Source organism: Capricornis sumatraensis, chromosome 2 (genome assembly GCF_032405125.1).
Source record: "Capricornis sumatraensis isolate serow.1 chromosome 2, serow.2, whole genome shotgun sequence".
Classification (NCBI taxonomy): Eukaryota; Metazoa; Chordata; class Mammalia; order Artiodactyla; family Bovidae; genus Capricornis; species Capricornis sumatraensis.
In genome coordinates this window covers 21,794,240-21,922,726 of record NC_091070.1, presented here as the reverse complement: position 1 = coordinate 21,922,726, position 128,487 = coordinate 21,794,240, and the positions used below count along the sequence as shown (strand labels likewise).

Sequence of the window (128,487 nt, the reverse complement as noted above, 5' to 3'; positions counted from 1 at the left end):
CTGCTTCGGTTTATTACACATCCTTGAAAATGCTCCCCTTTACTCTTTCAGGACCAAGGCAGCACCTTCCTGCCATGTGTTTTCACCCTAGCACTGGAGGGGATTCTTTTCTGGAAAGAGGCCTGGGTGGGCCACAGAGAAGCTCAAGCACCGTCTCCCTAGAGAACTGGGATGATTTGCTCAGCTTTTGGCTGTTTGTTGCAATCCTCCTGCCCAGAACGTCAAGATTTTTGGCTAATCCCTTTCTGAGAGGAAGATTATCTTTTCTCAGAATCAGTATCTGGTCCCTTCAGTGTTCTGTGTTCTATCAGATTTGCAATACTGACCTCTTTTAAGCTCTTTAATTCTCTCCAAGAGCCATTTGGTCAGGTTGCAGTGAGAGGATTTCTCCATCTCCCATCTTGCCTGGGACACTGGGATTAATTAATCCATTTTGATGTTCAAAACGGTGGTGTTTCTCATCTTTCTAAATGTGAGGCCACCACTTTTAGCATGAAATCAACTTATTAGTGATTAGTATCTTTTTTAAAGTATAACGAAAACTTTCTTACCTTACAAGATTTTAACAAGCTTTAAAAAAAAAAATTTATGGCCAGAATTCAACAGGAACTCTGTTTTGGAACTGTGCCTGAGTTGGTGATAGCTGCTCTAACATTGATAAGTAAACAACTTCTAAGCACAAAGTTCACGAATTGTAAATGTAAAACTTTTTGCTTTATAACTTTGTAAAATCAGTGAATACTCTTGGGGAGGGAGATCTTTATCCTATAGGTCCCTGCCGTGTGGCAGCCCATGGTGTGTGCTAAGTCGCTTCAGTCGTGTCCGACTCTGTGCGACCCTATGGACTGTAGCCTGCCAGGCACCTCTGACTGTGGGATTCTCCAAGCAAGAATGCTTGAGTGAGTTGGCATTCCTTTCCAGGGGATCTTCCGCAGCCAGGAATTGAACCCACATCTCTTATGTCTAACCTGCATTGGCATGCAGGTTCTTTACCACTAACGCCACGTGGGAGGCCCATGGTATGTATGCACCGAATCCCCTACCCCATCCCACCCCTCCCCACCCTGCCTCCCCCACACCCCTAGCTTTGACCCCTGGACAGCAGCCCACCACCCATGCATATCTTGCATTTTTTTCCTCTTCCCTTCCCACCCATCCTCAAATAGGTGTTTCTGGGGTCTAAATCAAAAAGTCTTGAAAACAAATAGTACCAGCTGCTTTGGGTGCCCTATGTTCAGCACACTAGGTTGTTATGGGGCTGTAACTGCACTGGAGCCCGCGGCAGGGGACCGGGAAACGGATGGGCCCTCGTCATAGTAGTCAGGCTTGCCACAAGGGGGCGCCTGTAGCTCTTGCTTTATATGCATTTTTGAGAAATAAGTGGCTTTTCTACCTGGTCCTTGAACAAAACTCACGACTTATATTTCAGATTGTGTATATCTGGTTTTGAGTCACTTTGATAAGTTTTATAAGAAAAACCTCTTTCTCTTAAGAGACTAGGGCTCTTCCTTTCTCTTTCCCTGTATCCTCACACTGAGAGGTGAGAATCGTGTCCTAAGAGGTTGTTTAAGGTGCTGTGGTTGCTGCAGGTAGAAGGAATGGGTTCTCCAGTAGAGCTCCCTGCAGAGCTTAATATCACAGAGCCAGCAGCCAGGACAGAGGAAAAATCTGGACTATGGCACACGCAATCTCTGTCCTTTTTAGAACACACGCTGTTTGGATTTGAATCTTTTCATTTTTTTAAATCGACCTTGGACTTTAGCAGCCTGTCCCTAAGACTGACAGTTACTATCTCAAATGAGTTATTTTAGGGTAGGCATATTTTAAAATAATTTTTTTTCTGATATAAAAGTCATGTGTATGCTTGTTAGAGAAGAGAGAATGAAAATCCATCATCCCTCCATGTAGAACAAACCTAATCTCTGCAGGTATGTTTATGAATTTCCTTTCAGTATTTAAAAATGCATATATCATGTGTAGTATTTAAACAGGCTTGAGAGTCATATATATATAGCTTGGTATCCTATTTTTCCTTGATTTAACATGGTATCATAAGTAATTTCTTATCTCTTTAAATCTTTGAAAGTAGATTTCCTGTAACTCGACTTTACTTTATTATCCATGCCCACACTGTTGAAATTTTTGGTTGCTTTGGATCCTTTGTTAATATCAATGATGTATGTGATGAACTTTTGTGTGTGTAAATCTTTGACTATAACTTTGCTAACTTATTTAGGTTAGAACCTTAGAAATTGGATTGCAAGAAGGGGGAGGCACGTTGCTGGAGTGAGTACAAATTGATATCCATTTTTAGGGGTTTCTGTGATGGGAATGTTTGCCTTTGACCCTTTCCCTCACGTCCTAGGGCATTCGCTGTGTTTCCTTCTCTGTGAGCAGCAGTGAGCGGACAGTGTCACAGCAAAGGCCTCTCTGATGTGCCTGAGCATTACGATTGCAGCCTCAGAGTCTTTTTTTGTTCTTCCCTTCTGCTCCCATCCTTTCTTGCCTCATTCCTCCTTGCAGCAGTGATTTTTGGAAATACTGTTTGTTTTAAAAGAAAATTGTAAAAAAAAATAAAAAATAAAAAATTTTATTTTAAAATAAAGGTTATGGCCTTTCCTCCCCCCCCCCCCAATAAACAAGCAATTAATGATTTGCCATCCTAAAGCGAACAAAGCATGATATTCAGGGATTTGTTTCCCTCTTAAGAGTGCAGCCATAAGTTACTTATTCTTATCCATGTCACAGACAGAGATCAGATGACAAAACGTGTTCTGTTGAAATAAAGCCATTTTAATCCCTCATTTTAGACTCTCAGGAGCCCAGCAGACAGAAAGAGCTTTTGTTCAGCTTCCTATTCTAATGTTAGGGGCCCTAACATTTGACTATTATTTAAATTCTTTGTTACCTTGCCTCTCTGAGTTTTTCATTCATTCATCCATCTTTTTTTTTTTTAAATTCATTATGTCTCATCCTCTAAGAGGTACCATAGTTTCTCAGGTTACTAGTTTGCTAATTATTATGTATTTTAAAAGGATTCTTCTTTGGTCTTGTCTTTTCTGTTCTTTACGTGGTCATTTTTAGAGTACCTCATCCCTCAGGAATGCAGTTGAGAATCAATTTTTCTTGGATGAGATAAACTATAAGAGGGTGTAAGAATGATTCTTGTATTGTTTTTGTTTAGTCACTAAATCATGTCTGATGTTTTTACCACACCCCATGGATTATAGCCGGGGCTCCCTAGGTGTCCCTCGTGGTAAAGAGCCTGCCTCCCAGTACAGGAGACTTAAGAGATGTAGGTTCGATCCCTTGGTTGGGAAGATCCCCTGGAGGAGGGCATAGCAACCCACTCCAATATTCTTACCAGAAGAATCCCATCAACAGAGGAGTCTAGTAGGCCACGGTCCATAGATTTCCAAGGAGTTGGGCATGACCAAAGCAACTTAGCAAGCACGCATGGACTGTAGCCCTCCAGGCTCCTCTGTCCATGGGATTTCCCAGGCAAGAATACTGGAGTGTTTTGCCATCCCCTCCTCCAGGAGATGTTCTCCACTAAGGGATCGAACCTACATCTCCTGCACCGGCTGAGCCACTGGGGAAGCCCCAATCCTTGTATAGTTGACTCTTGATTGAATAATGTAAAAATTATACATAATCCTCAAAATACTTTTTTTGGAACTGACTTACTCTTTTTAGGTATTCCCCAAGTTGCCCCCTCATGCTGGAGCCAAATACCTTCCGTCTGTCCCCAGTCCTGGGGCAGTTTTGCATCAGGCGTTGGAGCTGGGCTGACATGCAGCCAAACAGTTGTTCCACTTGTTCAAAAGTGCCTGTTCCCACTCTACCAGGGAGATGCCTTTGCCTGTGGCACCACGGTCCTTACTTAACTAGCAGCGTGTTATTTGGGAAAATGGGAAGTACATTAGACCATTATTTCCTCACTGGCCTTGTCTGTGGCCAACTCTGGTTGTTGGCACCCCCCAGTCACTGTGGGTACTGGACCAAATGGGCAATCCCGTGGGAGATAAGCAGGAGCTGACTTCCTGTGCATGGGAAAAGGGAATGTTGGAAGCCCTAGTCCACCCTTAGAAGAGGATGTTCCCTCCTCTAAGGCAGTGGTACTTGCTGCCTTAGAAGGTCACACTGTCTGACTGAGTGGAGATAATTAATCTCATATCCTCCAGACCGAACTCAAGGCATTTGCCCTCCTTGCAACTTCCTTATTTGCTTTTAATTCTTGAATTTTTCTCTCTTGCCTGATGGGTAGCCTGTTGCCTTTCTGCCAGCATAAGCTTCAAGAGCCGCTGAGTTTACAGTCAGCATTATTATCAACGTGATGTGTGGTCCAGATATTCCCGAGTTGCAGAGGCTACTTACATGCTACACCTGCTTCCCAAAGATCTCCCTTCTCAGGCTGCAACATGCTGGGGCAGAGTTGGGATCCTGACTGCTCAGACCACCAGGGTATCTGTTAAGTCCTGGATGAGAATCCAAAATTTGAGCTTAGTGAGTTGGTGGGGGTAGAAAGAAATAGGAGATTGAGACATGGGCAGTTTTAAAGAAGGTGCATTTATTTGGTTAGTGGGGGAGGATGGGAGCATAGTCCATGGACTTACCTTTTTAAAAATATAAATTTATTTTAATTAGAGGCTAATTACTTTACAATATTGTATTGGTCATACATCAACATAAATCTGCCACGGGTGTACACGTGTTCCCCATCCTGAACCCCCCTCCCACCTCCCTCCCCATACCACCCCCTGGGTCATCCCAGTGCACCAACGCCAAGCACCCTGTATCATGCATCGAACCTGGACTGGCAATTTGTTTCACATATGATATTATACATGTTTCAATGCCATTCTCCCAAATCATCCCACCCTCTCCCTCTCTCAGAGTCCGAAAGACCGTTCTATGTATATGTCTCTTTTGCTGTCTCGCATACAGGGTTATCATTACCATCTTTCTAAATTCCATATATATGCATTAGTATACTGTATTGGTGTTTTTCTTTCTGGCTTACTTCACTCTGTATAATAGGCTCCAGTTTCATCCACCTCATTAGAACTGATTAAAATGTATTCTTTTTTGGACTTACCTTTATATTTTGCTTCTTGTGGCTCAGCTGGTAAAGAATCCGCCTGCAATGTGGGAGACCTCGGTTTGATCCCTGGGTTGGGAAGATCCCCTGGGGAAGGGAAAGGCTACCCACTCCAGTATTCTGGCCTGGAGGATTCCATGGACTGTAGTCCATGGGTTTGCAAAGAGTCAGACACGACTGAGTGACTTTCACTTCACTTCAAACTCAATTGTGTAGTGTATTGGAGGATCAAGAGGCCTTGGTGATAGTGTCTGGTTCTGGCCATCAGCTATGTGTCTTTGGACCAATCGCTTAACTTTTTTGGATTCCTTTCTGTCCCGATAAAACTAGGAGTTTGAATTAGATGTGCCGAAAGGGGCCTGCTAGGGAGGCATTCTGTAATGCATCCCACTGTTGTTTGGTGTGGCACTTTCCCGCGGGTGCTGTGTGCCTTCTGCTTGGTTTCACATTCTCATCCCACCCCAGCCCTGGGAACGAGGCTGTGCGTGAAGGGAAGCGGGGTGAGGAAGGCAGGATGCCACGCCGTGTCCTCCCAGCCTGCTGACTAGGGCCGAGCCTGCTCCCTCCATCCGGAGCTCCACCTGGGGTCAAAATACTCTTCTCGCCAGAGATGTACTGTGTGTGGCCTTAGGGAACTCACATTTCTATTCCGTTCACTATTTGACAGTAAAGAAGAGAAATCTTTATCTTCACCCACATTGCCAGTGCCGTAAGGCTTAATAAGAAATCAGCATGGACGAGAAATGAGGCATCTTTGCCAAGTGTTGTACATGGGAGGATGTTGGGGAGGAAAAAAACAAGGTTTCTCATTTAAAGATCAGAGATGTTGAGGCTGTGCCATAGAGAGAGAATTGAATAGAACTGGGCACTTGGAAAGGAAAACGTTAAATCAGTAAGTTAATATTCTCTTTTTTTATGCTGTCAGGACTACCTAAGAAAATCTGAGGGGTCCGCTGTGTTACATTGTTCTCCATCCGTGCGTCCTAAGATAATTAACTGCCAGGGAGACTTGAGAAGTCTCTGGGACCTGCCTTTCTATAACCCTGACCCGCCTGGGCCTTTGTCCTGCTTACCTTTCTGGCCACCAGGGAGACAGACACGTGCAAAATGCAAAGATTGTATTTTATAAGCTACCGAGAGACATTTTCCCCTCTGTGTATCCATTCTCTGTGACCTGGCAAAAAATACACATTCTAGTCCGTCATTGTGCTTCGTTTCAGTCCCAAAGAGGTTATGGTGTATTGGCTTTGTGTTGCATAAATTTCTTTGTACCAAGTATGCTAAACTTGAAGCTCTTTTCACAATAATCACATCAATGTAGAGATGAGTCCCCCTTTTTCTACCATATTGGGGTCATTTTGTTGTTGTTCTGGATTAACAACCAGATTGCCAAAAAGGAGGCTAAAGTATATCTCTCTCCCCTCTCCTAAAATGTAGACATCTTTTGTTATATCTTGGGCTTCCCTGATAGCTCAGTTAGTAAAGAATCTGCCTGCAGTGCAGGAGACCCCGGTTTGATTCCTGGGTCGGAAGATCCACTGGAGAAGGGATAGGCTACCGACTCCAGTATTCTTGGGCTTCCCTTGTGGCTCAGCTGGTAAAGGATCCGCCTGCAATGGGGGAAACCTGGGTTCGATCCCTGGGTTGGGAAGATGCCCTGGAGAAGGGATAGGCTACCCACTCCAGTGCTCTGGCCTTGAGAATTCCATGGACAGTCCATGGGGTCGCAAAGAGTCGGACATGACTGAGCGACTTTCACTTCACTTTGTTATATGTCACAGCGCCAATTGGAGCCGCAGTCAGTTGGCTCAGTTCCTTTCTAATCAAGATCTGTATGTTTGGCCCTGGAGGTTTGGTCAGCCTGAGCTGTAGTCCATATGGCTTCCTCTGAGTTCTTGGATACAATGAGCAAGACTAAAGTTGGCTCCGAAAAGGAACAGAGGATGACTTGGGGTTAGTTTTTCTTTTTTAAATGTTATACAAGTGCAGAGAGTTGGCTGCCATCCCCCTCTCAAACCATCAGCAGAGCTTGACCTTGGCCAAGATTTTGCCTCATCCTCTCGGCATTTTAGCATCGAGTTGCGTTTCAGCTATGGAATGCTTAACCAAAAGCACATGCTCTCGTGGTAGCTTCCAAGGAGCAAGTTTTTGCAGAAAGTCCACATCATGTTGTTTTCTCAAAACAACTGTTTTCTCTGAACCACCAACCCAATAAACCCCCAAATGGTGATTCTTTGGTTTATTTCTACACAAGGGCTGAAATTTTTGCTGCTGTTAATAATACTTTATTGGAGTGCAATATAGTAAAAACACAATAAATACAATAAAGCGTACAAATCTTATAAGTACAGCTCGGTGAATTTTGATGAATATATATATATACCTATGTCATTAGGAGACTTCCCTGGTGGCTTAGTGGTAAAAAATCCACTTGTCAGTGCAGGAGACATGGATTTGATCCCTAAGCCGAGGAGATCCCTTGGAGAAGGAAATGTCAACCCACTCCAGTATTCCTGCCTAGGAAATCCCATGAACAGAGAGGAGCCTGGTGGGCTCTAGTCCCTGGGGTCAAACATAGCGACTAATTCATGTAATCATGAAGGGCTGGAGTTTTTTTGTATTACATGAAACATACATCTTGATGATGTACAGCTTGGGGTTGGGAGGTTGTACATTCAGGTGGCTGAGCAGATTACTGTAACAGCAAATCCAGGTCAAAATGTGATGACATTTGGTGGTCTGAGTCCAGGCAGTTTGTTTTTTGTCACTCCCGGGGGAACTGGGTACAGCGAAGCTTCATGATGTTTGTTTTTAACAAGTTACTTTTACGAAGAAATAATACGTGCACATAGGACAAAATTTGTTTTTAAATGTATAATGAAAAAGGAACCTCCTCCCCAGTCCTTTCCCTTCGTGACAGTAACCACTGTTACTATTACTTGTGCATTGGGCATCCTTCAGAGAGGGGCAGAAATGGAATGTGAATGTGTGTGGGTTTGTTTTTAAGTCAAGTAAGAATTTCTCTGTCCTTCCCCTCCTACTCTAAGCTCTAGTCTTCTAGGCTCTAGTCTAGGGCATGTGTATAGAAATCTGGATCCTGCAGCCTCAGTAGAACTAACCTATTTGTCTTACACTATGCAAAGTTCCTACTCTGGATCTGTCATCTGGCTCCAACGACCGTGTTTCTCATAGGGTTGGCCATGAATTGTTAAGTGTCTAGGCTGGGTTTTTTTACATTAGGCTTTCTACTTCTTTTAATATATATTGAAAATTTTCTGTAATAAATTTTTTTTAATGTCTTATTTCTTCAGCAGCAGCTCCTGCAACACACTTATCTACTTAGGTTTGGGGTTGGTTTTAAAGTCATGTTTCCCTGCAACTTAAAAGGAGACTGTAGATGGATCTCTAGGCAGTCCCCCTCACCCCATCCCCTCCCCCGCAACCACCATGACCACCCAAATCGACATTTAAAATTCCAGAGTTACAAACATGAACCAGGATGATTATTCACCTTCAAAAGCCATCCTTCTTTTTAAACATAGGGCTGACCTCAAATTTATTTTGAAAAGCCAACTCCTGTGGCAAGCAAAATTTGGTGTGATTTGTACACCAAGTTTCTCAAGAATGTAAATCTCATGCAGAGCAGAGGACTTATATTCAGCCTTGAAAAGTATTTTACACAATATAATGGGCTCAAGAGCCAGGGAAGGAAGAACCTCTCAGATCCACCCTCTTGGCAGGGGAGAAAACAAAGTCTGCATGGATGGCTTTCCTTGGCCACCACTCCTAGCCACTTCTAATTTTGTACCCCTCTGTGCCAGGTGGATGAGGAGTCAGGTCATCTCCAGGTCAGAGCTTTCCAAAAGATGCACAGATTTTTCCCATTCAAGTCCCATATGGTTTCCCTAGGGCCATTTTATCCTTGATGTCCTTTCACATTCTCTACTTTGTCTTGCTGTAATCCAATCCACCCCAGGCCCCTCCAGTCATCATTAAGTATATTCCCACGGGTCAGGGAGCTCTCTTGGAGCATCCCTTTAGAGCAGCTGTCACACTTGAGCAGCATCTGCTTTCCAACAAGCTTGAAGATAGAATGAAGGACATGGTCGAGTCTTTGCCCGTGGGAAGCGGATGACACCGGTAACCTTCGGGACTGCCATCAGGATGCTGTGCGTTGAGTGGCCCCGCAACTCGCATGTGCAAGGGAAGGCGGGTGATTCCCAGAAAGGGCAAGTGGATCTTCAGCCCTGTGGCCAGTGCAGGGTCCTAAGGCTGGAACGGTTCCCTGAGCCTCTGGCTCCAGCCCTTTCTGGGCAGGGAAACAGACCGAGGCAAAATGCCTGGTGTGTTTTTAAATAGATTCGGCTCGCTGCAGCCAACAAGCCCGACAGCTCTGGGAGGTGAGTGACCCTTCCTGAGAGATTTCTGTTGCGCCATTCCTCGGCCTCCATCCCCACCCCTCCTGCTTCTCCCTCTGACTTCACTCCCCTTCTCTCTGGACGGCTTCTCTTCAGGCCCTTCTGGTTTTCGTATTTATTACACTTTTGTTGGTTTTCGCTCTCTGCCTTTTCTTTCCCCGAGGCTGCTCTTCCTCACGCCCTGTATCTTCTCACCTCTCCCAGGAGTGCGTCTCCATCTGCGGCTCCTTGTCTGTCTCTGCGTTTCAATCTTCCTCCCGCCCTCACCCGGGCTTTACTGACCCTGGAAAGAATGGAGGCTTGGAGGAACCTACCTTGAGCAATCCCACGTGGTGGGGCAGGTAGCAGCCTTCGTCTTAGGAAACGGGCCTTAGCCATGGCAGCTGTTGCTGGGCAGAGCGGCAGTGCAGGAGGCAAGCCGGAGGAGGAGGAGGAGGAGGAGGAGATGGACAGGAGGGATGAAGGGCCCAGCACCCACTGAAGGGGACAGTCAGGAGAGGAGGTGAAGAGGAAGGCCGGGTGGATGCCATGAGAAGGAGCTGGGGTGCAGGGCTGGGAAAACAGGCACGTGGGACCACAGCCCGGCTCTGCCCAGCAGAGGCAGGCAGCGTGGGGAGAAGACGGCGCCTTGGAGACCCTTTCTCGCCTCTCAGCTCTGCCCCTTTTATGTTTCTGTCTTCATGTTATATTAGCAGCAGAAAACACCACACCACAAAAGGCCGTCCGTCTTTGAAGGGAATGGCCAGATCTGGTGGATTGAAGGCTGGATGCGCTTCCCTCTCTGCTGAATTCGTAGGTCCCTCTGCCTCTGTCTGGCTGCTGGAGTCATCAGGGCTGGCCCTTGAATGGGGGTCCTGTACCAGCTCTGACAGCCCAGCCAGAGAGCCACCAGCAAGGGCAGCTGGAAGCACTGTGCGTCCACAGACCCCCTCCAGGCGCCGGGGGAGCTGGGCTGTTGGCCAGCAAGGGCTTGGGCTGAGGGGCGGCTTCCAGAGCCTGACGCCAGCCCCACCAGGGGCTCCTCCTCCCCGGCTAGGAGCTGAGCTGCAGAGGGGCCTGCGGTAGAAGAAAGAGAAAGGAAAACACTCTTGCTTTAAAAAAGTTTTACACTGAAGAGGTGATGAGTGCATGTGGCAACCCAAAGGTATAAAACAATGAATATACAGTGAAATCTCCCGCTCCTGTTCACCTCAAGGTCCACTCCTCAGAGGTATCCCTGGATGTTACAATCTCTTGCACATTCTTCCAATATTTCCTTTTTAGGTCTCTGTATCCTAGAAATTTTCAGATTCTTCAGGCAATGGACCATCTGCAATTGTTTGGATACATATGTATATATGTAATATGTGCCATGGGACCCAGTGATAATGAAGAAAATTGCATCTCAGTTCATTGCCAATAATTCTTGCTGGAGCACAGAATGGTTTTAAAAAACTAAAATAAGTAAACAGAATAATAAGATGCTAGCACTAGAAAGGACCTGCTGAGTCTTATTGTACCAAACCCCTCATTTTAAACATGAGAAAGAAGTTCGGATAAGTTCGGACTTTTTCAGGATCACCAAGCTGGCTTATGGTACAACTAGGACTGAAACCCCAGCTCCTCACCTCCTAATCATTCCAAGTGTCCAAGAACATACTAGATGCTCTGTCTGTAGGTAAGGGCCTTCGGAAAGATAAGTGATGAAATGGAAAGAAAGGCAAATGATTGGACGTGGGTTTAGAAATTTCCTTTGGACACAAATATAGTGAAAGAAATCAGTAATTCCAGGAAAGATCTGAAGTTGAAGACCTGAAAAATAGCATGTGTGTGCACACACACACGCAGAGGCACTGGCAGCAGACAGAAGATGAACACTTATAAAATGTCTATTGTCTGTCTCTCCTGCCAAGCCCAGCAGAGACTGTGAGAAGCGGCATGACCCTCCGCTCTGCTGAAGAATCTACACCCCTTGGATCCACTGGGCTGGAGGCAGAGGCAGGCATTTTTGGTTGGGCAGGAGGCAAAAATCACTTCAGACTGGAGTAAGAGGACAATCTGTGCAAGAACCTGGGGTCAGGGATGCCAAGTGAGAGAGGAAGCTGGGCCTGGCCAGGCCATCATGAAGCCTTGCCTCCACTGGCTCCATGAGTACTGGCAGCCCCAACGGTTTATACCACCTACCAGGCCGAAACACCCTAAGATTTATGTACTGACAAAATAGCATCATAAGTTAAAAAAATTCTCTCTGCTTTGACATCAGCTCCAGACACTGTGAACAATTTCAGTGTCCAAGCCAGATGGATGGGCCCTTTGATGGCTTCAGAGGGTGGCTTCAGTGAGCGGGGACATGTATGACTGTAAACATTGGCTGTCAAAACCCTCAATTGCTTTGAAATGGTAAATCTGCAGGCAACGTGGATCTGATGTCATATGCCTCCTGCATTAACAGCTTTTTCTTCCTGTTCAATTATTTTGGCTGGTGAGGGAGTGGAAATTACACTTCAAAATATATCGACGGGTATTTTCAGCCTGCTGAAAGCTTCAAAATATATACCAATCCTGGGAACATTCCCTTAATTTCCACTTCCTAGTTCTCAAGGAAAATGGAGGTTTCAATTATAGGCACCATTAGATGGAAGGAAATGCAGGACTAAGGCCTCTTTTCAATTCAGATGCTCTCTGGTCTTATCACTGACCTGTTTTTGAGCCAAATTTTGTTCCAGACCTAGGTGGAAAGGTCTGTCCTAACATGTACCAAATGATGAGGTCCTTGACAAAAAGATGAGTATTTCTAAGAACCTGGGTCCAGAGCCTTGAAACAGGGCATCTGACAGGGGAAAAAGCTAATTCTGCCTCTCCGTCTTCCAACGAGGGATCCAGAGGTCCTGATTTCTGGTGCATGCGCCATCGCCCCCGTTCCCAGGTGCTGGGTACAGGTGGCCTCCCAGCTGTTTCTGCCCCAGTTGTGTTATGGTTTTCTCTGCCTAACTGACCTCTTCCACCCTTCTCTTGAGCACCAGACCTGGATTTAAAACTCCCTTCCCTGGGTGGATCACAGAGAACTCAAGTTCAGTAGAACACGTCTCCGAAATCTGCTCCTCCTCCTGTGCTCTCTATTTCAATTAGTGGTTACCTTAAACCAAAGCACTTGTCTCCTACCAAGAAATGGACATGTTATCCTCAAATAGTTTCTCTCACCTCCGCCTCTAACTGGTCACCAAATCCTTTGAGTCTACCTTGCTTCTCTTCTGCTGCAGTGTTTCTGCCCTAATCCAGGCCCAGAGCGTTGCTTGCTTGGACTATCACAGTGTCATTGTGATCCCCTGCCACTGGTCTTCAGCCTCGTCACTAAAACTAATAACTGATCATGTCATTCCCTATGAAAAAATCTTGGGTGGTTCTTCATGGCTCTCCAGAATAAGTCCAAACTACTTACAAAAGCACACAAGACGCCTGTTAACTGGCCCATCTCTAACTTGGTTACCATCACCACCCTCTCCCCCATACACACTAAACAACCGACCACTATCTTCACCACCTGCTTACCCTTTAAAAGACTCAGCTTACAGATGACTTCTTCCATATGACAAAGGCCCCTTTGTGCTTGTATAGAGTCTATTATGCCATGTGGTGACCATTTGTGCCTATTGCCATATTATCGGTGACTGGGCTCCTCAGGAGCTGGAATCAGCTTTTGTTCATGCTTGTATTCCTGGAACCTAGAAGTGCTTGGCATGGTAGGTGTTCAAGAAGGAAAGGGAAGGGGCATCCCTGGTGATGCAGTGGCTAAAAAGACTCCATACTCCCAGTGCAGGAGGCCTGGGTTCGATTCCCGGTCGGGAAACTAGATCCCACATGTTGCAACTAAGAATACATATGCCACAACTAAAGACCTGGCACAGCCAAACAAATAAATACCATTTTTAAATTGAAAAAAAAAAAAAGAAAGACTGGAAATACCACCCTAGTGGGCAAACAGGCATTGGCTTACTATTATCTTCAACACCACAGTTCAAAAGCATCAATTCTTCAGTGCTCAGCTTTCTTCACAGTCCAACTCTCACATCCATACATGACTGCTGGAAAAACCATAGCCTTGACTAGATGGACCTTTAGAGTGGTCTAGGTGACATTTTAATAGGACAGAATGAGGAGTAGCAGCAGATTGCCACCCTAGATATTTATTCATTCACTTACTCATTGCACAGATACTTAGTGAGAGCTGCCACAATGCCCAACGCTGTGCTAGACACTGGAAATACACAAAAGAAGACTGCCAGGCCCTGCTCAGAGGAACGCTCATTCAAAGGCAAGAGACAGGCATGTAACAGGCAGTGGCCTGACATTTGGGGCCATCTGGTCCTCTCTGAGGACCTGTGCCACTCAGATCCTCAGAGACTGAGGCGGAGGGGACAGGGCAAAGGAGACAGACAGTGAGATGGGGAGGTCACGGAGGGCTTGCAAAGGGCTTTGCCTCCGGGACCAATCCTGCTGACTAGCTGGCTTTATTTATGCACTTCTCCTTTGAAGGAATTCCTTGCTGTTAAGAAAAAGCATTTGACACATTTCTAATTAGCCCTCAGACTCTGCAGTTCTGTTATTCCCAAATGCAGCAGCTGGGTCACCTCATGATCAGTAATAATGTTTGTAGTTCCTGCAGTTCTTCACCAAATCAAGGTCATTCCTCCCCTGACTTCTGGTGGGACCATAGTGGATTTTCTCACCCCATCGTCTGGGGCAGTGGGGCTTAGTGCCTGGCCCTGTGGTTGGGGGGCAGACAGCTGCTGCTGCGGAAGCCCTGAGGGGAAGCCTGGGTTACTCACTACACCAGCCCACTGACCCAGGTGGCTCATGCCTTTTCTCTGGGCTCTAGTCCTGCACGGTCTCTCAGGCCCTCGATTTAACAGAGAAGCGCCGAGTACCTCCCTCCCCATCTTCTTCCCCCCTTTCTTCCACCAACAAATGCTCAACAAGCAGGCACTGCACACCAGCGACCGGGGAGACAGGTGAACAAGACATACAAGAACTCCTGCCCTCAGGGAGCTTACACTCCAGTGGCAGAAACTGATGTAAAAAGCCATGTTCTCAGTCAAATAGAATGTGCCGTGTGCTCAGTCATGTCCAACTCTTTGCGACCCCATGGACTGAAGCCCACCAGGCTCCCCTGTCCATGGAATTCTCCAGGCAAGAATACTGGAGTGGGTTGCCATTTCCTTCTCCAGTCAAATAGAATGATCACCGATACAGAACTCTTCGAGAACCTCCTTGGTGGTCCAGTGGTTGAGGGTCCATCTGTCAAAGCAGGGGACACGGGTTTGATCCCTGGTCCGGGAAGATTCTACATTCTGCAGAGCATCTAGGCCCAGGAGCTGCAACTACTGAAGCCGGCGCACCTAGAGCCCATGCTCCGCAACGAGAGGGGCCACCGCAACGAGAAGTGCACGCACGGAAACTAGAGCATGGCCTCCGCTCCCTGCAACTAGAGAAAGCCCTGTGAAGCAGGGAAGACCCCGTGCAGCCCAAACTAAAAAAATAAAAAGAATTGAGAAAAGCACTTCTAGTTCCTTCAAAGAGCCAGGTCCCCTCCTTGATCTATAATGGCTTGTAGAAACCTAACTTATAAATAACCTTTCCTCAGACAAGCTGGTATGTTAAGTGGGGACAGCAGGCAGTGGGTAGCATCTGTGCCGCCTGATGGCTGAGTGACCTCTACCGGCCTCAGTTTCTCCATCTGTGAGATGGAGAGTGTCGCGCCTTCCTCACAGGGTCATTGAGAGCATTCTGAGATCGTGTTATCAGCACAGTGCCTGTTTCACGGTAACATGCCTTGTGTTCACCATCCCTGCCTCCTCTTTACTGCTTAGAGCAGACATGGGAGTCTAGTCAGCTCCCCGATTCACCCACCTCCTGGGCCCCTGCTGCAGCTGCAGGCAGGGCAAGAGGCTTCTGAAGTGACCCAGTGTCTCTAGGGTAATGGCTGTGCTGGCAAGAATGGATGCCAGTGGCTGTGCTGGCAAGAATGGACGCCTGCAGAGGCTGGGGCCCCACGCTGCCTCTCTCCTCCCCTCCGCCCAGCCCGCTGAGCAGAGGGCCTGGAAGAGGCAGCCACGTACCTATGGGGCAGGACAGTCATCCTTGTTGGGCCTTGAAGAGGCCTGCCTGGGACCTGTTCTTTGCAGCCCTAGTGAGCAGTCCCCTGCATGTGCCTGGCAGGCCCTTCCGGAGTCTCCTCACCCCGGCAGTCAGCAGCAGGGCCTGTGAGGATGGGCCTTCGGAGGACCAGTGGTTCCCAAGCACTGGGTGTTACTTGCTTCATCTCATCCGACCTTTTCCAACAATGCTACAAGTTAAGGGCTGTGACTGCCGCATTTACCAGTTGAGGAAACCATGGCTAAGAGAAGGAGTAAGAATTTGCCCAAACCACTGTCACATGTGACGGGACCAGTGCTTGAATTCACGTTGTCGAACTCGAGCTAGGGCCTCACACTGACCTATATCCTTTCTGCCCTCTGTTACCGTCCCCACCTCTTCGCCACCCCCACCGCCTCAAATCCATGCATCAAATTCTCAGGGGCGGACAGTTCCCTGGGACCTCTTGGAATGCCAGGAGCATGCGGCACTTTGCCCAGCTTACATGAGTACTGGTTTCAGCACTTTTAAAGAGGAGGGGACTGTGTCCAAGAGGGATGTCACAAGAGAAACAATGCCCAAGGAACTGCAAGTCCAAAATGGCACAGCTGGAGTCCAAAATGGATGACCTGGAGGTCATCTCTCTACATCCCTTCTTTTCCAGAAAAGAAAATGGAGGCCCAGAGCGGGAAGTGAGGTCGCTGCACATAGAACTTCTGACCACTCTGCAGACTCCCCAGTGGCCTCAGAAGCCGGGCACTGGTGCCCAGACACTGGTATGAAAAATGGGACTGAACCCAGCCCCTCCGCCCACCTGTTGTGTGACTCTCTGCAATTGAGAGCTTCCCTGAGCCACCTGCAAGTTTCAGGGCCTTTAGAGATAATGCGTGTGAGATCCCAGCCCGACAGCTGGCACCTGCTAGGAACTCAGCGAACCATAGCTATTATTATAACCGTTGTTGGTTTCAAAGTTCACTGCTGCCGCTGCTGCTGCTACTGCTAGGCACCACGGTCTCTTAGGTGTTGCTTTGCTTCTACAGTTCTGCCGGAGTCATTCTTAGCTAGGCCCAGAGAGGGAACAATGCTCCCGGTCTGAACACTGAAATCCATCTCAGGGAGGGCTGAGCCTCAGTTCTGTGTCTATTTGGGATTAGAATCTGGAAGAATGACCATGCGCTGTAGCCACGGTGGCAGCTGAGCATTCCCAACTCTTCCAGTGTGCCTGAGACTAACAACTCATCACTCAACCTCTGTCTATATCAAATTTCTGGGGGTCAAATGAGCGTGAAATCACTTGCCCCCTTAGCCCCACCCCCCACCCCAAGGGAAGTTTCCTGTGCTTATTTTTAAAGAGGGGCTGCCTGTGAAGTCTAACACCCCCCAGAGAGGCTACACTCCGGTGGTTTTTTCTTTTTTGGTGAGGAGGAGTGAGTGGGGACCAACCTAGACAGCATATTAAAAGCAGAGACATTACTTTGCCAACAAAGGTCTGTCTAGTCAAGGCTATGGTTTTCCTAGTAGTCATGTATGGATGTGAGAGTTGGACTACAAAGAAAGCTGAGTGCCGAAGAATTGATGTTTTTGAACTGTGGTGTTGGAGAAGACTCTTGAGAATCCCTTGGACTGTAAGGAGATCCAACCAGTCCATCCTAAAGGAAATCAGTCCTGAATATTCATTGGAAGGACTAATGTTGAAGCTGAAACTCCAATACTTTGGCTACCTGATGCGAAGAGCTGCTCATTTGAAAAGACCCTGATGCTAGGAAAGATTGAAGGCGGGAGAAGGGGACAACAGAGGATGAGATGGTTGGATGGCATCACTGACTCAATGGGCATGGGTTTGAGTAAGCTCCGGGAGTTGGTGATGGACAGGGAGGCCTGGCGTGCTGCAGTCCATGGGGTCACAAAGAATCAAACATGACTGAGCAACTGAACTGAACTGAACTGAGTGGGGAAGTTTGTCTTCGGGACAGAGTTACCAGGCAGTGACAATTTGGGGCAGATGTATGGCATCCTCCCCACTGAGCCCTGGGGAATAAGGGGTGAGACTCACAGAAATCCTGACAAATTCCAGATCCTCCTTCCCCTCCCTCCCCTCATGGAGCCCTCCTTCTGGAGCCATCAGAAACCCATCAGCCTGATTTCGGTTTGGCCTGATCCAGCTTCATCCCCCATGCTGAAGGGATGTCTTTGGATTCCACATCCTCTTACCCGGTTCTTCATGACCAAAGGCAACTAGACATGCAAAGACCAGGCTGATGGAGGGAGCAGCCTACAGCAAGAGAGGGCCATTCTCCGAGTCTTCCCATCTGACTGACCTGAGAGCCTGTATGGAGGTGGGGACACCAGGATGGCAGTTCGCTTACATTTTCTCCTTGTCTGGACATGCCTGTGGGGCCTGATTCCTAAGGAGCAAGGTCTCCCTGGCTTCCCAGACAGAACATGACCCCTGGATCTGCCCCATGATTCCTGTAGAAACCAGAGAGTGGCTGGACAGTGGTTTTCTTGGTCTGTGGAAATGAATCCTGGTCCCTGCTGCAGTCTAATTAAGCCCTCCAGGCAAGGCAGGCGCGGGACAGCAAGGCTGGCAGGAATGCCCGCACCTTCTCCTATTGCTCCTGTTACCATCTCCTCCTGCCTCAGATTCCCTGCTACTCTTACAGAGCTCTCGGTGAGATCCTTTTTTGTCCATGACCCTTCTTAGGGTCACATTCTTGCAAGGGTCATTTTTGGATTTGTCCTCGTGGTGAGACTTCAGAGTGACGAAAGGATATTGCAGTTATAACGATGACTTTTCTGCAGCCAGAAAACCCACTCAGGTTTTCTTCCTTCAATTTACTTCACTCCAGTGGAAATGTATGGAGCGTCTACTACATGCACATTTCAGTCCTGCTGCTGGAGAAACGGGGAAGGAGGGGTGCTGATGGAGGTGGTAGGATAAAGCATGAGCTGTGACCTCACCATCTGCCAGCTTCATTTAGAGGCCAGGACCCGAGGTGCTCTTTCAGACCAGCCAGTGTCCAGGAGCACCAGGAGGACACAAACTCCTTGACAACCCTGCCTCTCACATGCAAGGGCCTCCTGGGTCCAGACTGCCTCAGCCTGGCCAACCTCAACTCCCACCAAGAACTTTCCAGATCCCGGTACCCAGCACCACCAGGTACCTCTCTTCTTTGAAAGCATCAAGTACTTTCATCCTCTGGACCTTTGCTCAGGCTGTTCATGGAGCTCACACCCTGCCCTGTCCTCCCCTTTCCTGCCTCTTAAGACTTTATTCGAAGAACTTATCCACTTTCTTTGAGAAGCCTTTCCTTAAGACTGCCTTGCAGTACAGTATTTCTTCCTTTGTGACCTCTGCTTGGTTAGTTAATTTAATATCTATTTAATATCTAATATATATTCCCTGAGTGTCTGTTTCATGCCTGATCCTGCGCTGGTCTCCTAGAACTAACAGCCCACCTTGCTGTCTGCTCGGAAGTGAGAGTAGTTCACATAGAGCCAGAGCAGAATCTCACTGGTTTCTGTGTCCGTGTTTTGAACTTTGCTTTAAGTGTCAGACGGAGAGGTAGTTTCTAGACTGGGCTCTGCCACTAATTAGTCGTGTGGCCTCGGGCGAATCTTCCAGCCTCTCTGGCCTCCTCCCTTCTTCCTGATGAAACGGTGACGACGATACCCCCGAGTTGTCCAGCGGACAACGAAGCGGGGTGGAGGGAAGCATCGTGAACGTTGGGAGCCCCAGGCCAACGGAAGAGGTGAGGTGGTTGTACCCACAATCTCCTTTCACTGGCTGCGAAGCCGCGTCTCTTCCCTTTCGCTCTCTTCGAATGTCAAGTGCACCGGCTTCCAATCCCTCCTCGGGGCGGGCCCTCTGGCGGCTAGGCATCCTAGGCTGCGGAGGATCCCGATGCAAACTCCAGACTCTCCTCGCACCCAGCTGCCCCTTCCCAAGGACTCGCCGAACACACCTTAAACCCTGTTCAGAGCGCAGCCCCAGAACGGCAGCTCCGCTGCGCGGGCCCCGGCCGGGGTCGCGCATCTCCAGCCGGTGACTCAGGGCCGCTCGGTCCGGGAGTGGGTGGAGGTAGGCGGGACAGACCCGGGCCGCGCGGGGGCAGGCGCCGGGAGCTCGGTCGCGGAGCAGTTGGAGTCGAGACTGGCTCTGGCCCGTCGCCATTCCGCCGCGGGCGTCTGTCTCGCCGGGCCTTCCTCTAGCGCCGCTTCGCATCCGCTGCGCTCCTTTCCCGGGGCGCAGCGGCCCGGCAACCCGCCGGGGCTGGAGCGCTGGGCGGGCTCTGCGAGCGAATGAATGGGCGCCCGGGGGAGGCGCGCGCCTGGGGCTGAAGGGCATTAGGACCGTGAGGATCGCTCCGCGCTCCTGTCTCTCCCTATCACCCCCCCCACCCCCCACCTCTCTCCTTTTTCTGCTCTGCAGGACCGAGCAGCCCCGCGCGAGCGAAAACAAACAGCTGGGGCTGAGAGTGGCCCCCGCCCCGGACCCGAGAGCACGCCGGCCCGGGCCCCTACTCCGGGTGTCCGCCCGCCCACCATGAGGAAGATCCGCGCCAATGCCATCGCCATTCTGACCGTAGCCTGGATCCTGGGCACTTTCTACTACTTATGGCAGGACAACCGAGCCCACGCAGCATCCTCCGGCGGCCGGGGCGCAAAGAGGGCGGGCGGGAGGCCAGAGCAGCTCCGAGAGGACCGCACCATCCCGCTCATTGTGAGTACGCGCTGCGCGCGGGGTGGGCGGCCGGGGAGCCGCGGCGCGCGTCCTAGCCCCGCGCGGCTGCAGAGGGCGCGGGGCCGGGCCGGGGGCTGCGTGCCCGCCGCGCTCCGCCGGCTTTGTATACGTTGGAGCATTCCTGTCCGTTGTTATGGCAACCTCTGTCGGGCTAGCGGGGCCAGGGCGCAGGGATGGAGGGAGGGTGACAGCGGGTGGGGGCTGGGAGAAAGTACTGCAAGTTTGGTGGGCCCGGCGTGCGCACAAGACTGGGAACGTGGCGGCGCTCTCGGCACTGCGCCGCGGGGCCCGGGGCGCAGGGGCCGGGAGTTGGGGGTTAGGGGTTACCCCCGCCTCATGCGTCCGCGAAGGCAGCTGGACCTTGGGCACCGCGAGCGGGCAGTGAGAACTGCACGCTGCTAAGCGCGTGGGTGGCCGTGCTCTCCCCCTCTCCAGCCTCTTGGGGGCAAAAGACGTGGGGTGAGGACGCTGGGTAAGGCACGGTCACTAGGGGCTGTGCTGGACTTCGACCCCCCCTTCTCAGACCCGGTCAACTTGAACCTGCTTGTGATGAGGACTCCCTACGACTACCCCCAGGGTTCTCTGGATCGGGGAAAGGTCTCGTCCTGAAGGCGTCCCTCGCCCCAACACCAGTCCACCACCACGGGTGAACTAGCAGTGTCTGGCCCCGCGACGTCAGTGCGAACGGCGGGGCATGGCTGGGGCTCGATGGAGGTGCAAGGGTGCCCTCCCGACGCTCTGGGGGCCTGGACTGGGGCGTGCCTGTCACCGCCTCCTCCTGGGCCCCGGGTGACAGCTGTGTGTGGCAGGGGCACCTGTTGAGACGGGAGGTTCCGGGACCCGCGACAGGCGCGCTCGGGCGGGCCGCGTCCTTCGGATGGGGGCGGATGGTGGGCGAGACCCTTGGAAGACCCTCGGGTCTGGGCTAAGGGGCGGGGCCGCCTGGGGGAGCGGAGTGTGGGGCTGAGCGTGGCCATTCCGAAAGGCCTGGCCTTGAGGAGCCCCCCAGGGAGGCTCAGGGTCAGGAGGGCGAAGGCTTGGGTGGAGGAGAATCTGAGGTCTTCGTGCCAAGGCAGCCGAATCCCAGGAAAACGGAGTGTTGTCTGTAGGGAGGTTGTCATTGTGTGGAAGGGCTCTCGTGTTCCCATCCTGTCCCAGATTCCGTGTCTTGTTACCTACCAGGAAAGAAGTAGCAATCCCCTGCAAAAGAGCATTTCCAGGCTGTGCCTGAGGAGACCTTGGGGCCCCCGGGTTTTCCCCCAGCCCCACTCCCCCATGCCCATCTCCCCCTCTGGTGGAGCTCTCTGGGACTGCGCCCTGATTAGGTGAAACGCTCTGCTCTGAGCTGACGGTGCCTACCACTAGCACAACGTTTCCAAAGCACTTGTGGACGTTTGGACAGACAGGCTGATGAGGCAAAAAGCCTCCGGGGTCAAGATCCCGGAGAGTTGGGATCTGGGTGGACAGATAGATCAGAGTCAGAACTGGGCAAACCAGGAGCGGCCCCTGACCGACCCCGGGAAGCTTCCACAGCAAGGACTCATCCAAGCTGCTGCGTTCCTGCTCTCCAAGAGGGCCAGCTCTGGCCCAGAGTAGGCGGGCCTGGAGTGGCAGGGGAGACGCAGACTGCCCAAATGCTCTGTCCTTCTCTGTGATGACGTGATGGGAGGAGGGTCTGAGCTCGAGGAAGAGAGGGAGGGGATGAGGGGGAATGGAAGGGAAGAGCACAGAGAAGCTAACTGCTGCTCAGAGCTCCAGGCTGGTCTCATCACAGGTGCCTGCGCTTCAAAATCCGGGCCAGGCCACTCAGACTGAGAGCCCCGGAGGGTGCCGGGGGCTTGGGGGGCGCTGCTGAATGTGGGTGGCACTCATTTTGAGGGGGTAGAAACTGGAGGTCATGGGGGCTGCAGTGAACGTCCTCTTCTTGTTCCCTTGTGGTCGGACTTGCGGCAGATGAGAAGAGGGCTGTGAACTGGAAGCCGGGTTTCAAGTATGAAGAAGAATCGGGGAGCCAGGAACGGAGGTGCAGGAAGAGAGGGAGAGTGGAAATTCCTGGCAGTGAGCAGCAGAGCCTTCTCTGGCCACTCCAGGCATAGCCCGCTCCCTCGCTGTTCTTAGGCTTTAAGCCCAGGATGTCTGTTCCCTGGGCGTTGATCCCCAGTCACACCCTGCCTTTGACACAGCCTTGCATTCCCAACTTCTGGGGTATTTCACTTCATTGGGATTCTCAGCTATCGGCCTGTCTCTTCATTGAGTGGCAGCTATCACTCAGGGACTGTGCAGGAAGCTTCATGCAACCCCACCTTGATGAGCACAGCAAGACTTAAGAAGTACTGTTAAATGAGTGAAGAACGATTTCTGCTCATCTCTGGGAGCCATCAATGATCCAAGTGTCATATCCCACTAATACTTTATTCCAGCTCCAGCCTGACTCTTAACTAGAGAGCTAGAGGAATGTATGTTCAGCTTCTCCAGGAGATAAACCCTTTGTTCAGCTTAAAAGGGGCAGGTGCAGCTGAAGATTTGCTTTCTGTCTGAAATCCATGGTTAACCTCTCACTGGTCTTCTTACCATTTCAAAACATGTCCCTGTCTAGTTGGGCCAGAATGTGCCGCACGTGGATTTTCAGATTCTTAGGGAATGATGCAGCCAGCTCTGCTGACAGAGGCTAAGGAAATTCAGACAGGCGTCATCATCCCTCCCCTGGGGGATCAGAGAGCTGAGCTGAGAAAGGGAGGGTCTGCATAACAGCCTGGGCCAGGAGGCAGCTCTGGCTTCACAGTGTCTGGGTGATCCGAAGCCAGCCAAGTTGTTTCTGGACCTTGGAGACACTTGTTTGGCATTGTGGGGTGTCGGCATGGCAACCGGATGGCCCAGATTTCTCGGGGAGGTCCTGATTTTTAATATTCTGTCCTGCTGTCAGCCCATGTGGCATAAATTTTGATGTGCAAAACTGGTTATGGAATCTGTCAAACTAAAGAAGGAGAGATACTGACTTCATCAGTAAGTGGCTGTTTGCGAGGTGGCAGGGTCTGTGATTTTCTCCATGCTGTGCTTTATGGGCAAGGCAGTGGATTTGAGGATATCTACTTGAACCTACACTGAAGCTCGCTAGCTCTGGACAGCAGCCAAAGCAGGAGGTGGAGCAGACACAGCTGGCCTTCAGTCTTCGGGCCTCACAGCTGGGAAGAACATTTGTGATTGGTTTGGTTTTCCATATGTGAAGTCTCTATTAGGCATGGAGAGGGGGGCAGGATACTAAGGTGTTACACGGAATTTCACTTTACAGACATATTTTTAAAAGACTGTCCATTGTGGGTATTTTTAGGATAGGTGTACTCCTTTACAAGGTCTCCTATTTGAAACCATGGAAGTTTTAGGCAAGAGTGTTCCCAAGCTGGAGTTTTTTATCCTACCGGTGGGGTACTGCTCAGTGAACCTGGACAAAAACTTGTATCTCTGGACCTTAGTTATTTTGTGTGTTAAATTTGAGTGAGGGAATTCCCAGTGGTTTAAGATTTTGTGCTTTCCATACCAAGGGCATGGGTTTGATCCCTGGTCCAGGAACTAAGATCTCACAAGCCCTGCTATGTTTGGGATTTATTTAAATAAATAAATTTGGGTTAAATGATTTATAAGGTGTGTGGACCCTTGGGTACGTTGATGATAGTTTCATTTCTAGAAGCAGATAAATGGCTTTAAGGGAGTTCTTTTGAACAAAGTTGTAAGATTTATGGCTAATTGAGGGGCTACCCCTGTCTGGAGTAGTTCCCTGCTAACCTTAGAGCCTGCACAGGGATCCCTGCTTACCTAGCAGAAGGGAATATAGATGATGACTTTTCCAGCACTGTTCTCTGAGAGCAGAGGCTTCAGTTCAGTCTGGATAGGTTTATATTTTATTTATAATGTGTGCATTTCAGAACTGTGGGAATTATGATTTGCCTAAATGACCAAAAATGATGTTATATTTAATTTGTGTAGGTACCACACAAGATAGAGGGTGGGGAGGGAGAATCCCCAATTCCTTTTGCCAAAATGTTTGAATTGAAAGGACCCAATTTCTTCTTATTGGACTCCCGGCCTGGATCCTGTTGAGACCTGTCTGTAGGACCTGGGGACCACACTGAGGCCACAGGACTGGTAAGGGCCCTCACAACCCAAGAGTCCCTTTCCTGGGAGACCCGCGTGCCGAAGACACAGGGTCCGTTTTAGGGCTCTGGTCGTCCTCCCGCTGCTGTCGTAGCAGCAGTTCCTGCACCGGCTGCTCTGAGGGTGTTGGGCCTGGCTTTCCTCTTTGGTGACTGTGTTTGTCATCTCTGTGGGCACAGGAAGCCCTGGGGTCTGGAAGTGCCATTGAAGTGGGCGTACAAGGGCACTGATGGGCCTGGCTGGGCCCCAGGACTGTCTTGCTGTAATGGAAGAAACCCCCCTGGGCTCAGAGGGGAGCCTGGAGCCGAGCAGTTCATTACAGTTACAAGATTGCAGATTTATCCCTGTGCCTTCTTGAAGAGACCTGAAGCACCTCCCCCCAACCATGTGAACAGGAGGGGCAAAGACACAGTGAAGCTAAACAGACAGGAGACCCAAGGGTTTCTGGAAGGAGCAGGGGGCAGAGTTGTGAGACTCAGGTCAGTGATGAGTCCACGAGGGCGGAAGTTCGGTTCACTGAGCCAGACAGCGTGCTTGGTGCCGCCCCAGGCGGTGTGCAGCTTGCTTTGGAACCGGCCTCAGCTTCTCTTCCCTGAACTCTGTAATCTTTGACCTATGCCCGTTAGCCTCCGTAATCACTGCTGCCTCTGTGTTATGTTTCTGGTGGCGGCATTTGTGGGACACATCAGTGCTGTGTTAGGTGTTTTGCAGGCCTGAACCTCCTAGAATCCCTTCAGTAACCTAATGAGGTCAGCGCCATTATCATGCCCATTTAACATGAGTAAACTGAAGCTCAGACGGAGCTGGTGACTTGCCCGTGATCTAGCACCGAGTTAAGTGCTGGATCTGAAGGTGTGTCTGTCTCTGAAGCCCATGCTCTTGTCTTTTCTCTGAAGCATCCTCAGGGTAAGATCCAAGTCTGATATATTAGCATGTCTTTCCTGGAGAGCACCTAGGTCAGCACCTTGTTTTGCATTCACTCCATAAACATTTGTTGGGGGAAAAAATGCAAAAGCCAGATATAACAAAATGTTAGCAGGAGGAAAAGTAGGATTATGGATAATCTTCCTGTCCAACTTTTGGCTTTCTCCAGCATTTTCTGTAATAAACATCTATTAACATTATAATGATAAAGCCAATCAAGATAATTATTTTTAAAATATTCAACGACTGAATAAAATCACTCTTGACTCCTTGATTAAAGTGTAAACTTCTTAACCACGTCTCATGCTTCTGAGTCCCACATCAATGCTTAGCACTGAGCCAACAGAAAAGGCTAGAGACTTATTTGAATTATTCTGTAGGCCTCCAAGGAATAGAACTGGGGTTAGTGGGTTCCCTGGTGGCTCAGACAGTAAAGAATCTGCCTGCAGTGCAGGCCTGGGTTCAGTCCCTGGGTCAGGAAAATCCTCTGGAGAAGGAAATGGCAACCCACTCCAGTATTTTTACCTGGAGAATTCCATGGACAGAGGAGCCTGGTGGGCTACAGTCCATGGGGTTGCAAAGAGCTGGACATGACTGAGCAGCTAACACGCTAGTGGGTGAAAGTTGCAGAAAGAGAGAGATTTCTTTTTACCAGAAGGAACACTTTCTTGTTGAGCTGACCATCCCTGGAACAGTCTGAAAGCTGGCCAGGGTTTCTCTTCACACTCCCTGTTGTCAGGTCAGTGCTTGCTTCCAGCAGCAGTTGGAGGAGGAGAAAAAGGCTCGTGGTCCTGACTGTCTCCAAAGGTGTCAGGCAGCTCTGTAACTGAGTTGGAAATAGGGCCCAATTATTATACCACCAGAGACCTGGCACCCAGGGAATCAGGGCTGGCCAAACCCCCCAAGGCCAGGGAAGAGAGTGATGAAAAGAAAGCCATAACTGCCACTGTGCTGTCCCCTCCCTGTCCCTTTGGAGCTGCCAAGAAGGGAAGGAAAGGAGGCCGAGGCTGGTCAGAGGCAAGGCCACAGAGTCGGAAGTGCTGGTCTTCAGGATCTTTCCTGCTCCCCAGAACAAGGTCCACAGAGGTTTTCCACCCACCTGAGGCCTCTTGAATCTGATCTTCGCATATACCACTTCTATTTCCCTCATCCCGCCTGGGGAGAGTTTCCAGATGGCCTGGGCTGTCCCCTGGGGGCCCCGACCATTGCTTTCCAGGGTGATGCCGGCTGGCAGTGCCCTGAGCTGTGTTTATGCAGGAGGCCTGGCCCCCCTCACCATGAATTTCAGCCACACCCTTTGTCAGTATCTGGTTAGAGACAGGAAGGCCATCGGAGGACTTCTGTGAACATTTCAGAACAGGCAGGAGTGGCAGACCGGGGACATTTGGGGACAGTTAGGGGATCATTATACTCTGTAGGCAAGATAAGGCTCAGGCCTCGTCTGGGGAGACACGGAGGCAAGTCTGCCTCAGGTATAGCCTTTCCGCTTTTCTGGACCCATTAGGAAGAGCTCCAGGTTAGCTTAAAGGCACCAGTGCCACTTTGCTGCCAGTCCAGAAAGTGAGGTATAGCTCCATGCAGATCAGGGACAGCATCGTCTCAGAGCTCGGAGAGGAGGTGACATCTCTTAACATGCTCAGAATTGTGAGCCCTGCTGTTGTGGGATTTCCCCCGGGCCGTAGCTGGGTCAGGTCCAGGCACAACAGGATGGCCCAGGATGGAAGCAGATGTTGGCTGCCAGGGATGAGAGGGTGAGGGGATGGAGAGAAGATGCAGAATAAAGGACAGATGACCTTCTCTCCTAGGCTCAGCTCTGCTCCCAGGGGGCTGTGTGTCCTTAGGTGAGTCACTTCCAATCTCTGGGCCCTTAGTTTCCTCATCTGTCAGATGAGACTTGAACTACGGGATCTCTGAGGTCGCTCTCAGCTCAAACCATCTTTGACCCTGTTGATCGTTCCTGCTAGAGTGAGATGGCCCCAAGCCAGGACTCATGATCTGATGGTGCTGGCATTAAAAAGAATAAGGCCAGAGGGTGAGGCATACAAAAACCAGGCCACTTGTGTTCAGAAGAGTGTGAAACCAGTTCTCACAAGGAATAAACTGGACCAAACCCATTGTGTTCTCTTCTCTCAAAACACTGATGGGACGGCACAGCTCGCCTTCTGCGAAGGAGAAGCCTATGTTATTCATGTGTGTGTCTGGGAGGCACACAGACACGTCTGCAGGAGTGTCTCTGGCTGGACTTCAGACTCTCAACAATGCGTAATGAGGCTGCAGAGACCCCCGAGCAAAGAATTCATAGCTTCAAGCTCTTGGACTTTATTCAGAAGACAGGCTTGGAATTTGGCCACAGCCTTAGAAACCCAGATTGTTTGTAAAAATCAGTTTAAGGAGTTCAGAAGGTTGTCTGTCTCTTGGTAACCTTCAGCTTTTCATAGGTTATGTATACAGCAGATTAGAGCAAGCAAGCTGGAGCCTTGTTAGGAGCTGCTGATACACTGAGAAGTGACAGCTGACAGCAAAGGACCAACCAGCTGTGTGAAGATGAAGCCATCCCCTTCCCCCTTCTGACCAGGTGCACACTGCTCAGAAACGCTGCAGGCATCATTTACTCCTTCACTGGACAATTATTTACTGGGCATGTACTGTGTCAGGACGGTTACAGGCTCTGGGAAAAGCAAAACAGGCAAGCTCCCTGCTCTCAAGGAGCTTACACCCTAGTGGAGGAGACAGACCATAAACAGATAAATATACTATGTGTTAAAGAAGGAAAAGAAAGTGAAGTCACTCAGTCATGTCCGACTCTTTGCGACCCCATGAACAGTAGCCTGCACCGGCCTCCTCCGTCCATGGGGGATTTTCTAGGCAAGAGTACTGGAGTGGGTTGGGTTGCTATTTCCTTCTCCAGGGAATCTTCCCGACCCAGGTCTCCCGCATTGTAGACAGACGCTTTACTATCTGAGCCACCAGCGAAGTCCTTACTATGTGTTAGGTGATGGGAAATACTGTAACAAAATAAAGCAAAGGGGACAGAAAGAGGAGAGAAGGATAGCCAGGAAAGGCCTGCTGGATAAGATGGTGTTTGAGCTATAGCTACAGCATGAATGGAAAGAGTAAGCCAGGCAGACATCTCAGGAGTGAGTGTTCCAGACAGCCAAAGCCCAGGGCAGTATGTCTGCAGGTAAGCGAGGGAGAAAGTGGCCCGAGGTGAAAGTCCAGCTCATTAGGCCCTCTAGACCATGGCAAATATGGGCTCGGAAACATGTCCCTGAGTCATCAGGAAGTGATCAATTACATTCAGTGTACCAGCTTGGGATGTCAGGGAGCTTATGTCATTCAGTTCAGAAAAATCTCCAGCAGTGTGGTCAAATATATTAGTAAGTGTTAGTTCTTAAAGAGGTAAACCTAGGTTTTTTGAAAGATGTGCTGTGGCTGGAACACTTCGTTTCTCTACAATGTGAGATCAGTGAGGTACTTGTGTGTCCTGAGTGTGTGTGTGTGGGCGTGTGGGTGTATGTGTGCGTGGTGAGGCTGGTTGAGGGGAACAGAGGGTGCTAGTGCCTGAAGAGATTTAAAAAACAAAAGATAATGGGGCCCTTGTTGAAATATTGGAGTGGGGGAGGACGGGGTAGGGCTCTGGGGGAGAGTTTTGTGTGGGAAGGAGAATTCTGCTGTGAGGTGCTACCTGATCAGACACCACTTTGTTTCTTCGTCTGGTTCATCGTGTTCTCTTCAGGTGCATTGGGACTCTAGAGAGGATGTTTTCTGGCAATGCGGGAACTTGGAATTCTTGCATTTTCCTGCCCACTTCTGTACAAACAGATCCTGGAGGCTGAAGCATCCAGAGCCTTCCCTCAGACATGGAGGGTAGAGACCTGAGCCCTGGCAGAATCAACAAGCCTGCACGGCTGTTTTTTTTTCCAGGCAGGAGGTGGATGAAGGTGTTGCTTTCTGGAAGTGGGCTCTGCCTGGGCCTGGGGCTGCATGCCCTGATTTCAGTGCCTCCCCAATGCCCAGGTATGATGTAGCTTTGTGTGCCCGGCAACCTGCAGGTGCTCTGTTTCTGTGGTCCAGGTCACCCACAGTCCGAGACCCCTGTCAGTCATGTCCATTTAGACACTGCTTTTCCGACTTCAGATTTCCATCCCTTTATCTTCTCACAGTGGCTCTGGCTTTTAGCTTCTTTAAATGAACTGTTGGGGAGAGCTTCTGACATTTCAAGGTCTTTCATTTCAAGGGAGTCTGGCCTTGATGCCACTGCCAGAGGGAATGCGTGTTGCCTTCCAAAGTTGCCTAGTCACTTCCAGGCCCTTAGCTTCTGGCACCTCACAAGTCTGTGACCAGATTCTTGGCTTGGAAGCCATCTTTTCCCCTTCCTGTGAAATCCTTTACTGGGTGCTTGGGGGAAGCTGGGAGGAGAATGGGAGGCTAGAGGCATTATGCCAGGGTTTGGGGTAGAGCCCAGCCTGAGACTCAGGGAGAAAGAACCTGTGATCGATTAGTGATGTCTGCTCTGGTGTTGGTGCCTTGAAGGGATAAAGTGATAGGACTGAACGACAGCCAAACAACCTATGAGTCCAGAGGAAGAAAAGGAACCAAGGGACAGAGCACACATTCTGCAGGGCCCAGGGAAGGCGATGGGCCTTTTGGATCATAACCCAAGAGTGGTTCCAGGTAGAGAGCAGAGCTGCCTACAGTAAACCTTTAGTACAGGCTTGGTGCCACTTTATAGGAGCAGGCAAATGACAAGGGCCTTCTTCTAAAACACTGAGCAGAAATGAACTTGCCCCTGGATGTACCCCCAAATTGCCCACTCCTGGTTTTTTGCAAAGCAGAGAACACTTCATCACCTAGACAGCCCTTCCAGTCAAGCAGGGTCCCTGATCCACACCTGGGCCAGGGTTCAGAGCCAGGTTGGGGCCTGGGAGATCTGAAAGCCTGTATGGGGACAAAGCTGCTTGGCAAGCCAAGCAGAGAGAGTAATAAAGGGCCTGATCAGAAAATGAAACCTGTTGTGAGGCCCAGCCTGAGCAAGAGTATTCAGAAGAGCCAGGCCAAGTTCCCTGAGCATCGTCACAGGGGTGCTGATGGGAGATGACAGCGACCCACAGGTAGGGAGAGCCCTGCAGGGTGCAGACCTGGGCTAACCATTAGAGTAGCCATGTGGCTACTGCATGCTCGAAATGTGGAAAAATTAGATTTTAAATGTTCTTTAATTTTAATTGATCTAAATATAAAAGCAGACACTCATGTCAGCTATTGGAAAATGTCTAAGAATGTTTAGAAGCATTTCAGTATAGGGAATCCACATTTTCGGCTGTAAATTTTATGAAATCTCAATATAGATAAAGTATTTCTGGTGAAAGTTTAGTATCTAAATTGAAATGTGCTGTAAGTGTAACATACACACTGGATTTCAGAGACTTAGTACAAAAAAAAAAAAAAAAAGAAAATACCTCACTCATATTTTTTGTATTATGTGTTGAAATGCTAATATTTGGATATAATGGGCTAAATAAAATATATTATTGAGATTAATTGTACCTGTTTCTTTTTACTTTATGGGCTGTGTTCTGTGTCTTTGGACCACGCTTCTCGTTACATGTGTTCATGACTTCTTACTGAAGTGCTAGGAGATTGTCAGCAGAAGGTTATGTGTAAAGGACATGGTTACATTCCTAGTTTACCTTGACTTCAGGATGTGTCCCTTCTGGTCCAGCTGCTGCTGAGTCTTTAGTTCCTAATTCACCATCATCTGTGGGCATGGACACCTCCCAGCCTGGACCCTCGTCTTTATACCATCATTAAAACCAAGGTCAATGTTTCTTGCCATGTCTTCTCTTTTTAAAAATCCCTTCTGAGCTCTCGCTGTGATTAAAATGGGTTTCGGAGGCGGGGTAAGAGCAGTGGAGGCAGGGAGCCTTTCACTCCTTCGGAAACCAGAGGGATTAGTTCCAGTCTGTTGCTTTTGGTGTTTCGTCTTTGTCCTGTTAGAGCCAGAATGACAAATAGGTCTCAGCTCTACTTGGCAACTCAGAACCTGTGGAAGTGGCATCCTGGAGCACTGTGGGGAGAAGGATTCCGAAGCTGCATCCAGACTGAGTAGGAAAGAGGCAGTTGATTAGCCATGTCTGTAAAGGGCAAGGAAGGGGACTGTAGAAATGTGCATTGTGTTAACTAATCCTACATCCGCAAAGCTGCCTTCTTTGAACAGTTTTGCTCCACTTGAAAGATATGCGTTAAAAATATTGGCCACTTTGAAGAAGCAAGAATGAGGCTTGCATACTTGTGCAGAGGAGAAACTGGTCATCGCCAGGGATTCGAACCCTAACTAAGAAGATGTGACAAGAACTTTAAAACACTGCACAACGTTTTAGTAACATTTTTCACTTATTCAGTGGAGGTGAGACGGACCATAGTAGTGGCAGCATTGGAGATGTTTAAAACCATCTTGGAGAAGGGTAAAACCTGGGGAGTCTGGGCGAAGAGAAGAGGGTTGCCTCTTTTCCTTTTCTCTTCTTCCTCTTCCCTCCTTTAAAGCAGGCTCTGTGAATCTTAGAACACTCCCAGCAGCTTGGTACCACAGTTCTGGTTACGGCTTTGTTTGGGATGCAGCATGAGGCACAGCCGCAGGAGCCACTGTCAAGCTGCATGTTCCAAGCCCTGCTGTTCCCTAGCAAGTTATTTAAGCTAAGTTCTGTGCCTTCATTATATTATCTGTAAAATGGGGATACTCGTCATCTCCATTTCAGATGGTTGCTCTGAAATGTGCTATAAGTATAAAATATGCACTCAATTGCAGAGACGTAAAGTGTTTGGATTAGTGTCAAGCACATAGTAAGTACTGAGGTTAACAATACAAGTTATTATAAGTTCATTTCTGTATTATTTACTTAAGGCTGCATGCATCACAAATCACCATAAAATGTAATGACTTAAGACAGCAACAGTCATTTATTGTCTCTCACTGTCTCTGTGGGTCAGGTATTTGGAAGTGGCTTGGCCTGGGTGGTTCTAGCTTGGGGTTTTCCAGTGAGGTTACTACTGGCTGTTAGCAGGAGGCCTCAGTTTTTCCCCATGTGGGCCTCTCTATAGGGCTTCTTGAGAGTCTGCAGGGGGTGGTGTCTGGCTTTCCCCAGAGCAAGCAAACCCGGAGCCCAAGGTGCATACTGCAAAGCCTTCTTGGCCTAACCCAGGGATTCACATAAGCAGCAGAGTGATGAGGTCTGACTTACGTTTTGAGAGACCTCTGTGACTGCTGGTCTGAGAAGAGACACAAAAAGGGCAGAGATAGAAATCTTTTTTCTTCTGCCTGCAATGTGCCAGGAGCCTGCCAATTGTGCTTCATATATTTCCCCTCTTAGCAGGCTGATGAGCTGAATATTACTGTCCGCATTCTACAGACAAGGAACCTGACTTGGAGAGGGTGGGTTACCGGCCGACAGAGCCAGGATGTGGCCAGGTTAGCCTGGCAACACAAACCTGAGGAAACACTGATTTCTCAGGATGCCCACTGGCTGACGGCATGGCATTCAAGGGGAAAGCAGAATTTGTGAAGGATCTTAATTCCCTCATTTCTTGAAATCAGGATGGGGAACCTAAGAAGGCCAAGAGATACTCACAGATCAGACAGAGGAGTGCGGTGGGGCCTGGTGATCTTGGCATCTGTTGGAGCTGGAGAAAAGATAGGGGCTGGGCGAGTTTGAAAGGTTTTATGGACTAGAAAGAGGAGGGCTGGGGAGACTCCCTGTGACTGCCTTAGTCTCTCCAAATTAGCAGAACCTTTGAAGTCAGGGAAAGCCTTGGTATTACCTGTGCCCCAGAGAGTACCATGCCAAGGCATCAGACCCACCCAGCTGGGATGGACTGCTTGTGGTAGTGAAATAAATGAACTTGATCACTACATATCAGCATGAAAGAGGCTTAAAAACATGATGTTAGAAGGGAAAAGAGAACCAGATTGCAGATGGCGTAGTATGATACATTTATGCAAATTTGAGTAATATAAAACAATTCCGTCTATTGTTCCTGAAAGTGTGTGTGTATGTATGCCTGTATATCTCAAAGTATAACAATGGACCAAAGAAGATACACAGCACATTCCCGGAGGAGACGGGGGAGGGGACCAACAGAGAGTTCTGACTATCTTTGTAGTGTTATTTCAGGTTTTTAAAATATTAATAGAAGAGAGAAGCTTAGATGATCTTATTTGCAAAGCAGAAATGGAGACAGAGATAGAGAACAAACAAATGGGCACCAAGGGGGAAAGAGTGGGTGGTGGGATGAGCTGGGAGATTGTTCTTGACATATATACACTATTGATACCATGTATGAGACAGAGAACTAGTGAGAACCTACTGTAGAGCATAGGAACTCTATTGAGTGCTCTGTGGTGACTGAAATGGGAAGGAAATCCAAAAAAGCTGGGATACATGTAAACATATAGCTGATTCATTTTGCTGTACAGCAGAAACCAACACAACATTGTAAAGCAACTATACTCCAATAAAAATTAACTTGAGAGAGAGGGAAGCTTCAAGCCAATCTGATAATATGTTGAGTTGTTAATTTGGGGGGCAATGTAGGTGATTCTTAATCTTTGTATGTTTTGGAATTAAAAAACCTCTCTTAATTCTAAAAACATTTTAAAAGGAAAAGGAAAACCTGGCACCTTAGGATTGCTGGGTCTCAACTGCATAAAGATGGAGAAGGAGGGTGGTGGACGGCAAGACTTCCTCCTTGCCCCACACCACCAAAGCCTGTCACCCGCACAGCACTGTTTTCACTTGCCTTAGGGGGCAGCAAAGTGATTCTCCATTCTCTGTGATGGATGCTGTACCTGAAGACCAGCCCCAAGACAGGCATGGGGATCTGGAGGGTGGGGGCTGGGGTTGGGGGTGCTGAATGGGAGACGGCGGTGGTAGAGAAAGCACTTTCTTCAGCAAGATCTAAGTTTTGGGGTGCAAGGGACTGGAGGAAAAGAAGGGTCAGCAAAGGATCAGATGCTAGAAACTGGGAGTCCCATCTGTGAAAGGACAGGCATAGTAACAATGTATGTGTTGGACTTCCCTGGTGGCCTACGTAGCAGATAAGAATCCACCTGCCAATGCAGGAGACATGGGTTTGATCTCTGGTCTAGGAAGATTAGAGAAAGCCAGTGCAAAGCAACGAAGACCTAAAGCAGCCAAAATAAATATTAAATAAATAAATAATAAATAAATAAAAATGGATGTGCCTACCCCTCTCTCAGGGTGAGGGGATGACAAATTCTTTTGCGAGAAAAGTATGAGATCAAAGACCTTCAGATTATTTTTTATTGTTCTTTTTTCTCCTTTTGGACATGGTACATGTTTAATATACAAGAGATGGGAAATCAGAAAGGACATGGAAACCACCCCCAAACCCATCGTTCAGGCTTGCCACTATCAACATTTTGGTGAATAATCAATCAGATCTTTTTTGGTGGCTTTTTCTTAGTGAAATCAAACATTTTTATCCTGTTTTGTACCTGGTTCTTTTCATATAACACTTTATCTTTCTCTGTCACCTTTCTATGTCATTGTCTTCTTCCAAATATTTTTAATGGCTGCCTAGAAATTCCAGAGGGTGAATGGTCCGTAGATTATATAATCACAGTTCATAGATGATAGATACTTAGATTAGATTGAACAAATGAAATTGTTTTTCTTAGGTCCAAAATAATCAAATGTTGGCAGTCTCATATGGTTCAACCAAATGTTCTCCTGTGTTTTATTTTCGTAAACAGCATGACAATGAATAATATCCTTGTAGGTAACTCTTTACACATAGCCTTGATGAATTCCTTAGATAAATACCTAGAAATGGAGTTGTTGAATAAAATATAGGAAAATAAAGACATAATCAGATAGGGCTGGGATTAGGGGTCGGAGAGTATTGTAAGTGCAAAGCTGCATCCTGTCTTTAAAATTTTGATATTTGAATTAAGAAAATGTTTCAGTAAAATATTATCTATGTTGATACCAAAGTTTTTATTTTTTTTTGGTGCCCTTTTACATTTTTGTACCTAGGCTGAGTGCCTCACTTCCCTCCCCTTAATCCCAGCCCTGGATAACAGTAGTGTTTGCCTTTTTGAGTTGTTATGAGTAATTGCATATAAACCTCTCAAACAACATTCACGGCAAGTGAGCTCAGTAGATGTTATGTCCAATTCCATTCAGAAAGCTAGAATCTAGGGTGCAGGAGTGAGTGAGCCCCACCTCCTGCCCTCCCCGGTTGCTTGGGCTTGGAAGGACAATGGTGAGGGTGGGGAAGGTTGTGGGTGCCATCACAAGGCATCCACTAAGCAGAGCAAAGTCTCTGCAGCCCTTGCTGAGGGTACGATGATGTGGCTAAGGCTTCATTCTTTCCACAAGACAATTTCAATGAAAAGAAATTTTTTTTACAAATATATACATTCTTTAAAAAAATTTTTTCCATTATGGTTTATCACAAGATATTGGGTAAAGATCTCCATGCTATACAGTAGGACCTTGGACAAACAAGGTTTATCCATTCTGTATATATTTATCCATTCCATATGTAATAGTTTGTGCCTGCTAATCCCAAACTCCCAGTCCATCTCTCCTCCACTCCCCTCCAGCCTTGACAACCCCAAGTCTGTGAGTCTCTTTCTGTTTAGTACATGGGTTCACTTTTGTCACATTTTAGATTTCACATCTAGGTGATATCATATGGTGATTGTCTTTTTCTTTCTGACTTACTTCACTTAGGGTGATAATAGGTCTATCCGTGTTGCTGCAAATGCCATGATTTCATCCTTTTTATGGCTGGGTAGTACTCCATTGTATGTATACAGCCATCTTTACCCATTCATCTGTCCATGGACATTCAGGTTGCTTCCATGTCTTGGCTATTGTGAACAGTGCTGCTATGAACACAGGGGTGCACGTATCTATTTGAATTATAGTTTTGTCTGGATGTATGTTCCGGATTGCTGGGTCATACGGTAGTTCTATTTTGGATTTTTTTGAGGAACCTCCGTACTGTTTTCCACAGTGGCTGCGCCGGTTTACATTCTCACCAAGAGTGTAGGAGGGCTCCCTTTTCTCTACACCCTTTCCAGCATTTGTTATTTGTAGACTTTTTAATGACGGCCATTCTGACTGGTGTGAGGTGATACCTTGTCGTAGTTTTGATTTGCCTCTCTCTAATAATTAGCGATGCTGAGCATCTTTTCAGGTGCCTATTGGCCATCTGTGTGTCTTTTGTGGGGAAATGTCTATTGAGGGCTTCTGGTGGCGGAGACTTGCAAGATGAGCATGTCTTGGCTGGACATGGAGAGAAAGGGGACATTAGACAGCAGGTGTGGCCTGAGCAAAGGCACAGCGTTTCTGTCCTTTTCTAAAGTTTTAGCCTGGAATGCGGGGGAGCAGGTCAAGAAGGAGATCGGATGGATGGGGGCAGACCCTGGGATTCCGCCCTGAGCCAAATATTGATTCTCTCCCCAAGCCACACTGACTGCAGGAGCGCCCAGCCTGGGATGGTCCACTGGTGCTTCCAGGGATGCCGCCTTCCCTAGGTAACAAATAATGGCAATACTGATGCTTTTATATTGACTTCTTATTTTCTTACGTTCAGTTGTAGTAAAATACACATAACATAAATTTCACCGTATAAGCCGTTTAAAAATGTACCCAGTGGCATTAAGTACATTCACGTTGTTGCGCAACTGTTGCTACCGTCCATCTCCAGAACCTTTTCATCATCCTAAACTCAACACCATTAAATCCTAAATCTCCATTCCTTCCCCAGCCCTGGAAAACCACCATTCTACTTTGTGTCAATGAATGTGCCTATTCTAGATACCTCTTCATAGGTGGAATCATACCACCTTTATCTTTTTGTGACTGCCTTATTTCACTTAAAATAGTTTCCTCAAGGTGCCTCCATTTTATAGCATATGTCAGAATTTCCCTTCTTTTTGAAGCTGAATATTTTCTATTATATGCATATACCACATTTTGCTTTTCCATTCTTTTATTGACAGACGCTTGGGTTGTTCCCAGCTTTGGGCTATGGGGAATATGGAGATGCAGCTTTGGACATGGGTGTGCAAATATCTCTTCAAGACCTTGCCCTCAGTTCTTCCATGCACATACCCAGAAATGGAATTGCTGGATCATATGGTAATTCTATGTTTAATATTTTGAAGAACTACCATCCTATTCTCCTATTCTTACTATTTTCACCAGATAAGAGAGCTGAGGCCCCCAGTACATTGCCTACCTCTAGAGAAGCTCCTTGACTGAATGGGACTCACGGAGGTTGAGTGACTTGCCCCAGGCTCCACAACTGGAGGTGATGAGAGGGTGAGGTCAGAACAAATTCAAACCCAGAGGCCGAAGGCTCTTTATCTCCAGGCTATTCCTGCTCCTGAGAGGCCTGGCTCTCATCATTCTGGGAGGAGTCTCACCCTCTCTTCCCCCTTCCCTCCCTTTGGGGCAGAAGCAGAGGATATGGCCTTGATGGAGACCCCCAATCCTGTGCACCAATTATTTGCAAAGTTCCCAATGATAGTTGTGACTCTTAGGAAAAAAGGGGCTGGCAGGTCCAGCTTCCATCACCCAAGATCAGGAGAAAAACATCAGCTTGGGCTGAAAGTGAAAGTCGCTCAGTTGTGTCCAGCTCTTTATGACCCCGCAGACTATACAGTCCATGGAATTCTCAGGCCAGGATACTGGCGTGGGTAGCCATTCCCTTCTCCAGGAGATCTTCCCAACCCAGGGATCGAACCCAGGTCTCCCGCATTGTAGGTGGATTCTTTACCAACTGAGCCATGAGGGAAGCTTCTCTGAAGGGTACTGACCTCACTATGCAACTTGAATTGTCTGCAAATGTAGAAATCAGCTTGGGCTGCTTATGACTAATAAAAACTCAGAGCCTTTGTCCCATGCCCATGCCACTCCCCAAATGCCCGGGGAACCTGCCACTGTGTCATCTACCCAGCTTAGCTAGAGATTGCTTCTTAGCTGATCCTGCGTGCCTGGGTGGACCGGGTTAGCATTTGTACCAGACCTCCATCGCGCCTGCTTATGGTGAGCACTCTAAACCTACAGGGCCTCCTGGGTGCTGGGCCCAGGGTAAAGAACTTGACTCATGTTCTCTGACTTGACTCTGTGAGCTAGGGACTGTTAGCATCTCCATTTGACAGATGAAGAAGCTAGGCTCAGAGAGCGAATGACCTGTTTGCTGTTCCAGCCAATCCTTTGCGATGCTGGGACTTGTAGCAGGCATCTGGGCTGCTCACGGCGGACTCATAGGAAAGGGAAATCCTTTTCAGCTCCAGGCTTGTTAGGTTTGGGAGGTCTCACTTGAAGTCCCCACTTAAATCCCTACAGTAAGAGCGGGGAAAAGAGGGGTGATTCCAAAGCTGTTGGACCCCAGTTCCTTGCTGGTCTTCCCTCCCCACTGTGCAGAGTTCTGTGAGCTCTGGCAGTGGGAAAAGCTCTGTTGCAAACAGGGCTGTGTGGTCTTCACACCAGCCTAGCTCTCTATCCTTCTGGGCTCCTCATGTTTGTGTAACCTGGGGCACCCTGGCAGCTCAAGACACTGACATCCTTCTCTTCTCCTGGGATGCAGGCCTGTGGCATTTCTGAGACTTGATTTTTCACAGTCCTAGTGAGTGAAGTCGCTCAGTCGTGTCTGACTCTGCGACCCCATGGACTGTAGCCTACCAGGCTTCTCCGTCCATGGGATTCTCCAGGCAAGAATACTGGAGTGGGTTACCATTTCCTTCTCCAGGGGATCCTCCCGACCCAGGGATCGAACCCGGGTCTCCCGCATTGGAGGCAGATGCTTTAACCTCTGAGCCACCAGGGAAGCTCTTCACAGTCCTAGGGAGCCGTCAACTCAGCCCCCCATCACTCTAGTCTTCTGTCCCAGCATACGGGTGTTGCTGCTGAGCCTGTCCCCAGGGCCCATCTAAACCCCAAGACACGAAGATAGTTATTAGAGAAATGATATTCCTTCTGAAATCACTTCCTGCTGGTCTGGTGAGCACTTGCATACACAGTGTGTCAAAGACCAGGTGTTAGGCCTATTAACTTTCCATAAGTTACGTGGTGGGGATTTGCCCCAGAGGACCTCGGAGAGACGTCAGAATTGACCAAGATGATGTTCTCACTTGCTAGCTGGGTTTTACTTCACGTGCAGAAAATTCAAGCTGCATAGTGAGGTCAGTGCCCTCCGCAGGGGCTTGGAACCTGGGGCCGCCCTTGTCCTCTAAAGGTGATTCCTTGCATTGTTCCTCTGTATACCATCTGCTTGGACATGATGCGTGTTGGAGCATGCCCCAGGCCTGCAGTCGGCCATGCCCAGGGCTGATCCTTCCACTTTACTGACCTCTTATTGTTGCCTCTGTTCACTGTGCCACAGCCACACTGCCCTCCTGTCTTTGCATTAGCACGTCAAGTTGCCTTGCTCCAGGTCCCCTGCACAGGTGGTCTCTTGGCCTAGAGCCCATATCCCCAGCCCAGAGCTGACCGTGACAGCTCCTCTCTCCAGGGTTTTTTACCTTGCCTTATTGCCTTCCCCACACTTATCACTCCTGGAAATGGTCTTGTTTATGTGTTCTTTCCTGCTCTCCAGCTCATCCCCTTTACCTGAGAGCCCCCTTTTGTACCACCAGAGTATGGCCTGCCGCGCAGCTACCTGTAAATATGTGTAGTTACCATGGGGGCAGGTGACTGGACCTCTCTAATTCTCTGTTTCTTCATCTGTGCAGTGGCGTAATTAGTCAGGAGGGTTACACTAAGAGAGATACACCCGACTTCCCAGGTGGTGCGGTGGATAAGAATCTGCCCACCAGTGCAGGGGACACGGGTTCAGTCCCTGGTCCAAGAAGATTGCACACATACCACAGAGCAACTAAGCTTGTGCGCCATGACCACTGAGCCTGCGCACCCTGGAGCCCATGCTCCGCAACAAGAGAAGCCACTGCAATGAGAAGCCCATGCACGGCAGCAAAGAGTAGCCCCCGCTGGCCACAACTAGGGAAAGCCCGAGCAAAGCATTATCTTACAATAAATTATTGATTATAAATAAGCACAACCAAGAATGAATAAATTTAAAAAACTTTTTAAAAAGAGCTATACTATACACACGTGGCAAAGCTCAGGCACATCACAAATGATGGGTCACTAATAATTCTCTTGAGATCCTTGAGAGGAGAGAGCAAGTCTGTGTCGTCATGCAAGAGAGTGCCTGGAACCTACCAGTAAACATTGACCGAATCAGCGGGAAGCTGACCATTATTGGTAAGGCTGCTGTTTCTTTGCTTACAACTCGGCCCTTTGTGGGCCCATGTCTTGGCTGTTAGGAAATTGATGTGTCTGGGAGATTCATGCCAGGCCTCTTACAGGTCCTGATTCTTGGACTCAGGCAGTAAGAAGCTTGATATAATACTCCAGGAAGCTTTTCCAGGATAGGATAGATGGGGTGATGGTCATCAAAGGAGTTAAGACCATGGACCCTGAAGTCTAACTGCCTTGGATTCAAATCTAGCTGTGCTGTGCTTGGTTGTTTAGTTGTGTCTGACTCTTTGTGACCCCATGGACTGTAGCCCGCCAGGCTCCTCTGTCCATGGGGATTCTCCAGGCAAGAATACAGGAGTGGGTTGCCATGCCTTCCTCAGGGGATCTGCCCAAGCCAGGGATCAAACCCAGGTCTCCCACATCACAGGTGGATTATTTACTGTCTGAGCCACCAGGGAAGCCCATGAATACTGGAGTGGGTAGCCTATCCCTTCTCCAGGGGATCTTCCAGATCCAGAAATCGAGCTGAAGTCTCTTGGTAAAGAATTGCAGGCGAATTCTATACCAGCTGAGCTGTCAGGGAATCCCTTAAATCTAGCTTCACTGCTTATTAGCTGTGTGATCTTGGGCAGGTTACTTAACCTGTTGTGCCTCAGTCCCTTTGTCACAGGCTGGTCATGAAGATCTGTTTACTCTAAGTGGGGCTCTTAGAGTGGTGCCTGGCACTTAGTAAGTGCTATGTTAAGTCTGTTATCATTATTATCCCCCTGTTTTCTCTGCTTCACTGTGTTGTGTCTTCACTCATGTACATGTTCACTGAGCACCTACAATGCATTAAGAACTGTGCAGGGTACCAAGGAATCAAAGGTGAACCAGTATCCTGACCCCTGTCCTCAAGGTGCTTCCAGTCAGGCGGGAGAATAGATGATGGCAGAGGCGTAGATAGATGCCAGGGGAGGATGGACCTAAGAAGAATGATTTGGCTCAGCTGTGCCCCGTCCTGTTGGGAAAAATAGATTCCTGTCTTGGGGCACTCACACCTGCCCTGCTGAATATCTTTCTGACCCTCTCCTGGGGCTAGAATCATCCTGACTTCCCAGGGCTGGCAGGGGCTGTAGAGACCCATATCTCTTTCTTCTCCTGCCCAATCCCACTGCAGTTCCTTTAGGAAGGGCTGCCCCCTCTTCAGCCACAGGGAACACAGAGTCAGTTTCTTGATGCTGGTGGTGGGCCATCCTGTCCCCTTCCAGCCTCAAGAGTCCCCCGGGTTGTCGCTGTCAGCAAGGATAGAAGACCACAGCTGTCGGGGAGCAGGGTTGGATGGATGCTGCCACACAGATGTGTATACCTAAGGAACCCCAAACCCTGGGTCAGCTCCTGGGCTGCGCTTCAGGTGATTCGCCCTGTCTGGCGTGTTCTGAGGAGGGGATGGTTGCGAGCTAGAGCAGGGAGGCTCTTTACACACCTGTGCACTCGTGACAAATGCTCCAGGGTGGACAACTTGCCACCCAGCCTTGCACACAATGCAGGGGCCTCCTCTGAGCAGGCACGTGAACACACGCCGGGACCCCTGCTCTGTACCACAGCTCTGGTTCCTTGGTTGACCGTGACCTTGGGCAGATCACATCTCTCTCTCGCGGCTGTCTCCTCTACTGCAAAATGGGGACAATGAAAGTAAAGTGCTTTCTTCACATAGGAGAAGACGGCTGTGGGGATCAGGTGAGATGATGCATTAGAACGTGCAGTATGGGCTCGGCTTTGTTATCACATATTATGCAGGTGTCATTTACTATTGTCATCATTTTCCAGGGACATTTAGGTCATGACTACAGCCCATCCCACACAGAAGCAGGATCTCATGTAAGAAAGATCCTTTCATTTTCCTGTCTGACACACCATTGTCTGCATTTCCATTCCTGGGGAGTTGTTGTAGTTGCGTTGAGGAGAGGCCCCCAAGTTCCACAGGCCCTGGACACCTGGAATTGCAGCTGCAACGGAAGGGAGCTAGGCACTCTCTCTCCTCCTCCCTCAGGGACTGGGTTGTCCTCACACTGAGGCTTGTTCTCCTGGATACACACTTGTGTTCCTTGCTAGCCCTGGCTTCTCCGTACTTCTACGGGCATGTGGCCCAGGGTCCTGCTTACCCAGCCTCAGATCTGCCTTGTGGCCTGCAGCTCACTGTCTTTGCCCAACCAGTGTGGTCTCTCAGTGTTCCGCGGATCTCAGAGACAGCAGTGAGTGGTGGCTTGGAGCAGGATCTTAGTTGCCTGTCCAGGACGTGGGTTGCCTGGATGAGAGGGCTTCCCAGGTGGCCTTAGTGGTAAAGAAGCCACCTGCCAGTGCAGGAGACATAAGAGATATGGGTTCGATCCTTGGGTTGGGAAGATCCTCTGGAAGAGGGCATGGCAATCCACTCCAGTATTCCTTCCTAAAGAATCCCATGGACAGAGGAGCCTGGTGGGCTACAGTCCATGGGATCACAAGGAGTCAGACACAACTGAAGTGACTTAGCACACACACACACCGCCTGGATGAAAACCAGGAGTCCTAGCTACTAGTTCACTAGGGGCTAGAAGTGAAAGTGAAAGTGTTAGTCACTCAATTGTGTCTGACTCTTTGTGACCCCATGGACCATAGCCCACCAGGCTCCTTACCGACTGAGCCACCAGAGACTAGAAGCAAAATGGCCCTGACTCTTGCCCCCCGGTTTGAAAGCAAAATGTTTCAAGGAGGCAAAAACTATAAAAACAGGTATACAGTTTGTTATTAGAGACACGGTGGAACAAGTGGGAGAGCACACAGAGAAGCAGTTTGCTTATTTAAAAGAGAAAGCAGAAGTACACACTGGGAGAGAAAGGGTATGGGCGGCCTCTCTAATGAGGAGGACTGCAGTGAAGAGGTGATTTAAATCACTTACATACGACAGACTTTGCTGTCTTCATTGACCTTGGACAAGTACCTCGTTTCTTTTTTTACACCTGACCTTCCCTGGGACCCTCCCTAATACATGCATGCAAATTTTTACTAAGATAGATCCCACCCCCGAGGCGGTGGGGGTATGTCCACACTTATTATGGGGTGGTGCCCCCTCCCTTTTTGATCTCCAAGGAGCCTTCCTGCACATGTGCTGACAGGGAAGTTTTCCTTGACCTCAGAAGTGGTCATCTTACCTCTTCACTTTAGCAGAACCCCAGTTTATCCTTGGGGTGTCTGGGGAAAAACAAAGCTTCAGTTTTACCCCACTTGACAAACACTAGTTGTCCAGCCCAAGAGCCCATTTGTCTCCTACCTTACTACCTTCCGTGAGAGCCTCAAATTGACCCAGCTCATCCCCCTGAGCCTGACCACAGAGGTCAAAGGTCACTAGCTAGCACTTAGATGGGCTGCCTTGGGCTCAGTGCCCACCCTGGACTGTGGCAAAGCACCCAGAGTCATGGGGCACAGGTTACATAGGTTAGGGCAGCAGGGGCTACGGGGATGAGGTGGGCAGTGGGTCTCTTAAAAACGAGGTGGACAAGGGCACTCTCTTGGAGTGGTATTGATGTTATATTTCTTGGTAAGGGATTTGAATGAACAGGTGTATGCATTTATCACAATTTATCTAAGTTATGCCTAAGATTTGTGGATTTTTCATCTGCACCCAAAACCTTAAATTTATTTTGAACTTTAGTTAATAATATGCATGCTGAAGTGTTGAGAGGGTGGAGTAAACTAAGGTCTACAGCTTTGTTTGAAATATATTAAAAAGTTAAGGAGGATTGATTGACAAATGAAAGGATAGATGGAGGGCTAGGCATAAACAACTATAGCAAAATGTTGTAGAATCGAGCTGAATGTTCACTATATAATTCCCTGAGTGTTATATAATTCCTTCAACTTCTCAGTATGTTTGAAAAATTTTACAATAAAATGCAAGTCTTAATAAAAAAAAGAAAGGGTATGCGAGCGGGCAGGCTCTGCCTGGCATAATTTTTTCTCTCCAGTCAGAGACACAGGAGACCAGTGCCCCGGGGCTGCTACAGAATGCTGAGCATCTCTTATCCAGCCCCTAACTCTTGTCAAAAGCTGAAATGAACTAATGAATAATTGAGAGTCTCCAGGATGTGTGAGTCGCTCACTACTCCTGGTTTTGAGATCAAGTCCCCGTATCAAGCCAGGTCCCCAGGAAGGGGCATACCTGGCCAGGATTTGTGATCTTGCTCACTGTTGATCTTTGTAGAATTATAACTGCGCCTGGTGGCTTAGTGGTAAAGAATCTGTCTGCTACTGCAGGAGAAGCGGGTTTGATTGCTGGGTCCAGAAGATCCCCTGGAGAAGGAAAGGGCTACCCACTCCAGTATTCTTGCCTGGAGAATCCCATGGACAGAGGAGCCTGGCAGGCTACAATCCATGCGGTGGCAAAGAGTCGGACACGAGTTAGCGACTAAACAGCAACAATCCCACCCTCACTTTTATAGAGCCCCTTTTGGCATCTTTGGTACCGTCAGCACTGGCATCATTGTATTTCCACTGTGGGAGACTCCCCAAGGTAAAATCCCCGCAGGTGTGCTTGCTCTTGTAGGCCCAGCTCAGCAGGCCTCTCCTAGCTGCTCAGTACATGTTTACTGGTTAAATGCAAGACTGAGTGGATTGCAGAATTCAGTGAAGGAAAGAAGTGTCTCCTGACTGGGGGGTAAGCTTTCTTTAAGCAAACTGAGAATGAAGCAGTGCACAGTACTTCCCTTTCGTTTCGGCTAGAAATTTAGCATAGTAGTGACAACTGTTCCCGAACCAGGAGCAGGAAAGTGACTTGCTTCCTCCCTTTTACAGCCCCTGAGTTTTTGTTTTCCTGTGTCTAGTGCTATAGGGAATACATAATAAATAAATGAATAAAATCAAGTCCAATTCTTTCATTTTGCTGTCGAGGGAAACAACTCAGAGAGGTGAAGTGACCTGTCTGAAGGCAAACAGCAATCTACTGGGTGGCAGAGCCGACACAGACCCGGCCTTTTCTGCTGCCACAGTTCTTTCTCTTGGATCACACTGCCTCTTGTGTTCGGACTGAGGCGAAACTATAGCTTGGAAATGATGCAACTCTAAGTGAGATATACTAACTGAAAATCCTAATTGTAGGGTCCAAATCCAGTAGAAAATTCTCCACTTGATCCTCTTCTTGGTTGTTGTTGTTCAGTCACTAAGTTGTGTCCGACTCTTTGCGACCCCATGGACTGTAGCATGCCAGGCCTCCCTGTCCGTCACCATCTCCAGGAGTTTGCCCAAGTTCATGACCATTGAATTGGTGATGCCATCCAACCATCTCATCCTCTGTCACCCTCTTCCCCTTCTGCCTTCAGTCTTTACCAGCATCAGGGTCTTTTCCAATGAGTCAGTTTTTCACATCAGGTGGTCAAAGTATTGGAGTTTCAGCTTTGGCATCAGTCCTTCCAATGAATTTTCTGGGTTGATTTCCTTTAGGATTGACTGGTTTGATCTCCTTGCTATCCAAGGGACTCTCAAGAGTCTTCTCCAGCACCACTGTTTGAAAGCATCAATTCTTTGGCACTCAGCCTTCCTTATTGTCCAGCTCTCACATCTGTACATGACTACTGGAAAGACCATAGCTTTGACTATACTGACCTTTGTTGGCAAAGTGATGTCCTTGCTTTTTAATACACTGTCTAGTTTTGTCATAGCTTTCCTTCCAAGATAACTCTGAGGACTCACAGAAAAGCCTCCATAGCACCAGGAGCTCTGGACTGTACCTGAAGTCTCCTGTGTCCTGGGAGACTGTGGTGCTAAGACGCCAAAATGTTTCTTGGAATCAGTGACCCTGCACGTCTACAACAAACTAGCAAAAGTGTTACTGCCTTACTCGGGTCCCCACACCTGCTTTCCAGCCACACCTAGAAGAACAGCCAGTCAGATCTGAGGAAAGGACCTGGAAGGCCACCTGGTGCCCTGATTTACAGGGAGGAAGTGAAGGTTGGAGAGGGTGTCCCCTGATTAAAAGCCACACAGCTTGTTTGTGCAGACGAGGGCTGGGATGCAGGCTTCTAACCTCCTGGCCACAACTCTTCACCCTGCACCGCGCTGCCTTTACCACGCTACCTTTTCTCAAAGCCACAGGGCAGTTGTTCTGCATTAGGGTGAACCTGAAAGCAGTCTGAATGGGTTGACAGCCGGCTGTCAAGAACCCACTGATGCAGTTGGTGGTAGGTAAGTTTAGTGGAGATGCTACTAAATTGCTCCTACACCATCATGTCAGGCCCCAGAGACCCCAGCGCTCCAGCCAGTAACCCCAGCACCAGTGTGTCCCCAAGGCCCAGAATGGCCAGTGGCATTGCCTTTATTCCTGAGCTGAGTGAGCACCTAGCTGGCCTAGAGAACTGTGGCCCCAGACCTCACTAGTTTCCCACCTGGAATTACTTGGAGACGAGATTCATGGGCTTTTGGCAGGGTACATCCTCAAGGACCAGAAGGTTCCAGCAGGTTTCCATCAGCCCAGAACTCTGTGGGCTGGAAAATAGTTGGTCTTCACAGCCTCAGAAACTTAAAAACTCAACCCAAGGTCTGGAGAAGTCAGCACCTAGAGAAAGAGTACATGTGGTCCAGGCTCATGTTTGGGTCTGACAATGGCGTGGCTTTTTTTTTCGCCAGTGGATAGAGGCCCTTAATTATCTTCCCTTTGGGGCACCTGAGGGATGCTGAGGTGCTGGAAGCCTTGGAGAAGCTGAGTGGCTAAGCCCATGTGGAAGTCATCACTTTGATGGGATGTCCATTTTAGAGTTTCTGGTTGTTAGCATGGTGGACCTCAGTTGTAGGTGAATATGCTGCTACAACGATACGTGAGAGGCTGGGAGCCAGCTGCTTCAGGTGATCAAAACCTCTGAAGGCTTTACTTTGCTAGAAGGCTCACCATCTACAACTTCCCTGGTAGCTTAGGTGGTAAAGAATCCACCTGTGATGCAAGGGACCTGGGCTCGATCCCTGGATCAGGAAGATTTATCTGGAGAAGGGAATGGCAACCCACTCCAGTATTCTTGCCTGGAGAATCCCATGGACAGAGGAGCCTGGTGGGCTACAATTTATGGGATTGCAAAGTCAGATGCAACTAACACTTTCACTTTTTTTCCCCACCATTTATACTTCTCTGATGCTGGTCTCAAGCCTGAGGCCTGGAAAGGCCTTGTTGGCCCACTTAAGTTCTGTGGTTGCCCTTTTGTGGAAAGAAGTGAGATGTCTCCAAAGAGGCCTGCAGGGACCCCTCTTGTCTCCATAGTGATGTTGGTGGGTCAGGGGAGACCCTTGGATAGTTTACCTTCCCAGTGAGGTTGCCTTCAGAGATAAGAGGCCATTCCCTAAGAGGAAACAAGAGTGATCCTCAGAAGGGGAAATGAATGCTGGGCTTACCAAAACAAAAGCTGTCTTCCATACCCGATGTAGAAATCGTTCTGAGCTATTTTTGTTAATTAATTTAATATGAGCATATGTTCTCTTGGTCATTGTCAGTGATGTAATGTGTAAGATTCTTAAAAGCAGGAGACAGTGCCACAGTGCTAGCTATTGCTACGCACCCACATGTGCATCTTTGTCCTCAGAAGTCATATCTGTAGATACTCTCAAGTTTGCACTTCGACCCACATCATCCTGCTTGATCTTGGCAAGGTCCCTAAGAGGCAGTTTTAGTGGATTCAGCGCTCCCAGGAGAAGGACCTTTGGCTTCAGGAAGCCAACAGCTTGGATGGCCTTGCAGGCAAACAGGAAGGCGGGGGAAGGGAAAATTGTCTCAAGATAATGAGAATTGAACCCTGGCCACGTGCACTGGGAACAGCTCTGCAGGGGCGGGCTCCCAGAATCATCTGTCCTTGGTGCTTCCCCAGAGGAGCCCAGACATTGACATGGGCTTTACCCTCCGGTTTCACTGTTGATTTTAAACTGACAGAACCAAATGAAAAGATTATAAAAATAGTAAGGCTCTCATTGACCTCCAGATGCTGCAGCAGAGAGTGATTGAAAGATTCACTTTAAGAATGTGGCTCCCGAGAGCAACTGCCTTCAGGCAGACCTGCGGAGGGCAATTCCCTGTACACTTTCCCTCTGGGCCGGGAACAAAATTTCAACCCCAGCAGTGATGGTCTCAGAAAATGACCAGCCCTTGGAAATGATGATGGAGGATGAAAATGCTGTTTCAGCCCTATCTGGAAAAAATTAATTGCCCAAACCCTCCATCCCATTTCCATTATTTATTTTATTATTTATTCATTTATTTATGGCTGTACTAGGCTGAACTAGGCATGCGGGATCCTAGTTCCTGACCAGGGATCCAACCCCATGCCGTGGAAGTGTGGAGTCCTTTCCACTGGACCACCAGGGAACTCCCCCCACTTCCGTTACTGATGACAGTTAAACTCTGTTAGAGATGCAAGCCTCAACTGGGAAGGCTCTGTGCAGCTCTTGGGGCCCATGGAGCTCCAGTGATTCTCAGTTGCAGATCTTGGAGCCCCCAAGATCCTCGCAGCTCTCAGGGCCCATGGATGCCTGTGATTCTCAGAGGAGGGGCTTGTGCCCACAGGGAGGGAGAGAGGGACTTCCAGACCCATGGGGGCTCAGTGACCCTGTTTTCATATTTAAATTCTCAACTTCAGTGGTTAAAGGAAGGGTTGGTCTTTATTGTTGTTTTTTTATAAGACTTAATATTTTGAAAATTTACATAGATCAGTACCTTGCAATAACTTATAATGGAAAGGAATCTGAAAAACAATATATATATATATGTGTATATAAAACTGAATTACTTTGCTATACACTAGAAACTAACAACACTGTAAATCATAAATACTTCAGTAAAAAAAAATATAGTCTCTGTAAATAGTTTAAAATACAGACGACATAAGGAAAATAAAAATCACCTAAAATTCTATCCAAACAATTTTTTTTTTTCATAGAAATGTTTGAGGTTTGTTCCCCAAATCTCCTGAGAGGACTCAACTCCATTTCCCATGTCTCTACCCTGGGTGATCCCAGGTGACCAGCTGTGTGGACCACTGGCTTGGTGAGAAACAACCCAGTGAGACAGGGCCTGTCCCCACCTCTCCTGCTCTTGGTCAGGGCAGTGAGAGGGAACACCCCTCCCACAGACACACATCAAGCCCTAACCTTGACCCTGACCTCCAGGCCTGAGCTCACAGACCACTGGGTCCTGAAGCTCAGGCAGGAGAGGGAACAAGTGCCAGGGCAGGACAAGCCCTCACCTCTGCCAGGAAGACCCAGAATGATATGGAACACAAGTTCAGTGCCCTGAGCTTCAGTCTCCCTTCACTGGCTGTGGAATCCGCCCACACCTTAAATCTCTCCAATTTTAATCTGTAGAATTGCAATTATAATATACATGGGCTTATCAGATGAGACAGTGTATATGAAACGGCTTCACCAACTGGCCAAGTGCTGTAAAAGCACAAAGAACCAGAGTCAGCACTGTGGTGGGTTTGGTGGGCGGAACCCCACAGGCACTGCAGACTTGGGAAGGGGTTTGGATGCTCTCCTGGGCAGGGCCCAGATGGTATCCTGCCGGCTTCCTCTTTAAGACAGGGAAGGGGACCCATGATTGCCTTTGTCTCAGCCTCAACACTAGCTTAATAACAGAGCTATTTGTGGAGCAGTAACCCTGTGCCCAGCACCGGCCTGAGCATTTTACACACATGATCTCCTTTTCTTCTCCCAGCATCTCTGTGGGATAGGTATTATGCTTACAGAGAGGTTAGGGCTTCCCTGGTGGCTCGGTGGTAAAGAGTCCGGCAGCCAAAGCAGGAGTTTGATTCCTGGGTTGGGAAGATCCCCTGGAAAAAGAAATGGCAACCCACCCCAGTATTCTTGCCTGGGAAATCCCATGGACAGAGAAGCCTGATGGACTTCTTAAGTAAGTAACTTAAGAAGTAACTTAAATTAAGTAACTTGCCCAAGGCCGCACAGCTTAGTCAGTGGCAGAGCTGGGGTTCCCACACAGCTTATCTCATTCTTAAGTTAGTGCTCTTAGCCCGTTGGCTAGAGCACCTCTTTGATTCCCATTATGATCTGTGTCCTAAGACAGAGGGAAGAAGTGGGTCAGCTGCTTGATGGTACTGCCCATGCCTCTGCTCCTCCTTGGAGAAGGGCCTGGCAACCCACTCCAGTATTCTTGCCTGGAGAATCCCACAGACAGAGGAGCCTGGCGGGCTGCAGTCCATGGGGTCGCAAGACTTGGACACGACTGAGCACCTAAACCACCACCACTGCTCCTCCTGGGAGGGAAGACGGAAACCGAAGCAGGCAGGGCAGAGAGTGGGAGCACCATTCCAGGGCCCAGGGCAGAGTATTTTCCCCTCAGCTGTCCCCTGTCTCCTGAAGACACCAAGGCAGAGCTCCTTCCACACCCTTCACTGGTCTTAAGGTCACAGGAAGTCCTTCTTTGTGCCTAACTTGGCCAGCCTCTTGGCCCAGCCTAGACCCAGCTGCTCTGTCTCTGCTCTCTGGGGAGATGGAGAATTATTCTGTCCTAATCATGATAGTCTTCCTTCTGCCAAATTCACAGGCCTACTTAAAGCCACTCCTCCTTCGATCTTTAGAGGGGTTGGCTTCCCATCACCCATCTGGTTTGCAGGCCCTATGGAGAGACTGGCAGACACCTCCTGGGGACTGGCTGCAGTTCCTGGCTCCCCTGCAGGTTAAGGACAGGGCTGGCCTATGGAGCAGCCTTGTCCCAATGAAGAGGGTCAGATCACAGTGCTAGGAGCACAAGACGTTTGGTCAATCTTCCTTTATAGCGTCACCAACTCAGTGGGCATGAATTTGAACAAACCCTGGGAGGTAGCAAAGAATGGAGCCTGGTGTGCTACAGTCCATGATGTTGCAAAGACTCAGACATGATTAGCGACCAAACAACAAGTGCGATGCTTCCTTAATGATATACAATGAGAAATATACCTGTAGGTGATAAGAAAGTTAGATGGAAGACAAGCACTTCCATTTATTGAGTACTAAGTATATGTCGTGAACTTGGGCTGATCCCTTTATACATGTTACAGTATGTAATCCTCACATCCCCCAAGCTGGACCTTTTTTTTAAAACCTGTTTTACAGATGAGGAAGATGAGACATAATAGAAGTTAAATATCTTGTCACTGGATGGCCAAATTTGTTGAGGAGCTGAGGTCAAACTGGTTCTGTTTTGCCCCAAAGACTGGGCTCCAAACTCCTCAGCACACTGTCCCATTACCTTGCAAGAAACTCAAGCACTTAAATACACGTTAGGAATAGCACTGGCTTCTCTCTACTGTCTCCATCCGTTAATATCTAAACCAAATAGAAAACAGATTTCTTTATGGCTACTCTGTAGGGTTTAGCACTTTCCTTTCAGACTACTTCTTAAACAGGGTTGGCTTTTTATTGTCTGAACATTTCAAAATACAGCTGGACAAACCCATACCATTTGAGTCAATTAGATGGTGGTTTCTTCCCTGGCTAGCATTTACTGAGCACTTAATTTAGGTCAGGCACTTTGTATTAATTAAATTTATTTAGTTCTCATAAGAACCTGAGTTAGGCAGTGTCATTGTGAGGTAGTGCAATCAGGTGGTTAAAGCACTTGATTCTTAAAATCAGGTTACCTGCCCTCCTACTGGTTAGCTGTGTGACTGGGCAGGCTAGTCACTTAACCCCTCTGTGCCCAGTTTCCTCACTTGTAAAATGATTTAAATGATCACCAAGGGAGAGTTGTAAGGCTTATTAATGGGAAAAACATATGTAAAGTATTTGGAATAATGCCTGGCATTAATAATAAGCATTAGTTACTACAGACCCACTCTATGGTATGGACACTGGAAGGAGGTAGCTTGCCCAGCTGAACTGGGAGAGCTGATATTTTAACCCAGTGAGTCGAACGCCAGGACCCTTTCTTCTAACCACTACCACCCCTTAGTAGCCCCAATCCCTTCACTTTTTAAAGCTGCTTAAATGAGGTATAATTTATACACCATGAAATTCATTCAATGACTTTTCCTAAATGTATAGAGTTGCACAGATCACCGCAATCAAGTTTAGAATATCTCTATTATCACAGAAAGATCCCTTCTGCCCATTTGCATTTATTTCCCTTTCCACACTTTGCAACCCCATGGACTGTATAATCCATGGAATTCTCCAGGCCAGAATACTGGAGTGGGTGGCCTTTCCCTTCTCCAGGGGATCTTCCAAACCCAGGGATCGAACCCAGGTCTCCCTCATTGAAGGCAGACTCTTTACCAGCTGGGCCACAAGGGAAGCCCAAGAATACTGTAGTTCCCTTGTGGCTAAGCTGGTGAAAAATCTGCTGGGTTCGATCCCTGAGTTGGGAAGATCCCCTGGAGAAGGGAACAGCTACCCAGTCCAGTATTCTGGCCTGGAGAATTTCATGGACTATTCCATGGGATTGCAGAGTCTGAGTGACTTTCACTTTCACCTTCTCACTCCCAGCCCCAGGCAACCACTCATCTGCTCTCTGTCTCTATGGATTTGCCCTTTGGGGACATTTCATAGAAATGGAATCATACTTTATACTCTACAGTAGATATACTATACTATATATATAGTATACACATACTATATGTGGTCATGTGTCTGGCTTCTTTCCCTTTGTGTGATGTTTTTGAGGTTCATCCAGTTTGCAATTTGCTTATCAGTTGATCGTTGCATTTTGATAATGATTAGTATTCCATTGTATGGATAGACCACATTTTGTTTACCTATTTACTAGCTAAGAAACATTTAGATTGTTTCCAGCATTTGGCTATTATGAATATCTTTTACGTTTTTGATAATTCACTGTGAAAAATTCTCAAACACAGTGAAACGCCACAGAGCCATCAATCAGCTTCAACATTTAGTATTAACATTTATCACCATTGTTTCATCTAGACCTCTCCCAGAAAACGTCATTGCCTTCTTTAACTTCTTCCTTTAATCATATGAAGTTTTATTCAATTTTAATAAGTTATATATTCATAAGATTCTAAGATCAAAGAGAATGAAAAGATATACAGTGAAACGTTTCATTCTGGAAAGTTCTATTCCCCATCTGTTCAGCTGTGCCCTCCAGCTTCTGTTATTTTCATGTATTCTTCTAGAATGCATATGTAGGAAAATAGGAATATGTAGTCTTTGCCTACGTTTTCTATAAATGGTAGCATGTTTAATACTATTTTGTACTTTGGTGGTTTTAACTTAATAATATAGCTTCAAAATCTTTTCATATCAGAATATAGATAGTTTCCTTATTATTGTGTCTTTATTTTTATAGCTTCATACTATTCCATTGTATGGCTGTACCATAGCTTAGACAAACAGCCACCTACTGGTAGACATTTGGGCTGTTTCCAGTTTTTAACCTTCAAAGACAATGCCATGGCCTGTAAACTTGTATATCCATCATTTCTGACTTACACAGAATATCTATAGATTTCTGAAACTGAATTGCTGGACCAGACAGTGTATTACATTTGTAGCATTTGTAATTTTCATTGATTTGTCCTGTTTGACAGTTGTACCATTTCACAACTACCAGCAATCTATGCAAGTATTTCAACCCCATTGCCTCACCAACAGCACGTTACACAGTTTTTAACCTTTTACCTAATAGTTGCTTATAAGCTCTTGCTTCATTTTCTTTCTTTCTTTCTTGTCTTTCTTGTTTTCTTTCGTTTATACGTTTTTTGTTAAGAATTTTAAAATTATATTTTATTTTTAAATTTTTTTTACTTTACAATATTGTATTGGTTTTGCCATACATCAACATGAATCCACCACGGGTATACACGTGTTCCTCATCCTGAACCCCCTTCCCACCTCCTTCCCCATACCATCCCTATGGGTCATCCCAGTGCACCAGCCCCAAGCATCCTATATCATGCATTGAACCTGGACTGGCAATTCGTTTCATATGATATTATACATGTTTCAGTGCCATTCTCCCAAATCATCCCACCCTCTCCCTCTCCCACAGAGTCCAAAAGACTGTTCTTTACATCTGTGTCTCTTTTGCCGTCTTGCATACAGGGTTATCATTACCATCTTTCTAAATTCCATATATATGTGTTAGTATACTGTATTGGTGTTTCTCTTTCTGGCTTACTTCACTCTGTATAATAGGCTCCAGTTTCATCCACTTCATTAGAACTGATTCAAATGCATTCTTTTTTATGGCTGAGTGGAAGGAATGATGCTAAAGCTGAAACTCCAGTACTTTGGCCACCTCATGAGAAGAGTTGACTCACTGGAAAAGACTGATGCTGGGAGGGATTGGGGGCAGGAGGAGAAGGGGACGACAGAGGATGAGATGGCTGGATGGCATCACTGACTCGATGGATGTGAGTCTGAGTGAACTCCGGGAATTGGTGATGGACAGGGAGGCCTGGCGTGCTGCAATTCATGGGGTCGCAAAGAGTCGGACACGACTGAATGACTGAACTGAACTGAACTGAATACTCCATTGTGTACATGTACCACAGTTTTCTTATCCATTCATCTGCTGATGGACATCTAGGTTGCTTCCATGTCCTGGCTATTATAAACAGTTCTGTGATGAACACTGGGGCACATGTGTCTGTTTCAGTTCTGGTTTCCTCAGTGTGTATGCCCAGCAGTGGGATTGCTGGGTCGTACGCCAGTTCTTTTTCCAGTTTTTTAAGGAATCTCCACCCTGTTCTCCATAGTGGCTGTACTAGTTTGCATTCCCACCAATAGTTTAAGAGGATTCCCTTTTCTCCACACCCTCTCCAGCATTTATTGCTTGTAGACCTTTTGATAGCAGCCATTCTGACTGGCATGAGATGGTACCTCATTGTGGTTTTGACTTGCATTTCTCTGATAATGAGTGATGTTGAACATCTTTTCATGTGTTTGTTAGCCATCTGTATGTCTTCTTTGGAGAAATGTCTGGTTAGTTCTTTGGCCCATTTTTTGATTGGGTCGTTTATTTTTCTGGAACCGAGCTGCTGGAGTTGCTTGTATATTTTTGAGATTAGTTCTTTGTCAGTTTCTTCATTTGCTATTATTTTCTCCCATTCAGAAGGCTGTCTTTTCACCTTGCTTATTGTTTCCTTTGTTGTGAAGAAGCTTTTAACTTTAATTAGGTCCCATTTGTTTATTTTTGCTTTTATTTCCAATATTCTGGGAGGTGGGTCATAGAGGATCCTGCTGTGATTTATGTCGGAGAGTGTTTTGCATATGTTCTCCTCTAGGAGTTTAATAGTTTCTGGTCTTAAATGTTTAGATCTTTAATCCATTTTGAATTTATTTTTGTGTATGGTGTTAGAAAGAGTTCTAGTTTCATTCTTTTACAAGTGGTTGACCAGTTTTCCCAGCACCACTTGTTAAAGAGATTGTCTTTTCTCCATTGCATATTCTTGCCTCCTTTGTCAAAGATAAGGTGTCCATAGGTGCGTGGATTTATCTCTGGGCTTTCTATTTTGTTCCATTGATCTATATTTCTGTCTTTGTGCCAGTACCATACTGTCTTGATGACTGTGGCTTTGTAGTAGAGCCTGAATTCAGGCAGGTTTATTCCTCCAGTTCCATTCTTCTTTCTCCAGATTGCTTTGGCTATTCGAGGTTTTTTTGTATTTCCATACAAATTGTGAAATTATTTGTTCTAGCTCTGTGAAAAATACCGTTGGTAGCTCGATAGGGATTGCATTGAATGTATAGATTGCTTTGGGTAGTATACTCATTTTCACTATATTGATTCTTCCAATCCATGAACATGGTATATTTCTCCATCTATTAGTGTCCTCTTTGATTTCTTTCACCAGTATTTTATAGTTTCCTATAAATAGGTCTTTTGTTTCTTTAGGTAGATATATTCCTAAGAATTTTTAAATGAATTATTTCCTGCCTAGCTTGTATCATTTTTAAAGCATTTTTTGGGTAACAGTTCTTTGAAATATAATTCACACATTGTATAATTCATCCATTTAAAGTATATTCTTCAATGGTTTTTAGCCTGTAGCTCATTTTTAATGTTTATCTCTAACCTTTTAAAAAAAAAAGCATTTTTTCTAATTACAGAAGTAATACCTGTTCTGTTCAGAAAACTTGAAAAGACAAAAATCAAAGAAAAAAAGAAAGCATAGTGCCATCACCTGAAGATATCCACTGTTACCATTTTAAAATAAATTATTGAAGTATAGTTGATTTACAATGCTGTGTTTAATGTCTGTACAGCAAAGTGACTTGGTTATACATATATATGTATATATATATGAGAGTTGGGATGTATAATGGGAGAAATATATATATATATATATATATATATATATTCTTTCTCATATTCTTTTCCCCTATGTTTATTACAGGATATTGAACATAGTTCTCTGTGCTATATAGTAGGACCTTGTTGTTTATCCATTTGATATATAATAGTTTACATCTGCTAATACCAAAGTCCTAATCTATCCCTCTGCTTCATCCTTGGCAACCACAAGTCTTTGTTCTTTATATCTGTGAATGTGCTTCCCTGATAGCTCAGTTGGTAAAGAATCCACCTGCAATGCAGGAGACCCTGATTCTCCTTTTGTTTCATAGATATGTTCATTTGTGTTATATTTTAGATTCCACAGATAAGTGATATCATGTGTTGTCTTTTGCTTAGTATGATAATCTTTAGGTCCATTCATGTTGCTGCAAATGGCATTATTTCATTCTTTTTAATGATTGAGCAATATTCCATTATACATATGTATATTTTATAGATATGTATATGCTATGCTGTGCTTAGTCACTTAGTTGCATCCGACTCTTTGTGACTCCATGGACGGTAGCCCACCAGGCTCTTCTGTCCGTGGGGATTCTCCAGGCAAGAATACTGGAGTGGAGAGTAATTGGAAATAAAAGCAAAAACAAACAAATGGGACCTAATTAAAGTTAAAAGCTTTTTCACAATGAAGGAAACAATAAGCAAAGTGAAAAGACAGCCTTCTGAATGGGAGAAAATAATAGCAAATGAAGAAACTGACAAAGAACTAATCTCAAAAATATACAAGCAACTCCAGCAGCTCGGTTCCAGAAAAATAAACGACCCAATCAAAAATGGGCCAAAGAACTAACCAGACATTTCTCCAAAGAAGACATACAGATGGCTAACAAACACATGAAAAGATGTTCAACATCACTCATTATCAGAGAAATGCAAGTCAAAACCACAATGAGGTACCATCTCATGCCAGTCAGAATGGCTGCTATCAAAAGGTCTACAAGCAATAAATGCTGGAGAGGGTGTGGAGAAAAGGGAATCCTCTTAAACTATTGGTGGGAATGCAAACTAGTACAGCCACTATGGAGAACAGGGTGGAGATTCCTTAAAAAACTGGAAAAAGCTTTCGGTGGAACCGCCGCCAGGATGCAGATTTTCGTGAAGACCCTGACGGGGAAGACCATCACTCTTGAGGTCGAGCCCTCGGATACAATAGAAAATGTAAAGGCCAAGATCCAGGATAAGGAAGGAATTCCTCCTGACCAGCAAAGACTGATCTTTGCTGGCAAGCAACTGGAAGATGGCCGTACTTTGTCTGACTACAACATTCAAAAGGAGTCCACTCTTCATCTAGTGTTGAGACTTCGTGGTGGCGCTAAGAAAAGGAAGAAGTCTTACACCACTCCCAAGAAGAACAAGCATAAGAGAAAGAAGGTTAAATTGGCTGTTCTGAAATACTATAAGGTGGATGAGAATGGCAAAATCAGTCGCCTTCGCCGGGAGTGTCCCTCAGATGAATGTGGTGCTGGAGTTTTTATGGCCAGTCACTTCGACAGACATTATTGTGGCAAATGTTGTCTGACCTATTGTTTCAACAAACCGGAAGACAAGTAATTGTACATTGGTTAATAAACATATGAGCTAACATTAAAAAAAAAAAAACTGGAAAAAGAACTGGCGTATGACCCAGCAATCCCACTGCTGGGCATACACACTGAGGAAACCAGAACTGAAACAGACACGTGTGCCCCAATGTTCATCACAGAACTGTTTATAATAGCCAGGACATGGAGGCAACCTAGATGTCCATCAGCAGACGAATGGATAAGAAATCTGTGATACATATACACAATGGAGTATTACTCAACCATTAAAAAGAATGCATTTGGATCAGATCTAATGAGGCGGATGAAACTGGAGCCTATTATACAGAGTGAAGTAAGCCAGAAAGAAAAACACCAATACAGTATACTAATGCATATGTATGGAATTTAGAAAGATGGTAATGATGGCCCTGTATGCGAGACAGCAAAAGAGACACAGATGTAAAGAACAGTCTTTTGGACTCTGTGGGAGAAGGTGAGGGTGGGATGATCTGAGAGAATAGCATTGAATCATGTTTATTATCATATGTGAAACAGATCACCAGTTCAGGTTCAATTCATGAGACAGAGTGCTCAGGGCTGGTGCAGTGGGATAACCCAGAGGGATGGGATAGAGAGGGAGGTGTGAGCGAAGTTCAAGATGGGGAGCACATGTACACCCATGGCTGATTCATGTCAATGTATGGCAAAAACCACTACAGTATTATAAAGCAATTAGCCTCCAATTTAAAAAAATTAATTAAAAAAAAAAAGAATACTGGAGTGGGTTGCTATGCCCTCCTCTGGGGGATCTTCCCAACCCAGGGATAGAACTCAATTATCCCACATTGCAGGCAGATTCTTTCCTGTCTGAGCCACCAGGGAAAAGCCCAAGAATAATGGAGTGGGTAGCCTATCCTTTCTCCAGGGGATCTTCCTGACGCAGGAATTGAACCAGGGTCTCCTGAATTGCAGGTGGATTCTTCACCAGCTGAGCTACCAGGGAAGCCCATGTATGTATGTATGTATGTATATATGTGTGTATATATATATATATCTCACATCTTTTTTTTCCCCGTTCATCTGTCAGTGGACATTTAAATTGTTTTCTTGTCTTGGCTATTGTAATAGTACTGCTATGTATGTAGGGATGCATGTATCTTTTCAAATTATAGTTTTGTCTGGGTGGGAGTGGGATTTCTGGATCTTATGGCAACTCAGTTTTTTGAGGAACCTCCATATTATTTTCCATTGTTAACATTTTTAAAAAATAAAAATGATGCCTAATGTATATACTGTGCTGGGATTTGCTTTTATCATTCTCAGTTCTTTTATTTTTTTAATATAAATTTATTTACTTTAATTGGAGGTTAATTACTTTACAATATTGTATTGGTTTTGCCATACATCAACATGAATCCGCCACGAGTGTACACATGTTCCCCATCCTGAACCCCCCTCCCCTCAGTTCTTTTAAGTCTCTCAATTATGTCTTCAATATTCTAGGTCTGTTAATCAATGTAATTATCATTGATGATGCTAACAATAGCAGTAATAAACACAGTACTCTTTACTTACTCTGAGATTGCTGTGTGCCAGACACTTGTGTATTGCATACTTTATGGGCTCAACCTCAATTAACTCTGGAAATAATTTGGTGACCTTGGTACAATGCTTGTGTTTTACAGCTGAAAAACCGAAGGTTCAGAGAGGTTAAGTAATTTGCCTAATGTTAAACAGGTAGCAAGTGAAGGAGCTGAGGCTTGAACTCCTATCTGTATACTGCAAAGTTCCTGGTCACTATACTATACTTCAGATTAAAGATGCTCAGGACTAATCCCTGTTTGGGGAACTAAGATTACACATGCTGCAGGGCAGCTAAGCCCATGGGCTGCAAGGAAGATTCCAAATGCTGCAACTAAGACTCAAAGCAACCAAAAGTAAAATAAATAAATAGATATTTAAATAAATAAATAAATAATATCTGTGATAGGTTTTTTTTAAAAAAGAAAGACATTCAGGACTGGTTCAAACAGCTTCTCTTGGGACCAGTCAGGAGGACCCAGGGGTTCCAACGTCGCAAGAACAGCCTTGGGGCCCACAAGCACACTCTGTTCAGGGCAGGGTTGTCCCAGCCTCAGTGCCTTCACCTTCCTTTGCAGGATTTTCTCCTGCCTCTGTGTGATCGATCCCCTCTCAGCCCCTGGAGGGCCCCTCCTTCCTTGAGCTTTCAGAAAGAGAGTCGAGGGTGTACCAAGTGTTGCTGGAGAAATGGCTACATCATAAGAAATCTGGGGACCCTGCTGGCACAAGTTATTTCCAGCTCCCCCAGCCTCAGCCTGTTGGTGAAAAATTATAGGGCTTCCCAGGTGGCTCAGTGGGCAAAGAATCTACCTGCAATGCAGGAGATACAGGTTTGATCCCTGGGTCAGGAAAATCCCCTGGGGGAGGGCATAACCCACTCCAGTATTCTTACCTGAAGAATTCCATGGACAGAGGAGCCATGGGACAGAGGAGGGCTACAGTCCATTGGGTCACAAAGACTCGGACACAACTGAGGCAACGGAGCACGAGGAACAGTTACAAAAGCACTGAGTTCAGCACCTCATAAACCCCTTTGCGTCCCCCTTTTTGACTTCCCACGTCCCCCCACCATGCTCCAGCCTCTCAGGCACTTTTGGGGTATCTTCCCCTGGGTTCACCGAGCCAAATAGCCCGCAGGAGGCTTGTAACTGTTAGCTTGAACAGCAGGCTGGCTGCTTGGTTGCCATGGCAACAGCTGTTGTGAGTAAGTGGTCTTTGTGGCAGAAGATTTAATTTAATAAACTAAATTTGGGGGCCCAGTGGGAAGATCTGGTACAGGCTTTATTGGGTATCTTCTGTGGCGCTTGGCTGCGGCAGGGGGTATGCCGGAAAAGGGCTGGAAGCTTTTGTGCTGCAGAGGTAGGCCCGGGGATGAGAGCTACATCCTGTGTCGTCAGACACCCTGAGACTCCACTCTCCGCATCACCTAGGAGTGTGTCTGGCCAAGGTCTTGCACTGCTGCTTCCAGCTAGGAGGTATTGAAACAGCCTTCCCTTGGGGAACAACCAGAAAATCTGGACGAAGCATGCAGGACTTCTGTGCGAGGTCGAGACCGAGGTGGACAGGGCGGGTGTCCACCCCAAGGACCCATCTCAGTGTGGGCAGCAACCCTGGGGAAGCAACATGCTGTTTCTGTGCTACTATTGAAATAACAAAACTGGAAAGAGTTGTCTGTGCTTCCGTTCTTTCTTGATCCACTTCAGTCAGGTTTTTGTTCCTACTATTCCTCCGAAACGCTCTTGTCAAGGTCACCGAGGACCTCCATGTGACTAGTGTTAGTTGCTCAGTCGTGTCAGATTCCTTTCTGTGACCCCATGGACGGTAGCCCCTCCAGGTTCCTCTGTCTGTAGGAGTCTGAAGGCAAGAATACTGGAGTGGGCTGCCATTCCTTTCTCCAGGGGATCTTCCCGATCCAGGGATTGGACCCAGGTCTCCTACATTGCAGGCAGATTCTTTACCGTCTGAGCTACCAGGGAAGCCCCCCATGTGACTAGATCGCATTGTTAATGCCCAGTCCTCATCCTTCTTTTCTGTCAGCTGCTTTTGACACTGTCAGTCACTCTCTTTACCTTGTCACCCGGCCTCTGAGAGACCACACTCCACAGGCCATTCCCTCCCCTCTCTGTGCTGCGGCTTCCTCCTCCCTGACCCTTAAACTTTGGAGGGCCAGGGCTCAGGGCTTGGTCCTCTTGTTTATTCTGTCTTCTCTGGCTCTCTAAGGGATCTTGCCTAGACTCCTAAGTTCCCGGGAAACTGGCTCTGAGCCAGATATTTGCATGCTGGAAGTGCCTGGGGACCAACACCTGTGGGGGAGTGAGGGATGCTGGGAGCACAGAGAGAGAAGTTGAACCGTGATGCTCTTGCAGCAAAGGCTTGAGCTAACAGGGGCTGGGATCTGGGGAGTATCAGGTACTGTGCTTTGGAGAAATTATCTCAGTGAATTCTCATAAAGCCGTCATGTAGCAGATTCTGTCATTGTCCCCATTCTGCAGGTACAGAGGTTGAGGCTGGGTGAAGTTATCCAAAGTGCCCACTACGAGGATCTGGGACTCAGCTCCAGGTTGACTGCCTCCCAGAACCCTACATAGAGCCTCTAAAGAAAAAAGCATATTGAATACTCTTGAGCCAGGTCCTTGGTGGCCCTGCCAGAGCCCACAGCCCTGCCACTTACTCCCCTCACCACTGACATCCTAGAATGCACCCCTGCAGGGCTCCCAGGGCTTGTCCCCAGAACCTGTCACCTTTCTGAAAAGGGATACATCCCTCTGGGGATCTGGGGCAATACTTGAGGCCCACAAAGCTGTGGGAGTCTCCTGCTTCATTTGCAGATGCGAAGCTGGTTTTAGAAAAGGCAGAGGAACCAGAGGTCAAATTGCCAACATCCGCTGGATCATGGAAAAAGCAAGAGAGTTCCAGAAAAACATCTATTTCTGCTTGATTGACTATGCCAAAGCCTTTGACTGTGTGGATTACAATAAAGTGTGAAAAATTATGATAGAGATGGGAATACCAGACCACCTGACCTGCCTCTTGAGAAACCTATATGCAGGTCAGGAAGCAACAGTTAGAACTGGACATGGAACAACAGACTGGTTCCAAATAGGAAAAGGAGTATATCAAGGCTGTATATTATCACCCTGCTTATTTAACTTCTATGCAGAGTATATCAGGAGAAACGCTGGGCTGGAAGAAGCACAAGCTGGAATCAAGATTGCCGGGAGAAATATCAATCACCTCAGATATGCAGATGACACCACCCTTATGGCAGAAAGTGAAGAGGAACTAAAAAGCCTCTTGATGAAAGTGAAAGAGGAGAGTGAAAAAGTTGGCTTAAAGCTCAACATTCAGAAAACTAAGATCATGGCATCTGGTCCCATCACTTCATGGGAAATAGATGGGGAAACAGTGGAAACAGTGTCAGACTTTATTTTTTTGGGCTCCAAAATCACTGCAGATGGTGATTGCATCCATGAAATTAAAGGACACTTACTCCTTGGAAGAAAAGTTATGACCAACCTAGATAGCATATTCAAAAGCAGAGACATTACTTTGCCAACAAAGGTCCGTCTAGTCAAGGCTATGGTTTTTCCAGTGGTCGTGTATGGATGTGAGAGTTGGACTGTGAAGAAAGCTGAGCACCAAAGAACTGATGCTTTTGAACTGTGGTGTTGGAGAAGACTCTTGAGGGTCCCTTGGACTGTAAGGAGATCCAACCAGTCCATCCTAAAGGAGATCAGTCCTGGGTGTTCTTTGGAAGGACTGATGTTAAAGCTGAAACTCCAATACTTTGGCCACCTCATGCGAAGAGTTGACTCATTGGAAAAGACTCTGATGCTGGGAGGGGTTGGGGGCAGGAGGAGAAGGGGACGACAGAGGATGAGATGGCTGGATGGCATCACTGACTCGATGGACAAGAGTTTGAGTGAACTCTGGGAGCTGGTGATGGACAGGGAGGCCTGGCGTGCTGCAATTCATGGGGTCACAAAGAGTTGGATATGACTGAGCGACTGAACTGAACTGAACTGAGAAGTTTGTGCCTACTTCCTGTATTATAGAAAAATAATGTCCTAGCTCCTAAATCTTTGAATGAATGGAAGATGCTATGTGACTATTTCATATCTTTGTGTGTCCTTGGCTGGACTACCTCATATTCTTGAGGTTCACGAGCCCTCCTTTGATAGGCATAGACCTCCCTCTTTACTTAATACATGCGGGCTCTGAGAATGAGGGCAGGTGGGCAGATTTTCCCTTCCCCTAGCTAGTCCTGGAGCAAGTGAACCCCTCCTTCCATTCTTCTTTCCTTTCTTCCCTTATCTCCAGGCACTGTGCCTCCCTCTGCCCTGGGCTGGCTGCTGAGAACCTCCAGCTTTTTGGTGTGACTGTCAGGTTGGGGGTAGAGGTGGCAGAGGATGGTGCCGGAGGGGCCTCCCCTGGATTCTGTCCCTAAGACACCAAGGTGGCTGTGTTTCAGGATCTGTTGGAGGAGTTCTTGATTGATGAAAGAATTCAGGCAGCCCCAGAAGCAAAATGAAGGGATGAAGACCCAGGTGGTAGCTTTCAGCACATATGTGTGCAGACTTCAGAGAGGGAAGTTAGGGTGCGACCATGTATCACAAACGGTTCAGAAATTTACCCACAAAAAAAGTCCATGCCAAAATAAGCAAATCTCTAACCTTTGGGTTGAACCTCTTCACCTGCTTAAAGAGCTTTTATGTTTAAAGTAGACACGCATGTGCCACACATAAGCAAGCACGCCTGTGTGTGCACACATACATACATGTAAGTCCTGATGCACGCAAACATGCCCACATCCTCACAACAGCTTGAGCCCATGCATATACATAGGGGCATCTGTGCCACCCAGCAGTATACCTGAGCACACAGACTCCTGCTCAAGCTCAGCTGTGTCTGACTCTTTGCGACCCCATCCACTGTAGCCTGAGCTTCCCCTGTAGGTTAGTCGGTAAAGAATCTGCCTGCAATGCAGGAGACCCAGGTTCGATTCCTCGGTTGGGAAGATTCCCTGGAGAAGGAAATGGCAATCCTCTCCAGTATTCTTGCCTGGAGAATCCCATGGACAGAGGAGCCTGGCGGGCCACAGTCCATGGGGTTGCCAGAGTCGGACACGACTTAGCGACTAAACCACCACCACCACAACCACTGTAGCCTGCCAGGTTCCTCTATCCATGGGATTCTCCAGGCAAGAATACTGGAGAGGATTGCCATTTCCTTCTCTAGGTGATATTCCCAACCCAGGAATCAAACCCCCATCTCCTGTTTTGGCAGGTGGATTCTTTACCACTGAGCCACCTGGAAAGCCGGTACACAGACATATGCACCCAGGTACTCATACAAATATATAGACTCGGGATGGAAACTCTGCCTAGAGTAAAGCCATTCTCTCCTTTGCTATCTCTGGAGTCACTAGGGATCGGAGTGACATTCTCTGATCTCTCAGAAAGCTATTCTTGCTTTTGTCCACTCAGAGTCCAGGGTGACGTTTGAAGTCTGAAGGAGAAGCTTGGCATGTGGATGTGGGGGATGGTCATAGAGCACCTGTGGACTGTTCAGATCATCCGCTGTGGGGCTGGAGGGAGGGAGGGTGGGCTGCCTCCAGAGGCCATCTCCTGGGTTTCACTGGCTTCTGAAGTCCTGGGTGTCAGTTTGGGGTCCATGGGAGGAGGGCTGAGGACTAGGCTCTTGGTGGGTGGGGGAAGCTGGAAGTGGAGGAGGTGGCTGGTACTCTGGAGACCCTGGGGTGGTGTCTTTCCCAGACAGGGGAAGGAAGGAGTGACTGCTCAGTAGCAGAGGCCGAGGGCATTGGGAGGCTCAACCTGAGAATGCCAATGATCAGTGCTTGGTTTTAGGGCTGTGGGCTGTGCCCCAAACCTTGGTCCAACTGGAGGATACAGGAAGGACTGGAGCTTGGTGTGTGTGTGTGTGTGTGTGTGTGCACGCACGCGCGCTCAGTAGTTCAGTTCTGTTCAACTCTTTGTGACCCCATGGACTGTAGCCCGTCAGGTTCCTCTGTCCATGGGATTTTCCAGGCAAGCATATTGGAGTGGGTTACCATTTCATTCTCCAGGGGATCTTCCCAACCTAGGGATCGAACTCAAGTCTCCTGCATTTGCTGACAGATTCTTTATCACTGTGCCACTGGGGAAGCCCCCAGAGCTTGGTAGAGCCTCCAAAAGAACAAGAGCAGCTTCCCCCAGTGGCTTCCCTGGGGGAAGGAGGGTCCCACCTGAGAGCTGGGGAACTCCGGCAGCCCTATTTCCACTCCCTCATTCATAGCCTCAGACGAAGTACCTCTGTTTGCTGGGCTTTGTTTTCCTCTGTTGGTCTCTAGGGCAGCAATTTGCTCACATGACTTCATTTAATCCTCCCGGGAGCTGGAGGAGAGTCAGGAACTGTGCCTATTTTACGGCAAGAATGTCAGGTCAGACAGCTCATGAGGGGCAGAATCAAGAATTGAAACCCATATTATTTCTTCTTTAGAAAGGATTATTGATTTTTAAAAGTCACAAAAGCAACATACACCTGTTTTAGCAAGTGCAATGGTACAGAGCTATCTAAAGAAAAAGTTAAAATTCTCTCTTCCTGCCCTTTCTCCCTACCCTACTCCAATCCCATCTCCCTGAGCCTACATGGAGTTTCCTATTCTTTTCTCTATGGTCATAGAAATGCATACACACGTAGATAGCAAGTTTTCTCTCCCTTGCTCTCTCTTTACAGAGAAACTGAAATCTTACCTTATATGTGATTCCTCAACTTGCTTTTCCCTGTAAAATATTGGGACCATCTCTTCAGGACAGTGTGCTTAGATCTACCGCTCCTTTGGAGTGGCCCTAACAGAAGTTTACCCATTCCCCACTAATAGGCATTTAGGGTGTTTTAAATCTTTGCCAGTATACACAATGCTATAATAAATACTCTTATACATAGGACTTTACACATTCATACTTTTATTTCTGTTGCATGAAGTTCCCAAACTGGGATCACTGGTAAAAGTTTTGTATATTTTGAATTTAAACACACCTTGCCAAATCATTTTCTGCCACCTGGTAGACATGAACACTTCTGCTAGTTGTGTTTCCTGCATCCAGTTATCAGGTCTGGATGTTATTATTCTTTTTGATTTTTGCCCATCTGGTAGATGAAAATGACATGTTGTTTTATTTTTATTTTTTCCCCGTCGGTTGTTTCATATATTCATTGGCAATTTGTATTTCCTCTTTGATGAATTGTCCATATCTATTGCATAGTTATTATTTGGGTTGTCTTTTTCATATTTTCAGAGAATAACTTTTATCTGGTAAGTGTGGAATAAATAGTGAGTTATTAAATCATAGGATATTATTTGTCTTCTGAACTTAATAGTATCTCTGCCATAGGAAAATTCTTAATTTTTATAAAAGCCAATCTATTTACTTTATCCTTAATGACTTAAGGAAGGCTTCCTGCCTTCCAAAAGAATCATCCTCAATGTTCAGTTATTCTAATTTTATTATGTTTTTATTGTTTTTTAACTATTTATATGTAAAAGTCATCTGGAATTAATTGTATCTGTGTTGAAGTGAGGTCTTAATTTTGTTTTCTTCCATGTGAGTAGGCAGTTGTGTCAACACTATCCATGCGAAACTATCTTCCTCACTGCATTAGAATGCTGACATGTCATATACTGAGCTCTCATATGTATTATTTCTAGATTATATTCTGTTCCACTGATCTGCTTGTCTTCTCCTCAGCCAGTGCCATATTGCTTTGATTACAGTGGCTTTAGAGTTAGTTTTAATAACTGGCAAGGCAGACCTGTTCCATTGTTGTCTGTCTTCTTTTGGGGGTCTGGGTGTGGAGACTGGTCTGTTCTAGAGAGGTCAGGGCTCTTTTCAGATGTTTAATCTTTCAAATGAACTTTTAGATCTTTTTGTCAAGATAAAAGCAAAGAGAAAAAAGCACCTGGTGTTCCCACTGGAAGGACATGCATTTTAGTCTCACGTGAGTTTCCAAGCCCATGCCTGCCACAGTATAGGGCTGTTGTAGGCACTTACTGGTCTTGTGATCCTGTGAGTACATAGAAATGAGGTGAAAAAATGAGGCAGCTTTAACCTGAGCTTGGAACTTTCCCTGTGCAGAATATTGTTGTGTTGTTCCCTTGGAAAAGAAACATAAATTCATATTACGTTCATAGCGTTTGGTGATTATGTTTTTGTTTAAAATGTATAATGGATCAGAGATAACTGTGTTGGGTGCCGTGCTTGAAAACAATACCCTGTCCATGCCTCCTTGGGTAGCTGGTTAAGTTGTTTTTTTCTTTTTTTTTTTTTTAAGAGATGCCAAGATGTAGAGTTTTGAGATAGGATGGTTTGCACATTCAACATTCCAATAGCTATTGCCAAATTACCCTTCATGGGGCTGTCCTCCCAGGCTCCCAGCCCTCTCCCTAGACCTTGTCAATTGCCCCCTGCTCCCCCGCCCCCATGCTTGGTTTTCAGGGCCATAAAAGAGGTTGGTTCATGTTATTTAAATAGCTGCTTAAGAGCTATTAAAAGGAGTGGGCGGCAAAGTTGGAGTTGACACAATACTCTGTACTCCGCTCCCACACCCTCTCCCTGCCCCTTTCATCCATGCCAGGGTCACAGATCATACAAAGCAAGAGATACCAACTCTGGATCTCCCCTCCTGGGTTCTTCTTCCTGTCTGAGGAATTCTCTCAACTCTAATGCTTTTCAGCAGCACCCAGGATGCAAGAAGCTCTTCTACATCCCTCTCTCTCTCTCTCTCTCACACGCACACACACTCACACACAGTGCTTTAGCAGTGCTTGCTGTGTGACGGGGCCCTGGGAGTGCTGAGCTACATTCTATCCCTGGCTCTGTCCCTTTTTTCAAAGTCTATATTTAACCAGTTTGGTCCTAAAGGGAATTAGCCAAGTCAGGGCTCCAGTAGTGCCAGAAGCTTGCGATTATGCCAGAGGTTCTGACCTGGAGTCTGAGAATGGACCTCAGGGAGTTTGTGAGCCTCAGAAACCGCCTGCAGCGGTGGCATTTGGGTTCATGTGTTGTTGTTGTTTTTTTTTTTACCACAGCTTCAAGTAGGATCTCAGAGCAGGTATGAGACCACTGCCCCAGAAAGTTGAAGAGCGACTGCCACGGGGACAAAGTAGCTTTGTGAGGAGGTAGGGTAAAGGAGTGGCAATCTAGAGTCTAAAGGAGGGATTCTTAACAAGCAAAGATGCAGCAGGGGGTTGTATGTGGAATTTTCTGTGAGACCTCCTAAGACTAGGATGGAGAGATTTCATTAACTCCCAGAGTTCCTGACTCCAAAATTGAAGAATCACAGATACAGAGGCTTAATAATGTAACATACAAACATCATCTGAGAGGATAGATATTTCTAATAGTAATTTTTTCAAAATGAATGCATTTACTTCAGCATAGAAAACTGAAAAAATCTTCTAGAAATCTAAAAATCACCTATAATCCCAATAGCCAGAGATAATAACTTTTTTTTTTTAAGGATTTTTCCAGCGTCTGGATCTTTCTCTCACGCTCTCTCATCCTCTCTCTTCACATAAGTGCCTGTGTATATGCAAACCTGGGTTTGCCAGGTGGCTCAAAGGATCCACCTGCCAGTGTAGGAGATGGAGGTTTGATCCCTGGGTCGAGAAGATCCCCTGGAGAAGGAAATGGCAACCCACTCCAGTATTCTTGCCTGGAAAATCCCATGGACAGAGGAGCCTAGTGGGCTACAGTCACTGGGGTTGCAAAGAGTCTGACACGAGTCAGCATGAATACATATGCAAGCCTAGAATCATACTGATTTTTAACATGAATTTTTCTACTTATTATTTTAAACCACCATCTCCCATTGTTAAATAGTTTTCTAAAACAGTGTTTTCCAACCTCATTTTGGTAATAGAACCCTTATTTTCAAACCAAATCTTATACAGAAGGCTAAAATATAAAATAAATAAAAGATGAGATGTTCTAGCTAAAGCATAGGGAAAGAAGAAACACAATTTGAAAGCCACTGCTCTAAAAATTACAAGTTTTAATGGCTATGTAGTATTTTATTATATGAATGTGTTAGGGTGGCTAGATTTAGGAAATAAAAATATAAGATATCCAGGTAAATTGGAATTTCAGATAAAAATGAATCATTTTTTATATAACTATTTTTATTGTTCTGGGCAACCTGCATCTTACATGGCAACATTATCACATCTCATTGTTGGACATTTGTATTATTTCCAATGTTTTACTAGTATGAAATATATTGAGCGGTATATCTGTGTACCCATATCTTCATATACTTATTATTTTATATCACCCTAGGATCAGAATTGCTAGACCAAAGGTTGAAAATGTTTTAAAGGCTTTCAATATGTTTGCCAAGTTGTTTTCCCCAAAGGAATGGACTCTGGAGAGCTGTGTATGCAAGCATCATGTTTCAGGAGGTGTTAAACGTGTCCATCCATTTCCAGTGGTGTATATTAGGTGGTCATTCTGCCCCCGCAAGATCCTGAGACAGTAAGGTTCAGAGCTGGCAAGTTTGATCCATGGGGTCTAAAATAAGCCAAAACAGGCTGGTTAGCTCAGTAGCATCTGGGTGCTTGGGGTCAGGGGTCAGGTCTGAGAAGCAGTAGGGTAGAGATGTGCAGGGTTAAAAAAGAAGGACTCTCCATGACAGACTTCACCCAGCAGAAGTAAGGGAAGCTGCCAAGAGCTAGGCCCATTCTAAGGCATTATTTTTAGTAAGCAGCCTTGCGTTCCCTAAAGACAACCATTCTAAGCAGGGGAGAGGCTAGAGGAAAAAGTCTTGAAGTTTTTTTTCTCCATTTGAAAAAGAAAAATTACATAAACATAGTATTAACCAAAAGGATGGAAAATCACCCATAATCTCCCTATCCTAACAAATAGCTGTTTTTATTTTTCAATATGCCTTTCTTGTCAAGCTCCATAATTTTTACATCACTGCAATCACAGAATATACAATTTTTATCCTGCTCTTTCCTCCCATTATTGTACAAGTAATATTCTGTGCTGCTACACAGCTTTCATAGCTAATACTGCTAATGGTATTTTTCTTGATTTCACAGGTAATAATTATTCATTAAGACAAATTAGAACATCTAGATAAACAAAAATGGAATCAATGCACATATTAATTTGTGGCCTGCTTTTTTCACATAATTGTGTATAGTGAACATCTATCCATGTTACAAAAATACATTTCCACAACTTTTAAGATAATTGCAATGTGTTTTATTGAAGGGGTATACGAAAGTTTATTTAACCAATTCCCTATTACTGGAAATTTATGGGATTTTTCTCCACAATTTTGCTATTATAAATGGGATCCTTTCTTAATCATTTCCTTAGGATGGATTTCTAAAATTGAATCATATGTACACATTTTTTTCAGATTTTTGATACATACTGATACGTTTATCTCTAGAAGATTGTACCAGTTTATATGCCCTCTGTTAACATGTAAGAGTATATTTATCTCCCATAGCCTATGACAATTATTATAAATGGTTACCAAATACTCTTTTTAGTTAATAGAACATAATTGACAATCTTTCCCCTGAAAATTTGGACTATATTCAAACTTTCATTCTTATAAATGACTGTCATGAACATCTTTATCTCAGTATTTGTCTATAATTAATAATATGATTGGGGCTTCCCAGGTGGCATTAGTGGTAAAGAACCTGCCTGCCAATGCAGGGGACATAAGAGACACAGGTTCAATCCCTGGGCTGGGAAGGTACCCTGGACAAAAACATGGCAACCCACTTTAGTATTCTTGCCTGGAGAATCCCATAGACAAAAAGGCTTGACGGGTTACAGTCCATAGGGTCACAAAGAATTGAACATGACTAGGGCGACTTTGGCATAGTCAATAAAGCAGAAATAGATGTTTTTCTGGAACGCTCTTGCTTTTTCCATGATCCAGCAGATGTTGGCAATTTGATCTCTGGTTCCTCTGCCTTTTCTAAAACCAGCTTGAACATCAGGAAGTTCATGGTTCACGTATTGCTGAAGCCTGGCTTGGAGAATTTTGAGCATTACTTTACCAGCATGTGAGATGAGTGCAATTGTGTGGTAGTTTGAGCATTCTTTGGCATTGCCTTTCTTTGGGATTGGAATGAAAACTTCCAATCCTGTGGCCACTGCTGAGTTTTCCAAATTTGCTGGCATATTGAGTGCAGCACTTTAACAGCATCATCTTTCAGGATTTGAAACAGCTCAACTGGAATTCCATCACCTCCACTAGCTTTGTTCGTAGGGATGCTTTGCAAGGCCCACTTGACTTCACGTTCCAAGATGTCTGGCTCTAGATTAGTGATCACACCATCATGATTATCTGGGTCGTGAAGATCTTTTTTGTACAGTTCTTCTGTGTATTCTTGCCACCTCTTCTTAGTATCTTCTGCTTCTGTTAGGTCCATACCATTTCTGTCCTTTATCGAACTCATCTTTGCATGAAATGTTCCCTTGGTATCTCTAATTTTCTTGAAGAGATCTCTAGTCTTTCCCATTCTGTTCTTTTCCTCTATTTCTTTGCATTGATCGCTGAAGAAGGCTTTCTTATCTCTTCTTGCTGTTCTCTGGAACTCTGCATTCAGATGCTTATACCTTTCCTTTTCTCCTTTGCTTTTTGCCTCTCTTCTTTTCACAGCTATTTGTAAGGCCTCCCAAGACAGCCATTTTGCTTTTTTGCATTTCTTTTCCATGGGGATGGTCTTGATCCCTGTCTCCTGTACAATGTCATGAACCTCATTCCATAGTTCATCAGCCACTCTATCTATCAGATCTAGGCCCTTAAATCTATTTCTCACTTCCACTGTATAATCATACGGGATTTGATTTAGGTCATGCCTGAATGGTCTAGCGGTTTTCCCTGCTTTCTTCAATTTGAGTCTGAATTTGGTAATAAGGAGTTCATGATCTGAGCCACAGTCAGCTCCCAGTCTTGTTTTTGTTGACTGTATAGAGCTTCTTCATCTTTGGCTGCAAAGAATATAATCAGTCTGATTTCGGTGTTGACCATCTGGTGATGTCCATGTGTAGAGTCTTCTCTTGTGTTGTTGGAAGAGGGTGTTTGCTATGACCAGTGCATTTTCTTGGCAAAACTCTATTAGTCTTTGCCCTGCTTCATTCCGCATTCCAAGGCCAAATTTGCCTGTTACTCCAGGTGTTTCTTGACTTCCTACTTTTGCATTCCAGTCCCCTATAATGAAAAGGACATCTTTTTTGGGCATTAGTTCTAAAAGGTCTTGTAGGTCTTCATAAAACCGTTCAGCTTCAGCTTCTTCAGCGTTGCTGTTTGGGGCATAGACTTGGATAACTGTGATATTGAATGGTTTTCCTTGGAGACGAACAGAGATCATTCTGTCATTTTTGAGATTGCATCCAAGTACTGCATTTCGGACTCTTTTGTTGACCATGATGGCTACTCCATTTCTTCTGAGGATTCCTGCCTGTAGTAGTAGATATAATGGTCATCTGAGTTAAATTCACCCATTCCAGTCCATTTTAGTTCGCTGATTCCTAGAACGTCGATGTTCACTCTTGCTGTCTCTTGTTTGACCACTTCCAATTTGCCTTGATTCATGGACCTGACATTCCAGGTTCCTATGCAATATTGCTCTTTACAGCATCGGACCTTGCTTCTATCACCAGTCACATCCACAGTGGGTATTGTTTTTGCTTTGGCTCCATCCCTTCATTCTTTCTGGAGGTATTTCTCCACTGATCTCCAGTAGCATATTTTATTGACTATGCCAAAGCCTTTGACTGTGTGGATCACAAGAAACTGTGGAAAATTCAGAAAGAGATGGGAATACCAGACCACCTGACCTGCCTCTTGAGAAATCTGTATGCAGGTCAGGAAGCATCAGTTAGAACTGGACATGGAACAACAGACTGGTTCCAAATAGGAAAAGGAGTACGTCAAGACTGTATATTGTCACCCTGCTTATTTAACTTCTATGCAGAGTACATCATGAGAAACGCTGGACTGGAAGAAACACAAGCTGGAATCAAGATTGCCGGGAGAAATATCAATAACCTCAGATATGCAGATGACACCATCCTTATGGCAGAAAGTGAAGAGGAGCTAAAAAGCCTCTTGATGAAAGTGAAAGAGGAGAGTGAAAAAGTTGGCCTAAAGCTCAACATTCAGAAAATGAAGATCATGGCATCTGGTCCCATCACTTCATGGCAAATAGATGGGGAAACAGTGGAAACAGTGGCTGACTTTATTTTTCTGGGCTCCCAAATCACTGCAGATGGTGATTGCATCCATGAAATTAAAAGACACTTACTCCTTGGAAGAAAAGTTATGACCAACCTAGATATTATATTCAAAAGCAGAGACATTACTTTGCCAACTAAGGTCTGTCTAGTCAAGGCTATGGTTTTTCCTGCGGTCATGTATGGATGTGAGAGTTGGACTGTGAAGAAAGCTGAGCACCGAAGAATTGATGCGTTTGAACTGTGGTGTTGGAGAAGACTCTTGAGAGTCCCTTGGACTGCAAGGAGATCCAACCAGTCCATTCTGAAGGAGATCAGTCCTGGGTGTTCTTTGGAAGGACTGATGCTAAAGCTGACACTCCAGTATTTTGGCCACCTCATGTGAAGAGGTGACTCATTGGAAAAGACTCTGATGCTGGGAGGGATTGGGGGCAGGAGGAGAAGGGGACGACAGAGGATGAGATGGCTGGATGGCATCACTGATTCAATGGACATGAGTCTGAGTGAACTCCGGGAGTTGGTGATGGACAGGGAGGCCTGGCGTGCTGCGATTCGTGGGGTCGCAAAGAGTTGGACACAACTGAGCGACTGAACTGAACTGAACTGAGAGTGACTTAGCACACACTCATGCAATTATATTATTAAAATAGGAAAATGAGACGAGAAGGCATATTTATACATCACTCCCTTCTTCCAAAGTTTAAATTTAAATATTCTGAATATATGGGAGATTTGGAGCCCATTTGGTACCCTGCCATGACCAGGGGAAGATAATGGACAGAATAAAATAGAAAAGGCCATGTGCCAAGAGATATAGCACTAGAAATGTACTGCTGGACTGTTTTCCAAAAGGGTGCTAATTTAATAACTTTCAGGGAACTTAAAAACAATTTAATATGAGTCAAAGATATTAGTCAAGGAAGAAAAGCACTATCCGTCATAAACCCACCATAATGTCATTTTCCACAAATGACTCTCAAACCACAATAAAACACACATTTCTGTTCCTCTTGGACCCAAACTAGGCCCATCTGCCTAGTCCATGCACTTGGCAGAAGTTACCAGTGGTGGTCTCAGGTTAACTTGCTTCCTGCAGCTTCTCCATTCTAGATAGCCTTTGTATTCTTACCTCCTGTCCAAACTCAAGGCCCCAGGAGGAGTAAGGACAATTTTGGTGACACTTAATCAGAGTTGCTGGTCATTCCTCCAGCTCCCACAGAACTGGGGTCTCTGGGACACAATGTACATCTTCCTCATGTGACAAACACCCCCTGAGCACCTACTGTGTATCAAGGTCACATAAGAAGACGCTCTTGGCTCTTTAAAGGTTCTCTACAATCTGCAATAAATACATCTTGAAGAATGATGAGGTGAATGGATATAGTTATAGTTCGTTTAATGTTCAAGGTGGAAGATGCCGCAGGGTCCATCTTGCTCAACCCCCCTCCTTTTATACAATCATTTAGTGAGGGCCTCCCATGGCCCGGATGTGATGATTGTATATAACACACTTGATACTTCTGGGTGGTAAGTATCATCACCTTCTTTCTGCAGCTATGGAAACTGCTGTACTCAGAGGTTAACCCAGGCTCTGCAGAGTGGCTTGTGAGCTAGCCTGAGACACTCAACCAACAGCTCTTCACAGTCCTCCTTGGCCTGCCTGCCCCTTTCAACCAAGTTACTAAGTTAAGCACTCAACACCAGACACTTTTTTTAATGTCTGTGCTGGGTCTTCGTTGCTGCCCACGAGCTTTCTCTAGTTGTGGCCAAGCAGGGTATTCTCTCGAGTTGCAGTGCAGGGGCTTCTCATTTGTTGGCTTTTGTTGTGGAGAATGAGATGTAGAGCTTGGCCTCAGTAGCTGTGACGCATGGCCTTAGTTGCCCCATGGTATGTGGGGATCTGCCCAAACCAGGGATCGAACCCATGTCTCCTGCATTGTAGGCAGATTCTTTACTGCTGAGCCATCTGGGGAGCCCTTTAAAAGGCTAAAAATGCATAAAATGAACAGAATGAACAAAAAGGAAATGACACCAGTCGCCCATGAGCCTGAGGACCAATCTCTTCAGAGTGTACTTTCGTGGTTGGTTCCTCAAGTACAGTTGATGTTAATAGCCTTGACCAGGGTTTGGCTTCTTAGCGTTTTCCCCACATCCCATTTTTAGTTGTTAGAGTCTCACGTTGGGGAGAAACCAAGCTGGGTCTCAAGCATCATCTGAATGCTGAATTCACCTGCAACAGCCACCCGTTCCCTCACCTTTTGTATTGTCTCCATCTGGCTATTGATTTGTTTCCTTCAATATCCTTTGTAATAAACTGGTAATCTAATGAATTTGGTGAGCTGCTCTAGCAAATTAATTGAACCCAGTGAGGGGGCTGTAGGAACTTGTGGTTTTTAGCCAGTAGGTCAGAAGCACAGGTAACAGTCTGGGCTTGCAGTTGTGCCTGAAGTGGAAGGCAGTCTTGGACTGAGCCCTGAACCTGTGGAATCTGATACCACCTCTAGGTAGATGGTGTCAGGATTGAGTTGAATGGTAGGACACCCAGCTGGTGTCTAAGAATTGCTCATTGGTGGTTTGGGGAAAAACCCCTATACCTTGCAATTGGGTCCCAGAATCCTTCATCTCTCTTTTATATCAAGGTTCTCAGCTAAGATCTCAGAAGGATAGAGGAAAATTACTTTTCCTCCCTTAAACTTCCCTTCTCCTCCTTTCCATCTGAAACTTCTGCCCCAAATTGTTATAGCTGAGGAAGGGCTTACTTTTCATCAATTTATTTATTCTGAAATTCACTCTGAAAATGTTTATGTTGATGATGACAGTAATTAGCTCAACTCTTTTAGGTAGAGAATTAAGGTTCATCTGGCTTTTAAGGGAACATTTCATGCAAAGATGGGCTTGATAAAGGACAGAAATGGTATGGACCTAACAGAAGCAGAAGATATTAAGAAGAGGTGGCAAGAATACACAGAAGAATTGTACAAAAAAGATCTTCATGACCCAGATAATCACAATGGTGTGATCACTCACCTAGAGCCAGACATCCTGGAATGTGAAGTCAAGTGGGCCTTAGAAAGCATCACTACGAACAAAGCTAGTGGAGGTGATGGAATTCCAGTTGAGCTGTTTCAAATCCTGAAAGATGATGCTGTGAAAGTGCTGCACTCAATATGCCAGCAAATTTGGAAAACTCAGCAGTGGCCAAGGGCTAGAAAAGGTCAGTTTTCATTGCAATCGCAAAGAAAGGCAATGCCAAAGAATGCTCAAACTACTGCACAATTGCACTCATCTCACACGCTAGTGAAGTAATGATCAAAATTCTCCAAGCCAGGCTTCAGCAATACGTGAACCGTGAACTTCCAGATGTTCAAGCTGGTTTTAGAAAAGGCAGAGGAACCAGAGATCAAATTGCCAACATCTGCTGGATCATGGAAAAAGCAAGAGACTTCCAGAAAAACATCTATTTCTGCTTTATTGACTATGCCAAAGCCTTTGACTGTGTGGATCACAATAAAGTGTGGAAAATTCTGAAAGAGATGGGAATACCAGACCACCTGACCTGCCTCTTGAGAAACCTATATGCAGGTCAGGAAGCAACAGTTAGAACTGGACATGGAACAACAGATTGGTTCCAAATAGGAAAAGGAGTACATCAAGGCTGTATGTTGTCACCCTGCTTATTTAACTTCTATGCAGCGTACATCATGAGAAACGCTGGACTGGAAGAAACACAAGCTGGAATCAAGATTGCCAGGAGAAATATCGATAAGCTCAGATATGCAGATGACACTATCCTTATGGCAGAAAGTGAAGAGGAACTCAAAAGCCTCTTGATGAAAGTGAAAGAGGAGAGTGAAAAAGTTGGCCTAAAGCTCAACATTCAGAAAACTAAGATCATGGCATCTGAGTCCCATCACTTCATAGGAAATAGATGGGGGAACAGTGGAAACAGTGTCAGACTTTATTTTTTTGGGCTCCAAAATCACTGCAGATGGTGATTGCAGCCATGAAATTAAAAGATACTTCCTCCTTGGAAGGAAAGTTTTGACCCACCTAGATAGCATATTCAAAAGCAGAGACATTACTTTGCCAACAAAGGTCCGTCTAGTCAAGGCTATGGTTTTTCCTGCGGTCATGTATGGATGTGAGAGTTGGACTGTGAAGAAAGCTGAGAACCAAAGAATTGATGCTTTTGAACTGTGGTGTTGGAGTAGACTCTTGAAAGTCCCTTGGACTGCAAGGAGATCCAACCAGTCCATCCTAAAGGAGATCAGTCCTGGGTGTTCTTTGGAAGGACTGATGCTGAAGCTGAAATTCCAATACTTTGGCGACCTCATGCAAAGAGATGACTCATTGGAAAAGACCCTGATGCTGGGAGGGATTGGGGGCAGGAGGAGAAGGGGACAACAGAGGATGAGATGGCTGGATGGCATTACCGACTCAACGGACATGAGTTTGAGTGAACTCCGGGAGTTGGTGATGGACACAGAGGCCTGGCGTGCTGTGATTCGTGGGTTGCAAAGAGTCGGACACGACTGAGTGACGGAACTGAATTGAGCTGAAAAGAATAAATACCTTTGCATTTATTTGTATAAAGGAAAAGGTAAAATTCCTTCATTTTCCAGCCCCCTCTTGGAAGTGCCACTTGCTGGAATGACCACTATTTAGCACTCTACCGTGGTGGTAGTTTAGTCTCTAAGCTGTGTCCGACCTTTGCCATCCCATGGTCTGTAGCCTGCCAGGCTCCTCTGTCGATGGAATTTTCCAGATGAGAATACTGGAGTGGGTTGCCATTTCCTTCTCCGGGGGGATCTTCCTGACCCAGGAATCGAACCCAGGTCTCCTGTATTGCAGGCAGATTCTTTACCAACTGAGCTATGAGGGAAGCCCGACACTCTACTATATATTTTTGAAAATAAATCTATGCATTTATATATGCATATATTTATGAACTCTGTGTACAAAATGAATCACGATATTCATACCTAACTTACTCCTCCTAACATTTGTTAGAATTCTGTGGTAAGAATAAACTGTAATTTATTTAATCAGTCCTCTACTGATGGGCATTTAAATTGTTTCCAGTATTTTAAATAAATGCTACTGTAATTAAGGTACTTGTACATTTCAAATACTCATGTGAGTTTAATTATAGAGTTAATATCTAGAAATGTAAGATGATCATATAATCTGTCGCATAAACTAAGACAAATTCTAAATCAGAGGGGGTCCTGAGAGTACACTGTCTCAGGAAAATCAGGTATATGTTTATATAAATTTGAAACTTCTACTGAGTCAAATGGCATTAATAGCATTTAAAATTCTGGTGTTGGAACTTCCCTGGTAGTCCAGTGGTTAATAATTCACCTTGCAATGCAAGGGATGTGGGTTGAATCCCTGGTCGGGAAACTAAGATCCCACATGCCATGGGGCAACTAAGCCCTTGAACCACAACTGCTGAGCTTGTGTGCTCTGGAGCCTGTGCACCACAATGGAAAGCCTGAATGCTGCAACTAAAACCTGACCCCGCCAAATAACTAAATATTTTTTTTAAATGCTGGTGTCAGCCTTGGTCATACCGGTTGATAATCCACCAACATATAAGGGCTCCTATTTCTTCAAGCTTTCAAAATACATTATAGTAATAATTATCTTTGAATTTACTAAATTTCCACAAACTGGAATCAAGATTGCTGGGAGAAATATCAATAACCTCAGATATGCAGATGACACCACTCTTATGGCAGAAAGCAAAAAAGAACTTAAGAGCCTCTTGATGAAAGTGAAAGAGGAGAGTGAAAAAGCTGAGTTAAATCTCAGCACTCAAAAAACTAAGATCATGGCATCCAGTCCCATCATTTTATGGCAAATAGATGGGGAAACAATAGAAACAGTGATAGACTTTATTTTGGGGGGCTCCAAAATCACTGCAGATGGTGACTGCAGCCGTGAAATTAAAAGATGCTCCTTGGAAGAAAAGCTATGACCAACCTAGACAGCATATTAAAAAGCAGAGACATTGCTTTGCTGACAAAGGTCTGTCTAATCAAAGCCATGGTTTTTCTCGTAATCATGTATGGATGTGAGAGTTGGACTGTAAAGAAAGCCGAGTGCCAAAGAACTGATGCTTTTGAACTGTGGTGTTGGAGAAGACTCTTGAGAGTCCCTTGGACTGCAAGGAGATCCAACCAGTCCATCCTAAAGGAAATCAATCCTGAATATTCATTGGAAGGACTGATGCTGAAGCTGAAATCCCAAACCTTTGGCCTCGTGATATGAAGAGCTGACTCATTGGAAAAGACCCTGATACTGGGAAAGATTGAGGGTGGGAGGAGAGGGGACTACAGAGGATGAGATGGTTGGGTGGCATCACCGATGTGATTCATGAGTTTGAGCAAGCTTCAGGAGTTGGAATGGACAGGGAAGCCTGGTGTGTGCAGTCCTTGGGGTCACAAAGAGTCAGACACAGTGAGCGACTGAACTGACTTACTACATTAGCAATAAGTTGTATCTTGTTTTAACTTATTTTTATTTAATAATCAGTGACACTGAACATCTATCATTGATTGTTGATCATTTGTATGTCATATTTCTACAAACTACTTGTTGACACCTTGTATGTCTGTTGTTGTTCAGTTGTGAGTCACGTCTGACTCTGTGACCATGTGGACTGCAGCATGCCAGGTTTCCCTGCCATTCAGTGTCTTCCAGAGTTTGCTCAAATTCATGTCCATTGACTTGGTGATATCATCTAATCATCTCATCCTCTGCCACCCCCTTCTCCTTTTGCCTTCAGTCTTTCTCAGCATCAGGGTCTTTTCCAATGTGTCAGCTCTTCACATCAGGTGGCTAAAGTATTGGAGCTTCAGCTTCAGCATCAGTTCTTTCAATGAATAATCAGGGTTGATTTCCGTTAGAACTGACTGGTTTGATCTCTTTGCAGTCCAAGGGACTCTCAAGAGTCTTCTCCAGTACCACAATTTGAAGGCATAATTCATCATTCATCCTTCTTTATGGTCCAACTCTCACATCCATACATGACTACTGGAAAAACCATAGCTTTGACTGTATGTACCTTTGTTGGCAAAGTGGTGTCTCTGCTTTTTAATATACTGTCTAGTTTTGTCATAGCTTTCCTTCCAAGGAGCAGGCATCTTTTAATTTCATGGTGTAGTTACCATGATTTTGGAGCCTAAGAAAATAAAGTCTGTCACTGCTTCCATTTTTTCCCCTTCTATTTGGCATGAAGTGATGGGACCAGATACCTTGATCTTAGTTTTCTGGGTGTTGAGTTTTAAGCCAGCTTTTTCTCTCTCCTCTTTCACCCTCATCAAGAGGCTCTTTAGTTCCCCTTCACTTTCTGCCATTAGAGTGGTGTCATCTGCATATCTGAAATTCTTGAAATTTCTCCTGGCAATCTTAATTCCAGCTTGTGATTCATCCAGCCCAGCATTTCACATGATGTACATATAAGTTAAATAAGCAGGGTGGTAATTTACAGCCATGTATACAACCGTTTATGTCCACATTTCTTTTTTATTTTTTTTAATTTTTAAGAAATTGAGGCCTGGTAACTAGGTGGCGTCTTTTAAAAAATTATTGATTTATGACTGTTTTGGGTCTTCATTGCTGTGCACAGGCTTTTTCTGGTTGCAGTGATCAGGGGCTGCTTTCTAGTTGTGGTCACAGGCTCCTCAGTGCAGTGGCTTCTCTTGCCTCAGAGCACGGGCTCTAGGGTGCGGGCTCAGTTGTGGTGCACAGGCTTCGTTGCCCGGTGGCACGTGGGATCTTACTTCCCGTACCAAGGATTGAACCCGTGTCCTCTGCATTGGCAGGTAGATTCTCAACCGCTGAACCACCAGGCAAGTCCTTATATTCTTTGAAGTATTCTTTTCCATTATAGTTTTCCCAGCACACTGACGGTAGTTCCCTGTGCTTTACTGGAGGACCAGGTTGTGCATCCATCCTGTGTAACAGTTTCCATCTGCTAACCCCAAACTCTTAGTTCACCCCTCCCCGACTCAGCCCACCTTGGCCACCACAGGTCTGTTTTCTACATCTGTGTGTGTATCTGTTTCGTAGATAGCTTCATTTGTGTCATAGTTTACATTCCACATATAGGTGAGATCATATGGTGTTTGTCTCTCTCTGACTTACTGTGATAATCTCTAGATCTATCCATGTTGCTGCAAATCGTGTTAGTTCGTTCCTTTTCGTGTCTGAATAATACTCCATTGTGTCTATGCGCCACATCTTATCCAGTCATCTGTCGATGGATATTTAGGTTGCTTCCATGTCTTGGCCATTGTGAATAGTGCTGCTATGAGCACAGTGGTGCATGCCTCTTTTTGAGTTATGGTTTTATCTGGACATTTGCCTAGGACAGGGATTGCTGGGTCATATGGTATTAATAGTTTTATTTTCAGTTCTTTTGAGATACCTCCTGAGAGACTGTCCCTCGCTCAGTCACTCCACACTGGTTTCCATAGTGACTGCACCAACTTACTGTCCCACCAGCAGTGTGGGAGGGTTCCCTTTTCTCTACACCCTCGCCACCATTTGTAGTTTGTAGTATGTCTACATTTCTTGTGAATTGTTGGCTCTTTGATTCATAAGAGCTCTTTGTATATTAAAGAAGTTAGTTCTTTGTTTGGCATATATTTGGCTAATATACTTTTTTCCCCAGTGTGATATTTGTATCTTGACTTTCTGGTATTTCTAGTTTTAAAAGTCTTTATGTAGTTTTAAAAATAACATTTGAATTTCATGTTCAAGATTGCCAAAAAATAGAATAAAAAGTAAGCAATTTTCTCTTTATACTTCTCAGTTTCTTTTTTAAATTAAAATTTTTTGAGCCACCTAGAATTAATTTTGGTTTTAGAAATGCATTCAGCTTTGTTTGTTTCTGTGTTGTCTAGCTGCATTGCTAACATCATCCTTCCCCTTCCCCCTGCCATTTGAAATGCAACTGTATCTTATGACAACCCTTCATATTTACTTGGATCTATTTCTGATCTCTCCATTTTCTTTTACTGATCTGTTTGGTATTATGCCAGTAGTATCTTGCCATACAAAATCTACAGTCTTTGATATGTCTTAATATCTGATAGGCCTATTTCTCTATCTTTAATTTTTTTCAGATTTTCACTGCTTGTTCACTCATATTTAAACTCTCCTAGCTGAATCCTTACCGCCCCCCCCCACCCCCAACACAGTTGTTATTTGCTGTTTAGTCGGATTGCCCTGAGTTTGTAGATTAAGTCAGGGAAAATTTGTATCTTAATATCACTGAAGCTTTTTCAAGAATGAACTGCATTTTCTCTTTAAGATTCTGTTTAGCCACAGGGTGGACATCTAGGAAAACAAGGATGAGCATATATAGTAAGTGGCTTATTTAGATTGCATGAAATGGTTGTTCGTTGTTGCTCATTAACAGCGCATGGTTCGGTGCACTGTGGAGAACTGCAATGAATACGGTACAGAAGCCCACGTCGCCCTGGACCCCAACACAGGCATCTGTGATCAGATGATCATTGTCTCTGATTTCTCATTGAATAAAACCGCATCTTTGGCGTATCCCAGAAGTCATCAAAATGTCTCTGTTCATTAAAAAATATTACTATTATCCCTGTTTCCAGACTTTACAGCCACTTCGTATATTGTACTTAGATAAAATGCTGGGCTGCAGGGGAGGGCCAGTCCTGGGGCATGGTCCTGCTGAGGGGACAAGTTGTACTCATCCCGGCAGTGGCTCTTTAAGAAAGTCTCCCAGGAGGCAGGCTGCTTTTTCCAGTTCCCCTTCCCTGCCTCCTTTTTCTTTTTGTTTAACCTCATTTTAAAAGTCTGTCTCTGTCCTGCTTTCTCCTATTGATGGGTCTAACCTAATTGTTTAATGACATTAGTCATGAACAACAGGTAATGTATTTTTGAACTTGACCCACAATGCCAATCATGTACTGCCTCAGCCACTATTGGCTCTAATTTGGCTCTCTGTGCTGAAAAGTGTCTCAAACTAAGGTGCCCACCCCGTGATCAGGGTATGCTGAGTCTAATGAGTAGAATTTGATCCTGGCCCAGCTGGTCCCAATCTCAGTGGAGGCTATCGTCACCCTCAAAATTGTCATATCGGTGTGTTCTATTTGTGACCCCATGGACTGTAGCCCACCAGGCTCCTCTGTCCATGTGATTTCCCAGGCAAAAATACTGCAGTGGGTTGCCATTTCCTTCTCCGGGGAACTTCCCAACCCAGGGATGGAACCGGAGTCTCCTGCATTGCAGGCAGATTCTTTATCACCTGAGCCACCAAAGAAGCCCTGTTACGTGACCCATTATTGCTTTTATTTTTCCGATTAATATCTGACAAGTTCAAGTTCAATAGATTCGGAGTATAAAACACCGGAAGTGCAATAACTTACAAACAGTGACACACTACACTTGCGTTACTGGAGCAGAACGAGGTGGGGACCTATACCGCATGTCGGTGGGGAGGGTATGTGTTGGGCCTGGGGAGCCCTGAGAGCCGTCACAGCAGTTCTCTTTGCTGGCTTCCTTGCTCTCAGCCACAGAGCGTGGCAATGTTGTTTGGAGGATTGATACAATCCAGCAGACAAGAATCTGACTGGAAATCAGTTTTGTCCCCCTTGAACTGTGACTGCAGCTGAAGTCCATCAAGACCCTGAGGGTGTCCCTGGCTGGAAAGACCAAGGAGAGCCTGAGCTGACCTGGGGAAATCTGGTTATGTGCTATTTAGGTCTGAGTAATACAAGCTCTTCTACTTCTCATTTTTTCCGTGTTCTTTCTAGCCCTAAGCAAAGAAATATTTCCATCCTCATGTCAGGCCAAGAGATGACAGCACTGGGCAGGTCTCCATTAGAGCCATGAACTGATGCTCTGAACCCTGAGCCCAGGAGGGAGGCCACCCCTATCCTGCACTTGTCAGGGCCTGTTTGTGGTCCAGGCACTGAAGGCCAGCTTGCTTGGGAGCTGAGGGACTCAGAGTCGGAAGGCGGGTGCCAAGCTCATCTGGCCCTGGAGTAGTCTGAAGGCACCCCGAGGAAGCTTCGTCCTTAGGCTTTGCAGCCAGACAGCCTCAATTCTAGTCCCAGCCCAGCCACTCAGAAGCTGTGTGACCTTGGGCTGGTTATTTTACCTCTCTGGGCTTCAGTTTCCACCTCTGTAAAATAAGGATTAAAAAAACACCTATTTGGCAAGACTACTTGAAGATAGCATCCAGGTCATCGTAGACCCTCAGTGAGCAGACAGTATCAGATTAGAAGAGGCCTAATCTTTCCTCATACTCTGCAGCAGTTGTGGCTGGGAGGGTCAGCCAGAGTTCTGGTACCCCTTACAGACCCAGGAATGCTCTCCTCAACTTGGGTAAGCTGATAAGCAGGTGGAAACTGAGCTTTCACACCACACATTGCTAGCATGGACCACCCTCAGAATCCCTCCATCCCTAGATGGCCTCTGGGCTGAGCAGAGGAAATGAGACCCAGAGAGCTTGATTGGGACTGGCATCTTCCTGGATCTGAGCAGAGGTGGTCTGGAACAGTGGACCTGGTGCCCTGTCCCATCCTTGAATGGAGGACCCTAATTGGGAATGGGTGCCCCTTTCCCAATGAGTGTCTCTTTCTTGATGAGACCACTGATGTCATAAAGCTCTGAAGTTATCAGCACCCTGGAGAAGTCAGGCCATGGTGGGAAATCTAACTGGAAGTTCAAGGTGGGCTTCCCAGGCAGCCCCTACCTTGGGCTCCTTGGTATGTAATTGAACTAGAACCTCCCAGGCCTGGAAGCATAAGTGTTACAAGGTGGCATTTCTAGAGTAAACTTGGAGGCTCTAGCTGAGTTGCATTTGGCTCTGCTGATAGTGAAACTCTGGGTCAGTACAAGTAGAGGCCAGAAAACCAGACTCACAGTGCTGCTCCTGGGAGGAGGTCAGGGGAGATGGCTTAGGTTCCTCCTGACTCTTGGTCCTGTCATTTCAGTAGCTTGTGACTAGTAGTCGCTCACCTCCCTGCACCCTCTGGAAGCAGCAGCTCAGCCTTGGTTGCACATTGGAACATCTGCAGAGCCTTAAGAACCCCTGATGCTTGCCACTCACCTCCAGAGATTTTGATGTAGTTGGTCCTTGGTAGGACCTAGATGTCAGGATGTTAAAAGTCTTCCCAGATGATTCTAATGTTCAGCCAGGGTTGAGAGCCACTGCTAAAAAGGCAGGCGAGCTAATGATAATTAATATATAATCTATGTGCCAGTTACTGTGCTAAACCCATCATCTACATCATCTCCTTGAATCCTCACCGTAATCCCCATTTTCCAGATAAAGAAGCACGCTCAGAAAGGCTAGGTGACTTTCCAAGGCCAGAGAGCAGTAAGCACTTGGCATGCTATCCCAGGGCCATCAGATTTCGAAGCCCAGGCTGACAACCTTATAATAAAGGACTACTTTTGAAAAGGACATCCTAGGTAGCCCTAGTGGTTAAGAACTCGCCTGTGAATGCAAGAGATGTAAGAGACATGGGTTCGATCCCTGGGTCAGGAAGATCCTCTTGATAAGGAAATGGCAACCCACTCCAGTATTCTTGCCTGGAGAATCCCATGGACAGAGGAGCCTGGTGGGCTACAGTCCTCAGGGTCACACAGAGTCGGACACGACTTGGTATACATGCAATTTGAAAAGGAAGATGGGGACATGTCTGGGGCAGGCGCTCAGTAACCCAGGCAAGTTTCCCCTGTGCCCAAGCTGGATTGCCAGCCTGGTGCCGCCCTCGGCATCCTGTCTGGTTGAGCAGGAACCCTGGCAGTCCAAGCGGAGTTGGCTGCTTCCCCAGAACCCAGCAGTGTGCGGAGACACTCAGGGGGCCCGCCTTTTCATTTGGGAGAGGTGGAACCCGAGACAGTGTTCTCAGAGATGGTGACTCATGCACTGTTCCCCAGCTCTCCTAATGAATGGCAGTCTTTTAATGTGAGACACAGCATCAGATGAGATTTTTGTTCCCAGGGCAGTCAGGAGTGGTTGGGAATTATATTTTGTTCACCAGGTGTTTGGGGTTTAAAGCAGCCTCAGGAAAAAAAAAAAAAAGTCAAGAGTCATCCATTAAAAAGGACCAGAGTCTTTTTATTTGCAGTCCCAGTGAATTTAGTGAAAGGCAAACCCAGCAGGTACCTGTTTTACTGGTCATAAAAGGAAATTGAGCAGCAGTTATTCCAAAGGAGTTAGAGTTGTTTAAATCTAAAATTTAGGGATACGTGTATGTTTTAAAGGAAAATTTACAAGGCTTGGAGATTTGGGTTGAACTGTTTTTGATGAAAATGACATGGAAAATATTTTCCTTTCTTATTTTAAAACTTCCCCTTGGCTGTTTGTTTCCTAAATTTAGCAGTCAAAAAGAAATAAGCAAATCTAGGTGGAAAAAAAGAACAAACTGATGCAAGTCAGGCAGGTTTTCATAGTTTAATTGAAGTAAGGGACTGAAAATAAAAGTCTCCAAAAATGAGAAATAATTCTCCCCAGTTTATAGAGCAGAGTGGTTCTTTTAGCGTAAACAATTTCAAGATATGATTGACCTTATTGGACATGGAAGTGCTGGATTATCCACTTCCTGAAAACACAGACTAGCGGGGAGGCTGTTGCTTAAACAGCACCAAGAACTCTCAGCAGGAGGCTGGAGGGCTGTGGGAGGCTCATCAGGCTGTCACTCACTAATCTCCTCAACACTTGTTCCTTACTGCGGCCGCTCAAGGGCCTCTTAAGTCACGGTCCAGGTGGGAACTCCCCCAACCCCCACCCTTCCTGAAGTCTGACCACAGCCCTGCCCCCTCCACAAGGCAACTAATGCCTCACCCAGCTCTGGGCTCAAGTCCCTGGGCCAGATTGCAGAGACTAGCTTGAAAATCTTGAAATGGATAGCTTTCACCCAAACTGTGTCATTGCCACTGGTAGCCCATTTGTTGGTTTTTGTTTTTAACTTTTGTTTCTTACTTTTGGAGAGTGGTTTTCTTTTCACTGAAAGGACCAAAGGACTGATATCTCTGAAGGTTTGTTTATGAGCGAATAGCCAACTCAAACTGGTTCAAAAAAAAAAGTAGGTAGGTAGGTAGACAGATATAGAAAGATAAAAAAAAAAATCAAACTGAATTTGGATCAGAAATAATTGGCTTCAGGGACCCCAAAGAATATCACTGGAGCTCTTACTTTCCACGTCTTGGGTCTGATTGATTTTTCTTGGTTTTATTCTCCAGATAAGATTTCTGTGGGCAGGAAGACTCCCACTTCCCAGGCTTAGCAGTGCTAACAAAAAGAGTTCATTGTATAGAAAAGCCTCAGGGTGGATTCTGATTGTTGTTATTCAGTTGCTAAGTCAAGTCCAAATCTTTGCAACCCCATGGGCTTCAGCATGCCAGTCTTCCCTGTTCTTTGTTATCTTCCGGAGTTTGCTCAAACTCAAGTCCATCGAGTCAGTGATGCCATCCAACCATCTCATCCTCTGCCGCCCCTTTCTCCTCCTGCCTTCAATCTTTCCCAGCATCAGAGTCTTTTCCAATAAGTTGGCTTTTCGCATATGTGGCCAAAGTCTTATAGTTTAAGCTTCAACGTCAGTCCTTCCAATGAGTATTCAGGGTTGATTTCCTTTAGAATTGACTGGTTTGATCTTCTTGCAGTCCAAGGAACTCTCAAGAGTCTTCTCTAGCACCACAGTTCGAAAGCATCAATTCTTCAGCACTCAGTCTTCATTCTGATCGGCCCAGGTTAAGTCAAATGACTGTTCTGAACCAGTCCCCTGTGTCTGGGAGTGCAGTGACAAGGTCAGCTTAGCCTGGGTCTTGTGCCCACCTCATAGTGGTGACTGAGGTATTGGTCTGGTGGGAGGGAAGTGATTAGCGGCCCTGCCAGAAGCATGTGAGTGAGGAGATCCCTAAAATGGGCAAAAGCTACCCTGCCACCATCTCGGTCCATTACAGTTCCAAGTGTTGTGTTAGCCGAGTGTGGGGAGTGTGGTGTGGGGGCAGGAGATGCTTGCAGTCGTGACAGCTCATCCCTCCATCACTCACATACTCATTAGCCATTGCCTTCGAGTCCCGCTGGGTACTGTTCTGGGCTTCAGGATCCAGCATTAGATGAAACAGACAATCCCCGCCCTGCTGAAGGTTTTATTTTTGTGGGAAGAAGCAGTCAACAATATAACATGGATAAGCAAAATGCACATAGAACGTCCGATGGAGAAACAGCAGGTGGAAGGATGGAAGGCAAGTGTGGGGCTAGGGTTTTACAGATGGTGGTTGGGGAACGCTCACCAAGAAGGTGAGGTTTGAGCAGAGCCCTGCAGGAGGTGAAGGTGCAAGCTATGCAGACATCTGGGAGAAGAGCCTTCTGGAAAGAAGGTAGAATAAACCAAGGGGCGGAGGGGAAGGGTACCGGCAGACTCAGGGAACGTCAGGAGGCCAGTGTGACTGGAGCAGAGCCAGAGAGGGGCAACAGTAGAAGCTAAGGCCAACAAGGGGACGGGGCATTGGCTCCCAGAGTCTCCTGGGCCACTGTGAGCTCTGGGGCTCGTCCTCAGGGAGGGCGAAAGCCACTGGAGGCCCTGTGCTATGTCAGAGGATCCCGTCGGTTCACTGTGGTTTTCTCCCCAGATGATTTTAAGTAAGGTGAGAGCAGGGACACTGTCTAGGTATCTATTTACTCATTCATTCATTTACTCACTCATTCATCCTTTTATTCAGTAAACATCTGCTTAATACCTACTGTGTGCCAGGTGCTAGGAGCTCACAACTTAGTGCAAAAGAGACATAAAGCAAGATGTCAGTGCCTTGTGGCATAAGAATTCCACAGACAGCCCCTGTGCCCTCATCCAGAAAGGGCAGCAGTGCCAGTCCCATCCAGTGCCTCCTGCTGGCTCTGAGTCCAGCATCTCGGGTCCCTCAGGCCGATCGAGATATAGCTCCTTATGGTTTAGCAGCCTAGAGCCAAAGGATGCTTTGCTCCTAGCCAATGTGCTTTGTAGGCAGTGTGGCTGGGAGAACGGGAGACCACAGCGCACTGCTCACCAGGGCCTGGTGTCTGTGCCATTGCAGGACTCTTGCCTCAGCCGAGGTAGGCTGGGTGAGGACCCATGGCCAGTTCTCCAGCTACCCATGATCTAAGTTTGAGGGTGGAGGCTTCTTCATGATCCTGCATGGCCATGCCCTGTGTGGGATGGGAGAGAAGCGGGTAATCTGGATCCCTAGATTTCTCTTCTGGGAGCTGTCCTTTTGATTTCCATCCTCCCAGCTTCTTGCACAGTGTTAACACAAACTAGACTCTCAGTGAATAACCTGTTGCTTTAACACTAGTGGGATGTGCTTCAGCCACTGCCTGTGGGACCCAGGGCTGGGGTCTGCATCACGGTGGAGCCTGGGGGCAGGAGGGTACCAGGGGTGACCCCTGGACTTATCACCTGGAGGACTCAGAGGGTGGGACTGCCCATGTCCACCTCAGGCAGCACAGCAGAAGCAGCTGCTCTGGGGACTGATGAAGAATTCATTTTGAGGCATAGAGTTAGAGTGGTCATGTCCTGGAAGTCTCAGGATCAAAGGCCAGGGCCAGAGGGAGAGGAGAGTTCAAGAGCTAGAGGGAAATGAGCCGTGGGGTGTGTGTGTGTACTGCTTAGATACCCAGTAGAAGAGCTCCGGGTGGTGACTGGGCTGAGGCAGGGAGGGGCTGGATGGAGAGTTCCCAACACTCAGCTGACTCAGGGCCACTGATGTTTCAGCTCCAGACCCCGTGGATGCTGGGCCAATGGGAAAGCAGAGCTGAGACCTCTGGAGGGAGCAGGCCTGTGTTTCCTTGGCCCCCTTCTTCACAAAGGTGTGTCTCGGGTGAAGAGTCCAACCTCAGAGGAGGGTTGGACCATCAGAGGTAATGGTCTGAGGAAGGGAGCAGTAGAAGCATCTTTGAGGATGTGTAGCTCAGTTTTGGAGGAGGAAATGGCAACCCACTCCAGCATTCTTGCCTGGAGAATCCTGTGGACAGAGGAGCCTGTTGGGCTGCTGCTGTCCATAGGGTCACACAGAGTTGGACACAACTGAAGCAACTTAGCATGCATGCATGCATTGGAGAAGGAAATGGCAACCCACTCCAGTATTCTTGCCTGGAGAGTCCCAAGGACAGAGGAGCCTGGTGGGCTGCCGTCTGTGGGGTCACAATGAGTCGGACACGACTGAAGTGACTTAGCAGCAGTAGCAGCTCAGTTTTGAGGCCCCGAGAGGAACTTCCCTAGAGATGCTCTTCTACAACGTTCTCTGAGGCCCCAAGGAAGCTTTGAATGAGGCGAGGAAGGCAGCAGAGGACAGTGTCAGAAGCAGTCCTTCTTCTTCCTGGCACAAAGATGTGCTCAGTGGAGCTTTTCTGAATAAATGGGTGGATGGATGAAAGAGTGCGCGGATTCAAGCATCCATATAATCAATGAATGATCAGGTGATGTTTGGAACTTCTAGAAGTGTGTCCCAGTGCCCGGTAGGTGGGTGGCTTTTGATCAATATTTTTTGGGTGGATGGGTGAGTGTGGGATGAGGGCTTGGGGGTTTTCTGAGCCCACAGAGTGGCCACAAGTCCTAAATAAATAAACATGGCACGGTTATTTCTCTCAGTTGACTTGTAGGATAATTCAGTAACATGCTCTCCCCATGGGAGCTTCTGCAATTTTGTTTTTATTTTAGCTCCTCCACCATCAGCTGGAGGCTGATTTCCATTTCCCTGACCCCCAGGCTGAGAGGAAGTTGGGGGCAGAGTTGGCACCCATTCTTTCCCCGGGTGGGAAGGACACAAAAGAACCCTCATTCTCACTCTCACAGTTGACAGCTTGGGTCCTTCTGGCAATTCAAGCTTCAAGCCAGAACCTTCTCCCCCTCTCTCCTTCCCTCTTCCTCCCTCCTTCCCTCCTTCTCTCTTTCCTGAAATGGATTTCGAGTCCATGAGGACTCCACCCCATCTGCCCAGCCCCTGGTATGGCGCCAAATCAGAACACCACGGTGCAGCTGCTACGGCTGTCGTCACCATCTGAAGCATGCGTGTGGCACGAGGCTGGGCCCACTGGACCCGAGGAAATCTCCCTCACTGGCTCTGACCTCAGGGAGCTCAGGACTGGCTCCTAGGAGGGAGGAACACTACAGAGAGGCAGCCCTAAAAGAGGCAGGCACTCCCTGGAGCTCTAGGTTCTCAGGGGAACGCGGAGGCCCCGGGCTGTTGGTGGAAGCCCCCCAGCATCACCTAACACGTTGGTCTTCTCTCAGCAGGCCGAGCTGCCTTCCTGGGACCATCCCTCTAGAGACTAGGCCTGTGGCGGGATTCTCATATAGGGGTCCTATCCCTGGACAGCTCTCACCTACCTTCCTGCTGCCCCTGCGGGCTCACAGCTCCTGTCTGGTAGAGTCGAGGTACACTCACAGCTGATATTTCCAGGCACTCTAGAGGCTATCAGCCAGCAGTGTGGCTCAAATAATGAGACGTCAGGATCCATCTACCCATCCGTTCATTTCAGAAGTGTCTTTCCCCAGTGTCTTTCATGGGGGGGACTTTGGGAGCACAGAGCAGGGTGTGGCTAAGAGGAGGGGGCAACCGCCATCCATCACTTCCCAGCACTTAGCGCCCGGGCCCCCGGAGATGTGATGTGGACCATTTCAGCAGCAAGCACGAATCCCAGAGAAGAGGCTTCCTCTGGGCAGAACCTTGTCCAAGCCCTGGGTGTTTCACTGATCAGGCACCTCCTACATGCCTAGCCCCAGTGCCAGGCCCAAGTTCATACCTAGGAGACTGTCCATCTGATGGTTGCTTGGTGACCTCCAGCCTGGTTGGTGGTCCCCTCAGGTGGTCCCCTTATCTTGGGGGATCTGGTGCCCTCCAAAGTGTCACCATCTCCACATCCAGCAAAGAGCATTGGCCAAGAGTGTGGGCTTCCGAGTCAGAATGACCAGTTTGACTCCGGAAACCTAGGACTTACTAGCTCTGACCTTGAGCTTTTTTATTAATAGGGTTTTTATTTTTATTTTTAATGTTGGCTTATTTACTATTTTTGGTTGCCCTGGGTCTCCGTTGCTGCACATGGGCTTTCTCTAATTGCGGCAAGTAGAGGCTACGCTTCCTCGCAGTGCCGGGGCTTCTCATTGTGGTGGCTTCCCTTGTTGCTAGCGTGGGCTCTAGGCGCCGGAGCTTCAGTAACTGCAGCACATGGACTCAGAAGTTGTGGTGCATGGGCTTAGTTGATGCACAGCATGTGGGATCCTCCTGGACCAGGGATCAAACCCGTGTCCCCTGCACTGGCAGGCATGCTCTTAACTACTGGATCACCAGGGAAGTCCAGTAGGCTTTACTTTCTAAGAGCAGTTTTAGGTACACAAAAGTGAGTGGAAAGGACAGACAGTCCCAGATACTCCCTGCCCCCACATGTGGGGGTACTGTCTCGAGCCTCAGTTTCCTCATCTGTACACTGGGGGAATAATAATCTCCTGCTCAGGTACCAATGAGGTGATGCTTGGCTCCCACCTTGTCAGAAGTACTTGCCACTCAGTGGCTCCTTTGTCCTCTTGCCTGTGGCCCTTCTGATGCTGACCTTTGTCTCAGGTGACAGGAACACCCTCCAGAGGCTTTGATGAGAAGGCATACCTGGCAGCCAAGCAGCTGAAGCCTGGAGAGGACCCCTACAGGCAGCACGCCTTCAACCAGCTGGAGAGCGACAAGCTGAGCCCCGACCGGCCCATCCGGGACACCCGCCATTACAGGTGTGGCCTCTGTTGTGCTGGTGGAGAAAGGTGGAGGGAAGGGCCGACCCCAGTTGGCTTTTCTTTCAGTCACATGGGTTTAAGAAATGAGGAAAATTTCCTCAGACTCAGTCCAGCTCCTGAGACATACAAACCCTTCCTATCTGTTGTTTTCCTGGCTCCTCTTAGTTTCACTGACCTCCTGAGGGTCTGAGAGGCCCAAGGAGACCTCCCAGCCAGGCCACAGAGGCCCCTCAGTACCTCAGTCTGGAGTCCAAGCGAGAGTGGCCGGCCAGGAGACCAGGGGAGGTCCCCAGCGGGCGGGTGAGCCTGGCATTCCTGGTGCCTGGCTGGTGGTGCCTGCGGGGCCAGCCCTGCCTGCCCTATGCAAACAGTGGAGTGCTGTGCACCGCCCCCACAGGCATCCCTTTCCTTGCCCTCTGCCTGCCCCGCTGGCTCCCACCCTTCCTCGGCAACTCCCAGAAGTGCTTCCCGGTCTTGCTGTTTGTTCTCCTGGCGTGGTAGGTGGGAGAGGCCCTAGACCAGGACTCCAGGGCCTGGAGGCTCCGCTGACCCATATCTGGGCACTGAGGGGTTGGCCTGGATCCCCTCTGCCCTTCCCTCCACCCTCCCCCACTCTGAACTTTCTCGGGTGTTCACCAGGAAACTTGAAGGCGGAATTCCTCTTGGGGCTACACACATTTTAAAACGAGACTCCTCAAATCCAGGCCTATGATGGTTGGTGAGGAAGGCCTTTCCTCTTGCCCCAGTGCTTCTGCCCAGCCTTCTCAGAAGCCTGAGATGGATCAGGGGGTGCATGCGTGTGTGTGTGTGTGTGTTTGCACACGCATATCTGTAGGGTCAACAAAGAAGGTGTTGGCGGTGGTGGGCAGGGCCTCCCCTGGCAGAGACTGGGGTGTGGGGTGAGCCATGCTCTTCCCCTTCCAGGCTGCAGCTCCTGTTGGACCCCAGACTGTCAGGCCAGGTCCTGATGCAGCCCTGAATCCAGGGAGCCCCCATGAGGGAGGTCTTCCAACGACACCTAAACTGTGTGAGACAGACCTACCAGCATCACAGAGAAGACCCCACCAGCCCCAAACTCAAAGCACAGATGTGAGACAAAGCTTTTCAGAGGCTCCTGGTCCCTAGGAGCCATAAATTCCTGTCATTACAGATACAAATCCCAGAGAAATGCAGGATGGAGAGGGCTGAAGGGGGCGGGTGGGAGAAGGTCAAGTCCACTGTCCAGATGGGGTGTGGGCAGGTTGGCCACCTTCAGGTGGAGAATGGACATCATTGTCCACATTCCCTTCCTGGGCACTTAGGATTCAGAGATACAGAACTGGGGCCCTAGAGGTCAGTGCAAGGGGCTGACCCCTTCTTCCAGGGCTCCCCATCTCAGCAGACCAAGCCCCTTCCAGCCCCCAGATCCACAAGCCTCTGGGAGGAGAGGCGCTTGGAACGCCTGGCTTCCTGGGCAGCGGTGAACTTCTCCACCCCTCCTCCTCCCCCACACCCCCTCTGGAGGAGAATTATTTTAAGGCCTCTCACGACTCCTCCTGTGGGGGTCCCAGGCTGGTGGAACTCCTGCCTGTCTGACCCTGTCTGCTCTGCTGGACAGGAAATGGGCCTGGGAATTTGGCCGTAAGCCGCTGTCAGTGGAATGAATGCCGTAATGAAAAAATAGTCGTGGCTGGAATAGTCAGGGAGCAATTGTAATAAAGAAGATTGCTATGAAAACCAGCTCTGCAGCTGCCTTCCCGCCGGCCCCAGGAGCATGAGTAAATGCATTCACAGAAGCATTCTCAGAAATGACAGCGTTGAAGGCTGGCGAGGATGGATCGTTTTAATTCCCTTTCCAGAAGACAGGGGAGCCAGGGGGCCCAAAATGCGGTGTCTGGAGAAGGTGGGAGCACAGAGCTGCTAGGGGAGGGAGTGGGCTGGGGGAAACTGCCTTTGGTGTCTCCTCAGAGACTTCAGTTTACCCCCTAGGTGCCCCAGGGCCCATGGGAAGAGCAAGGGCACCCTACCTGCTGTCGCCAGCCTGGTTGTTCACGTTGGCAGTGAGAGGGAGAGATTCACGGGCGGGCAGGATAGGGGCAATTCCTCCCTAGATCCCACCAGATGTCAGGAGATGGGCGACGAGAAGGAAGAAGCTACAGAGAAAGGCCCTTTTCCCTCTTCTCCCCTCTGCCATTTTTTCTGTCTTGGCTGCTGCATTGGGCAGGGAGTCCTGTCGGTTGGTCCAGGTTGGTTCTGTCTGTGCGCCTACACACGTCAGAGCCTCCCTTAGCACTTCAGTGACCATGGGGCTCTGAGTGATCCTAGGACTGGGGTGAAGAGCCCCTGGGCCTGGGAAGTTCCCCCAGCCTGTGCTGTTCCTCCGGGGACTCCAGGCTGGGCAGCCTGAGTGGGGTGGGCATGGGTTTGGGGGAGCAGGGCCTGCGCCCAGCCTCAGCGGCAGCAGACTGGACAGAAAGAAGCCTCAAGCCTGGATGCCCCCAGGATGTCCCACAGCTGCCCTCTGTGCTCTCTGCTCTCTTCTCAGTTGTCCGTCCATGTCCTACTCCTCGGACCTGCCGGCCACCAGCGTCATCATCACCTTCCACAACGAAGCCCGCTCTACGCTCCTGCGCACAGTAAAGAGGTACGCCCTGCCTCATCCCTCATCTCAGTGGAGCTGCTCCCGTAGGCCTCAGGGATCTGCTGGGCCCTGGCAAGGGAGGACACTGAGATTGGGCATTGTGGCCAGACAGCCTGAAGACCGGTGGGCACTTGGGAGGGGGTTTCTGCCCTTCTGAGAAGCTGGGGTTAGTGAATCAGGGTCAGAACCCAAGAAGTCCAGCTGTTAGTGAGATGCATGAACACAAGGGCGGGTCCCCAGGACATGGGCAGAAACACGGGGGCCAGGAGCCGATGGAGGCAAGGACGGAAGTGAGGCCTTAGGTGGATGGGTGCCGGCCCAGTGGGCACCTGAGAGCGATTCAGAGAGAGATACCCCTTCTGTCCTCCTAAGGTTGGCCCTGTGGTCAAGTTTGACTTCTAATCACCTTGTTTCTTTAATGCACATAGATAAGAACAGGATTTGGAATGGAGTACCCAGTGATATTCCAAGGATTAAAGAAGCTTGGGCTTTCTTCATGGGGAGTGAAGGAAGAGGAGGGATGTCGGGAGGGAAAAGTTGGGATGGGGGTGCTTTCTGAGAACACCCATCCTGACCCATCAGGTCAGAAGGAGCCTCGCCGGCTTTCCAAGCAGGCAACATCCAGGCCAGCAGGGGTTGCTCTCTGGCCTTGTTGCCATTGTTAAGCCCAGGCAGCTAGAGCAGCTATGGATCCTGCCTCAACTAAACTAGGACAGTCCCCACCCACCACCTGGGGTGAATCTCAAGTGCCCGAGGGTCCAGGCAGCAGGGTCAGCAGGTGCTTGGAGGAGCCTGAGGAACATCCTGCCCCTCAGTCACTGACCAGGGCAAGAAGGGTTTGCTAGCAGCTGCCCAGGGCCAGTGTGCTGGCCCCTGAGGTGGGGGGTAAGGGAGTTGATGGTAAGAAGAAGGAAGTAGAAGGTGGCCCCTAAACCTGGGCTCATCTGTCTTGGTCACCACTTCAGCGTCCTGAACCGAACTCCTGCCAGCCTGATCCAGGAGATCATTCTAGTGGATGACTTCAGTTCAGATCGTAAGTATCCATCTTCTTTTTTTGCACCATTTCACACCCCGTCTCTCCAGAATGCTGAGGGAGGCACTCTTGAAATAGTCCTGGCCACCACAGGCTGATGTCTGCCCGTTACCGGGATCTTCAGTCTTTACTAAGTGCCTTTCCTGGCTCTGCTCCTTGGCGCCAAAGGAGTGGTGTTGCGTTGATGGGACATCAGTGAGATGACATTTTAAAAACTAAAACATCCGCAGCATCCTTCATTATCCAGCTGCCGTGTGCAGAATATTATCCCCACAAAATGGGCTTCCCAGATAGTGTTGGTGGTGAAGAACCCACCTGCCAATGCAGGAGACGCAAGAGAAGTGGGTTTGATCCCTGGGTTGGGAAGATCCCCTGGAGGAGAGCATGGCAAACCATTCCAGTATTCTTGCCTGGAGAATCCCACGGACAGAGGAGCCTGGTGGAACTTGGTTCATAGAGTTGCAAAGAGTCCGACACGAGTGAAGCAACTTAACACACAGTCTAGCTCAGAGGGTGTTGGACTGGAGAGGTTGTTGGTACTCTGTGGCACCCCCTGGGGGTTATGCCACAAGTACAGGCATTCCTCCGTCTGTCCTGGGAGCAGGGGATGGGGAGATGACCTGTCCCCCAGTGGAGAGGACCACACCTCGCCTTCCCAGCCCTTTCCCTGGGCCTGGTCAAACTCTATGTGGTCTGATGTCCATATCTAAACAATCTTGCTTCCTTCTCTCCACCCTCAGCCGAAGACTGTCTGCTGCTAACCAGGATCCCCAAGGTCAAGTGCCTACGCAATGACCGGAGGGAAGGTATGTCCTTGAATCCTGTGTGTACTGTAGACCCATTTTGGTCTAGACTTCTGCTCCCTTTTGATGCCATGTTATACCAACCAAATGTAGTCTCGCTGCATTCCTAGTGGCAAGTCCAAGGTCTGGGGAAAGACCCTCCTGCTGTCTTGGAGCAGCCCTTATCCCAGCATGACTGTAGGCAAGTAGCTCTACTTCTGGCTGCCTTAGTTATCTCTTCTGAGAAATGGGACTAATAATATACTCTTTCTGCCCTGCACAGTTATTGTAAGGGTTAAATGCTTTGAGAAAAGTACAGGGCAATATAGAGCAGATGTACCTGGAGCATCAGCTATGGCATAGGATTATATACGACTCTCTAGGGAACACAAAAGAAGTTGACAGGTGGTCCCTGCCCTCAGAGAGCTTATGATGGATTCCAAGGCTGGTGTAATTATGTGGGGGTGGGGAGCTAAAGGAGAAGGCAGTGATCTGGGAGGGCGCCTGGACTGGGTGAGAGAGTTGAGAGACAGATGAATGGGGAGCAAGAGAGAGCATTCTAGGCCCAGAGACTCTGAGCAAAGGCATCAGTCAGGCCTGGGTACATGCAGTACTACCAGCCTCTTCCTGCCTTTCCTACCTTCTCATCTCTGCTCACATTCTCACACTCAGTCCTCAAAACAGCCCTTCATCCTGTTTTACAGATAAAGGCACTAGGGTGTAAGAAGGTTCAGTAATTTGCCTGGAGTGATGAACCAAGGAGCCAGGATTCCACCCCCAGCCAGGGGGCCCACACTCACAGCCCAGCCTCTTAACCTTCCTTTTCTTAGTCTCCCGTCCTGGGAGAATCAGACCTGGTCAGCACAGGGAATAAGTGGGGTGAGGACAGATGATGGAGGGCCTCGAAGCCAGAGAAAGGCATTTAGATTTGATACTGACTCCAGCCTGTCTCGGTCTGGAAGACTCTCTGCAAGTCATACAGCATAGTGCAGCCAGAGGGGAGCATACTGAGGTTCCTCCACGTTGAAGGGGAAAGGGTTTTGGTGTCTAGTTCCCCTTAGGTACCAAACCACACTTTATTGCCACTTTTGTTCACTAAACTCTTGACTGTTCATCAGTGTGTCCCCAGAGCCCAGTGTCTGGCCTCTACATGGGGGAAGGGGGTGGCATTCAGAGGTTGATGGATGGGTGGATAAGAGAAAGGAAGAAAGAGGGAAGAAATCAGCAAATACGAAGAGAAGTTAAATCACAGTAACTCAGAGGAAACCTGAGCCCTAAGGGGCAGAGAGCCCTGAGCCTTTGAGGGGACGGCTGAGCAAACTGGCTGAGTCCCACCCAGCACCACCGTGTCCCTCCCACTTCAGGGCTGATCCGCTCCCGAGTTCGTGGGGCAGACGTGGCGGCAGCTGCCGTCCTCACTTTTCTGGACAGCCACTGCGAAGTGAACACGGAGTGGCTGCAGCCCATGCTGCAGCGAGTGAAGGAGGTAAGTCTCTCTGTCCCTGGGGGAGCTCTGTCCCTCAGGACACGCCTGCCATGTTCTTGGCACTGTGGGTGGGGAGGGTATGAACTGTCTCTGAGAGCTGGACAGGCAGAGTTAGAAACTAAGTGATCTGCTCCCTCCTGAGTGACTTCATTTGTGGGTGAGCCATGGAGCTCCTTCTGCAGACGGGTGGTGTTGTTTTCCTCCTGGGTGAGTGATGAGGAGCAGAGGGTGGGGGGTCAGACTGGGAAGCCTGCGAAGGAGGGAGGAGAGGACACTGTTCTCAAGCAGAGGGCCTTCCCATGCGCCCACTGCTCTTTGGAATGGGGAGGATTTGGACACATGGAACCAAGGATGAAGTGATTACAGCTCAACCATCAAAGACAGAGAACCCAAATTAAAAACGGGCAAAGGATTTGAATGGATGTTTCTTCAAGGAAGATAGACAGAGGGTCAACAAGCACATGAAGAGATGCTCAACGTCAAGTCATTAGCGAAATGCGAGTTAAAACCACCATGAGATACTACTTGATACCTCCTAGGAGGGCTCATCAAAGGATGGATAGTACAACTGCTGGTGAGGATTTGGATAAATAGGAGCCTTTGTGCATTGCTGGTGGAAATGTCAAATGGCAGCCACTTTGAAAAACAGACTGACAGTTCCTCAAAAGTTTAAACATAGAGTTACCTTATGACCCCGCAATTCCTCTCTTAGATATGTACTCAAGAGAAATGAAAACATGCCCCATACACAAACTTGAATCCAAGTGTTCAGAACAGTGTTATTCCAAATAGGCAAAACATGAAACAAACTAATGTCTATCGACTCATGAATGGCTAAACAGAATGTGATATAGCCATACAGTGGAATACTATTCGGCCATAAGAAAGGAATAAAGTACTGATACGTGTTATAGTATGGATGAACTTTGAAAACTATGCTCAGTGAAAGAAGCCAGTCGCAAAAGGCTATAAACTGTATGATTCTATTTGTATGAGATGTCCAGAGTAAACAAGTCTGAGGAAATACCAAGTGGATTCGTGGTTGTCAGGAGCTGGGGGGAGGGGAATGGGGGAGTAGCTGCTAGTGGGTACAGGGTTTCTTACTGGGGTGATTAAAGCATTCTGGATTTAGATAGTGGTGATGGTGAAGGAAAGTTATGACCAACCTAGATAGCATATTCAAAAGCAGAGACATTACTTTGCCAACAAAAGTCCGTCTAGTCAAGGCTATGGTTTTTCCAGTGGTCATGTATGGATGTGAGAGTTGGGCTGTGAAGAAAGCTGAGTGCCAAAGAATTGATGCTTTTGAACTGTGGTGTTGGAGAAGACTCTTGAGAGTCCCTTGAACTGCAAGGAGATCCAACCAGTCCATTCTAAAGATCAGTCCTGGGTGTTCTTTGGAAGTAATGATGCTAAAGCTGAAACTCCAATACTTTGGCCACCTCATGCAAAGAGGTGACTCATTGGAAAAGACTCTGATGCTGGGAGGGATTGGGGGCAGGAGGAGAAGGGGATGACAGAGGATGAGATGGCTGGATGGCATCACCGACTCGATGGATGTGAGTTTGAGTGAACTCTGGGAGCTGGTGATGGACAGGGAGGCCTGGCGTGCTGCAATTCATGAGGTCACAAAGAGTCGGACACGACTGAGCGACTGAACTGAACTGAACGGATGGTGACATGACCCTGTGAATACAGTACAAACCACAGAACTGTACACTTTCAAATGGTGAATTTTATAGTATATCAATTATATCTAATAAAACTATTATATGGTGTGAATTATATCTCAATATGAAAACAAATCTATAATAGGATAAAGTGAGGCCCCCACGGAACATTGTGAGACCATGGATGGTCTCCTCTGATCTGCCACGTCCCACATTTTTGTCATCCTAAGACAGGGTGTGAACTGAGGGACAGAGCTAGATTCAAAGTTGCAGACAAGGGCATTTTGAGGGTTAGTGCAGACAGAGAAGAAAGAAGAGGCTCTGTTCCTTGTCCCTCCATGGAGGGAGAAGAGAAGAGAGCAGACATCCTGCTGATGAAGGGCGATTAAGTTTTGCACGTGGTATATGATAAAAATCCACCACCACCACTCTCTCCACATCCCCCACCTCAGGAAAAAACCCTTTAGTAAAATTGGCATTACCCACCAATATTTTGGAAGTGGATTTGTGTCTAGGAGGTGATGGAGGGAGTATGAGTCTGACCTTGAAGTGGAGGTGGCATGAGAGGTGTGCCACCCAGGTTCCCCAGGGACTGCAATACGGTCAGTACCCTCAGGCTGCTGGTGGTCCAGTTGGGAAGACTCAACCCCAACATGTGCAAAGGTGGATGACAGTTAGTAAAACAACAGTTCAAACCAGCAATACAAAAGCCACCTCAAAAAAAAAAAAAAAAAAGAAAAGCCACCTCAGGCAACATCTGATTCGTTGAACCAGGAATTGTCGGGACTATAATTATGAGAGTAGCTTAAAAAGAGGAAGAAATCCTCTGCCTGCAGCAATCAGGGAGGGCTTCACTGAGGAGGTGAGATCCCAGCAGGGCTCAACATGGTGTTAGAGGAAGAGGCTGGGAGAGCATTGTGCCCGTGAGACCCAAGTGGGACCTTCTGTGAGCCTGGTGTGGTGATGCAGGACAGCTCCTGGGAGCCTGACATGTCCTTCAGGAGGTGCTGAGAACCTCATGCCTTGAGAGAACTTCACCAAACAGGCAGTTGGGGCTTTTTTCACAGAGTCCCTGACCTCACACCACCTCATGTGTCCTCCCCTAGGACCACACCCGCGTGGTGAGCCCCATCATTGATGTCATCAGTCTAGATAATTTCGCTTACCTTGCTGCATCTGCTGACCTTCGCGGAGGTAGGTCCAGAGCATCTCCAGACAATGAGACAGCATCTCCCTGCCCTTACCTCCAGAAAATGAAAGGAGATTGTATAGAGCTGTGGAGTTGGGGATGCAGGACCAGAGCTGGCAGCTGGAGGCTCCTGGCATGATGCGGGCAGAGTCAAGCTAGTCTCCACTCTTTCCCTGCCCCCAAACTTTGACACATCCTTCTCAAATACAGCTGGCCCAGAGAGGATGGGCACGAGTCCTGGGCAGAAGAACATGATATGACAGCTATCTTGGGAGTGGGGAAGGGGGGACCCTCAACTTTTCATGGATTCCTGACTTGTACACCCCAAAATGGTGTAGACCTGGCTGAATACAGTAGCTATTAACCACAGTTAGCTATTGAGCTCTTGAAATGTGACTCCATTTTCAGTGTCAATTGAGATACGTGGTAAGATAAAATACACACCAGGTTTTGAAGACTTAGTTTGAAAGAATGTAAAAAATCTCATTAGTAATTTCTTGTATTCATTATGAATATGATCATCAGTTTGAAATGATAGTATTTTGGATGATCTTGCATTAAAAATACATTATTCAAATTAATTTCATATGTCCTTACTTTTAGATATGGCTGCTAGAAAAATTTAAATTGTATATGTGGCTTGCATCTCCAGCTTGCAAAGTATTTCTTTTGGACAGCTCTGATCTAGGCTTTAGAGCCATGCTATACAATACAGTAGACAGTAGCCACTTTGGGCTAGGTACATTCAAGTTAGTTAAAATTAAGTAAAATTCAAAACTCAGTTCCTAAGTTGCTTCAGCAGCACATTAAGTGCTCAATAACCACATGTGACTTGGGTCCACCATGTTGGACAGGGCAGATGTAGGACACATCCATCAATGCAGCAAGTTCTACTGGGCAAGCAGCTCCAGAGAATCTGTGGCCAGGAGCTAATGAGCAGAGTTGAGTTCCTCTCTGGGGCTCAGATTTCAAATGGACACAGTCATTAGTTAGATGTTGAGGATGAATGGGAGGGAGCCACGCATTTCTCCTTTGGGAAATCACCTCAGGACCTTGGCACTTGCTGTTCTCCCTCCTAGAATTCCCTCTTCCCATCAGTCTGCATGGATCAGTCCTTCATTGAGGTTTCTACTCAAATGTCACCTCGTCAGAGAGTCTTTCCTGGGTACCCTTATTAGAACAGCATGCACATGTCTCCTGTCTTTCCTTCCTTTCTTTTTTTTTTTAGCACTCCCACACCAACTGACAGATTATCCATTTATTGATTTATCTTTGTAAGTCTTTGTCTTACCCATTAGATTGAAACTCCATGAGGACAGGGATCTGTCTCATTCTGAATGAAGGGATGACAACACCAATCACCCAGGGCCCTCTGCAAGTAGGGTTCTGATCAAGAGACTCTCAGGGGGCAGAATGAGGGGACAGGAGCCCTAAGCCCCATCCTCACCCCACTCTGACCCGTAGGATTCGACTGGAGCCTGCATTTCAAGTGGGAACAGATCCCCCTGGAGCAGAAGATTGCCCGGACAGACCCCACCAAGCCCATAAGGTCAGACCTGCTGTGGGTTCTGGGGAGACCCATACCTTCCCTGAGTCAGAGGCTTTGGAGGCTTCCGGGGGTTGGTTCAGTCACCAGGGCTCCTAGAGGTGCACAGTCTAAGGGCTGACTCTGTTCTGAGCCCTGGGGAGAGAGATCATAGACCAAAGGACAGGCCAGACATCCAGCCCCAGTGACTGTGCAAGTGGGTGATTGTAGGGTAAATGGCCTGAGCCCTGGGGCCATCTAGAGGGGCTCAGATTCTCTAGCTAATGTATTACCTCTTTCCTCTCCTTGCTCCCAGGACGCCTGTCATAGCTGGAGGAATCTTCGTGATTGACAAGTCCTGGTTTAACCACTTGGGAAAGTATGATGCTCAGATGGACATCTGGGGGGGAGAAAATTTCGGTAAGTTGGGGAATAACCACAATAACAATAGTAGGCAAACCCAGGTTGAGTGTTTTCATGTGTAAGGCCCTAGGGACTTTATACACAGTGACTACTTAAACTCTCACAACGAATCTCTGAAGTACCATTCTACTGGTAAACTGAGGCACAGAGAGGTTAAGTAATTTGTCCAGAGCCACGTATCTAGTGAACAGAGATGGGGTGGTCAGGGAGAGCCTGTGGCCACTGGGCTAGACCTGTGCGGAGGAACCACGTGGCTGCTTCCCTATCAGAAACACTGAAGGAGAGGTGGTGTGCAGTAGACGGTGATGGTTCAGCATACGTAATAGAGTCAGGCCCTATTACTGGGTGCAAACCCTGGCCCTACCACCTACAAGCTGTTTGGCTCTTGGTAAGTGAAAGCCTCTCCGAGCCTCAGTTTCCCCAAGAGGCTGTCATGAGCACTAAGAAAGAGGATGGATGAAGATACTGGTGGCTATTATTATTACTTATGAAGCCACAGGGCTTCCCAGGTGGCTCAGTGGTGAAGAATCCGCCTGCAATGCAGGAGATGCTAAGAAGCTAACGTTCGATCCCTGTGTTGCGAAGAGCCCCTGGAGCAGGAAATGGCAACCCACTCCATTCTTGCCTGGAGAATCCCGTGGACAGAAGAGCCTGGTGGGTTACAGTTCATGGAGTCGCAAAGAGTTGGACATGACTGAGTGCGCGCGTGCACACACACACACACACATACACGATACCATAGGAACCCTTTAGCCCCACAAGGAAAGAGAAGAGCCAGTGAACCTCAAGGGTTGCTGGTGAGGTTCGTGGGACAAAGGCTGGATACAGATGGAACGCTTGATGTAGGGGTTTATGAAAGGGGCTGTTTGCATGATGTGGACAAGTTATAGGGAACCACAAAGGACAGGGTAGGGCTTGGCGCGTGACTCCTGGGAGGTGCAGCCACCCCTAAGTCTGAAAGATGGGGACAGAGCACTCCCCAGTACAAGCTATGGTCTTGAGGTGCCTGCAGTCAGCCCACGCACCAGGTGGAAGTTGTCAGGGGATGAACATCCACCCTCACTCTCTCCCTGACTGCAGGCTGAGTCTATCCTAACTCAGGAAGGAAGCCAAGGGGAGCGGCCCACACAGTAGCCTCCCAGATGAAGAGCAGGGTGGAATAGGGCAGAGAACAAACAATCCCAGAGGTTCTCCAGGAGCTGGGGGAGAGATACCAAGAAGCCCATAAAAGACAAAGGCCCGTCCTTGCTGTTCCTGGACCCACTCAGTCCTTTGCAGAGCCTTTCCCACTGTTTCCCTTTTCATCCTGACCCGGTTTCTTAAGAAGTAAACAGGTCAGTATCTCACCCATCTGACAGGTGGGGAAACAGGTGGACGCCACCTTCCAGATCTCAGTCAGGAAACTCCACATCTGACAGGTGTAGAATAGGCATCTTTACTGGAGGGATCACTTCAGTGTGGTGAGGTGTGATCCAAGTCACGGTTTGTGCTTCTGGGCTGGGAGGACCAGGTCTTTCTTCCCTCTCGGACTGGGACAGTGGGGCAGACGGGCATTGGGGCTTTGACTCAGAACCAGCTGGAGTGGAAACAGGCATGGAATTTTCTCCCCTTTGTAACTTACTCTTGGAAATGGTTTCTAGGCAGGCATTCGGAGGAGTCAATGCTGGGAACTGGGGTGCAGTGACCCTTCCATTCTGACCTCCTTTCATGTATTTTGGGCCAAAGTGACCTCTTTTGTGTCCTCCGTCTCAGCCAGAAGGGAGCTTTGGCAAAGCCAGTTTCCTGTCTCAGAGAGCTGCAAAACCAAGGATCTCTGCTGCGTCCAGAGGCCTTTTTCTTTTTCCCTTCCTTCTTTTTTTTTTAAAGGCTGGGGCCTGATAGAGAAACAAGTCAACGATCAAATAGCTAACTTTAAACTCTGCCTGAGGCCAGGGCTCAGTGGTTGGGGGAACTTGAAAGGTGAACCACACAGTGGTTCTAGGGAAGCTTTTGTTTCTTCGAAGAAATTCAAAGAAATTCCCAGGCTAGCCCTGTAGCTCAGACATTCAACTGCTGGGACCAGTTTTGAGCCAGGAGACTCCACCGCTGGTGGGTTTGGGCCTTTTGTTCTGTTCCTTTGTGGAAGGATGGGAGTTGCCTAAACGGAGACTCCTTCCTGTTTCCCCTGAGAGAGCCAAATGCAGGCAGGCGCTCAGAGGCCGCCCTGAGCGGGGGTGGCAAATGTGAAAACCTTGGGATTCTCATTAGGCATCCTTTCAAAGTTGCATCAGATCATGGTACTCTGCTGCTCAAGACCCCACAAGGGCTCCCATGTCACTCAGAGCAAAACCCAAAGTCCTCAGACCATCTGCCCTTCTGTTGCAGGAAGGCAGACCCCTTCCAGGGCCTGAAACTGGGCTCTTGTCTAACACTCGGAAATGATTGTCCGAGGAGACATGTGCTGACTTTATTGGGAAAGGGCACCTGGGTAGAGAGCAGTAGGGTAAGGGAACCTAGGAGAACTGCTCTGCGTGGCTCGCAGTCTCGGGTTTTCTGGTGATGGGATTAGTTTCCGGGTGGTCTTTGGCCAATCATTCTAATTCAGAGTCTTTCCTGGTGGTGCACGCATTGCTCAGCCAAGATGGATGCTAGCGAGAGGGATTCTGGGAAGTGGACGGACACGCAGTGTCTCCTTTAGACCTTTCCTGAACTCTTCCGGTTGGTGGTGGCTTATTAGTTCTGTGTTCCTTATCAGGATCTCCTGTCATAAAACAAGGCATGCAAACGGTTACTCTGGTGCCTGGCCGGGCGGTTTCAATCAGTGTGCTTCCCCAACACTTCCCCCACAAGACACCCCACCAACCTCTCCCCCACTCACTCACCTCGAGATCTGTGCCCTTGCTGGTCCCTCTGCCTGCAGTGCTTATCCCCAGGAGCCGTGTGACTCTTCCTCCCCTCCTCAGGCCTCAACCCAGCTGTCTCCTCTCACGCAAAACATCCCTAATCAGCCTCACTAAAATTGCGGCCCCACCCCCAACTCCACTCATTGTCCTCTGTTTTCCTGCCTGCTCTGTCCTCTTCATTGCGCTTACTACCATCGGACAGATATTATGGGCTCAGTGGTAAAGAATCTGCCCGTGCAAGAGACACACAGGAGCCAGTGTTTGATCCCTGGGTCAGGAAGATCCCCTGGAGGAGGAAAAGGCAACCCATTCCAGTATTCTTGCCTGGGAAATCCCATGGACAGAAGAGCCTGGAGGGTTATAGTCCATGGGGCTGCGAAGAGTCGGACACAATTAGACCATGTATTCTCATTTTCTTGTCTACCTGCATTTTTTGTTTCTTACTTTACTGAGTTCTTGTCTGCTCTCACTAGAGTGTGAGCGCTTCTAGAACAGTATCTGACAGGTTGTAAATAGGTCTTTGGTAAAAATCTGCCGAATATACTAAAGAATCTGGTTCAAATAATGGGACTTGCTGAACAAAGTATGGACTTTACATTAGGGTTCTGCAGCTGAGTGTGGGGGTGACCTTGGAGAGGTTATTTAACATCTTTGAGCTTCATCAGTTCAGTTCAGTTGCTCAGTCGTGTCCAGCTCTTTGCGGCCCCATGAATCACAGCACGCCAGACCTCCCTGTTATTAAAAACACAAGGATCATAACACCAATGTCATATGGTAGCTGTGAGAATTAGACATCAGCCAGAAACAGCACAAAGTGCTCAGTAAATGCACGATGGTTAACTGCTTTTGTTGTTGCCATTGTTGCTAGTAATGACAATAAGTAAATAATAATATGACAATATGGGGTATGTGGGATAAAAGTGAAAGTCGCTCAGTCATGTCCGACTCTTTGCAACCCCATGGACTATACAGTTCATGGAATTCTCTAGGCCAGAATACTGGAGTGGGTAGCCTTTCCCTTCTCCAGGGGATCTTCCCAACCCAGGATCGAACCCAGGTCTCCCGCACTGCAGGTGGATTCTTTACCAGCTGAGCCACAAGGGAAGCCCAAGAATATTGGAGTGGGTAACCCATCCCTTCTCCAGTGGATCTTCCCGATCCAGGAATTGAACTGGAGTCTCCTGCATTGCAGGCGGATTCTTTACCGACTGAGCTATCAAGGAAGCCCTAACTATTAATAGCATAATAAAGTTAGCCTGGCAGAAATGGGACTAGAATGCAGATCTTCTGTCCCCAGTTCCGAATCTCAGTTGCTGAACCAGTTGCAGAGCTCTGACCAGGAGAAGAGGGAGAGGCCTGGCAGTTAGCAAGTAGACCTAGAGAAGCCTGTTAATATAGCCAACCCTGAAGGCAGTCCAGATGTGCCAAATGTCCAGTCCTGGTCCCAGGACCGCATCGGGAAGTTGCCTGGTGCACACAGGCTGGCCAGGAAGTAGTCCTGAGTCCTCTGCTCCCTGCTCTGCTAGTCACTGGCAGGGCTCCAAGCAGCTGTGCCAGGTGAGAGGCCCCAGACCTGACCAGGGACCCCGACTGTCCTTACAGCCACCTGGGGAGTAGGAAGAGGGACCAAGGCTGCAAGTCATGCAAAGTGGTCTTTCCTTTTTCAAAAAATTAAAAAAAAAAAAACAATGCTGTGGATATTCTGGGACAAGAGAGAGGTGTTTTAATGTCACAGGATGTCCAACTGCAGGGTTAAAATGAAAGAGAGGAAGAAATCAGAGAAGATTATACGAGGTCCAGCCAGCTACCAAGGTGGATCCTTGCCAGAAGTTGACAGGACTGTTGAGTGGAGAACGGAGTGAGAGACTTGTGACATCCCCTTCTGGGAGGCAGGATGACCACTGCTAGCATCTCCTAGCTCCACTAGGGACCAGTCGTCATCTGTGAGAGCTCCTTCAGCATCACCACCACCACCAACAGAAAGTGTGTCTCAGTAGGGCCAATGCATGCGCGTGGGTGTGCTAAGTCGCTTCAGTCGTGTCTAACTTTTCATGACACTAGGGACTGTAGCCCACCAGGCTCCTCTGTCCCTGGGGTTCTCCAGGCAAGAATACTGGAATGGGTTGCCATGCCCTCCTCCAGGGGACCTTCCCAACCCAGGGATCAAACCTGTGTCTCTTGTGTCTCCTTCATTGGCAGGCGGGTTCTTTACCACTAGGACCACCTGGGAAGTTCCCAGTAGGGCCAGTGGTAGCTGTAAATGGAGACCATGGGGGCCAAGAGGGCAGTCTGGGCCAGCGAGAAAAATGCCAACTGGAGCAGCCTTTCATTTGCTTGGTGTTGGTTTTCTAGCCTCTCAGTTCTGACAAGCAGATGTGTTCATTGTTAGCTCATGTCTGAATAGGACTTTCTAGGCAGAGGCTGGAAATAATTGATGCTGCCCTTTGATTCAGTTTTCCTTCTATTCATGATCTTGGTGTTCCTTCAAAACTTTCCCTGCTGCTCTGCCAGGGCTTAGATGTGGGCAATGTGTGTGGTGTGTGTGGAGGCGGTCTGTATGTGGGATGTGTGTATGGAGAGTACGTGTGGTGTGTATGTATGATGTATATGCGGAGAGTATGTGTGTGGAGGGGATGTGTGGTATGTGTGTGTAGTATCTGTGGAGAGTGTGTGTGTGGAGGGAGTGTGTGCAATGTGTGTGGAATGTATGTGCATAGAGGGTATGTTTGTGTGAAGGGTATGTGTATGGTATGTGTGTGGAGGGTATATGTGTGTGACAGGTCTGTGTATATGGAGGGTATGTGTGTGTGGAGGGTATGTGTGTGGTGTGTGTGTGGAGGGTATGTGTGTGACGGGTATGTGTGTGTGGAGGGTATGTGTGTGTGGAGGATGTGTGTGTGTAGAGGGTGTGTGTGTATGTGGAAGCTGTGTGTGCAGGGTGTGTGTGTGTGCAGGGTGTGTGTGTGTGCAGGGTGTGTGTGTGGTATGTGTGTGTGGAGGGTATGTGTGTGGAGGGTATGTGTGTGATGGGTCTGTGTATATGGAGGGTATGTGTGTGTGGAGGGTATGTGTGTGTGGAGGGTGTGTGTGTGTGGAGGGTGTGTGTGTGTGGAGGGTGTGTGTTTGGAGGGTATGTGTGTGTGGAGGGTATGTGTATGGTATATGTGGAGGGTATGTGTGTGGTGTGTGTGTGGAGGGTATGTGTGTGACGGGTATGTGTATGTGATGGGTATGTGTGTGTGGAGGGTGTGTGTGTGTGGAGGGTGTGTGTGTGTGGAGGGTGTGTGTGTGTGGAGGGTGTGTGTGTGTGGATGGTGTGTGTGTGTGGAGGGTGTGTGTGTGTGGAGGGTGTGTGTTTGTGGAGGGTATGTGTGTGGTATGTGTGTGTGGAGGGTATGCATGTGATGGGTCTGTGTATATGGAGGGTGTGTGTGTGTGGAGGGGGTGTGTGTGTGGAGGGTGTGTGTTTGTGGAGGGTATGTGTGTGGTATGTGTGTGTGGAGGGTATGTGTGTGATGGGTCTGTGTATATGGAGGGTATGTGTGTGTGGAGGGTGTGTGTGTGTGGAGGGTATGTGTGTGGTATGTGTGTGGAGGGTATGTGTGTGTGTGGAGGGTATGTGTGTGGTATGTGTGTGGAGGGTATGTGTGTGTGTGGAGGGTATGTGTGTGATGGGTCTGTGTATATGGAGGGTATGTGTGTGTGGAGGGTGTGTGTGTGTGGAGGGTATGTGTGTGGTATGTGTGTGGAGGGTATGTGTGTGTGTGGAGGGGGTTCGTGGGATGTGTGTGTGCACATTTATGGAGGGAGCAATCAGGAACACATGCAAGGAGTGGATGCACCCCAGGAGCTCCAACCCTAGCATGTGCCCCCAAGAGGACCCCAAAGCCAAGGGAAGGCAGCTCCTTCCCACACACACATACCCTCCACACACACACACCCTCCATACACACACACCCTCCATACACACATACCCTCCACACACACACACCCTCCACACACACACACCCTCCACACACACATACCCTCCATATACACAGACCCGTCACACACATATACCCTCCACACACGTACCACACACATACCCTCTACACACACACATACCCTTCACTCTGTGGGGACTTGCCAAGGGGCCCCAGCCCTGCCTGATGGCTGCTGTCTCTGCAGAGCTGTCCTTCCGGGTGTGGATGTGCGGCGGGAGCTTAGAGATCGTGCCCTGCAGCCGGGTGGGCCACGTCTTCAGGAAACGGCACCCGTACAACTTCCCCGAGGGCAATGCCCTCACCTACATCAGGTAGGTCACAGTGCAGAGAGCATCCCACCAGGAGCCAGGCACCTAGACCCCAGCCCTGTCAGTGACTCCTGGGGCTTTGAGCAACTACCCCAGTCTTAGTCTCCCCATTTGTCCCTTCCGTTCTGCGATCCTGGTACTTTCAGAGCTGGAAAGGTGAAGTTGGAGGCGTCTCCTCCGGGCCTGTCTTGTCTTGACTGTCTTTGTTCATGAAGGTCTTGGAAAGCTGGTGAAACAACCAGCTGGGAGCTGCCCTCCACACACTGGGTCCCAAGTCCCGGTCATGGATGTTGCTTCCTCGCTCTGACTGGGTCAGCGTCTGCCCATCTGTGTTCCCAGCCACAGCGTGCACTTCATCTTGAAGGGGAGTGGGCAGGTCCTGGAAGACCACCCCTTCGCCCACTCTCCTGATGGCGGAGGCAAGGGGAGGTGGGAAGCGTGCCAGGAGCACTCTCCTCTTCCGAGGACGAGTCTTTATCTTGTCAGACTTGCTTGTTGGCAGCGGGGCCTCCTCAAGTCTAGCTTGTCAAACGGCCTTTTGTTTTGCTTCCCTTATTCCATTTGACTGTTTTTATAATTATGAAAGTAATACATGGTCACTAAAACTTCAAGCTGTATCCATGTATATTGTGTGTGTATATATATATATATATCCGTACATATACTGTACATTATAGTTTTTACTCTTCATATAACAGAGAGAAAAAAGTGAAAGTCCCTTTCACCAAGTCTTACACCTATCCGCTTATTCTCTCCAAAAGAAACTACTGTTAACAGATTTCAAGCCTATCATTTCAGGTCTTTTTCAAGGCTGCCTAGTACTCTGCCATGTGGATGTAGTTCATTATTCTGCTACTGATGGCCATTTAGGGTTGTCGCCAGTGTTTATGACACAAATATTCTTGTATATGTCCCTTTGCCCAAGTGTTTCAGTAGAATAGGTTCCTCTAAGTGGAGTGTCAGAGAGTATCCATTCCCACAGATTTGATGGAGACTGACAGATTATCCTCTAAAAAGACTGTTCTTATGGATGCTCCCGCATCAGTGCCATTTTGCACACACTCCTGAACGTCTCCTCGCCTGGTACTGCACAGAACTGACCTGGATCCCAACGGTATCTCTGTTCCCAACCTGGTGACCTTATTTTGCTTCTTCCTCTCCTTTTAGGAATACCAAGCGTACTGCAGAGGTGTGGATGGATGAGTACAAGCAGTATTACTATGAGGCCCGGCCATCGGCCATCGGGAAGGCCTTCGGCAGGTGGGCCCCTTCCCTAGCCTTGTGCCTTTGCTTGCAACCTTAGTGAAATACTAAATCATGTGTACTCCATAGAAGCGTTCAGGGTGTCCTGAGAAACTGAACCCTGCACTCCTGGGCTCTTTGGAGACTGTAGGGTATACGAGACAGAGACAAGGTTCTGGTCCTAGAAGAAGAAGCAGCTTCATGGGGAGAAATAACCAGAGAGGGCTTGCTTATGCAAGCACTGCCCATCCACCAGCTGCCTGCAGGATGGATGTCTGTGCAAGTGCTTAAGGATGGCTGTCTGCAGAAAACACCGGGGGTTTTGGCTTCCTTGCTGTTTCAATCTGACGGTGATCTGTTAGCTTGTTTTTCTGCCCTGGACTGTTACGACTACAGTCTAATTAAGCATTTTCAACAATCAGTTGAGTATGATGTGACCAGTATTTTTTTTTAAGTGACAAAGAACTAGAACATTTCAGATTAGAACAGAAAATAACAGTTGATTGCAGTTGAGGATAGATACTGTTTTGTGAAACTCTAATTTTAGCTGTATGTCATGGGCATACTGGGTCACGATGTAAGATGTATCTATTTCTTACTTAATGTTATGGTCAGAAATGTTTGAAAACATTATTAGTGATCTTCAATGAATTTTCCTCTATTTATTTGTATCTATCCCTTGAAGAAAAAAAGGTATGTCACTCTTTGTTTTAGTGTGGAAGTAACATTTGCTGAGGGCATACCCTGTGCTAGGCACTTATGTCTATTCATTTGACTCTCATAAAAAACTTTGGAGGTGGATGGTTGTACCCCAACTTTACTGAGAACAAACAGGCTCAGAGGGTGGTGCTGGTCTTCTGTCAGTGGCCATTATGATCCCTGGAGCTGAGCAAGATGTCCATGGACACATCAGACGGTTCTTATTTGCTCAATTTTTGGAAAAATGTTTGAAACATGGTTTTCTTGTCAGTAGACGCTTTCTGCTCAGCTGGAATGCAGGAAAGGAAAACTACTAGTACATTAAGGCTCTGCTCTCTCTGTGAAAACAAGCACCAGGCCATGGTATGCTCACTGAGGTCTCGAGGAGGAAAAAGCCAAGATTAAAGCTTGGCTCCAATTTGAGGAGAGAAATAAGGCATGGCCAGGAGCCCTGGGGAGAGCTTGTGGGTCAGAGAATGAAGTAAGGCTGGAAGACAGACTTGGATAGCTAGCTCCGGGAAAAGGGACCTTCCCCCCGGGGAGGTGGAAAGAGGGGGCTGACCTCCCAGGCTTCTTCCCACTGCTAAGCCTTTCCTCCTCCTTCTCCAGCGTGGCCACGCGGATCGAGCAGAGGAAGAAGATGAACTGCAAGTCCTTCCGCTGGTACCTGGATAACGTCTACCCAGAGCTCACGTGAGTGCCACCTGCAGTTCCTGCATCTGGCCTGGGTGGGGGCCAGCGGCATGGGGACCCTTGACCCTGATGTCTCCCCGGCCCAGGCAGTCTGGCTGTTTCTAGCTGTTGGTGTTTGTCTTCATGTGACGGGTCTGGAAGAACCTGGAGGATGTTACCAGGAGTGAAGAGTGAGGTGTGGTAGGAGCGAAGAGTTAAACAGACTGGGCCTTAGAGCTAAAAATGGGCGTTGTTGGGACTTCCCTGACCAGTGGTTAACTCTGCACTTCCACTGCGGGGGGCACGGGAACTAGGAGCCCACCCACAGCCAAAATTAATTAATTAAAATGATCTTGAAAAAAAGAAATGAGCATTGTCCCCTTAGGAAAGCAACAGCACATTATGTAGCAAAGGCTGCAGAAACACTCACTTCCTTTGACTCTCTTCTCTCCTTTCTGGGAGTTTATCCCAAGGAAATAAAGCAAACGAGCAAAAAAACTGTTGACAAATAAATGACCACTGTAGGCTTCTTTGCTGTGAAAAAAAAATAGAGATGCAACTAACAATAGGGGCTGGGTTTAGTGAATCATGATCCATTGACCTAAACAAATATTATGTGTCAATTAATATTATAATCATAATCTGTGAGTAAAACATGGGGAAATGTTTGCTTCAGCAAATGAGGAAAGAAAGTGAAAGTGAAGTCGCTCAGCTGTGTCTGACTCTTTGCGAGTGCATGGACTGCAGCCCACCAGGCTCCTCCATCCATGGGATTTTCCAGGGAAGAGTACTGGAGTGGGCTGCCATTTCCTTCTCCAAGAGATCTTCACGACCCAGGGTAAAAGGAGCAAATGAGGAGCCAACATGCAAATGGTATATGTATGTGGGCTATAGGACAGTAAGCTGTAATGACTGGGGGGCCTGAGGGTGGGCAGAGTTGATTCTTTTTATTTCAGAATCCTTCTCGGCATCTTGCCTATGTCATTCCTCACCTCCTCCAGGTCTGGAGTCATCTGTCCCGCCTTCAGGAGACGCCCCTGAGCTCTGCGTTTGCAGACTGACCCTTCCTCAGCACTCCCTGCTTCTTTTCCTTGTCACCTTTATTGTCATGGAGCTTCTATGTGGTCAATTAATGTTATTGTCATCTTCCCACATTTGACAGTAAGCTCCATGAGGCGAGAGGAATTTATCAGTCTTGTTCACTGCCTTATCTCCAGCCCCTAGAACAATGCCTGTCACTGAATGGGCACTCAATAAATAGCTTTATTTGATTTGATTTTGGTGTGCCAGATCTTGTTTTGGTGCCCAGGTTTCTTGCTAGTTGCGGTTCCAGGGCTTAGTTGCCCCATGGCATGTGGGATCCTGGTTCCTTGCCTAGGGATGGAACCTGCGTCCCCTGCGTTGGAAGGCAGATTGCTAACCACTGGACCACCAGGGAAATCTCTAATATTTTTTTCTAAATAAATTGCATAGTCAATAAGGCTCAGTAATAACTTTGAAATTAGCATTCTCCCTTCTAGAACTGTCATCTCAGGAACAGCTGTCTCCCAAAGGATGCTGTCATGATTTTCCAGAACATTCCACGGCTCAGAGCCTCCATATCCTCAAAGGAAGCAAATCTTTGAGAGATTTGATTTTGGGAAAACAGCCATGGTTAGGTTATAACCAAGTCCAGTGAATAACTTAGTTGATTAACCCAGATATTACAGTCCTGGGTCCCAAACACAGGGTGACAAGATGGAAACAAGTAACAAGAATAAACTGACTCTGTGAGCAATGTTCAAGGAATTCCAAAACAATTTGAGGGGCAGCAGCATCCTTGGAGAAAGTTGGCGGCCTGGATAACCCCAACTCCCTAGACGATGGCTGTGAAGGGAAGAACATTAGTTTATGAAAGTATAATAAATGAACAGCTTCCTCAAGTGGCCACTTTTAAAAGGATAGTTTTATTCAGACGTGCCATTTCTGAGCGAAACAAGCATAGTCAGGTCTTTATGTTCTGTCAGAGTTCATATTATCTGGTTGGAGCCAAGGACTCCGGGCCTCAGGCAGGAGTTGGGGAGCCGTGGAAGGGGATTGAGGATGTACGCCTCCTCCCACACCCCAGTCCCCATACAGTGCCCCACGTCATCCCCTGAGGACTGAGAGGAAGTATTGATAGTTTATAACTAGCATCAGTCTGGATCCATCACAAGACAGGAGAGTGGATGAAACCAGCTGTGCTAAATGAGGAGCATAAGTCATCTTCCATTTGTTTTGTCACCATGTGGAAGCTTAAAAAAAATGAATTTTTGCTGTTAAGGTAGAAACTGCAGTTCATTTATCCAGGTTACTCATCGTCAGTCTCTTCCTTCATGTTCTGCCTCGGTTCTCGGGGGCCTGGAGTGGATCAGATTGTTAGATAGAAAGGAGTTCTACAGGCCCAAATGATACTGAGTTTCCTTCACAGGGGATCCCAGTAGTTGGGCCACACTTGAATGTGGTCAGTGGGGAGACTGAGGAGGCTGAAGGGAGAGGCCTGTGCTTTCCTAGGCCTGCCTGCAGTCCTGCTATGGCTCGGCCGCTTTTCCAGATCAGAGTTCTGCAGCTGGCTTCAGCAACTGCTTATATATACCTTTATTAGGATGGTCAGGAACAGTTGTGCAGGCTGTGCATTGCACAAACACCACATCTGAAGGGTGCTAGTCACACAGTATTGTACCTTTATTACAATTCCTGGCAAATGATGGTAAAAGTCTTCTAACAAAATCAGTATATTATGATGGTTTTCTAACATAAGTAAAGTGTCTTGAAAAAAGGATGCCTATTTCTGTTTCTAGAAAGGCATCATAAGGGCTAATGGGAGCCCAGCTTCGAGGTGGTCCACAGAGAGGAAAGCAGATACAGACTTAAGAGGGCTGCCAGCAAACAGGAGAGCTTAGCCTGGCTCTGCCAGGAGGCAGGGGAAGGGTGGGGATGGCCATCCCAGCTGCTCCAGGGCTGCTACCACATCAGACACCTCGGGAGCTGCATCTGGCTGGTCTTTATTTATTTTATTTTTAATTTATTTGGCTGCACCAGGCCTTCGTTGTGGCATGTGGGATCTTTAGCTGGCACATGCAAACCCTTAGTCGTGGCCTGTGGGATCTCATTCCCTGACCAGGGAGCAAACCCAGGTTCCCCGCATTGGGAGCACAGTCTTAGCCACTAGATCACCGGGGAAGCCCCTGCATCTGGTCTTGAGATTGCTGCCTGAGCCCCAGGTCTCCTCCATAAGCATCAGTGGGCAAGCTTTGGTGTCAGTGACCATCGCCACACTTGGACAGTGCCCACCGCATCTCTGCAAGCTGATTGTCTTGCACATCTTCCTAAGCAACAGCAGGTAGGGAGGGGAAGAGAAGAGAAAGGTCTGGAACAACCTTGGCCTCTCAAAGAGGGCCCCACAGGACCTTGTCTTTGTGTAGAGGGGAAATACAGTCCATTGCCCCTGGATGAAGCAGCGGGGGTGGAGCTTTGCCTCTCAACAGTCTTGCACCTAGCAGGTTGCAAAACTTAAATCCTACAGTGATCAGACAGGTAATGTAAATAAGTCAAGTGAGTGGGGTCACAATAGGGAGTGGAGGGGACTGTGGCAAACTGAAATGGGCAAGCCCCACCCATAGGATGGACAGCTGCTGCTCATGACAGTGTGTTAGTGCTGAACCAGAATGCAAGTTTGATGTGGCCTGACCTTCCTATATTTTTGAGAGAAGCTGGGTTTTTCTGTGTAATGTTGAAATACTGCCAACGAATTAAAAGCACCAATGACCACACTGTGCAGGTCAGACAAAACCTGTCCAGGGCCTGATTTAACTTGGGGGCCAACAGTTTGCAGCCTCTGTTCTCTACCTGCATATGACCTCTTGCAAGAGACAGGGGAGCGGTTCTGAAGGGGCGCTGCTGTCAGGAATATGGAGAGAAACTGGAACGTTCTCCACGAGCCTCCAGGGGAGCTGGTTGGTTCTGGAGCTCCGGGGGCTTCCTGTCAGCCCTGAGAAAGGGAGACCTGGTTTGGTTGATGTCCACATCAGAGACTGCCAGTAATGTTCTGATCTGCACCCTCAGCAGGTTCTCTTCTCAACAGACGTGATAGAGGCAGATAAATTAGGCATGTGGTCAGACTATAGGCCCCCTTGATTTCCCATCACCTGACCTGTGGGTCCATAATCCAAGCGCATACATAACCTTCTAAACCCAGGAATACAAGCCCATGTCAGCTGGGGCCAGCATCCCGTTTAGGTTTATTACCCATGGGGTAAGACAGTGTGTCTTATATTTGAGCTTGTATGTGTGTGTGTATGTGTGTATGTATGTGTTTAAATATACTTTCCTGTGCACATAAAATGTTCTAATAATATACTCTTTTCAAAACCTACCTGTTTCACTTAACAGTATCTTATAAACACTTCCCCATATTACCAGATAGTCTTTCTCAGAGTCCTTTTTAATGGCTGAAGGGATTTCGACAGATGAATCATAATTTACTTAGTCCTGTGCCTATTGTTGGATAGCTAGGAATTTCCAGTGTTTTCAGTATAACCAGTCACTCTGAATGAGTATCATTTAAACTGAATCTCTGCACCCATCTATAATTATTGCCCTAGAATAGTAAGTTTCGGGAAGTGTGGTCATTAGGTCAAAAGTATGCACACTTTTAAGGCCTTTGATACATAATACCACACTGTCCTCTAGAAAAGTGGGCCAGTTTATGCTCCCATCTGTGGGATATGAAAGGATCCAATCCCACAGCCGCTGCCGACACTAGGTAGTACTATCTAACATATATGGATATATGCATATATACACAGATATACACACATACACTTAAATATATAATTTGTATATTAGTTATATATTATACGGTCTTCCCTGGTGACACAGATGGTAAACAATCTGCCTGCAGTGCGAGAGACCCAGGTTCAATCCCTGGGTCAGGAAGATCCCTTGGAGAAGGAAATGGTAACCCACTCCAGTTTTCTTGCTTGGGAAATCCCATGGACAGAGGAGCCTCATGGGCTACAGTCCATGGGGTCGCAAAAATCGGACACAACTGAACTAACACTTTCACTTATATATATATATATATATATATATACACACACACATACATATACTTAAATATATATACACCATTATATATATATATATATTATATACACTTAAATATTTTATGTATATAAATATATAGAAATTTCCCTGGTGGTCCAGCGGCTAACTCCATGCTCCCAATGCAGGGGGCCTGGGTTTGATCCCTAGTCAGGGAACTAGATTCTACAAACTGCAAATAAGAGACTGCATGCCACAACTGAAGATCCTGCAGGCCACAACAAAGCTCAAAGATCCTGCAGGCTCCAACCAAGACTCAGCACGGCCAAATACATAAATATTTTTAAAATTAATAAATATACATATATGACAAACAAACAATGGTAACTCTTTAATACATATTTCCTTAGTTATTAGTGAGACTGAACACATCTTTATATTTGTACATTTTACATTTGCCTCTTCAAAACAACTCCTTCCTGTCCTCTCGAGATTGCCCACTGAGCTCACATCTGAGTCTCAGCCTTTCCTCTTTCAGGACTGGGGAGCTCCGGCTTCTGGTTTAAGCTCTCTCCCACCAGCTCCTCTCAGGCCTGGTCTGAAGGGCAGTCCCTGGGGCTCCCAGAGCTGCCCAGAACCCAGGGTGGGGCAAGGCCCAGTCTTCCCAGGGGGACCCCTGCTCCCTCACCATCCCCTGCTCACCTTCCCCTGCTGCCAGGCCTGCCCCTCAGTGTCCCTCCCCATGGAGACCTGGGTGCCCTGGGATTGCCTGGGCCCTGCTCTCTGGGTAAGCGTGGGTCACCTCGGGGTGGGGGGTCTTGCTCTCTGAGTAAGCATGGGTCACCCCGGGAAGGGCAGAGGCCAAGCCTGATCGCTGCCTTTTCTTTCAGTGTCCCCGTGAAGGAAGTGCTCCCGGGCATCATTAAGCAGGGGACTAATTGTTTAGAATCCCAGGGCCAGGACACAGCTGGTAACTTCCAGCTCGGAATGGGGATCTGCAGAGGGTCTGCCAAGAACCCCCCAGCGGCCCAGGTACGTTGCTTGGGACCTCCGGATCAGGCCCAGGAGAAGGGTTAGGGGCCTCCATCTGCCCAGTCTCATCCTCTCTCTTGTCTACACCCTCCACAAACCCACTTTTCCAAGGACCCTGCCAGCTGCCCCTCACACTCTGCTCCTTGGGTCTGCTCCTGCCACACTCCACCCACGTTGTGGCCTGTCACACAGTTGCCGCCTGAGCACCACCTGCTTTCTGCTTGCAGGGGCAGAAATGCCACCCAAACAGAACTCAGTACTCTCCTCGGATGCAGCTGTGGGCAGCCTGCATAGACAGGCATCAGAGTGTCCAGGACCCTGTGAACACGTGTCCAACATATGAGAGTTGCTCCACCCACATCAAACTAGAACAGGTCGTGGAGACCCCGGCATGGACCTGACCACAGCTGTCCTCCTACCATGTCCTATCTTTCTTCCCATCCCTTGAGCATCCTTTCATACATCCTCTGGCTGGCTCCAGCTAAGCTTCTCGATCCCAATATTTTATGATGAAAAAGTTCAAACATATAGAAAAGTTGAAACAATTGTACAGTGATTAGCCATGCACCCATCCCTAGTATTTGTAGAAAATTCTACCAAAATACACAGTGTATTTGCTTTATCATCTGTCTACCTATCTATCCATTCATTGCTGTATTTTTTGGCTCAGGCAACCCACTCCAGTATTCTTGCCTAGAGAATCCCATGGACGGAGGAGCCTGGTAGGCCACAGTCCGCGGGGTTGCAAAGAGTCGGACACAACTTCACTTTCTGCTCCTTATCTTGCAGGCGTGGCTCTTCACTGACCATCTCATCCAGCAGCAGGGGAAGTGCCTCGCTGCCACCTCCACCTCCGTCTCCCCAGGGTCCCTGGTCGTACTGCAGGCGTGCAACCCAAGAGAAGGCAGGCAGGTAAGCCTCCTTGCCCCCACGCACAGGTTGACCAGCAGCCCAGGGGAACATAGTGAAGGTGTGACATATAGACTCAAATAAGCCCTCCAGAGTGAGGACTGGGGATGCCTAAGCCTGTATCCAGGCAAGTCCGTTGTTTTCCTCATGAGGAAGTACTTTGGGTAAACAGTTGTTAAATGTCCATCCCGCATCCTGTGAGCTCCATGCGGGCTCACTATTTTTATCTTGTCAACACTGTATCCCTAGTCCCTGACAACCAGTACAGCCAAAACAAATGTGAGGTTTTAACGAGAACCTGTGCCAGGGGTTTTACGGAGATCATCTCATCTAATCCTCCCAGCAGCCCAGCAACCTGGGCCTTAGTGTGTGCATGCGGGCGTGCTAAGTCGCTTCAGTCATGTCTGACTCTTTGCAACCCCATGGACTGTAGCCCGCCAGGTTCCTCTGTCCATGGGATTCTCCAGGCAATAATACTGGAGTGGGTTGCCATGCCCTCCTCCTGGGAATCTCTCCAACCCAGAGATCAAACCTGCATCTCTTATGTCTCCCGCATTGGCAGGCAAGTTCTTTACCTCTAGCACCACTTGGGAAGCCCCAGGCCCAAGTCCTAACCCCATTTTAAAAGTGATAAACTGAAGCTCCTTGAGTTTAAGAAATGTATCAGATCGCACTGCTGTGAAGGGGTGGAGCTGAGATTCAAACCCAGTGTGACTCCTAAGGCCACAGTCCTGCCCCAGCACATAGTAGGTGTTCAGTAAGTATCTCCTGTCTGATGGCTGGTTGGGGAAACTGAGACCCAGCCAGGGTGCTTTCCAAGCTGGCATGCCGGTCTCATGTGAACACTGCCTTCTCCACTTGTCAAGCTTTCACTTGCTCTGTTTTCACTAATCCTGGCAGACGGGTCAGGCTTGCCTGTTGAGGAAGAAACAGATGCTCAGAGAGAGCAGTCACTTGCTCAGGACACACAGTCAGCCACACTCCATTCCTGGCTTAGAGGGCTGCTCATCTGCCCGGGAATGGACCGGAAGGCCAGAGTTCTGCTTCAGCCCCTCCTCTGCCCGCCCCTTCTGGGTAGCCCCCACTGTGCCTGACCCTGGCCAGTTCCCTGGCCAGCTTGCAGGGCAGTGGAGGGGCAGGAGGGCGCCTGGCCTCTCCTTCAGCTGCCAGGGTTTTCTTGCCTCCCCCTTTCCTGTTGCCTGGGTCAGCCCTTTGTTCAGGGATGACTGGCAGTTTGCTATTTCATTCTGGAAAAGCAACGAGATCCTTCCTCTCCCTCCAGCCTCTGCTGTGTATGTGCGTGTGAGTGTATGAGAGAGAGAGAGGCTTGAGTGCCATAGTCTGCTCGCTGGCTGGGACTCTGCAGCACGACCTGCCAGCCCCTACCTTCACTGCCCCTGCAGGGATGCGTGTCTCCAGGCTCCCCTTCACCCGGGGTGCTGGCTTCTATGAGAGTCAAGCCTTGAGCCCACTCCCACCCACTCCTCGGTGAGGCCAAAGTCAAAGCAGTAGCTCCCAGGGCAGCCACCCCTCTCTGCGTTCCCCTTCATGCTGACCCAGGACTCCTAGGAATCTCTTTGGCCACGTTCCTTCTGCCCTGCAGGTCCTACAGGGCCCCCAACAGCGGAGCCCCTCTTCCAGGACAAGGGTGAGCAACTGTCCCACTACCAGTGACTTCTCAAGTCTGGGCCTCCGTTCCTAGTCCTCTGTTGACCCCATTTCTGAGGCCACCTGGGTATTAGTTGTGGGAGAGATACCTGTGCAGAGCGGTGTCACCCTCTTCACCTCTCTGAGCCTCTATCTCCTCACTTTATAAAATGAAGGGCTCCCTCCCTGCTCTCCCTTGGAAGGAATCTACAAGAACTGAGACTGTGGCAATGGAAGGGCACCGTGAGATGGTATTTTTTCTCTGGCCAGGCTAGAACCTAGTGACCAGGAGACTCTGGGGGAGGGACCCCAAGACTGTGTCTGATGGCACCAACAGGAAATGAGAATCCCATGATTTGGGGAGCACTTCCTCATGACTGATCAATTCAGTCTTTACATTCATTCTTCATAGAACAAAACTAGATGAAAGATGGATGAAAGAATGGCATGGCCCAGCAATGCCCAGCCGGGGAACGTGGCCAGCCCCTCCCAGGGGGTCAGAGACTAGAAGACCACAGGCAGTAGGATGCTGTGAGTTCCAGAGGGACCAAAGGCCCTGTCCTGCCCACTGTCCAGGACCTTTAAGCCAGGAATCCCTCTCTGCTGGGACCGCATGGGCAAGAAAGCCTGGTTCTCAGCCATCTGTATCCCCCAGCCCGCACTCCTCAGGGAAATCCAGACCCTGCAGCACCGCCCCCATGCCTTCCACCTTGTTTCCACCTCCCAGATGGTTCCCTTCTCTGCCCATGCCGTGTCCCCCTGCAACTGAGGCTGCTCATCTCCCTTCTAACAGTGGCTCCAGCAAGTACATGGCCCCTCCCACCCAGAAACTAGGACCCCACCTGCAGCAGATCTTCAGCTGCAACCAAAGAGACTGCGCCGGTGTCTAAAGGGAAGCTGGAAAAGCAGATTTCTATGTGACGACTAAGCCAAACTTTAGATAAGTGCTGTGCAGGCCAAACAAAAGCCACCTCTGGGTTACATGCAGCCCGAGGACCTCTGATCTAGACAGTAACTTCATGCCAACCTATGGAAGCAAGAACACATCAGGAGGGCCGGGTTTAAAGCTTGTATGTGGGGTTCAGTGCCTCTTGTCCTTAGTGCAAAGGACACAGACTATTTAAACGGGACTGTGTCCTAGGGCCACTTACCCTCATGTGTAATGCGGGTACGGGTGTTATTATTATTATTAATCCTTGTTTTTCTCTCCCCCACCCCTTTTCTGCCTCTCCCCTCAGAGATGGAGGAGAAAAGCCTCTTTCATCCAGCATTCAGTCAGCGGCCTCTGCCTGGAGGCCAAGCCCGCCCAGCTGGTGACCAGCAAGTGCCAGGCTGACGTCCCAGCCCAGCAGTGGCAGCTGTTGCCACACACATGACCGTAGCCCCCGGCCTCCTGTACCTTTTGCATGAGACTTTGGGACCAGAAGGGGGTTGGGGTGGGGAAGTGTAAAGCGGGCCGTCTCCATCTCGTCACATTTCTGCCGGAATCATCAGCCAACACTGCTGCCACAACACACGATGCTCCAAAGCTTGGATGGGGAGGACGCAGGGGGAATGCCCTGCTTGCTGTCCTGGCCACCACCCGGCCTTGCCTGGGGATAACTGGACTGCGACTGGGCAGCCTGGCCCTTTGTTACTGCCCTTCACCCTCCCAAGGCCTGGACAGTGGTTTGGGGCCTCTCCTCGTGGGCTGGGAAAAGGAGGACAGCAGTCCCCCGAGTCTTGCTGGGCCCTGGGGGCCTGCCTGTGGGGTCGGGTACAAGAGGAGAGCGTGGGCAGCCGTGGACAGGAGGCAGGCGGAAGGCAGAGGGAGGGGCAGCCTGTGGGCAGGTGGGGAACAGGAAGAAGTGAGCCGCTCAGGGCTCTGTCCCGGGCAGGCGCTGGGTTGGGGGCGGGAGGGATGGGAGCCAGGGCCAAGGATGGGTGAGCTGCAGAAAGACGGGAACAGAAAAGCCGCAAAGCAAGGAAAAGAATTGGTCTCGCCTGGGGACCTAGTTCCTCCCAGGGCGCAGTGCCTCCAGGCCCGCGCTCTGCTTCCCACGTTCTCAGCAAGGCGCTGCAGGGGCACCTCCAGGGGCAGCCTTGGGACCCAGTTCATTAAACAGATCCCACTTCTGTTTGGATATGTGTCAAGATCAGACCTCTCCCTTGGGCCTTAAAGACCAGCAGGTTCCCTGAGCGCTGCTTGGGCGCACCGGGTGGACCCCCGTAAGGGCAGGCGCCACTGAGCAGCTCCGTCCTCCCTGCTAGTTTTTGACTCCTGCCTTCTCTAAAGCCCTTGCCTCTGTAAATACAGCATCATTACGGGGTCGGGGCGCAGGGCGGTAAGAACGGGGAGCATCGGTAAGCCATGGGGACCGTCATCCAGGCTGGACTCCCCCACTGCCGGAGGGAGGCCCTCGGGGCTCGCCTACTGCAGCGGCCAGCAGGCTGGCTGGCGGCCCCAGTTTGTACAGAGTTCCGAGTTCCTTCTCACACCCACTGGGCCTCTCTCCCCCTCCCCCAGGGCCTGGTCTTGGAACCGCTTCTGCTATTAATATTTCCAACATTCCTCTTCCCCTGCCCCACTGGCTTAGGCCCAGTGATTTTAGGCAAAAGTCGGGTGATACCAGGATTCCTGCGGGGGTCGGGGGGAGGGGTTGTCTCCCACCCAAAGCAAATCAGCCTGGAATGCCTAAGGAGTTCATAGATTCTGGAGGGCCCAAGAATCTCCTGAAATGGTCCCCCAAATAGTGCATGTGTGTGCATATATGCACTGTCCTGGGAAGAGGATCCATGGATTGTCCCAGGTTCATACAGAGGCCTCTGGTCCCCAGAGGGTCTGGCTTTTCCTGGATTGGAGCTGCCGCGCCCCTCCCCCTCCCTAGCGTGCCTCAACTGCTTTGGTCCCGCTCCCTCTGCACAGCCTTGGGGCTGTGGCCCGCCACACCCACCCTGGAGGGCTCTCAGTGGTTTCCTTTCACCTCCTGGCTCTCCGCAGTGCTCCTGGGCCTCAGCCTGCACCCTCTGCGCTCACAGCAAGGCGCCCTTGGCCCCCAGAGCCACACTTTTCCCATCCTCTGTGAGATGTTTATCCACCGCCATCTCCCTTGTGTGTGTGTCTGCCCCGGCGGGTAGCGTGGCCTTTGGGACAGGAATCTCGGGCATCTCTTACTGAAAGTAAGAGGACTGCCATTCAGCCTTTCAGAGGGCCCCCTCCTTCCCTGTGATTGGGGGCTCAGCACTTGTCAGCCTCCTTTGGGACTCAGCCCTGTTCTGGTTTTTGCTTTTCCTCTTCTTGACCAAAGCATGTGCCACTTGCTGTCCCTGAGGACCTCGTCTTTATGAAAAAACACCTGGAATAAAACCACTTCTCACATGGGCACGTGCACCAGCGCCTTCCTTTTGATTCCAGAGCCAAGGCCTTCAGCACCTCCCTCCCACCCTCTATTCCAGAAAACTGAGCACGCTCAACTCTCACCTCCTCCTGCACTTGGTAGCTTGCTTCTCCACCTATGTCCCCCTCCGTGGGACCTCAGGGACTCCTGGACAACAGGCTGGCTGCCCTGGGGGAAGCCATGAGAGGGGGCAACTCGGATGGGCGTCCAGGCTCTTGTGACCTCATCATGGGACCCTACTTTGGGGCTTCGAAGTGGAAACCAAGGGGCTTCTCTGAATGCTTGTCTTTCGGTTTCGCCAGCCCTCTCTCCTTCCCTAGGTGGCAGCTGGTCCCTCTGAACTGCCTTTCCTCTCCCCTGCCACACAAGAAGGCAGCGGTAAAAATGCAGGTGGGGCAATTTTCCTAAGTAAAGTCAGCGAAGTCATTCCAGCATGAGTCTTACCACCCTAGCCTTGTTTACTCGGGTAGCAGATGCTCTGTCTAATATTTCCATAGAAACCAATGGAAAGCCCCACCGTTTCTGTGATCAGAAACTGAACCTACTCAGGTAAAAATAAGCACGGCCTCGGCACACAGATGAACTGTATTGGGCAGGCCAGCACGTGACTAAGCCTCCCCAGACGCAGCCATTCCTGCCCCGACCCCGACCTGGTCTCAGGGTGGCTCATTTGGGATTCACCAGGCCCGATGGTGATGGTTCCGAGCACACGACATGGCTACAGAATCCGTCTGTCCATCGTCCTCTCAAGGACCTCAGCCCACGGCCCATTGCCTTCTTGGGCCTCCCTCCCAGCCTGGCTGAGTCAGCGTTCCTTCCACTTGGGTCTAGCTTCACTCCCACCCTTAAAGGGCTCTGGTGCTGGCTTCTTCTGAGTCATGCTCTCTCTTGCCCTCCTCCAAGCCTCTCCAAAGGCCTGTTCTCTCTCTCACCCCTCTCTTTTTTCCCCCTGGGAACTAAGGCTATCTGCTGTTAACCAGCCCCTGGAGGATTCAATAAAGCCCCGGGGCTGGCCATTAACCACGAAAAGCCTTGGGCCTTATGTAACCCGAACCCATCAGAAAAGAGGAGTCTTCCAGAGTGCCCAGGGAGGGGAGGCAGGGCGGGGAGTCTGCGTGGAGCCAGCAGCAAGGGGTCCTCTGTCCCTGGCCTCTGTGACTTGCCTTCACAAAGGCTTCTCCTGGAGAGACTCCTGCCTTCCCCGGGATGGGTATCTCCGCTCACAGCTAGGAGAATATCACCCGGCAACATCTCCATCCTCCCAGTGGTCTGGCGCCCCCAGGCCTGCGGAGGATGGTTTCCAGTGGGGCATGGTCCTCTTACCACCAAAGAAACAGGAAAGGAGGCCTGGAGAGGAAGGGCAGGAGTTCACGGTGTCCACAGCTTTATCCTGGTGAATGTTCGCAGTGTCTGTGGTATTTCTGAGTCCCCTGCGACAGTCTGTTTCCTCCAGAACAGGAAGAGGAGGACCCAGGCAGCTTCTCTCACCTTAAAAGTTCTTCACAGTCTGGCTCTTAGCAAAGACCTTGCGGTGGAGCAGGGAGGGGCCACTCTGTTCTGACCTGGCAGCTGGGCTGTGGGCAGCTGAGCTGGATGGAGGCTTTGGAGAGCTGGGAAGGGTGTAGCAGGAGTGGGGACCCAGAGACTCCCATTAGCCCGGAGCCATCCCAGTCTGCCACTAACTAGGTGAAAAGTTACTTCATCTCCCAGCCTTGGTTTCCTCACCTGTGAAATGGGTTCACTTATAGCTCTTGAGGGTTTTTGTGAGGACTGGTT

General features: G+C 47.9%; 2 protein-coding genes across 2 annotated transcripts; both read left to right on the top strand.

Annotated features, from left to right (window-relative positions):
* The first annotated feature begins 20,141 nt into the window (after positions 1-20,141).
* On the top strand, positions 20,142-125,113 carry GALNT16 (polypeptide N-acetylgalactosaminyltransferase 16). Its single transcript, XM_068964242.1, has 15 exons — positions 20,142-20,353; positions 94,008-94,165; positions 96,693-96,791; positions 97,754-97,821; positions 98,562-98,627; positions 99,968-100,089; positions 102,866-102,953; positions 104,413-104,497; positions 104,790-104,893; positions 111,946-112,072; positions 113,237-113,329; positions 114,620-114,703; positions 120,637-120,778; positions 121,568-121,690; positions 124,573-125,113. Exons 1-15 carry the CDS (start codon positions 20,177-20,179, stop codon positions 124,708-124,710), a joined length of 1,674 nt encoding a protein of 557 aa, XP_068820343.1. The 5' UTR covers positions 20,142-20,176; the 3' UTR covers positions 124,711-125,113.
* LOC138074153 (ubiquitin-ribosomal protein eS31 fusion protein-like) lies at positions 58,111-58,615 on the top strand. Its single transcript, XM_068966201.1, has one exon. It carries the CDS (start codon positions 58,124-58,126, stop codon positions 58,589-58,591), a length of 468 nt encoding a protein of 155 aa, XP_068822302.1. The 5' UTR covers positions 58,111-58,123; the 3' UTR covers positions 58,592-58,615.
* Positions 125,114-128,487: the final 3,374 nt, after the last annotated feature.

Coding starts and splice junctions, on each gene's coding strand:
- GALNT16 (XM_068964242.1), top strand. CDS start 20,177: ATGAGGAAGATCCGCGCCAATGCCATCGCCATTCTGACCGTAGCCTGG. Junction 20,354..94,007: donor ACCGCACCATCCCGCTCATT/GTGAGTACGCGC, acceptor CCTTTGTCTCAG/GTGACAGGAACACCCTCCAG. Junction 113,330..114,619: donor ATCGGGAAGGCCTTCGGCAG/GTGGGCCCCTTC, acceptor CTCCTTCTCCAG/CGTGGCCACGCGGATCGAGC.
- LOC138074153 (XM_068966201.1), top strand. CDS start 58,124: ATGCAGATTTTCGTGAAGACCCTGACGGGGAAGACCATCACTCTTGAG.